This window comes from Cibotium barometz, chromosome 30 (genome assembly GCF_041138505.1).
Source record: "Cibotium barometz isolate CiBa-2024 chromosome 30, ASM4113850v1, whole genome shotgun sequence".
Classification (NCBI taxonomy): Eukaryota; Viridiplantae; Streptophyta; class Polypodiopsida; order Cyatheales; family Cibotiaceae; genus Cibotium; species Cibotium barometz.
The window spans coordinates 24,005,643-24,149,821 of record NC_141075.1 but is presented as its reverse complement, the minus strand read 5'-3'; the positions used below and the strand labels follow the sequence as shown (position 1 = coordinate 24,149,821).

The 144,179-nt window shown below is 45.2% G+C and overlaps 3 protein-coding genes across 5 annotated transcripts; 1 reads left to right on the top strand and 2 right to left on the bottom strand.

The window, feature by feature from the left end:
• Nucleotides 1-8,871: 8,871 nt before the first annotated feature.
• On the bottom strand, nt 8,872-12,932 carry LOC147621302 (nuclear transport factor 2B-like). Its single transcript, XM_086824012.1, has 2 exons — nt 12,428-12,932; nt 8,872-9,114 (listed from the first exon to the last, which is right to left on the bottom strand). The coding sequence occupies exons 1-2, from the start codon at nt 12,737-12,739 to the stop codon at nt 9,040-9,042; spliced, it is 387 nt and encodes a 128-aa protein (XP_086680138.1). The 5' UTR covers nt 12,740-12,932; the 3' UTR covers nt 8,872-9,039.
• A 19,177-nt stretch (nt 12,933-32,109) lies between these two features.
• LOC147621300 (uncharacterized) lies at nt 32,110-133,541 on the bottom strand. 3 transcript variants are annotated; one of them, XM_086824010.1, is made up of 7 exons: nt 133,428-133,516; nt 105,528-105,645; nt 67,984-68,129; nt 57,431-57,721; nt 42,354-42,567; nt 41,386-42,153; nt 32,110-32,321 (listed from the first exon to the last, which is right to left on the bottom strand). In XM_086824010.1, the coding sequence occupies exons 2-7, from the start codon at nt 105,632-105,634 to the stop codon at nt 32,252-32,254; spliced, it is 1,596 nt and encodes a 531-aa protein (XP_086680136.1). In that variant the 5' UTR covers nt 105,635-105,645; nt 133,428-133,516; the 3' UTR covers nt 32,110-32,251. The 3 variants fall into 3 exon arrangements, with proteins under 3 accessions (XP_086680136.1, XP_086680137.1, XP_086680135.1); XM_086824011.1 differs by lacking the exon at nt 32,110-32,321 and adding an exon at nt 33,470-33,899 and having other exon boundaries at nt 57,431-57,703; nt 133,428-133,541; XM_086824009.1 differs by lacking the exon at nt 32,110-32,321 and adding an exon at nt 33,470-33,899.
• Nucleotides 112,656-115,346, top strand: LOC147621301 (uncharacterized). Its single transcript, XM_086824001.1, has 3 exons — nt 112,656-114,104; nt 114,235-114,550; nt 114,658-115,346. The coding sequence occupies exons 1-3, from the start codon at nt 112,855-112,857 to the stop codon at nt 115,114-115,116; spliced, it is 2,025 nt and encodes a 674-aa protein (XP_086680127.1). The 5' UTR covers nt 112,656-112,854; the 3' UTR covers nt 115,117-115,346.
• Nucleotides 133,542-144,179: the final 10,638 nt, after the last annotated feature.

The window sequence follows — 144,179 nt, the reverse complement described above, 5'->3', positions numbered from 1 at the left end:
GTTTTTTTTAACTTTCAAAAAAGAGATTTTCCCCTCCTAAAAATCAAAACCAAACCATATTGTATCAAAAAAGAGTTTTTTTTAACCTCCATCTTCTCTCTCTACACTCCATTCTCCCCTCCAACATCACCCTATACTCCATTCCCTCCAAAACCAACAACTCAAATCTCCATAGCTCTCTCTCTCTCTCTCTCTCTCTCTCTCTCTCTCTCTCTAATGTGCGTAGTCCTATAACTTATTCACACCTACAATAATCTCTCTCTCTCTCTCTCTCTCCATTCTCCCCTCCAACATCACCCTACACTCTATTTTCCCTAAAACTAAAAACTCAAATCTTCATAGCTCTCTCTCTCTCTCTCTCTCTCTCTCTCTCTCTCTACTGTGCATAGTCTTGTACCTTATTCATGCTTACAATAATCTCTCTCTCTCTCTCTCTCTCTCTCGCTCTCTCTCTCTCTCTCTCTCCCTCTTTATCTCTCTACAGTGCTTAGACCTGCATCTTATTCACGCCTCTCTCTCTCTCTCTCTCTCTCTCTCTCTCTCTCTACTGTGCTTAGGGCTGTAGCTTATTCACGCCTCATTCTCTCTCTCTCTCTCTCTCTCTCTCTCTCTCTCTCTCCAATTATTGTAGCATAAGCAACCATGGAGGGTAGTGCAACTTCGTCGAGGAGAAGGCCAAGAGACACAATAGAGTCTATGCTCTTGCACAATGTGAGGGATGAGCACGATGCTTAGCTTAGGATGCAATTTTAGAAGGGAGATTGGGTCTATTTGCAACCCAGTGCCACTGGACCCCATCAAGTTTGATGTCGAGATGTGGTTGAGTACCATTGGAAGGGGCATGTACTAGGTTTCAAGGAATCAATGCGTGATGGGTTGGTGGCCCTTGTACATGTGTACTCATCAGCAATAGATATTTCATTACGGCCCCAATAGCACACTCCTCTTTTTTGTTGTAACTGTATGGATTTCTCTCCAGTAGGTTGGTTTACATGGGCTCTTGTTTTCAACCTCATTTAATGGGTTTTCAACCATATATTTTTCCTTCCAACTTCATTAAGGAGAAGTCTGTACAAAGCCTAACAGGGACATTCTATGTTGTTCATGCTCATATAGGGGTTGGAATACTCTCCAACATTTCCCCTTCTAACCTTGCTCCGTCAGAAAGTTTTCTTCTACTACACACACACAACTATGTAGTGCCCACACAGGCCAACAGGTTTGGTAAGCTTGAAGAAATCCCTTCCCCCCCTCTCTCTAGCACTGAATGGCCAATGCCTAATGTTTGGACTACGATTGCTCTTAAGGAAAAGATGGCTAGTGATATCCAAGCCTCTTTGAAGTACACCAAGGCCTCAAGGTCGGTGGGTCTTACTTGGGCATGCCATATGCTTGCATTTGTCCTCCACATGTTTCAGGCCTTTGAGTGCACACAAATGCCCACCATGTATATGTGCAAGGTTGTGGGTGTTGAAGAGATGGTCGATTTACTTGGCCAAGGATGGGAACTTGTGGAGGGGAGCACAAAGGGGAGAATTTCAAGTGCAATGTAGTACAGTCTAGTGTCTCCTTTGATTCTTGCGAGCACGTGCCACTTTCTGCATTTTATTTTGTTATGAGTGGTGGATGAGGAAGAAGGGAGCATGGATTCCCTTATAAGCTCAAGAGGAGGTTGTGGAGCCCATAGCTATCTCGATATGCTTACCAAATGTGGGGGTAGAGATTGTCCAAGCAAGCAAGCATTGGAGCCTATTGAATGTTCATGATCACCCACACATCTTGGGGTACGAGGGAATCAACAATGCTTGCTTCGAATTGGAAGGTAGGAAGGTAAGGGTTGTTTGCTCTTTAAACAAATGTATTTGCGCATAGCTATCGTAGTTCACTTACAATGAGATGTGTTTGCATAGGTTGGAAGGCGGCTAGAAGCAAGCACCAAGGTGTCCTCCGATTGAGGGCAGGGTGACATCACTTTGGCTCAAGGGACCTAAGCTAGAAGTGTCCATTTTGTAATCTCACTCCACTACTTTGGGCAGATGTTTTGTAATCTCACTCCATTATAGAGTTTTATAATTATATTTATTTTCTACGGTACTTTGGTTTAATGAAGAGGCATTTTGGTTTATTGAAATTGTGGTTTTGTGGTATGGTTGGTTTATTTTCATACACAAATCTTAAATACCCAAGGCCTCTTTTAGGGGTTTTTTTAGTCCAATGTGGTAGGACACAAACCTTCTATAAATACCCAAGGCCCCTTTTATGTGTCATTTTTTTCTTCGTACTCTCTAGAGCACCAAAGCACCTAAACAACCCTCCTCATATAATGATGCCCCTAGAGCAATTCATGGATTTCCTACGTGAGTGAATTCCTTGAGGCCACGCACCTGCACGATATGTTCAGTCGTGTGGTTGACTCGACCTCCTCCAGCATCCAATTGCACCCAGATCTATTTGTTGACATGCTCACCTACATGGAGACCCACCTGAGGCTGCACTCATTGGTATCACGAGATGATGATGGATTGTGGGTGTCATGTAAATTGCTCAAGCACATAGCCCACAACGAAAAACCCTTCAAAAAATGGCTTAAAAGATTTGAACGTATGGCGGCACTCTCAAATCACTTCATAGAGCTTGAAAAAAGAAACAAGTCCGCAAGCTCAACAAAGGGGATATTGGCCAGTGCTTCCTCTTATGGTTGGCATGTTTTGGCTTCCACATTTCTGAAGGAGAGGAGGAAGGTGAGGTTGAGCTCCCCCAGCTACCCTGGGGGGTTTGTCACACAGAGAAGGGTGAGCAAGACACAGGGTAGCCATTGCCGGTCCCAGTGAATCAGTGCTTGTCCAAAAAGACTTCCCCGAAGGTGCGCTGGGATTGGCCGAGAACCCTCACTGCTTCAAGGCCAGTGCTAGCAGTAGGGTGGTTGAAGGTGAAGACTTTTCTCCCATTCCAAAAATAGAAATCAAAACTTTATGTCCAGTGGTGGTTGGGGGGGGAGCTCTTTTTCTTTTGGCACGACATCGAAGAATCTTGTGGGATTCGCATGGCTGAGTGCCTTAGCATGCTCAAAGTGAAATGCAAATTTCCTATAGATGATTTGGGTATAGGCTACCTTGAGGATATCCTCCTACCACATTGAAAGATTCCATGGAGGACACAGTGGTGGCGATCATGCTAGAGGTAGTGAAGAGTGCAAAACCAGCTCATGTAACTGAGGAGGAGATTCAGACTGCCCAAAAAAATCTCTAACTTTTGGTCGTGCCGTGCCAGGAGATGGGTGGTGGGAGTCCAAAGAGGGCAGGTTTGGATGAGACTAGGTCCAAGATTGATTTAGAATGAAAAGTTGACGAAGATGAAGATAAAAAGAAGGAAGCTGTGGTAGAGGTCAACAGCTAGGCCGTGCGATGTGGAGGGTTGCGTAGTTCCATTGGCCCATACCCAGCCTTGAACCATTATATTCTCCATCTCTCTGTGGATGATTTTGTTCGAACTGTATTGCAATCTAAATAAATGGGCTCTTTCAAATTGTAATTCATATTTTGTAGAGTTTGTATATGATTTATCTTTTTTTTGTTCTCTGTGAGCTTCTTGGTACGTTCAAATTGCACAAACATCAAAATCCAAAGGGGCCAAAGGGATGCAAAAATGCCCTATGCAGGTCTCCCGCACAGACCTTTTTCACACCCTTCTGGCCCATCATGTGGACAGGTCTTCTTGCTAATAAACATAGTATAGCAACCTTTGGACACATATTAAAGTGTTACTATGCACAAAAAAATCTACAAACATTGATATGTGCATCACATAAAGTCTCACGTGCGTCTATAACCACCTGGATGGCTTAGGTGCCAATAAAGAGAGAAGACTTTTCACAAATTAAATGGTACGATTACTTTGAGGTGGGAATATGAATAGAACTGACATGAGATTTTGAGTTATTTAATTCTTGCATGGATGTATTAGTGTTTTTTGATCCATCTTAAATGTAAGCATCACTATTTGCACAAAAAAAATTACAAACATTGCACAAAACATCGTAATCCAAAGGGGCCAGAGGGGTGCAAAAATACCATGTGCGGGTCTCGCACAGGCCTTTTTTGCTCCCTTCTAGCCCATCATGTGGATAGGTCTTCTTGCTAGTAAACGTACTATGGCGATTTTTAGACATATATTAAAGCGTTGATATGCACAAAAAAATCCACAAACATTGATATATGTGTATCACATAGTGTCACGTACGTCTAAAACCACATGGATGGCTTGGGGCTTTTCACAAATTAAATGGTACGATTACTTTGAGGTGGGAATATGAATAGAATTGACATGAGATTTTGAGTTATTTAATTCTTGCATAAAACATTGAAATCCAAAGGGGCCATAGGGGTGTGAAAATGCCCTATACGGGCCTCCCACACAGGCCTTTTTCACACCCTTTTGGCCCATCTTCTGCATACGTTGTTCTTCCATTTGAATGAATGTGGTGAACTCATAGACCGAGAATTGTGTAAATTTATCAATCGAGCGTAGTGTAAACTCATAGACCGACTGTACCCTAAATTCATCAATCGAGTGTAGCGTAAATTCATAGATCCAGTATAGCATTCATCACATCAAACACAATCGTAGACTATGAAGTAGAGACAAAAAGTTATCTTGCAGCATTGACAATTGCAGAAATATTACATTTGTACTTGATAGGCCAATTACATTAAAAGTCAGTTAGTCTATTTTTGAGGTCCTTTATCTTCGCGAATTCGCTGCACCAACTGCATATCCTTTGTCATGATGGTCACTCGCTTAGCATGAATTGTGTAGAGATTAGTGTCTTTAAAAAGAGTGACCAGGTAGACCTCCATCGCCTCCGACAATGCTTCGTGGGGTAACAGATTGCATGCGACATTCCATCTTGTATTCCCATTTCCTTCAATGTCCGTGCAAATGGAGCCCTTTGGATTAGCAGCTCCGTCGACTCTGGTAATGACGTATCTCTTGGAATACTCTGAAGGAGCGCGTTTTGTGTTGTGGACCATGCGGAAGAGCTTGGGGGGATTGGGCCATATGTGCGGGGCTTGAAAAACATGCTCTTACGATGACAGTTCTGTGCAGAGGTGACACTGGCCGCCGTTGGGACTCTTGGTGGCCTCTGGCTATCTAGGAGGGACACGAGACCTCTGGGCAGAGTCTTCAAGGCTACTGCCACCACCGGGAGGGGTGCTGGAATCTCCATGCTAGCCCATGTGGGCTCCCCCAACGGCATGTCATCCTTTGACTCAGTCCTCCTCGAATCGGTCTCTGAATCAGAGTCACTCCTTCATGGAGTATCACTTCCGTTGTCGGTGTCATCATAATCCACAAGTACCCTCCTTTTCTTTTTACTGCTGGAGGCGTTAAATACCTTTGCGATGTCCTTGGCAGCTGCTTCCCTCCTCCTCATCTTCTCTTCTATGACTTTCTGCACAGTCTGCTTCGTGCGTATTATGGCCTCGAATGTATGAATGGCCCAAAGAGGATGTATGCTCTTGAATGTATGAAATCGAATGTATGAAATGGCCAAAAGAGAAAAATCTCCTTATATAGAGCTCAAAAAAGCATTATCATTGCAAGAAACCCTAATTTTAGGAGGCGTTTCACACGGAAATTTTCGCACCCTTTTGACCCACATTTTTTTTTTGGGTCGAAAAAACTCAATTCTATAATACTTGACAATCTCCCTTGCTTGATAATTCACAATTTTGACACTAAATGACAATTGGAAAAACTAAAAACAAAAATTGTGGCAAAATGGCACTCGACTCCATATATGGCAAAAAACAAAATTATCACTTATTAGTATCATATTACATAGAGGGTAGAAGTGAGTTTTACAAGCCAAAATTTTCCATCAAAATTCTATCCCTTACAAGATCCTAACTAGGGAAATAGATCATTCGGAGAAAGCTTAGAGCTACACTAGATTTAATTATGCTTGAAACAGCAGGGGACTCCAGTACTTGGACAAAGTTATGCACCATAGCTTCTGGGTGTTGTGCAATGTTTGCGGCATAGCACAAGGCCAAGGCTTGGTCTTCTTATGGCACTACGGGGTCATTGGGACTCTACCGCCTGTGACGTGACGGAATGCACTTTGATTTACACTGCAAACTTGTCAAACAAGTTTTTTAATCATAAAAAATTTACACCATGAAACAAATGATGCTCTAAGGCTCTTACACATTATTTACCCAAGAAGTATGGCCAATGCGGCTGCTAAGGTTTTGTAAATCTTGGATGTGGGAACACAATCTCCCTCTCTCCAAGAGTGCTTCCTGGGATAGGGAGGCGGCCTCCTCTTTAGTTAGAATGGGTAGCTGTAGGTCAAGCAAATATTGTGCAAGCTCCTTAGTGTTTATGGTTGCCATGACAAGGCGCGCTCAGAGAAGCAATGGAATGGAAAATGAGAGGGGGTCCTAGGGAGGCTATTTATAAGCAGCATTGGAAGAGCCAACCCTATAACCTAATTCCTAGAATCTAGACCAAAACCCTAGCCTATATAACCAAAACCCTAGACTCTCTCCCTTGAAATGTTTCTACCAAAGGTGCGTCAAAAGAACCAATCAAACATTTCCTTGAGATAGGTTGTGCGAGTTTTACCACCTCCATGTCATGTGTTCTTGAAGTACACTCCTCTTGCACGGTAATGACTCTTCTCCATTCCTTGGGTACTCCACATGTTAAGGGGGCCATATGTGTTCATGAACCATGTGCCATGAGCATGCAATATGTGCTATAATCAAAGAACAAAATCACATTTCTGTAAAATGCATTAATAGAAGATATCTTTAGTGCAAATCTTAGAAATCTATGGAATACCATGTAATGCACGATATTCAATTCACCCCATGTGTTGTGACCACCGCTTTAATGAAGCTTTGCAACTCTGCTTGAAATTGTTTGCATTGTTCCTCAGTTGTGCTGCTTAGATTCATCAACCGTACAACCTTGTTGAAATCTACCCACGCCTGCACACACACGATAACATTATTTGCATCCAAGCAGTTTGAGAGGTAGTGTAAGCACAAAGGTCTTTCCACAGCTCCCATCTCTTTGGAGCTATGATTTCCACACCTTCCTTATGTGCATTTGCTAGAACCTTCTTGCCTACGTTTGTAGACCACTGGAGAAACCTTTTGGCCTTCATGCCACTCATTGAAACATTCTACGCAACCATATGAGAAGTTGTTGAGGTCTTTTGGCTCACTCAAATCTCCACGTCCAAGAAAGAAAAATGATTTATGATTTATTTGAAGCTTCCCAAGAGTATGCAAATGATGCATAACTATTTCATATCAAGGGAGTCATTACTTTGCAAATATGACGTATGGGTGGGTAGACAAATGTATGGACTTCTATGATTATTGTCTACCAAAGATTCATGAATATGAGTGAGACTAATTATGAAGAATCCAATTTTTGTGAGATGGGTAAGGGGAACATGTTTCGTTAGTAGGGAAGAAGCTATCAATTGGGGCTTATCATCGAGACCCATGTTAGGAGCCTCAAGGGTTCAATGGTATGTGCAAAATTGGGTAAATATTAATCATTTCACTATGAACTTACTCTATGCTACTGAATTATCAAGTCATACACCAAACGTGCATTTTCTTCATACTACCTTGTAGCAAAAGTGTCTTGTGCGATTAGAGGAGCACCAATAGACATTTCACTCATTAGTAGAAGCATTGAGAATATGATGGAGGCATAGACTTGATATATTTAAAGATAAAGGGATGAATCAAGTCATCTAGATTCCCATAGACCAACATTTAACACCTACTTTCACTTTTCAATTCATTTGTGAAGAGGAAACTATACACATGCAATAATAGTCAAATTAAGTTTATAGTGGGACGTGACACTGCAAGTTTATAGACAAGATCAATGGGCTAAGGCTAACTAAAACTAATCTCTTTCAAATCTATATTCCTACTTTAGATGATGAGATGACTTTGATAAGATGCCATTGTTTAGCATTAAATCTCCTAAGACCCACCAGATGAAGGTTGAACACACTCAAGCTACATCCAAGGGAATCAAAGAATGTCAAGTATACACATAATTGTCAAAAAGAGTAATCTAGAGTTTGAGTCTAAATTGTAGAAAGAGAAGAGAACTTCAACTTAAAATCCATACTATCCACTAGAAGGCTATTAGGTTATAATTCTTGATGAGAGGAATAGTAGCATACCACTTTGAGAGATTAACTTATTTAGGATTTAATCCGTATTTATACTAATTTTAACCATATAGAGCCATTGCTCACACGTTATTCTTCACCAAACATTTTTTTCACTATGTTATTATACTCTACACCTACTTTCATGGCTATATCAAAGTCCTATGAAAATTAATATTAAAGGTCAAGGTACTTAAAATTCATAGCTTAACTCTTCCGAATTTTTACTCCTACAACAATCATCCACTTCTATCCACCTCATTTTCATATACCACTCCATGAATTTTACAAATTCATTTATCTAAAAAAAACCACTCCATTACACAACCTCATTACTTAATCTTACTTAATACAATTTTTTGCTTTTGAACTTAGTGCCTTAAATAGTATAATTTTTCATATTGTATTGTCGTATTTCTTTTTAGCAAAAAGTTTTAACATTACATCATCTAAAGGCTTCAAATCATCCTCAACAAATCATCATATGCATATAGATACTAAATTTTAGCATTAGAAGGTTCTTTAGGATATGAAGATCCATATTGAATTATAGGTGCATAGATATGATAGTCGAATCATTAACTGCTATTGTACCATTAAAAATTTTAACTCATATATACTCAGTAAGTAATAGATCAATCGTGTCGTCCATAAAGGTGTATAGAACTTCTTTTTTAATGGAAAAAGTATTTTCAACTTACATGAAAATAAACAATGCACATGCACTTTCACAAAATTAAATACATAGGACTTGAAAGGGACAATCCTTCAAAACAAAAGGAAATACATGGGGATAATATGTTAAAGGGACAATCCTTGAGAAACAATCACCCATAGTTGAGTCGAAAGATGTCATTGAAAACATAGAAACTCCCCTGAGGTGTTGGTATCAAATGGAAGAGCTGCAAACATCAATGAAATTTTGACATGTCAAAATCATAGTTATCACACAATAATATGTGATCATTGCAAGCGGGTTGAAACATAAAAGAAGAGAAATGAACACATGTGAAAACATAAAGTATGAGATTCTTCAAATGATAATGCCATTGTAACAATGCTAGATTATCAATTTATACTCTGTTCAAGTAGAGTTATAGTGCCACATCATCAAATCTTACTCCATGCAAGTATTTAGATAAAAACAAAGAGGAGAAATGACATCAGATCATACTCCATTCAAATAGAGTTTTAGTGCCTCATCATCAAATCTTAATCTACTAGTATTTGAATTTTAAATAGAAAAAAACATTAAATAGGAGAGATTAATACACATTAAAACATATAAAAGGAAACAAACACGGATTAACGTCATGCCATAAACTCATCACAATACCACATCATGAAATCATATTCCATGCAGGTAGAGTCACAATGTCACATCATCAAATTGCATTCCACGTGTGTGTGTGTGTGTGTGAGAGAGAGAGAGAGAGAGAGAGAGAAAGGCTTGTGTTAGTGGGATGGTGGATTATCCATCGACTCACAACATACACCCCCGTCAGGTAGCTTGATGGCATCGAGAGAGAGAAAGACTTTTAACATCATGTGGATAACCACAACCACTATTGAGCATATCTAATGGCAGTTGAGGTAGGTTTTACACATATGAATGTGTGTGTGAGAGTAAGTGAATGAGAGAGAGAGAGAGAGAGAGAGAGAGAGAGAGAGAGAGAGAGAGTCTTTCTTGTCTTGTTATGTGTGATATCCAAATCAAGGGAGTGCATATGAGATCACTTAAAACAGTCCATTGTAAACGATCCAATGGGCTGCATATGATAGCACCAAAGTGCAGGGAATGGGACTTGAACCTAGAAATACAATCCAATCGACTGTGTATGATAGCACCAAAGTGGTGGAGGGGATGGGACTTGATCAGAACTTGCAGGGATTGCTGGATTCAGGGGGAGAAAGAGAGGCAAAGCTACCTGGCTGAAGCTGAGCATGTGTTCCTCACCGGGCAGCTGCAAGGCGCCGCTGGCGAAGACGAGGAGTCCGCCTGCAGGTCCGGAGGCCTGGCAGTCCACGGTGGAGACGTGGTGCTTGCAGTGGTCGAAGGAGAGGCTGGTGAGCTTAGCAGCGATGCTGTGGGCGCCCACAAACAGTTGGCCCTCGAAGGTGAGAGAGGAGCCTTCGTCGTAGAAGAGGCGCACAGAGCTCACGGGGCTGCATATTCAGATCACCTTTCCTCTATCCTTTCACCATCCACGAGGCGACGTGATATGGGCGTTCATGCAATCGCTGCGTGGAATCAACGCTTGCTTTCCCTCTCTGGACTCTGAGAAAGCAAAAAAAAAGAAGACCAAGCATCCCCCATAAGGCTGACTGCCTCTTGTCCTCTGTCTCTGCACTAAAGGTCCCATTTCTCAAGAACTTTTGCCCCAGGAATCCCTCATATATTTATCTTGAAAGTTGCTCGTCTTATATGGGCATGTTTGAGGGTCTTAAATGAAAGGGGAAAAGCAGTTTAGAGTAGCATGGTTGGCGTCAAAAAGTTGCTTGTCTTATGTGGAATTTTTTATTTTGAAAAGTTGCTTTTGCCACTTGCAATTATTAAAGCTTAGGTTCTTTAAAGTTATTTAAAGGCAATAAAAGCACAGCAAAAACCAGGTTTAAATGAATTTGTAGTACCAAAAAAAAACTAGATATCAAGGTCTAATCTAGCTACGGTGCCACAGTGTATCCACTAAAAAGACTCAACTAGCGGACATGCTAGGGTGGGTTAGGATCCACCCAAAAATCACATTTGTGCTCACTCATCTCAGTGCTTGAGGCTAAACACAAGTCCTTGATTGGTTGTGTAAACCTTTAAAGATTACCTTCCTTTCATGAGAGGTTATAGGCAATTGATTTGCGTGCCTAGGCCAAACAAAATTCTTTTCGATTGCCTTTGCAAATCTCTGAAGATTCTTGAGAGGTTATATTTAGCTACATCATCTGTAAACTCTAAGTCTACAACCACTATTAATTAGAATTAGGAACCTTAATCACCCCTCATCAAGTGCAAAAAATCTCGAAAAACTCCAAAAACTAGGCCAAACCATCTCTCTGGTTGAGAGATGGCCGACGCAAAAAAGATATGAGCCTAGAGACATGAGCCATGAGTCTAGAGGCATGAGTTCATAGATGTGAGGGGTCAATAGACATGAGTCTAGAGGTAAGTATACTTAATCTTATACCAATCAATTAAAACTACCTTGAAGATTTGTAACTACTCATGTTCTTTAAGGATTTTCTTGTCTACATGATACTAGGTATAATTTCTAAGAAAAAATTATTGTCCTTTGCAATTATTAGAGAATTAAGTACACACCAGCCCTATTATAGGCCTGTTTCATAAAAATCAAATCTATGAGCCTTCATATAAACAAGGTGTGAGCCTATAGATGTGAGCATAAGAGACATAAATAAGTATGAGCCCACGAAGCGTGATGACATGAGTCTAGCTCACTCGATATGCACGATCCTATTTCATACAAAAAAGGTGTAACCCTATTTCATACAAAAAAAGTTGTAAGCGTGAGTCTAGAGATGTGATCCCATAGATGTGAACAAGCATGAACCTACAAGTGTGAGTCTACAAGCATGAGCAGTTTCACTAGAGTGAAACCCTTTGATGCGAATCGAATTCGGATTAATTTCTCTAGAAACAAACACGAATTAAGACTTCATTTCCATCATATTCCATACAAGTAGAGTCACAATGTCACATCATCAAATTGCATTCCACGTGTGTGTGTGTGAGAGAGAAAGAGGGAGTTTTTTAACGTCATGTGGATAACCACAACCACTACTGTTGAGCATAGCTAATGACAGTTGAGGTATGGATAACCACAACCACTACTGTTGAGCATAGCTAATGGCAGTTGAGGTAGGTGTCATGCTTCTGTATGTGTGCGTGAGAGAGAGAGAGAGAGAGAGAGAGAGAGAGAGAGAGAGAGTCTTTCTTGCCTTGTTATGTGTGATATGGAGTGCATATGAGATCACTGAAATGCGTGGATTGGGGTTTAAAACAGTCCATTGTAAACGATCCAATGGGCTGCATATGATAGCACCAAAGTGCAGGGAATGGGACTTGAACCTAGAAATACAATCCAATTGACTGTGTATGATACCACCGAAGTGGTGGAGGGGATGGGACTTGATCAGAACTTGCAGGGATTGTTGGATTCAGGGGGAGAAAGAGAGGCAAAGCGCTGTAATAATAGCACGTACCTGGCTGAAGCTGAGCATGTGTTCCTCACCGGGCAGCTGCAAGGCGCCGCTGACGAAGACGAGGAGTCCGCCTGCAGGTCCGGAGGCCTGGCAGTCCACGGTGGAGACGTGGTGCTTGCAGTGGTCGAAGGAGAGGCTGGTGAGCTTAGCAGCGATGCTGCGAGCGCCCACGAACAGTTGGCCCTCGAAGGTGAGAGAGGAGCCTTCGTCGTAGAAGAGGCGCACACAGCTCACGGGGCTGCTGTCAAACACGGCGTAGTATTGCTCCACAAACGCCCTGGCCAGGCTCTCCAGATTGCCATGGACGTCCATATCCTGTGCTGCAGCGAGAGCCCACAGCTACTGGGTAATCTCTTCTTCTGATGCTGATGACAGGCAAGAGCTCGGAGTTGCCGTCTCGGTGTGTGTGTGTGTGTGTAGCGAGCATCATATCACCTTTCCTCTGTCCTATCACCATCCACGAGGCGACATGATATCCGCTACTAGTATTATTTTGACATGGGCGTTCCTGCAATCGCTGCGTGGAATCAACGCTTGCTTTCCCTCTCTGAGAAAGCAAGAAAAAGACCAAGCATCCCCCATAAGGCTGCCTGCCTCTTGTCCTTTCTCTCTCCACTAAAGGTCCCCATTTGTGAAGAACTTTTGCCCCAGGAATCCCTCTTTTTTTTTGGGGGGCGGGGAGGGGGGGGGGGTATTTAAAAAGGTGCTTAGAATTTTTTATTTTGAAAAGTTGCTTTTGCCACGTTCAATTATTAAAGCTCACGTTATTTAAAGTCAATAAAAGTATATCAAAAACAAAGTTTAAATGAATTTGTATTTTTTAAAAAAACTAGACATCAAGGTCTAATCTAGTTAGGGTGCCACCAGATATCCACTAAAACAACTCAACTAGCAGACATGCTAGGGTGGGTTAGGATCCACCCAAAAAATCACATTTGTGCTAGCTGATCTTAGTGCTTGAGGCTAAACACAATTCCTTGATCGGTTGTGTAAACCTTTAAAGATCACCTTCCTTTCGTGAGAGGTTATAGGCAATTGATTTGAGTGCCTAGGCCAAACAGAAGTCCTTTCCATTGCCTCTGCAAATCTCTGAAGATTCTTGAGAGGTTATATTTAGCTACATCATCTGTAAACTCTAAGTCTACAACCACTATTAATTAGCATTAGGAACCTTAATCACCCCTCATCAAGTCCAAAAAATCTCAAAAAACTCCAAAAACTAGGTCAAACCATCTCTCAGATGGGAGATGTCCGGCACAAAAAAGATGTGAGCCTAGAGACATGAGCCATGAGTCTAGAGGCATGAGTTCATAGATGTGAAGTGTCAATAGGCATGAGTCTAGAGGTAAGTATACTTAATATTATACCAACCAATTAAAACTACCTTGAAGACTTGTAACTACTCATGTTCTTTAAGGATTTTCTTGTTTACATGATACCAAGGTATAATTTCCAAGGAAAAATTTTTGTCCTTTGTAATTATTAGAGAATTAAGTACACACCAACCCTATTATAGGCCTATTTCATAAAATTTATCAAATCCATGAGTTTTCATATAAACAAGGAGTGAGCCTATAGATGTGAGTCTACATCCATAATCCTTTATTTGTGAGCCTAAATCTAGGAGTCTCTATAGGCATGAGCATAAGAGACATAAATGCACAAGTGCAGCCCACTAAGCGTGACAACATGAGTCTAGCTCACTCCATATGCATGATCCTATTTCATACAAAAAAGGTGTGACCCTATTTCATACAAAAAAAGTTGTAAGTGTGAGTCTAGAGATGTGATCCCATAGATGTGAACAAGCATGAGCCATTTCACCCTTTGATGCGAATCTAATTCGGATTAATTGCTCTAGAAACAAACAAGGATCAAGACTTCATGTCCATCATATTCCATGTAGAGTCACAATGTCGCATTATCAAAATGCATTCCACATGTGTGTGTGTGTGTGAGAGTGAGAGAGAGAGAGAGAGTTTTAACGTCATGTGGATAACCACAACCACTGTTGAGCATAGCTGATGGCAGTTGAGGTAGGTGTCATGCTTCTGTATGTGTGCGTGTGTGTGAGAGAGAGAGAGAGATCGTAAAGTGCGTGGATGGGGGTTTAAAACAGTCCATTGTAAACGATACAATGGGCTGCATATGATAGCACCAAAGTGCAGGGAATGGGACTTGAACCTAGAAATACAATCCAAATGACTGTGTATGATAGCACCAAAGTGGTGGAGGGGATGGGACTTGATCAGAACTTGCAGGGATTGCTCCATAAAGGGGAAGAAAGGCAGGCAAAGCGCAGAAGTAATAGCACGTACCTGGCTGAAGCTGAGCATGTGTTCCTCACCGGGCAGCTGCAAGGCGCCGCTGACGAAGACGAGGAGTCCGCCTGCAGGTCCGGAGGCCTGGCAGTCCACGGTGGAGACGTGGTGCTTGCAGTGGTCGAAGGAGAGGCTGGTGAGCTTAGCAGCGATGCTGCGAGCGCCCACGAACAGTTGGCCCTCGAAGGTGAGAGAGGAGCCTTCGTCGTAGAAGAGGCGCACACAGCTCACGGGGCTGCTGTCAAACACGGCGTAGTATTGCTCCACAAACGCTCTGGCCAGGCTCTCCAGATTGCCATGGACGTCCATATCCTGTGCTGCAGCGAGAGCCCACAGCTACTGGGTAATCTCTTCTTCTGATGCTGATGACAGGCAAGAGCTCGGAGTTGCCGTCTCGGTGTGTGTGTGTGTGTAGCGAGCATCATATCACCTTTCCTCTGTCCTTTCACCATCCACGAGGCGACATGATATCCGCTACTACTATTATTTTGACATGGGCGTTCCTGCAATCGCTGCGTGGAATCAACGCTTGCTTTCCCTCTCTGAGAAAGCAAGAAAAAGACCAAGCATCCCCCATAAGGCTGCCTGCCTCTTGTCCTTTCTCTCTGCACTAAAGGTCCCATTTGTGAAGAACTTTTGCCCCAGGAATCCCTCTTTTTTTTTGGGGGGGTGTTTAATCTTGAAAGTTGCTCGTCTTATGTGGAATTTTATTTAAAAAGGTGCTTAGAATTTTTTATTTTGAAAATTTGTTTTTGCCACGTTCAATTATTAAAGCTCACGTTATTTAAAGTCAATAAAAGTATATCAAAAACAAAGTTTAAATGAATTTGTATTTTTTGAAAAAACTAGACATCAAGGTCTAATCTAGTTAGGGTGCCACCAGATATCCACTAAAACAACTCAACTAGCAGACATGCTAGGGTGGGTTAGGATCCACCCAAAAAATCACATTTGTGCTAGCTGATCTTAGTGCTTGAGGCTAAACACAATTCCTTGATCGGTTGTGTAAACCTTTAAAGATCACCTTCCTTTCGTGAGAGGTTATAGGCAATTGATTTGAGTGCCTAGGCCAAACAGAAGTCCTTTCCATTGCCTCTGCAAATCTCTGAAGATTCTTGAGAGGTTATATTTAGCTACATCATGTGTAAACTCTAAGTCTACAACCACTATTAATTAGCATTAGGAACCTTAATCACCCCTCATCAAGTCCAAAAAATCTCAAAAAACTTCAAAAACTAGGTCAAATCATCTCTCAGATGGGAGATGTCCGGCGCAAAAAAGATGTGAGCCTAGAGACATGAGCCATGAGTCTAGAGACATGAGTTCATAGATGTGAAGTGTCAATAGGCATGAGTCTAGAGGTAAGTATACTTAATATTATACCAACCAATTAAAACTACCTTGAAGACTTGTAACTACTCATGTTCTTTAAGGATTTTCTTGTTTACATGATACCAAGGTATAATTTCCAAGGAAAAATTTTTGTCCTTTGTAATTATTAGAGAATTAAGTACACACCAACCCTATTATAGGCCTATTTCATAAAAATCAAATCCATGAGTTTTCATATAAACAAGGAGTGAGCCTATAGATGTGAGTCTACATCCATAATCCTTTATTTGTGAGCCTAAATCTAGGAGTCTCTATAGGCATGTGCATAAGAGACATAAATGCACAAGTGCAGCCCACTAAGCGTGACAACATGAGTCTAGCTCACTCGATATGCATGATCCTATTTCATACAAAAAAGGTGTGACCCTATTTCATACAAAAAAGTTGCAAGTGTGAGTCTAGAGATGTGATCCCATAGATGTGAACAAGCATGAGCCATTTCACCCTTCATGATGCGAATCTCTAGAAACAAACAAGGATCAAGACTTCATGTCCATCATATTCCATAGAAGTAGAGTCACAATGTCGCAGCATTCCACATGTGTGTGTGTGTGAGAGAGAGAGAGAGTGAGAGAGAGAGAGAGAGAGAGTTTTAACGTCATGTGGATAACCACAATCGTAAAGTGCGTGGATTAAAACAGTCCATTGTAAACGATCCAATGGGCTGCATATGATAGCACCAAAGTGCAGGGAATGGGACTTGAACCTAGAAATACAATCCAATCGACTGTGTATGATAGCACCAAAGTGGTGGAGGGGATGGGACTTGATCAGAACTTGCAGGGATTGCTCGATAAAGGGGGAGAAAGAGAGGCAAAGCGCAGTAGTAATAGCACGTACCTGGCTGAAGCTGAGCATGTGTTCCTCACCGGGCAGCTGCAAGGCGCCGCTGACGAAGACGAGGAGTCCGCCTGCAGGTCCGGAGGCCTGGCAGTCCACGGTGGAGACGTGGTGCTTGCAGTGGTCGAAGGAGAGGCTGGTGAGCTTAGCAGCGATGCTGTGGGCGCCCACGAACAGTTGGCCCTCGAAGGTGAGAGAGGAGCCTTCGTCGTAGAAGAGGCGCACAGAGCTTCCGCGGCTGCTGTCAAACACGGCGTAGTATTGCTCCACAAACGCCCTGGCGAGGCTCTCCAGATTGCCATGGACGTCCATATCCTGTGCTGCAGCGAGAACCCACTACTGGGTAATCTCTTGGAGATGCCGTCTCGCGCTCGTGTGTGCGTGCGTTAGGAGCGAGCATCGCCCATATATCCTCCTTTCACCACCCACGAGGAGATGTGATCGTCATGGGCATTCCTGCAAAGGTCGCTGCGTGGAATCAACGCTTCTGAGAAAGAAAAAGACCTAGCAGCTAAGTCTGCCTGCCCTTTGTCCTCCGTATGTTCTCTCCATGCGGACACAGTTGCTCGTCTCATTGGAATTGGAATTTTCTTTCAAAAGTTGCTTGTCTTATGTGGAATTTTATTCTTAAAAGTCGCTTGCCACTCCCAATTATTGAAGCTCAGGTTATTACAAGGCAATAAACGCATAGCAAAAGCAAAGTTTAAATAATTTTGTAGTACAAAAAAGCATAGCCAAAGCAAAGTTTAAATAATTTTGTAGTACCAAAAGCATAGCAAAAAACAAAGCTTAAATAAATTTGTAGTACAAAAAAGCATAGCCAAAGCAAAGTTTAAATAATTTTGTAGTACCAAAAGCATAGCAAAAAACAAAGCTTAAATAAATTTGTAGTAGATATCAAAGTTGTGTAGTTTACTGGCATAGCTCATGAGCCATGTCAGTCATAGATGAGAGATTACATCTCCTTATCTTTGTAGAGCTCATGAATATAGACGAGGGATTAAATCTCCTTATCTTTGTAGAGCTCATGCATGTCCATGATAGATGAGGATCTCACTCATGTCATCTTTGTAAGATTAAAAACTTGGCTTAGGTATATCCTTAAAAATTAATCGCTCATCCCTCACTAATTTTCATTATGTTGGGACAACCAAATTATTCTTTAAATAGAAAGGGCATAAGTATGACCTTTGGAAACCTAAGCTCAATTCAAAAGTGACTCAAATTTCAAACTCTTTATTTAAAGAATCAACTTAACCAATAGAATATTTAGCAAGCACTATAAGATTATTATGGGATGTCAACACCTTTTTGCTGATGCTTTCAAAATTTGAAGGAATTTTTTGTAGGCCTTGCTATTTGCAACTAAAATATCACTACTACGGACACTTTATGGATCAGCTTTAAGGATCGTCAAAAAATCATTGCAATTTGTATGCTTTTTGTGATGCCTTATTAATGCTATAAAACCTCTTAATAAGTACTTTCTTGGCACCTCCTTTTAAATTTTTTGTAGGTATGCTTGCAGAGCATAGAAGTGTGTATTTTTATTTGTACTTTGACTTTTATAGTGGGCTGTACTAATATCAAAACCATTGTGAACAATGAACTAGCATGCAAAGGGTTACAATATCGAGTATCAACATTAATACCATCAATACTATCAACAATCTTGCATTACCATTTGCATTTTGAGTATGGAAAAATCAACATGCTCTTTCTCCCATGGTTTTTTTTGGCAAAAGAGATCCTTATATTAGTTAAAAACAATAGCCATATAGGCTAAGTGTACATGCTAAGAACCCTCATAAGAGGCAAAACACAACAAGGAGGGTGGTTCCCTCCATGGCTATGGAAAAGTACTTCACCCATGGCTATGGAAAAGTACTTCATACAAGTGGGGGGGGCACACCAGTGGTGTGTATTGCTAAGTGATGTCCGGCCGCCTTCTCGTAGTAGCAAAGAGCAAGGCTAGCATTAGTAACCTAGGCTATCGCTCCCTAGGTGATGGTATGCATAGCACACCGCGGCTGCACCAGTTTGTAAAGGCAAATGATCCTTTGCCAAAGATGTTGCAGGGACAGTCCCAAATATAGTGGCCACTTTGTGGGATGGCGGAAACGCATGTACTATGATGGCCATCCTCTGATTAGCCAAAACCAAGTATCGATGATGAGACTAATGTGGGCTAATTGTTAGAGGAAGAGTGTGATCTTCCTTGGCTAATAGTAGCTATCCCACATACACTTTTAATAAATCTATAAGGAAGAAGCAGGAAGAGATGCCCTAGGAGGCCCATGCTAGGGTACCATTGATCCCATACATATGGAACCTACCACCCATCCTCATGGTGTAATGAAAAAAGGAGGTGGTCAGGCTCTCTAGGCTGAAAAAGTACTACTATCTACATCGTCGTTAATGAAAAAAGAGGGTGGTCAATCTCTCTGGGCTAAAAGGGTCTTGCCATTCCCACTCGGCTTGGGACAGGATGCTTGGCATCTGCCAGAGTTTCATTAGGGGGCATTTGAACATAAAAAGGTCCCTGTAGGATCCCTACTTTTAAGAAATTAAGACTAATTTTATTGAGGCTTAAGGAGACAAACCTCATAATGACGCCTACTTTTGGTCCCAAAAAGTAGGGGATCTCTCTAGTTTTCCCTCTCTAGGATTCTCTTTCTAGCCACTAAAACTCTCGAAACATCATCAATCGTCCATATAGGGATCTCAAAAATATTTTTTATTACAATTCAAAATAATTGTCTCAAAATAACTTTCAATCACATTTATTAATGCACTTTCATTGCGTTTCTGAAGTTCCCTCTAAATTTTATATCAAGTCATTAAAAGACAATCTCGTTTAATACACTTTCATTGCGTTTTTAAGTTCCCACAAATTCTAAATCAAGTCATTAAAAGACAAGGAAAACTTACATTTTTTTATTTTTTCACTTTTAAATGCATAAAAAATAAAAAATTTCATTTAAATTTAAATTTTCGGATAGGCTAGCAATTTAAAATTTATATTTTATAGCAAACCCACCTAAAAACCGTTTTCTTCATTGATTACTATCATATCTCCTCTCTGTCCGACTCAACAACTAAAAGATTCTCTCTCTCTTCTCTCTCTCTCTCTCTCTCTCTCTCTCTCCCAAGCCATCTCTCATTACAGTAGGTCTCTCTTTCAAGCTTCTCTTTGGGATCCAAGCTATCTACCATCTTCCATTGTGTCTCCTATGACGCTCCACAAAAATAACAAACACCTCAAATTCATCACGAGTGAAGAAGGTAGACTTGCATATTCGCATCTTGAATGAATATGCACCTATCAAAAAAGAACGTCTAAATGCACAGGAGAAGCAAGAAAGAAGACAGCATGGTCATTGTAATGTGGATCTTTGGGGGTTGATGGGTATTTATATCCTAATGATCCTTCTTCAAATTTCTCTCCACCTTTCACAGACCTATCCTCATTCATTCATTTTGTTGGAGAGGGTGAGAATGGGCTCCTTGGATATTGTAAACGGTTAAGTATACGTGATGCATGGAAAATTTAATTTCTAAACTCACAAATTCATAAGTTGCAAGTCGCTTTGAGTAGTGTGCAACAAGCTCTCGAAATTGCACAGAATAATATTTTACAGCCACAGAGAGAGGGCAAAGAGAAAGAGGACCACATCCTCAAGTTACAGGATACAATCTCGCGTATGAAGAGCACACCCATGGGAGCCAGAGAGCGAAAGAGGAGAATGAACAACATTCAGACACTTGCAATTAGATGTGGTGCTCTCAAGCGAAGAATTCATGCAGCAAGGTTTGTTTGATTTTTGGTTATAAGTTATTCTTGTTAGAGTGTATCTATTGTTTGATTTATTTCATTAACTGTTAATTTATTATATAATATTGCTGTTATAAGTAATCTTTGTTAGTTCATTACAGAACCTTTCTTAAAGATGCGTGTGGTGATAATGGTCCTAAAGATATTGGAGATATGTTACGTAGTTGCGTGTGGTGAGAAAACATGACATTCTTTTCATAGTTCGAAATCCACGCTACAAGAAGGTACGACAGATACTTGCAAATGAGATAATGAAAGATATAACTAACATTTTAGGCACTGAGGAAGTTTAGAATGCATGTGATGAAGTGGGCATAAGCACAAAAGGATACCAGGCTCTCCGTCAATTACTACAAGATACACTTCGCAAACAAGGCATCACACGAAATATTTTTCTTACCCCAAGAAGATTAAGATTAGCAAAGAGGACATGCAATGAAGATGTGCAACGTAAGATTGGAGAGTACCACTACGTCAATGATGTGCTGACCATTAGAGCTTGGGGAAAAAAGTGAGGCAACAATGGTAATATTGTGGTTTCTTACAATGAGTTCAACAATATATTTGTTGATCTACGTCTTCAGAAAGTTATGATCTTATTCTATGGATTACCTAATAATTGTAAGTAACTTTTATCTCTTGCAAAGTAGTTGAAAAAGTCTATGAAAAAACAAAGCTTATTTAATTTTGTTTGTCCCATGCAAGGTGACAAAGTTAGCTCTATGTTGAAAATGGATGAGTGTCAGATTGTGAAAGGAAAGAGGATAGAGCGAATGAGTATCACACTCATGAATGAGGCTATGACATATGCAAAAAGTTCAGAGTTATGGTCTTTTCTCAGTGAAGACACATTTGAGGGGAATATTGAGATCAACCAAACTCCTAATAGGGAGAGGATTTGCAAGCTAGACCTTCCCTCACATAGTGTCCAATTTGAGAAAGAGATAAGGTGGCTTGGGACATTTGAAGTACCAAAAGAGACACATTCTCGCTTGGATGTTTGATAGGATACCCTGGATTACCACTGTCATCAAATCACAGATTCAGGGAGAAAAACTTGACGTAGAGGGCAAGGGCACTTATACAGTAGATTGGCATTTGGGGGGTGACCTTAAGACAATAAAGTGCTTGGGTGTCTAGAAGGTGCCAACACCCCAAATCCTTATCCGTGGTGCATGAGAATGGTGAGGGAAAACAAACAAAAGTTAGGAAAGAAGAGGATGCTTGAGAATCAAGATATTGAGCACGACCCCATGGACGATGTTGCTGGCAACTGGGTTGGAGGTGTCTTGTCTACCAACATGCTAGCTGTGCCAAACAGGCATTTGAGAGACCCAGAATGGAATCCTATAATTCCATTTGACTTGAAGAATGTCCACTTCTGTACACTGCATGCATTCATGCATGTGTTTGACCATTTGCTTAAGTGTCACATAGATTATGCATTTACCATGCAAGGCAAAGAATGACAAGAAGAAGCTCTTCATAAGTAGAGCAACTACTCAACTCAATTGGCTGCCATGGTGGCAATGTGCAGATTACTGTTAACAAAAAGACCTATGGCATGAATCATGAGGTTGCACAACAAGTGTCCATGAGTGGAAATAAAGCAAGACGTTTTTTGGAGAAGCTAGAAAATGCCAAGGACTCAACCAAGCCTTGGAACTTGTGGAAGGATTTATGCAAATGTACAACATTTGACTGCACCAATTCAAGCCTTGTAATTGTACGTGAGAAGGTTTGGTCAGACTTCAATAAGATGGTGAAACTTTTGACCAAAAACAGGACAACCACAAAGGAGCGATAAAAATTTCAAGACGAGCTTTCTAATTTTACAAAGTCCATGGTTGATACACGGGGTGAAACCAACATTACGCACTACATGGTAAACACATTTCCTCCTTCCTCCTGGATATTAAGAAACGAGTATAAATAACTACTGACTCTCTTAATTTTTTTGCAGCACATTCTTTATGCTCATGGTACATACTTCATGAATGAGTATGGTTCTCTGGACATGTGGAGCACACAAGGAATGGAGAAATCTCACTATCAAGCTAGAGGAGTATATTTTAAAAACACCCGGCATGGATGAGGGAAGACTCGTACAAATTACCTCAAAGGAGATGTTTAAGTCGTTTTACAGATACACTTTTGGGCGAAAATTATCCATGGAAAGGGCACGTATGAGTAATCTAGCAAGGGCAGCACGAAATAATGCCAAACAGAGAAGATCACTAAAGTAGAAAGCTGGCACAGGAGCATTACGTCATGCAACATGGAGATCTTCACGAAGACGCATAGGAAGAATTTGGAAGTAGAAACAGCACTTTGAAATTGAAAGTATTTGGAATAAAGTAAACATTTTTGACTTAGGAAGTAAACATTTAGAAGAAAGTTGTAAAGCTTTTTGACTTGAAAATAAAAAATAATTGCACCATTCCATTATATTGAAGATTTACAGTGAAAAATTTTACAACAAAAAGAACTAATTGCTCTTGAGTCTCTTCTCTTCTTGCTCCCCCTCTTCGGTAGGCATTTTCCCTCTATAATGCAAAAACCTCTTACGACTATAGCCCTTGAGTGCCTTTACATCCTCCACTGCTGCACCTAGGATATAGCTTGAATAACATAGAAAATAACCTGCTCAAGAAGGCCAAAAACTAGGGCCATATCCAAAGATACGGATGGCAGCACACTTCTCTATAAGCATGACTTTATGTATATTATCCTGTATACTTAGATAGGGCTTTCAGTGTAAGGAGTGGAATCTCTGCATCCCTGGAGTACTTGCTATGATATATAATAAATATATTTTTGTCGATAGAAGAGACGTAGTGTGCAAGAGCGGCATCTTGCCCAACTCTTGCACGACCATCACCACCTCGTCCAAGAAATCCATCGGTGTCGTCAAGCTCTATCTGCATTGACAAAGAACTAGGAGGCAACAAAATAAAGTAAGAAATAATTCAAACAGACTGAAGCAATAAGAATTAAACCAGACAAACTAAAGAAATAATTAATTCAGGTAACTGAAGTAATAATTTATCTTCTGGTTCTTATTTTCCTCCAACTTCACTGCATCCCAAAGGTTGATGGAGCCTCTTCATTTTCTTGGTCAAGTTCGGGAACAGGTTCCTTACCAAACTCAGAAATGCCCATATCTTGCTGAAGGGCTTGAAATTCTTCCTCTGAAGGAAGAGAAGCTTCATTCTCCTTGGCTTTTTTAAAGCACAAGGACATTGCTTCTGGGGCCTCTAAGAAGTTTTCTGTCACTTCTGTGTCCAATGCGAGAAATTCATCCTTATGCTCATTCTTTACATTGAGAATACTGGACGTAGCTTCACAACCGTCTGCTATTATAGCAAGACAGTAATCCTCCCTAAAATTGTAGAGTTTTTGAATGTGGGAAAGCAACGACGCAGGAATGCACCTATCGCACCGTGGACGGTAGCCGTGGAAAAAGCTGACTCGCACCATGGATGCACCGCGGACGGTATGGAAAGCGAGAAAATTTTGAGCGCAGAGAAAAGTAGAAAAAAACTCGCACCATCTTTATATAGGTCAAATAATAGGGCTGATGTCACATGATTGAGGATCGAATGCCATGTGTCGAAGGGCTTACATCATCGTCGATTCACGAATTGCCACGTGAAGGGCTGATGTAGTCCACGTCATGATTGCGTTTTGCTCTATAAAAAGGAGTAATATTTTCTTTTCCATGGTTTTTTTCATGATTTTTTCCAATTGCGTTTCTCCACACTTTGCTCGTGCAGCTCGCTGAATCCATCCATCCCAGCCCTTGTTTCAAGCGCCTGTAAGTTTTTCTCTGTCTTCCCCTTTTCTTTCGCTGATTTCGTTCACGGTGCGATATAGCAGTTCTCCATGTTTTCGAGTCGACATATCGCTCCGTGGTGGACGGTTGGGTGAATTTTATTGATAAGTTATCTCTTCCCCTTTTCTTTCGCTGATTTCATTCACGGTGCGATATGGCTATTCTCCATGTGAAATCGAATCGACATATCGCTCCGTTGGACAGTTGGGTGAATTTTATTGATAGGAGATTTCCCTTTGCTTTCACTGATTTTGTTCATAGTGCGATATATCTATTCTCCATGTTTTCGAATTGAAATATTGCTCCATGGACGGTTCTGAAAATTTTATTGATAAGTTCTTGTTTCGTTCACCGTGTGAAAAGAACGTTGGTCCACATTTGGATTCCCCTTATCACGCGATGGATGGTGGTCGTGTGACTTGGCTTATTACTCTGCCTTGTCTTTCCAAGTGCTGTAATGGCGCGCACAAAACAGACCATCAGGAGAGTTTCAGTGCCAGAGCGAGATCCAGCGTCGATATAACGCCGAATCTAGTTTCGGTTCCAGATATCCCAGAGAAAATTCCAAAGGACATCGCAAGTGAACCTATGCTTCCTGATGTCAAACCCAGCACTAGCAAGAACATTTTAAAGGCCAGAGTCACTTTGCAGAGGCAAAGAAAAATGCTTGCGAAGATAAGGAAGGCACAGGCGGCTGTCAATCTCCTCATCCCTAAAGCTTCTTTCTTGAGGATTGTTAGATCCATAAGCGACAGATTAAATTAGAAAGGTTACTTTAAATGGTAGAGTAGCGCCCTCGCATGTCTTCAAGAGTCATGCGAGGACTTCCTTATAGACTTATTAAATGATAGTAACATTTGTGTTGCACATGCCAGGAGGGTCACACTAATGGACAAGGACATGACATTAGTAAGCAGAGTTAGGTATAGGTATGATAAGTTCATGCGATCTCTACCATTGGAAGGCAGCAGAAATCCTCTCCATTCCTCCTGCTTTGAAGAGGAACAGGGCTTCTGACAAGGTGGTTATTGAAGAGGTGACAACACCAGGTCCACAAGGGCTTAAGAGGCTTGTAAAGGGGGCGGATCTGAAGGGAAAGGAGACATTATTAGAAGAGAATGTCGATAGGGATAATTTTGTAAAAAACCTTCTAAAGTTTGAGGGAGAGAATAACGACAGACTTAAGGCGGTGCCTAGTCAGATTATATGTAATGTCTCGTACAGCGCCGAGCAGGAGGAGTACCTCCATATTGCTCTCCAATGGATGTTTATATGCTCGTTGAAAAGAAGAGAGAGATCAATGACAATATTGTGCTTACTTGTTTAAGGTGTGTACTCTTCACCTTTTTTTGAATGCTTTCTTATTTTGATTTCTTTTTCCCTTTCCTACAGTTTTTAATTCAATCTGCAGGGTACTATTGAAAGAGCTTTTACCAGACCAGGCAAAGCAAGTATATATTTGTGATCCTTTGGTATCAACTATCCTAATTGACCCGTCGAGGTCTGAAGAAGACCTTGCTTCTTATTTCCAGGGAGTTAGTCCGGGTACCTGCTTTGTTGTACTGCCATATATAGAGAAGTAAGTATTTTCTTTAGATTTCAAGCTGTTGATGGAATTTAAGTTATTAGTTGCCTGTGTTAGGTTTCTTATATTTTTTGTTTACTTTCTCAATTTCAGAGGGCACTGGTCTACTTGTTTAATAAATGTGGTGAAATGCCGGATAATTTTTATGAATAACCTTCTTGGAATGCACGGACAGTCTAAATTGTAAGTCATTATACTTTATATCGTTTCCTTCTTGCTTCCTAATTGTTGATTGTAAGTCATTCTTTATATCGTTGAGTAGGGCATGTAAGAGGATGGTTGCATTGATTGAAACTCCATGTCTTGAATTGAAAAAGGATATAGAGTGAAAATTTCTCAACCAACCCGTTCCTATGCAAAAGGATTCGCACTCTTGTGGCTGGCACGTAGTCGCAAATTTCTGAAAGTTCCTCCTTTCGAAGTACACTACTTTTGACAGCTGTGTAAGTTTCTTGTGTCACTGTAATATAATTTCTCTATGTTCATTTCATGAGAGATCCCGCATTATTCTAATTGACTTTTATGTTGTTTTGTAGTTTGTTCGCTCAGACGAGTTCTGGTTGTGGAGTGTGCGAGCAAAGTCAATAAATATTATCCTCAATAATGCAATTACAGCTGATGACCTTGACTCGCCACTTCCGCCAGTTGTGCTGGCACTAGTGCATCAAAGAAGAGAAAAAAGATGCCGTTTCATTCCCCTATTAAGCATTTCAGCTTTAAACAAGGAGTCCCTAAGAAGGGAAGCAAGGGCAAGGCAAAGAGGAAGCTTCCATTTGCAAGCAAGGGCAAGGACAAGGTAGAGGAGGAGGCCCAGGCTGAGTCAAAGGAGGAGGCCAAGGCCGAGTCAAAGGAGGAGACCAAGGTTGAGTTAAAGGAGGAGGCCAAGGCTGAGTCTACAGAGCCCGAAACCGCTTATAAGCATTTTCTATATGTCCAGAGACAACATTGTAAAGATTATGTATTTTTATTGAGCTGCTCTGCTCATATTTGTATAAACATTCTATATTTTTATTTGAGCCCTACTCATTATTGTATTTTGTGAGTATTGTGCTTTGCCATAATAAAATAGATTGTTGATAATTTTTATTCTCATAACTTATCTTTGGTTAAAACTGAATTTTAAAGACGTTTGCTTCGAAAATCGTTATGAGTACATTGTAGAGTAGACACATGTCCATGTAGTAATTTTTCATCACATTAGTCATTGCTAAGATACAATAGTTCAGTACAAGTCTTACAATGACTTCTATTGGGCCTAAGTCCCTCGATACAAGACCTTTCTAATTATGCACGACAGATTTTTCCTCCGTCTTCTTCTCTGGGTTGTTTACCTGAAGAATTCTTTGATGTGCCTCTTTGGGTTCATCTATCAGTTTGTCTACATCTTCAAGGTCTTTCTTGAAGCTTTCAAATATCTGGATAGATTGATCATCTGTATCCCCAACAGAGGAATAAGAGTCATCATCAGAAGAAACAACTAAAATAGCTGGCCTAGTAACCTTGCTAGGAACAGTCCTCTCATTAGAAGAATTTGCATCCATGGGCGGCTTTTGTATAGAGCTTATAGGTTGTAAGATATTATGTTCTTAATTCCCTTATGGACTGATCTTTATATACTGTTTTGAATGGACTCCCGAAACCATCGACATAAAAAAACCATGTGCTGTAAATCTGTGCACCACTAAACTATTTTGAAATAGGAACCCTAGTACCTACATTGATCTAACCATTATTGTGCATATACAAGACAGCTTTACAATAAATTTATTGAGTTATAACTTTAATATAAAAATCTAAATTCATACCTGTTACAAGACAAAAATTCATTGCTCAGTACACTTTTTTAGGACAAGGACTTTACAGAATTAACATACTTGAAGTAGCTTTAAAATTCACAAAATTCAAAATCCCCATTAATTGAACGATATACATCCCAATCCACATCTACCAAGGTCTTTGGCTCTAATCGTTTTGGAATCTTCCTATTGTTCACCTTGAATTGTGCTCTGCTAATATCCTCACCTCCCACGATATTGAGGTGCTCTCTAATATTTAGGAGGCTCCAATGTCTACTTGCACCTACAACTTCCATTGCACCAAGGCAACCGAACGCATATGTCGAGAGGCAAAACAACTTGTTCATCTGCCTGCATTGGGACCCAAGAACTATTCTTTTTCATCCACCGCTCATAATAGAAGCGTATGTGTAGTGTGGCACGAGCTTTGAGATACCGAAATAAGACACTAGATTCTACTATATTGCACTTGAATGTGTCATCCTTTTGTATCCCTTCTACAGTCCTCCTTTGGTCTCCAAGCAAGGCTACCATGTCATCACCTAATACCTTCTTGCACACAAACATGGTAGGTGTTTGTGAGAAACAAAATTGATTGAACATCTTGGCAAAAAGATGATTTGGGCATACCTAACTAAGACTCACAGATCGAGAGGGCTCTGCAAACTTCAAAGACCCTTGTATATCACAAAGCATCTTTGATTTCATGACCATTACAGTCCAAGGATCTGGAATTGGCCATTCTATAGAAGATAGGGATGGAGATGTGATTATCTGTAGCTTACCAAACCCACCATCCTGCTGTGGCACCAAATAGGAGTGCCGGTAAAAGAAGACCTTTTCCTTAAGAAGTTCTACACTTGTTTTACTAGAAAACATTGCCTGACCAATGTCTGCATGCGATGCTTGAAATGTTCCAGTAAGGCTTTCCAATGGCTCCTCCTCTACCATGTTTGAAGAAAAAATATCTGCAAACAAGAAATAGGTTAACTTAGATTCAAACATCTCTCAGAAAATCTTACATGCCCCTTTCTACCTGCGATACTTACAATTGTATGGAAATCGAGTTTGTTGGCGAAGATGGATATCTCGTGCTGTGTAAACATGTTGTACCGTGGCCACTAGTTTTCCATTGCTTGCCTTCTTGAAGCCTTGTAAACGACCTTTCCAATGGTGCTCCAGTACATTTCGCCGTCGAACTCGGCGAGGCCCGATCGCTGCAGGCTGTAGATAAACCCAAGCGCTCTTACGAAATGCCTCTCCCACCCAAGCACCATCATCGTCCTTCTTGTTGTGCAAGGGTATCTCCTCAATCTCGTCTTTTGGTCTTCTTAGTGCGGCCATATCTTCTTGGAAGCTAGAGTAGAAAGGTTAGGTTTAGAGTAAAAAGGAAAGAGATGTGCAGACTAGGGTTTTACGGGAGCCTTGAAGATGAAAGAGATGGAGCTCTGAGAAGAAGAGAGGGAGATTAAGATGGAGTAGAAATTTTAGGGTTTTGGGATTTGATGGTTTCATTAGGATTGGGCAAATGAGATAGAGATGGAAGAGAAAGGGAGGAAGAGTTCAATTTGGATGTTCAAGAGGAAAAGCGGACTTGAAAATGAAATTTTTGATTACAATGAAATTTGAGATGGGTTTTTGGGAAAAAATGTGAGTTTTGGGGAGATCTCAAAAATTTCAAAATTTTAAGGATTTTTTGAGCCACGAAAATACCCTAAACCCCCTACTTTTCTAAAGGGACAAGTGTAATTATTAGTACTGAAAGCCTAGTCCCCCTCCCTATAGCCTAGTCCCCCTCCCTATATTCAAAGGAGACCAAATGTGCACAATCCTCTATTCCTATTGGTCCGTTGCTAATTACTTTCATTAGTAAAAGGCCCAAAATATATTCAAATGTCCCTTAATGGGACGTAATTAGGAGCCTATGTGTTTTTCCAGATCCGACAGGAGGAGTACAGGCCCTAACCTATCTAGATTAGATTGTTTTTATGTAGACGAGTGGGCTTGCGGTCATGGTGGCATGATTGTTTGGTATTTTGGCTAGCACTACTTTCTCTGAGTAAGCACCGGTTATTCTCTCCTTGGATGACTTGTGGAGGCATGACAAACATTTGAGCACCCGGATTCCAAATAGCCTCATCCGGATTGTTTGGTATTTTGGCTAGCACTACTTTCTCTGAGTAAGCACCGGTTATTCTCTCCTTGGATGACTTGTGGAGGCATGACAAACATTTGAGCACCCGGATTTGCAATGGGAGAGGCTAGATTTTCACTCAAGAGCATTCTGCACGTGCCTTGGATGCAGGCCTTGGTGGAGAGATTAGCAGTCTATTACAATTAGACGACACATAGTAGATTGGCTGGCTTCCAAGAGCAGGAGAGGAACATTCACAAGGGTCTTGTTTCTCTATAGCGGCTTAAGGAGAGTGCACCAAATAGCCCGTGAATTGAGAGCCCATACAGAGCTCAACTCCATTGAGGAGCGCTAGGTGTAGTACAGATATCATGCCAGATCCTCTTTTTGGACACAGATGGGAGATAAGGTCATTGGAGAGTTCTTTGAGATTGTAAGCCCACACAGGCGGAGAGAGGGTATCTACAAACTACAAGGCCATGATAGATCGATTGTTACAGACTCCCCTCATGTGAGAGCCATCGCCCCACAGATATCTTTAGCACCCTTCTCATAGGTGCTAGATGTGCATGAGGGGATTTAGTGGCATACGAGAGAGGTGGTCCCACACTCTCTCTGCACTTTCCTCTTGACCCCCTTCACAACGGAGAAGTTGGTAGAGGCTACGACGGCATTACCTAGGGGCAAATGCCTGAGAGACGATAGGCTTCCTGTCTCATTATTTCTTTATCATTGGGATCTCATGGAAGACACAACCTGAGGGCTACCTTCAACGAGATAATGGTCATGGGAGCCATGCTAGAGAGATTGTCTAAGGGTTTAATACACTTGATTCCCAAGATAGACTGGAGATTCACCAATGGAGACCCATCGCTCTCCTAGGGATGGCTAACAAAATTATAGCCACCAAGGCCATCAATCGAAGACTATAGCCCTTTCTACCGGACTTGATTCATGGTACACATACGAGCGTCGTTCAGGATCAGAGTATTCTGGACATCTTCACCTTATGGGAAGTGACCATGTTGGCCAAGATGCACCAGCAAGATTTGATTGTTCTCCTTCTTGATTTCGAGAAAGCCTATGACATAGTAGATTGGGGCTTTCTGGAGGGGATGATGTGCAGGATGGGTTTCCTGAAGGAGTGGGTTCGAGATGTATTGGGACTCTACTCGGCTTCTCACAGCTAGGTTCTTATTCAAGAAGCCGGAGGTGATAAATTTCCTCTTTCCCAATTATTCCAGTAGGGGTGCCCTCTGGCGCCTTATCTCTTCCTAGTTGTCGCTGAGGCCATGAGCAATTTTCTTTCCGCCCAAGAGACCGGGCTCCAAGAACTGCATCTTCCCATCCGAGCACAAGAGGAGATGCTTGATTCTAAGTCCACCGATGATAACGCAACATACCCAACAGATGAGGGGAACCTCCAAAGATTTATCGAGGTGATTGAGATTTTGTGTGTGTGTGTGTGTTAAGCATTGTATTTAAACAAAGACTACACCATTAAAGGCTTATGTTGTATTTCACTAAATAGCGTAGATTAATCTTATCAATATCATCAAGCACGCATGTGAGAAAAAATAATATCACCATACCATGGTTGCTAGGGGTCATTTGGAATGTGTTTCAAAAATATATCTTTCAAATCCCAGGCGTTTAAAAAACATATCTTACAAGAGAGGGAATACAAGTCCCAAAATTTATATATAAGTTTATAGTATGCAAAAAATATGTTGCCTTGCATGCAAAACAATATTACATATGCATTATTTACACATCAATACATGTTTACAAGTTAAAACTAAAGATTCAAGGTGACCTAGTTATACTGGGCACCCAACTGACCAATTAGCATAAATAAACTGGCAACATCAAGACTCAAGATCCAGATTCCATCATTAATAATGGCAACTGCACAAAACTCAAGAAACAATATATAAAGAATGCAAAAGTAACATAGTCCGCCGAGCAAAGTGATCACAAAAAGCCCGAATCTTGAGCTGATACAAAGAAAGAAAGTCTGAAATACACAAGGTAAAGCTTGTTGATAGATGCATGACAAACTAGAGGAGTATGATAAACCCAAAGACTATAGAGTCCTCAATTTGGATTCTGGACACTCAATCTTCAACAGCCTCGATGTTCTCATTAGTAGTCTCCTGAATAAAAAAAGCCTAAATTGTGTTGATAACAAGTGGGAGGGAAAGAAACATGTTTTATTTGAAAGAAACTTTTGTTTCATAAGAAGTGCGTTTCTTTGTAACCATGCACATAAGAGTGATCATGAGGAGAGTTTAAATTTTTAAATTGTATTTACCTTGTATAACATGTGAATAAACAATTAACAATATTTCAAGGTCATGCACCTCGTATATGAGATATCATTAATAAATGGTTAGGTCAAAAAGTATTTGTTATATACTCGACCCAAACTATATGAGTTTTAACCATGAACTAGAAAGGTTGTGTATATATCTAGACTGTAAAAAGAAACAATCCTTATATATTCATTTTCTATAGAGAGTGGATATTTTCATGCCTAGCTGTACATTGAAATATTTCATGTAGACTAGAACCACTACGAGTGCTAGTATAATTTATGTGCATCAATTTAGTTTATTGTGATCTTAGAGAGTCCTATGTTGGTCATAGGGATGTCCTAATCATGTATGTGTTGTAACATTATACACTAATAAGAGATGAAAATAGCATGGTATGTTATTAATTCTCAACACATCAGTTTTGATTAAGCTCAATAACTTGTTGCCCGTAGTTGCATGTTCAAGGGAAAAGATTCCAGTCCGTATCATCAAAGTATAGATGGTGTGTGAGCTAGTCATCAACCATCATCATTAGTGGCTCCATGTATCAACTCCTACTAGGTTTTGCTTTTCTCTTCTCTGTGCGATGTTTTTTTTGCACTTGTGCGTAAACATATACATACATACATACATGTATATATACATATATATATGTATATATGTATGTTATATACATAATTACACTACACTACACACACACACACACACACACACACACACACACACACACACATACATATATATATATGTATGTATGTGTGTGTGTGTGTGTGTGTGTGTGTGTGTGTGTAGTGTAGTGTAATTATGTATATAACATACATATATACATATATATATATATAGAGAACACACACACACACACATACATACATATATATATATATATATATATGTATGTATGTATGTATGTATATATATATATATATATATAGAGAGAGAGAGAGAGAGAGTCTACTAAAGACCCAATGGGCCTATGAGACCAAAGTGATACAATAATGTCCATGGCATATTTCATCATGGAATGGAAGGGAAAAAGTAATCAGTGGTAGAAGTTTGTTTTCAGCATAAGGAGAACGCATAAGTCACTGTATTTGATTCATAAGCATACACTCATAAGTGTGATTATCTTCTACCTCGTGTCAAATCACAAGCTCTACCGATACAGCATGGATGATTTCTTGGTATAAGCTAAAATACTTGCTGCAAGTACAAGCATGGCACCATCAATCTATCGTACTTGAATGCATGCCTTTGATTACTTACATTAGTACCTCCAAATGGCTTATCATGCAATCACATGGTGGGAGCTTTATAGCTTCACTGGTTTGCATACTAGATCAAGACTCGGCATTGCTTGGGCTCCTTCCGTATCTTTCCAAGACACCTGTCATGAATTCTCTCTCTCTCTTTTTCAACCTGCAATTTGGCAAATTTAACCCATGCTTCAGCTATCCTCATATGACATCAAATTGTGATTAGGGTCCCTACCCTTCAAAACCTGCCTTTATCACCTGCATTCAACTACCTCTATAAAACCCCCTATACACAACATAAAGAGAAGAGATATTGTCATGGACCCAAGCAGCATTCCAAGCACCCCCATGAGCATGCATGTGCATACAAGTGTGTAGAGAAGAGGAAATCACCACCTTATGCTAGAGGATAGAAGATGCAACACAAAGAGAGGTTTAGTAACATATAAGAAACACCAAAAAGGCCTATGAGACCAGAAATTGAGTACATCATCCTAGACAACTCATGTAGGGAAACTGGAGGTGTCTAATACACTTCCATACGAGAGAGAGAGAGAGAGAGAGAGAGAGATTAAGCGTCTACTCAAGACCCAATAGGGCTATGAGACCAAAGTGATACAATGATGTCCATGGCATATCTCATCATGGAATGGAAAATAAAACAGAAAGAAAACATAAACATAGCTATCTCACTGGGTGATACAAAATTGTCCATGGAAACTCATCATGGAATACTAAGAAACATGGGAGTGACATCAGCTCTGAGTAGATGGTATACCACTCTCCAAAATATCAAGCATGGGGCTGATGAGTATGGCCGAGAGGTCTCCCTCAGCTATGTCACGTGGAAAGGTAGCTCGATGGCGGTGGAGCATGTCTTGGATATGGACCTGATGAGGTGATCGTGGCCGACGGGGGGGTCGAGGGTGACGGGCACGCTGGAGTGCACAAAGAGAGAGAGAGAGAGAGAGAGAGAGAGAGAGAGGAAAAAGAAAAGAAAAGAAAGCTTTATCAACATTTTCCAAAAACCAAAAAGGCCTGAGGCCAAAATCGGAGTACATCATGGGGGGAATGAAGGTGTCTAATACAGCCCCATACAATATACTGTAAATGATAAATGGAAAACAATACATAGATCTGTATCCTGTGCAAAGCAGTACATAAAGCCCATGGGGGATTTGGTGTGTCTGACATAGGACTGAAATCTGCAGTTGTCTGCCACTAATCTGCTCCCTGAATCTCACTCAATCCTGTTGAGAAGTTGCCACACGACTGAAGGCAAGTGGTCTTAGTGAAGGATCTGATATGTGAGGTCCAGAGAGAAGCCTATCCTAAACAAGGGCTGCTCATTTGAAGCCTTATTTAAAAGCTTGCATGTAACTAGACAAAAACAATGCATCTCATGAGTGCAAAAGGGGAATGAAGAGTGGATGCAAAATGTACTGCAGCTTGAGTAGGAATGTGTGACTAACTTTCAGCAAGCTTTTGCATCGCCTCCTGCTGAAACCCCTGCTATGATACATGCTTGTGCAAAATCGCTTCAGAACGTCATAGAAATAATGGATCTGCAAGAAGACATTGAATTAGAAAGCCTATTTTGACTGTGGAATTCTTTTTGCAATTTTGGGATCTGCTTTAGGATCCATTATTACTCATGATCATGGCAACAGGGTGTTATGCTATCATCTTGGAATGGAGGACTAGTCAGATTAGTGCCGAAGAAGCAGCTCTGTCACAATCTTTCGGATTGGCATCCGATTACTCTTATGCCTGTTATTTATAAGATCATGACTAAAGTCAAAAAGATACTGCACAAAGGATTGCATCAAGCCCAATATGGCTTTGTTCCTAGAAGGCAAATTATAGATAACATTTGTAATGCTTATGTGGGCATTGAGTATGCCAAATACTCACAATAGGATGTACTATTGCTGCAGATAGATGTTGCAAAGGCTTTTGATACGGTTCAATGGGATTTCATAGCTGCAATGATGATAAAACTTGGTTTTGGGTGCAAAATGCAATGAGTTATTTACCGGCTCTATCAAGATAGTACAGCGCGTTGTATATTGGGCAAAGCAGTGTCCTATCCTTGGATATTAGGTAAATCAATGAGACAAGGTTGCCCTTTGAGTGCATTACTATATGCAATTGCCACTCACCCTTTGCTTACATATGTACAAACTCACGGATCAAGGACTTTTGCATGGTTTGCAATTGCCAGATGGTCATAATTTAGTGGCACAGGCTTATGCTGATGATTCCTTTTTCTTTCCCAAAAACACTTCGCAAGATTTGCAAACCCTTATGAGGATTCTCCAATTGTTTGAGGAAGCTACAAGATTGTTCATCAATTTCCACAAATCCAAACTGCTACCACTTAGAGCATAGGATTGGCACAATATATTATGACTTGGACACATTTTCCACCAAGAGATTGTTAGACATGAGTGGGGTGGAATGTATTTGTTAGTGATGCCAAAGATTGGGTCTTTCAGAAGATGAAACAAATTTGGAATACTAGCAATTTCCTACCTCACCTTTACATGTGTGACTGAGGATAGTCCAGTCCATCTTGATGGCTTATGTACAGTTTCTCTTGCCTCTATTGTATATGTTAGTGATGCCACAAATTGGGTCTTTTAGAAGATGAAAACAAAATTGGAATACTAGCAATTGCCAACCTCGCCTTTACATGTGCGACTGAGGATAGTACTATTCATCTTGATGGTTTATGTACAGTTTTGTGCACCTTTACACGTGCGACTGAGGATAGTACATTCCATCTTGATGGCGTATATAGTTTTTCTTGCCTCTATTGGTATGGACAAAGAAACATTCACACTGCTTTTTCATGTTTCAGACCATGGAAGTCCTATGAAAACCAGACATCAAAAGAAAGCTCTTAGGCTCTTGAGATGTGATTGGATTTGTTCTCCAAAGATGCATGGAGGGCTGAATATTCTCAATATTCATTATCATGTTTTGGCAAGAAAAGAAACTCTTCTATCCACCTTTTTTGCCCAGGAGGCTGGAGCAACCTGGGACAGTGATGATTGCAACTATGTGTACTGCACTTAAAATAGATTCTTTTGCCAGGTGGCAATGTACACATTGGGATTTGCTTCTTGGAAAGCTCCAAGGGAAGATACCAGGCTGTTCTTTCACTATTAGACTAATAGCTGATTGGAAAAAAGTCCTCCAGTACTCATTGGTCTGGAAGACCTTCAGAGATATGTAACTCACTGAGATTGGAGAGCATTCCCTGGAGCAGAGTTTAACCTCTTGGCAGTTCAAGAGCCAAGGAAAGCCTATTTTCTTCCCGCTAAAAACATACGTCTAATCCATGATGTCGTCTCTCCAGATGGCAGAATACTTACATTCCCGCGGGCACAGAGGATATGGAATTTGAGCATACATAACAGCAGAAAACTAAAGCTTTGCTGCAGCAATTTGAAGTGATTCCACTTTTCCTTCAAGAGAACAAATTGTTAGATCGGATGTTATAGAGTGATGAGCTTGGATTTCCCAAAGTACCTATGTCACAACTCATTGCAGCCCGAATATATAGATTGATTATTTGCGAGCCGTGGATTGCTGCTCATTCGAGCACACTTTGGAATATGGATAACACAGCCAAGTGGTGAAAACGATATCTCCAAAAGATTTGGAACAATAAATTGCCATTAAAGCAAAGAGTTTTCCTTTGGCAATGCCTAGTTGGAGTGCTACCTGTTGGTGAAACTCTAGCCAAAAGAAGGACAGCATATGCCTCTTGCTCTAGATGCTCAAATCGCAATGAGACTGTGTCTCATTTACTATGGGCTTGTTTGGATACCAGAGACTTCTTGCATAGATTATCATTTTCTTTGGCTGCCAAATTTCTAGGATGTCGATTCTCCAAGCATTTCTCGATCTTTGGGAGGTATCACCGAAGACTAGATGATTATGCATGCTTCCTTGCTTGGACATGCTTTTGGGATTTGGGCACTTTGGACACTCTGGATTGGCCACAATCATGTGATCTTTCACTCTACACAGATTGACAAGTACTCGTATTTTTGCCAATCTTTGCGCCAATCTCTTTATGATTTCCATAGACTACAAGAGATGGGCTAGCAGACTTGTTTTTCCATTGTTTCTGATCTTAAAGAAGTTTTCCTCACTTTTGAGGGCTTGCACACCCCCCCCCCCCAAACAACGCCTCCGACTAACCTTAGGTCCAAGATCCTCCTGTAGTTATTGCTTTTCACTGCAAGTAGGCGCTTTTTTATACGCTTGTAGACAATGCCGCCGAGGAGGGCTGCTTTCCTTGTACAGTGAAGTAATAGAACACTAGTTTTTACAACAACAAAAAAGGAGGATTTGATGTGAGACTGGAGCTGTGAATGACCTTGGCTAGGGTCCCAATTAGTATGCCTGATTTGTCTATGTCATTCTCTAGACTACTCAGTAAGCCTTACTAGACAACGTCAGGATACAGTCTGCCCTTGGGAGGTTGCTGGTAGGGTACCCGAACGGGATGACTGCACACTAACCCTGTATCTGCCCTCAATTTAGTCTTATGAGAGAGAGAGAGAGAGAGAGAGAGTTTTGAGTTCTCCATTTCTCCACACTTTTTTTTTGTGAAACCACTGATTTTAATTAACTTAATGTAGAACTGCTACCATCCAGAGTGGATGGAAGCTAGAAACAGTGAGAAAACACTTCTAAGATATGCAGAGAAATGTCTCTTATATGATAGGCATCATATAGAGAGGTATGCAAAGAATGCTTGAAAAATGCATATGTATCTAAGGGAGCATGCATGAAGGTCTGATGATTTCTATCATGCTAGATAGTCCAGAAGGCAGTAAATTTGACCCAATCAAAGAAAGGGGCATATGCGTCCAACGATGAGGGAAACTTGCCAAAGAGCCACATTGCTTCAAGAAACGTTTTGACGGGAAACGAATTTGCAGGCATGCCGACAATACTGCAATGAATTGCCTGGTAACCGAACACTGCCATGATAGGCGTGAAATAGTCTCAGTGCAACAGGAGCAGCACACAGTGCAATGATGCAATACGTTGTTTTGCCAATGTCATCCCCACCGGTAACACCCCGAGCAAACATCTCCACATGAAAACTTTTTGCTTCAAAGGAAGACCATTTTTCCATATACAACGTAGGCACCAAGTCCACCATCTGAGAGGTTTATCAAGTCTCCAAATCTGATTGGCATGTTGCTTTATCCAGGGTGGGGGAATCAATAGCCTATAGACCTTTGCTGCTGTTATTTCCTTCATAGGAATGGCAGTGTAACCAGTCTCTTGCCAATCCAATTTCCAATCATCCTGACGATTCTGCATTTCTAGCAATGGGGCAGGCAGGAAGGGTTGAAGCAACTCTCACAGGCTATGCCAAATTGGCCGGGAGTGCATACCCAAACCATAGTGCCTATTGGCCAATGGAAAAGACAAAAGAACCATCAGGTTGTATAACATCCTGCACATGTTTGACTCCTTTACAGGCAAGAAAGTATGTTTTTCTGGGTTCAGCCACTGCAAGGGGCGTTTGAAACATACGACTCCAATGCACACTTTCCAACGCCATGCTGTTGCCCTCCTGAAGAGGTCTCCCTGATCAACACATATATTGCAGGATCTCTTGCCAACCTGTGATCAGACGGTTCGAAAAAGGGCTGCCAAGAATTGTACCTTTGAAATAACCTCTGAAAAAGTCCCATATAGTGGTCTCCCAATTGCCAAATGCATCAGTCTGCACCTTGGTGCACATTTCAACCAACATTTTTGTCCATGGTTGCATTTGTGCAAAAAAAGTATGAAGCATGGTAGCTTTCCTTGCAATCAGGTGATAGTGAATGTTCAGGATGTAGAGTCCTCCATGCATTTTAGGAGAGCATACCAACTTAAATTTCAGAAGACGAAGCGCTTTTTTATCAATGTGGGTTTTCCATAGACATTCCATAGCTTGTGACATAAAAGCATCTAAATCATTTCTCCGCGCGCACACTGTTACGACCCTGTGTTTTTCCCTCTGGACAACAAGCAGGTGGGCACGGGCACGGGCACGGGATGGACAATGTGGTCTGGCATCAGTTAATGTGAAAAGAAAACTCATAAGTGTGGCCAGCCCAAGTGTGAAAGGGGACAAAAAGAGATTTTTAAGTTATAAGGTTTAATAACCTTTGATGCTTAAAGTATTATTATTTATTTTGGAAAGCATGCGTTTTTTTAAACCTTTGCTTTTGGCGTTTTTGAGAAAGCGCATCGCCTCCTTATAATTCTAAGGGTGGCGGATTCGAGAGCAAGGGGGTCGCCGGATGGTCTTCACGGGCGTGTCCCCTGGAGTGCTGCTGTGCATGGGCGCTGTTGCCGCTGAGCGCCTGCTGCGCATGGTGCAACTGCTGCTGCTGTCGCCTCCAAGAGCTACTGCTGCCGCCGTTGCCGGGCGTTGCTGCTCTGCTGCCACCATGTTGCTGCTGTTGCTACTACTGGGCGCTGACAGGGGGGCTGAGCGCATGGCTACAGCCAAGCGGATTGCTGCCAGCAACAGGACACCTAACGTGCTATGTGCACGGGCTGCCAGCAACCAGCGACCAGATAGGTGGGCAGCCAAGCAAGCATTAGTTAGGCGGACAGCCAGTCGAGCAGCCAGGTGGATGCCAGGTTTGGGAAGGCGGTGCAAAGGATGGGCACACAGAAGTGGATCTGGTCAGGTGGTGCTGGCAGTCGTGGAGCAGGTTACTTGCATGTGACAGCCAGGCGGGTGGTTTTCTGCAGCATGGAGCACACTGCATCGCTGAGGCATCTCCGCAGCCAGGCTGGACAGGCTTAGACCAGCATGATGGAAGCGGGTCTATGAGTTTTTGGCACCGTGATTGGATGGTGCATATGTGGATTTATCTGTCATGGAAACAGGACTTTGGTAACGAGGATACAGGCCTATGGTTTATGGATACAGGTCTATGGTGTATCAGATACAGGTCTTTGGTTTCACGTGGAAAACATGTCTTTGGATTCATGTGAACAGGTTCTAATTTTCTCGAGGTTACATGCAAGCTGTTACTACAGGGGAGGACATATGGTTTGGTACAGCCCTACTGCTGTTTGGGAAAGGGTTCGTGGGATCCATGGTTGAGATGGAGAAGACCTTTTCAAGCAAGGAGGTGTCGTACAGGTGTGCCTTCTCTATGGAATGCTTTGCTGTGATAACTAGAGTTCTTATTTGGAAGTCATGGGTGAAAAGTTAAAAGGAATCCTATTGGTAAAGGATTCAACAAGTTGTACTTTGTACTCATATTTGTTCAAGTAAAGAAATACCGCAAGGGGAGCCACTGCGTTTTGGGGCCAATTGGTGTCCTTGTACTATTTGCAGGAGCACTCTAGCTCCCCTGTTTGTTTTACTTTTCAAGGTTCCCATGGGTGATGAATTGTTTTGTGTGCGAGTGTTTGTTTCACCGCCCATCAGATTTCTGAAGGCCGGTTTCACACACTCAACAAAAAAAGAGCTTGGAATGCTGCTTGGGTCCTGTACACCCTTATCTACACATTTAAAAAGGTTGTCGATCTACACTAAAATTTAAACCCCCCAGTTTGAACACACCTAGTGTTACAACAATTGAAGTGAGAGCCTGGGTAAGTACCTGCTTGTTACTGAACCCAAGCTATTCCCGATCGGCACCATCTGTTTTGAGGCTTGAGATTTCCTTGGCTTAAAACCCCTTGGCTTTACCACTTGTTCTTTAGGCATACTCTTTTGAGATCCAAAACCTGCATCCTCCAGTTTCTTTCTTAATCGCTTTTCCAAGTCCTCGATTCGTTTGTCATCTTCACTCACATCCTGGCCTTCCATCTCTCCAGGCTCATTCATGGGGAGGGTGTTGTCCTCATGAAGAAGGCCGATACCACCACCAGCGGCCATTGGATTTCCATCCTCGGTGAAGCAAGAAATTTCTAAGTCTGGCTCATTGCCCAATTCAAAGTCGTCGTCATCATCATCTTCTTCCTCTTCTGAGGACACATCATACTCTTGAGACAAGCCCACCGCTACTGTATTCTGCACCACTTCAACATCAAAATCTGCAATATCCTTGTCTGAAAGGTCTCTCCGCTGTGACGGAAGTATAGATTCTGTCCCTTCCATATCATCCGTTAAGCTATCGGTGTCTGGAAATTCAGAAGAAACCAACTCTGGCTTCAAATTGGGTGCAGACACATAAGAAACTGGGGCAGCTACCTTCAAGGCAGCAGTTTTGTCTCTTACTCTCAACCTGGGTACCTTTATTGAGCTCTCTTTGCCAGATGAGATAGCATCTGCATCTGCACTGTCCCCTGCCGTCACTATCCTGTAAGATACCTGCTTCTCAATTTTGCCAAAGCGAATCGGTTCACCTTGAAAAGATGAGATAAAACTGAAAAAAAAAACAAGTCGAAATACTCCTGTCAGTGCCATAACCGCCAATTTACCACAAAATGCCTTAAGCCATGTACAGCATTTACATACATACATACATCTGTACATACAGAAGTATGTATGTACATATGCAAGTACGTACGTACACACAGGCACATGTGTATACGTACATATGTACACACATACATACATGCATACCTTTTGGCATGATCAATTTTATCGAAAATCAAGTATGCAAAACCTTTGCAGATCGGATCACGTGTCTTCTCATTACCAACCACACTGGGACTTATTTCCAGTAGCCCAGACACATGTCGGAATGCCAACTGCAAGTCCCGTTTGATATTCTTTTTCTTGGGCAAGTCCCCAATCCATACCTTCACGCCGATAGTGGTTGATGGATGTTCCAAAGCTACATTTAAAAACATATTTTCACATGCCAATTCAGTGCAAAAATTGAGCAGAAAAGAAAACACTAAAGAATAAGTTGTATAATAAACCTACCCCAAAAAAAAAAAAAAGCATAACTCACATGTCCTTCAGGTGCAGCATGGTGCAATAGCCACTGGAGTAAGCAATGACACCTTAATATATGTAACTCACACCAAAAGTGGGGTGAAATATATCACCACACATGGAAACTCCTACTTCTGTTGGCTGGGTGCTGGCGCATCTCCAACCACGGGGCATAACTAAAAAATTAAGCAAACCAAAACTCCATGTACAAACAATCATGTGGCTATCATCATGTGCCATTCTCAATCAAAGATGTCCACTTTTAAGATCTATCTAGCTGACAACGGTTGCTCTTCCTTAACGACAAACCCAAGCGAAAGGGCTTCACAAAAGGCCGTTACATCTTAAATGCAATTATCTCCTTGTGGGAGGATAGAACTAGCTGGCAAATTAAGGCAAGAAAGGCATCTTCCTCAAAGTGGAATTCGACAAAGCGTATGATAGATTGAAATGGGATCTCATTCTATTCATGCTCGAGGTATCCAGATTTGGAAGCAACTTTATCAAGATGGTGAACATGTTGCTCATAGGACATGGTCACATGGAACGTGAACAGACAGATGGAGCAGGGGTCTGTTCTGGAACGGGAACGCGAACCCGGAAAGAAAATGGGAACGACACATCATCACCATATGGCTACCATTTGCAAGCTAAGGAGATGCAAGGGCATATATTGCCAAGCCTTTTAGATGCAAGGTCATACACCACTCTCATATGATATGATATGATCATAGAAAAATACAAAAATCCTCATTTACCCAAAAATTAGACCCAGAATGCCTTTAGCTAAGGATGCACATTTGCAGAACAAGAACGGGAACGACACAGGTTATGGAATGCGTTCCTTCGTTCCCAAGGTTACAGAATGGCATTCCATGTTACTATGTCATAGGATCACAATTGGCTGTGGATATCAATGACCAATGGACACAGGTTATCCCACTAACAGAACTGTTAGGCAAGAGTGTTCCTCTCACCTGTCCTCTTTGATATTGCCATGAATGCCTTGGCTTGGGATTTGCGGCATAAACTAGATCAAAGTTTGGTACAAGGGATGCAGCTACCTTTTAAGACTCCACTTCTTAGAAAAGTTGGCCGATGATACCACACTGACCATGGGAGGAGACTTGGTAAGTTTTGGGAGGCCTAGGCCTCGGTGACCGATATTTGTGAATCCTCAGGTTGTAAAAAATGAAAAAAAGCGGTCATTTGGTCAGTCCAGAAAGAGATTTCAGACCTATGCATGGAGTTAGGGTTCAAACCGTTGGAGAAAGGAACTATTCTTTGAGTGCTAGGAATCCCTCGGAGTGAATATGACGATGAGCCAGAGGTTGGATTGGGTTATCCAAAAGGTGGAACGCAAAATTTCCAACTAGCACACATCCTTGCTAAGGTGCACACAGAGGCGGCGTGGGGCATAGATGTGGAGTGGAATATTGTGCTATATAGATAGGAAATCCAATGAGATGTGAAGTGGATAAGATAATTTTCCTATATAAGCACACATCTCTCATCCACTCCTTCAGCCAAAGTGCTAAGGATTTAGCAATGATCTTGTATGATACATTGAGGAGACTAATGGGCCACCAATTCCCGATAATATTTTTCCAATTTACTCCCAAGTTCAATCCCTCCACTAGTATTCCCATTGTCATGCTTTCTTGCACATGTTCAAAGAGTCCTCAATGGACACCCATGCCCATAGAAACCATTCGGTCATAGGACCATTGGGACCTCGCAACTTTTCTTGTTCCATTTGACTAAGAGCTTCTCTGGGTTCGTCCTGCGTGAGAGGTTTGTCAAACTACACCTTGGCATATTGACTAACCACTCTCGGCATGGCCTGCATGTTCCTTTCCCACACCTGCATCTTGCCGTGTTGATCCCACTCTTTTGGAAGAGCTGCAAGTAGAAACCCATGAAGACCTCCTTAAGATCGTCTTGCCCTGCATAGACTCTACCATTAATGTTAACTGTTTGGATACATTCCTGACCATGCTTTGCTTTTAGGCATTAAAAAAAACCTTTTTCCTCAAGATGGACATGCTTTCGGCACCAGTGCAACAATTGCACTTTCCAGGCAGCTGCCGCTCTCCAGCCACATTCCAGGCATACACTGCCAAGATATGCCACTCTACTTGCTCTTTCCTTACATGCACCCAGGGTCATCTGCCTCAGTCATCTTCCTCAATCTACACCACCGGCAAGATTGCCCAACGGCCGCAATCACACCTCCATTTCCATCAGCCCCGCCTCTGTTGAGCCAAGTATGCTCCTTGCTTATCACCCGTTCATTGGCTGATAAGAACCAATCAGCTCCTGTAAACACAAAACATCAATTGGACTTTGTTGGTCAGGAAGCCAATTTCTGACTCCCCATGCCCTAGTCGGGCTGGAGTTTGGACAGCCCTCTCAAATTCCAAGAAACTACTACCCATTCTTTCTTCTTTTTCCGATCGTCATCCCATTGGTACTGTACACCAATCTTCGTCTGACTTGCACAAAGGGACATACTCCTTTCCTGTCCTGCTGATCTCTCTCCTCCATAGCCACCTCTTGCTCTACTGTGGCCGACAGTCTTTGTATGAATTTATCTTGCGAGACTTCCCCAAGGACTGCAACCTTGTTAGAATATAAGATTCTCTCCCGAGCTCTTTGGGTGTGCCTCCCACGAGATTCAACCCAGGGGTTCTCTGGCACTTGCAAATTTTGCAGTATGACCAGGCTCTGAGAGGGGATATTACCACTTCCCTTCTCTTCTTGAGTCTCTTACTCCACTGGAGGTGGAACCGTCCAAGGTCTCCTATGGGAGCAGTCCTTCACCATGTGCTCCAGCCCACCACACTAAAAATAGGATGCCAACAAGTTCTATAAAAGAACCTCGGCAACTATCACTTCCCTCATTTCAGGGTGAGTGATCTCGATTTCATGGATTGCTTGCTCAGAAAGATCTATCATGAGACAGGCCCCGCATACGGGGCTCCAGAGGAATTGGGAGGGAGCTTTGTCCTCTTATCAACAAGACCCTCCCAATACGTGGGAAATTTTCTCCTTCGGCAAGGATCGCCAGTTCTACTGGCAATCCGTGAATGTAAGCATTGTCTCACAAGACTCAGGTTCCATAAAATTGACAAAATAGAAATTTCTTCCCATATACGTACATTCTTCAATTTCATTCCCCATAGCCTCCCATTGCTGGTGCATCCACTGTCTAAGCTCCAAGGCATGAAATCTTACCTTCAGCCATGTTCCTGCCATTGCTTATTTGTGCCACTGTTGGATAAGGTAGAGGGAGCACCATTTCCCAGACTTTGGCATGTGCACCCACAGTTTTCAGATTTGCCCCTTCACCTTTCTGTAAGACTTTAGGCTTCCCCATCGAGGATGGTTATCTTGCCCACCAGCCCACCCCGTACTTTAAGGACAAACCACAGACTTTTATCATGTAAGGTGCTGCTCCTTGCTGGCCATACATTCACTTTGTCTGCACTCTTATGCAACTTAGAGGTGCATACCATGCACAGTCCTCATCCTCTTTTTGAGACCGAGGACCAGGGTCAGAGGCCCCAACGGGACCCTAACCCTAAATCCAGTCCAACCTAATGCTAGCAAACCTCCTCAGACCTAACGCCAAAGCATCCCCACCATACATGTTATACTTCATGTGTGCCCTCCCTTTATTCTACTTGCCATTTTAGCTTGCCCTTTCCTCATCCTGGTGAGCATCTACCCCTAGCTCTATGGTTTATTCTTAACAAGGTAGTTGTGAGCCTCATTGTACTCTTTCCCATCCTGGAGGACTCCATGGCAGTGTGAGATTCTCCAATAGACCAACCCTAATACACAGGCAAAAACAAGATTAGTACAAACCAAATAGAAGGGGTGCATGCAAGCTCACCACCCAACTGTAGGTTCGCGAGGACACGGAACCACCCCCGAGCCAAGGGCTAAGGTTCCACTCCCACTTAGTCCATGTCAGTCAGCCTTGGCATCCCATAAAGCCCACAAGGGCCCTTGGCAAGATTACACGTGATCCGCCACGCCCATGGCAAGATTAAGCCTCTTGGTCTAGGTCCAAACCTCACTAAACTAATAATAACCCAAGACTCACTTATATAGTGTTTATTGTTGCTATGAATAACAGTCTAGTCATAAATAGGCAATAACTTGAATTTATTAAATTTGAACCCTAGCCACTTGAATCCGCTTGCTTTTCCTAATCCCCGGGCTCCTCTAGCCTTGCTCGATTAGTCCCTAACCCTCAAGGGTTAGTTCTAGGTACGAAACATTCCTCCCCACTTAAGATATTTCCACTCTTGGAAATGAGTAAAGGAGAACAAGCTACTTGCATCAATTGTCTCCAAAATCAAGTTTATACCTGTCTATCAAATCCACATAGCCATGTGTCCAAGAATCAGCTCAACTGAAGCTGTTGTCCCAACAGAATATCACCGTGGAAACAAGACAAAAAAAAACAAAACCCTCTCAGATCCTTGAAGAACATAAACCATCCTTTAGTCCTCCAACTCCTTGTGGAATTGGAAACCTGAAATCGTTGAGACAAATGTCTGCTAGCTACAACATTTGGTAATTCTCGTAACTAGGGGATAACAATATCATAGGCAAATTCGATCATAGGGATGTTCTTCTCCCAATAAAATGGCCGCTTGGAGCCATATGCATAAATCATAACCTCCAAAACCTGATCCACCCTCTCCGTCTGCTCATTGGACTAAGGATGATCAGAAAAACACAAGTCTATCAAATCCTCTAGCTATCAAAAACACAAGTCTAGCTACTAACTACCTTCCACCTAACTCGTGGAATGACCCCCGAGTCCTTGTCTAAAGCAATACAACTCCCCGCCTGGACTTGCTACCATACCAAATGAAATGCCCATCGGCCTGACATAGCCCTCTCAGGGAATCTTTGAGACAGCACTAAATCCAATTTGTCACCGTGCACCACAGTGCATGGGTGCACATGACACCTGTCAAAACGTAAAGTTTGGTAGGCAAAAGGCCCCTGGTTTACTTCAGCCTTTGCCTATTCCTAACCAGCCATGGGAAAGCATCACAATGGATTTCATTATGGATCTTCCTCATACACAATATGGTAATGATGCAATTTGGACCATTGTGGCTAGGTTTAGCAAGCAAGCACATTTCATACCTGTCAAGAAGACCATAAAAGCTAAGCATATGGTCAAACTCTTTATGTAACAAATGTTTAAGCATCATGGTATGCATAAGTCATTTGTGGGGGATAGAGATCCCAGAATGAGCCTCTTTTGGAGAGCTCTATTTGATAACATGGGCAGGAGGCGGATTTGCTTAAATGCTATGTGGAAGATCAAAATTCTTCTTGGGAAAAGTATCTACCACTTGTGGAATTTGCATACAATAATACGGTACATGCTTCTACAGGCAAGGCTCCTTTTGAGACCATGTATGGCAAAGTGGTATTGCCACCCATTCTACGCACTAAGGATGGGATTTTTGCTGCCGATGAGTACGTAAGGGACCTTGATATTGCCTTTGCACAAGTTCGGACAGCCATTGAACGTTCTTAAGCAAAGCATAAGAAGGCTTCCGAGAAGCATAGAAGGCAATTGGATATCAAAGAAAATGATGTGGTATTGCTGAAATTTGAGAAAGCCAGGCTTAGTGCGCATAGGACATAGCAAGTTAAGAATGTTGGTCATGTCCACTCCCGGCTAGTTCAGGTGTGAACCTAGCTTACTCACGGGCACTTTTTCCCTGTGACTTGACAGGTTTTTTCCCGTGTGAACACACTTATGTGTGTTGGGCACTTAGCCCTATGCCTTTTAGTACTCACTTGTACTTTTATTTTCATATCATTATTGAGTACATCTTTTCTAGCACTCACGTTTCTCTGTGCTTGAGGTTGTGTGTGTGTGACGTGTGTGTGTGTGTGTGCAGGCTAGCTTCCCTCCTACCCAACATTGGTATCAAAGCTTGGTTAGGGTTAGGGTTAGGGTTAGGGTTTGCCCCCTGTTGCTCTTCAGAGCTTGAGCTTCAGCCTATTGGCATTAGGGTTTTGTTGTTTAGGGTTAGGGTTTCGCCCTCAGCCGCCACCTCAGCTGCTCGCCGCCGCCGCCGCCTCTACAGTTGCCTATCAGATCTGCCACCGCCCTCAAAACCGCCGTCGCTTGTCAGATTTGCCGCCGCCCTCAGAGCCACCTCTTAGATCTTCCGCCGACTGTACATCGTACAACGCCGCTTGTACCTGTGCGCAGCGTCGCCAACCTGTACCTGTGCCGCTGCCGTTGTTCGCCGCCGCCAGATCTGCGCTTGCCGCCGTTCGCCACTTTAGATCTGGTTCGCCGCCCTATCCTGCGCCGCCTGTACAGTCCTGCGCTGCCTTGCACCACCTGCACGTCGTCGCCACCATCGCCTGTGATTGTACCTGCGTCGCCGTGCGACTGTACCTGCGTCGTCGTACGACTGTACCTGCAGCTTGTACCATCTCAGATTTGTCAGATCTGCATGTCGTGCCTCGGATCTGTACACCACCTACCTATTGCTGCTGCCCAACTGCAACTCCAAATCCCTTAAAGATTTCAGGTTTGTGGGATTTGCAAATTTTGACCTAAAATTGCTAAAAATTAGCAAATTAGTTGCATTAATTTTGGGGCTTTTCACCATTGAGCCTGCAATTGCAACATTGGTATATATTGGCATTGATTTCAACAGATTTGGTGCATAATTGCACTAGAAATTTGGGGATTTTGCAGAAATTGGCACATTTGGTTGGCATTGGGACATTTCTCCCAATTTTTTGGGTATTACAGGCACATTTGGTTGGCATTGGGACATTTCCCCCAATTTTTGGGCATTACAGCATTTGGTACAGGTGACAATCGCATTAGCAGATTTACAGGTGCAGATCCGGTTCAGATTTTGTCTAATTGGCTGCCTAAAAATTAGGGCTTTTCTAAATTGAGCACATTTTTGGAGCATTCGACCAATTTACCTTTGATTTGCCAGGATTTCAGCACTTGCAGCTTTTACAGGTGTCAGTTGATCGTGTTTTTCACGGCACATGTATACATTTGTGGTTTGCTGCAGTATATGTATGCCATTGTGGACACTTTGACAGATTTGCATCATCGTGCAGTACACTTGCAGATTTGGGACATGCATATGTATTCTCATGGTGAAGGAGTTCCCTTTCAGTCCATTGATTATCCTGCTATTTATCTCCCGCATTCTTACGGTTTTGTTGGGCATTGCCTACACGTGGTAACTTGTGACAGATTTGCTGCGTTATCATGGCCAACAGTAATAATGACCTCTTTCGAATGCTATCTCAAGAGGACAAGCTCAATGGGGATAACTACCCTATGTGGGCTTATATGATGCGTCATGTTTTGGTTGCCAAGAATGTATAGCTATATGTGGATGGCACTGAGGAGTGTCCTCTTACACCTGCTCCAGCGGAAGGTGAAGTGATTCCCGCTCACCCTCCTGCAGGTCTACCTCCTCGTCTTCCTCCTACTCAGTAGCAACGTACTTGGGATGCTAGGGATGCCCAGGCCCATGCATTGATTGCTCTCTCGTGCCACATGCATATCATTCCGCACATTCGTTCTTGCACCACTGCAAAGGGTGCTTGGGATACCTTGGCGGCGGCGTATTCACGTCGCAATGAGTTTCGTGTAGCTTACCTTCGGGGCAAGCTTGAGACTGACCACATGCTTGAAGGTGACTCTGACGATCAGTACCTTATGCATGTGAAAGACCTACGAGAGTAGCTCATTAACATTGATGAGGTCTTGACAGATGGCTATTTCAGACAGTTTTGCGTAATTTGTCTGACTCTTATCAGATATTTGGCACCACTTTGCGGTTGTTGGCTGGCAATGCACCTAATGCGGTCACTTTTGACAACCTTGTGACTCTCTTGCTCAGTGAAGAGCAATCTCGTTCCAACAGCAGGAACAACATGATGTCTGTTGAGTCAGCAATGGCTGCTCCCTTTCGTGGGAATAGATATGGACCTAAACCTAGCCCATCGGATCCTCCCAAGACAGAGGACAAGCCTCAAAAGAAAAAGTGTTGTAACTATTGTAGGAAAACAGGGCACACCATAGAGGAATGCAGGAAGCGTATTAAGAATGAAAAAAAGAAGAAGCTAGCATCTTCTTCCACAGGTACAGATCACGCCAATTTGGCTACACATGTGTTAGCCTTGACCCTTACATCTTCATCGCCTGCAGAGATGTCTTATGATGCCGTTGCTTTTGATGACTATGCTCTATATCTGTACTCCGTGGTATGCATTGTCTGGCAGATGCATTTCAGGGGGGGATTTTACTTGCCCACATGCAGTTGGTGATGCCTCATGGTCACTTATGCTTGTTGACCCTTATGCTGGTCTATGCTAGATGCTTTCTCTTATGTGATGTCTATTGGAGATGCCATGCATTTCTGGTGATGCATTTATGTACTACTGTGCTCTAGCTTTAGCGCTATGATATTGGGGATTCTCCTTTTCCCCGTCATACAGTGTTTGCTTTCTCCATTGACACTGCAGTTCACTCTTACTGTGGAGCATAGTGCAGGGCAGCATTCACAGCTTTATCACCCTGTTGCTACCCGTTCACACCATTCACTTGAGGGGGGTTTGCTGGTCATGTCGACTCCTGGCTAGTTCAGGTGTGAACCCAGCTTACTCACGGGCACTTTTTCCCTGTGACTGGACACAAGTTTTTTCCCCGTGTGAACACACTTATGTGTGTTGGGCACTTAGCCCTAGGCCTTTTAGTACTCACTTGTACTTTCATTTGTATATCATTATTAAGTACATCTTTTCCAGCACTCACGTTACTCTATGCTTGAGGTTGTGTGTGTGTGTGTGTGTGCAAGCTAGCTTCCCTCCTACCCAACAAAGAAAATATAGTCACACCGAGAAACTCTACATGCTGCAAATCCTAGCATCCCATACCACTAGAATACACACCATATAAAATTTCCTTGCAACAATAAAGCTAAGTCAAGGTGATCAATCCTTTCCCAGCCAGGTCTTGGTGCACTATGCGTCCACCCCATGTCGTGGTGCATCCTATTAGTAAAACCTCCGCAATCAAAGTGAAATAAATCACACATTCAATAGCTCTCATCCTAATGGAGCTCCCTTAGGGAGAATAGGTGTAACACTCACAAGCTGAGACCCTAGTATTGTTCAGCTAGAAGACCATATCCTTACTCAGCAAAGAAAACATTTGTAAAACCTCGCATTGATGCTTAAATACCAAGTGTGAGATCCTCCCATAGATCAACCCTAATACACGAGCTAAAACAAGATTAGTACAAACCAAATAGCATGGGTGCACCCAAGCTCACCACCCAACTGCAGGTTCGTGAGATTGCGAACCAACTCCGAGCCAGGGACTAAGGTTCCACTCCTACAGATCCATGCCAATCAGCCTAGCCATCCCATACCACCAAAGCTTGCCCACAAGGGCCCTCGACAAGACTACTGGTGATCCGCCATGTCCATGGTAGAAGTAAACTTCTTGGTCTAGGTCCAGACCACACTAAATCAATAATAACCCAAGGCTCACTTATATAGTGTTTATTGCTGCTATTAAAAAATGTCCAATCATAAATAGCCAATAACTTGGATTTATGAAATATGAACCCTAGCTACCTGAATCCGCCTGCTTTCCCTAATACTAGGGCTCCTCTAGCCTTGCTAAATTAATCCTTAACCCCTAAGGGTTAGTGCTAGGTACATAACATGCACCTGCTCCAACTTCCCCGATCAAGGCCACTCTCAAGTACCTATTCTCTGAAGCCCACATCCAGCTCCTTGAGGGTGTTGGTGTCACCATTTTGGGCGTCTCCAAAATTCATGTGTGGATGGGCTTTGGATGCCCAAAAGATCAAGAATGTACAAGCTTTGGGAATGGAGGATTATCCAATATAGAGGACCTAGTGTTCATAGCATGGTCTGGGCACTCAAGACGGCTTCTTGGACACAGAAATGGACTTTGGAGCTCAAGTGTCAAGTGGAAAGTATGTATAGTGAACTCTTGTGGATTTGGGACAGATCGAGCAATGAAACAGGTTTCTACACGGTGCTTACATGTATTTCTCATGTGGTGGAACACAAAGAGATCATCTCCTAAATTTTAGGAGAGGTTGCTATTTTTGGCAATCTCCGATGGAATTTCCGTTCACATCATTACCTCTAGAATTTGACAGAGATCGAGGATTGCCAAAGCACCACTGTGAAATTAGCTATCATCTGGGATATTTTTAGAGCTAAAGACTTGAATTTTTGGCCTTTAGTTTTGGGACATGTGGCAAATAAGAGGATAAAAGTGAGACAAGTGTTCTCACACTTGTCAATTCACCTCTACACATGGCATTGTAGCATTTTCTTGCTTATTTTGAATATGAGAGTTATCTCTTGGGTCAGTTTGAGCTTCAAGTAAGTTTTTGGAGGCGTTAGGAGTACCTATTGACGGAAAAGGTGGGACGGCCGTTATTATATCTACGGTCGAACGAGGCAAGGCCAGAATTGCATACAGGCACGGGACTCACTAGAACCCACGAAGGGAGGCCGAGACCATAGCATGTCACAAAACCACAATTGAAGGCAAAGCGTCTCAGACAAATAAAGATCATCGTGCAAGCCCAGTAGTTTGGTGAAAGATGAGGCCAAAAGCTAGCAAATCAGAGTCTTTTTCGGGTGACCATGCCCTATTCAACGTGTTGCCAGATAGACGCGGATATGCTCCCTGCTTGCTATAGGCACATCATGGTCAGGCCCAAGTGCCACTTCTCCCTCCTTTCGTTTACAGAGAGCGGATTACCTATCTATTGGGGACGGAAGACTGAACAACATCCCAGCAAAAAACGTGGGACCTTTCAATTCTTATCTTATTATGGTCCCAACCATCCGCAAGTAACACCGGCCAGATCTTCGGCGGGAGGAAAGCCCCGAAGAGAAGTCAGAGAGGGCCCATACCGCCTGCCTACCTTTTAGGAACCAGGAAGCACTTGGCAAATGCCAAGTAGAAGGTAAGGAGCCTATGCATTTGTCATGCCCTTCAAAATAGAATAACTTTAAGGTAAGCAGGTTTTACTTGAATACACTAAAAAGCAAGCCACTTTCCTCTCTGCAAACTCCAGGAGGGAGTGGACCCCGGGGAAGGAAGGGCCACGGGGGGGAGTTAGAGAGCCGTGTAATGGTCGACTGCTCTGCACGGTTTAGAGAGCACAACTACGATCACTCCTCCTTGGCAGAAAGCTTGACCCTATCTTTGAGCGCGGTAGAATCAAGACGTATAGAAGTCAAGTCTCTGGGATTATTGCACGTAAATCTGTCCACGAACCTATGTAAACGGTGTTAAAAGCAGTGGGTAGCCCAATCCTTATAGGTCGCGGTCAATGGGAACCGATAATCGGCGACTGACAAACCAAAAAGACTACTATAGCTATTCATACCATTTTGAACTAGAAACCAATCAACGCATAGGGCACCTTTGATAGTGAAAGATTGTTTTGCGTGTATGTAGAGATTGGATAAAAACGTTCAACCGTGGCATAATTGGTTAAGATCCCGTCGAAAGCCGGTTCTCCGAAATATTTCATTATTGTTGCAGCCACGGCTTCGGATTCTGCTCCCCTGTAATTCCCGACACTATATCCTGGTCGTGCTATGGGAGAGTCTTCTAGAGATCATGGAATGCACACACTAATCATCTATGACGATTCCAGTAATCAATGGCATATTGATAAATGTCATTATCGCCACATTGATCACTAGGTTGTGAGGTTTCCCTTGGAGATGTCTCCCATTTATATCTCTGTTCATCAAAAAGAGCCGCCAAAAGGTTAGACTAGACTGGTGCAGGTAGTTCGATCGCTTCACTCGTCATTGAAACATAAGCTGGAGATATTTCTGTTTATACTCTTATCAATGTCATTCTCATTACATATGGATAAATCTCCCTGGAAACTAAACCTTTCTATTGCGGAGTTTGGCTCGTTACTAACGTAGGATTACTCGTTAGTTGCATTGGGTCTGCTGCTTAGCCGAAAGTTATGAAAGCACTTTGTGGCACCTTAATTGGAGCCGGCATAACATCGTGAAGTTGTTGCTTTTACGTAATTTGGGTCTTAGTATTCGCCACTTGTCCTCATGGCCACCCTTTGAGCAAGAAGAACAACACTTCTTGGAGGGATAGTCACCAAAGAGATGACCTTGTGAGCTGCATACTGTGCACCATGCCAATCTTAGGATTTTTGGCTTTGAGCTCTTCAATCTCTTTCCTCAATGTTGCGAAGGCTCCGTTCTCTTGCTGAGACCTCTTGAATCTTCCAGCTCCTTGAGCTTAGCCAACTCGTCCAGGGAGGCAGATGTCCACGCTACCGTGGGACCATGGGAGGAGTTGAGGTTGAGGACAGACTGGGGATAGTAGGGGGCCAACAAGTACAACGCTCCGCTATGAGACGGGCATTCTCCAGTTGAGCGACCGGGTTTTGAAAATCCTGGAAGGTACCTTGGGGAGGGAAGCTCTCTCTCAACTTCCTCTTTGTACTGGGAGAACTGAGAGCACCCATTGTTGAAGCATGTAGTTTTCGGGGTCTTGATGTAAAACCAAGCTACCAACATCTTTGCCCGCTTGATGAACTCGGCCACTGATCCCCCCGGCCTTCATGGAAAGTTGCTTGAGCTCTTGGGTGTGGTGAGATCATAGTAGTTCCCTAGCCAAAGGGTAGCCAAGAACTGCTGCCTTAGGGTAGCCCAATCTGGCAAGTGGTTAGCGGGGAACTGGCTGTACCACCGGTCTGCACTTTCTTCCAACGTAGTCGAGAACAAGACTAGACATGCATCATCTCGGTTGAGCCCATGAGAGTCGCACACCATGAGAAACCATTGCACATGGTCTTCAGCTTCTTCAGTGATAGCACCTTTGAAGGTCGACAGCTTCACCTCCATGACAAAGAACACCGGTCTGCACTTTCTTCCAACGTAGTCGAGAACAAGACTAGACATGCATCATCTCGGTTGAGCCCATGAGAGTCGCACACCATGAGAAACCATTGCACATGGTCTTCAGCTTCTTCAGTGATAGCACCTTTGAAGGTCGACAGCTTCACCTCCATGACAAAGAACAATCGCCAAGGGCTCTGCCCTAGTGGAGCCACTATAAGGGTAGGAGAAGTAGATAATGTGGGAAGATGAAGGGAGCAAGGAAGAACCCTACAATTGGTTCGGAGAGGACGCACTAGAGGGGAATTGGCACCAAAAGCTCTACGCTTTAGGGGCACGCATTACACTCACTCAACACTCAAATAGAACAAAAAAAAAATGAGAACTATCCTTCACCTCTAGGACAGTCCCACTGTGATTGCCAAGTTTTGTTCTTCTATATGTAGATGACTCCACCAGTCGTGCCGCTTGATCCGCTCACCTTCAGATAGGTGCATGGACAAAGAAGAAGGTGATGGAAGAGGGAGTTGGGGGTTCTCTCTGGGATGTATACCTGCCAAGGACTAGTCGTTGCTCAGTACCTAGACTTGCAAGCCCTCTCCTTGACACCGTCTACTATTGTGCTACCAGACTATCTCGCACTGCATAACCTCCCAAATTAGCCTCTCACACTCACACCACAACACTTTAACACATCATAGCAATAGCAGACAAGAGTCGAGCAACACGATATTCATTCACCTCTGAGTTTGTACAATGCACTTACCATCTACACCTGGAGAGTAATTGTACATGATGCGTACACCACAATATGCTACTCTCTTCTCTACGGGCAAGGTGACTCCCCTCCACAATACACATGCTGTACTCCATATAGGTTACAATCCTCCATGTAACGCTTGCCTGTCGGAGGCTACCTTGATATCCACACCCGTCATGATATCTATTACAAAGTCTTCCAATCTAGAGTACATGGGGGACGGGGAGATAGTGCTCAAGAAAGATCTCTCACCTTGGGAAAGGGAGGGAGACGTGTGAGCCAAGAGTATCACTTATAGGCCATGGTGGCTATGCACGTCGTGAGTGTCGGTCAAGTTGGCGGTCGGAGAAGTTGGAGGGTACTAGCGGTGATGGTGGCCGGTGGAGTCGGAAAGCACGGCAATGCCAGAGAGAAGGGAGAAGGCAACGACCATTGAGGCCGTGGAGTTGATGAAGATGGGGTGATGGTGGTAACGGCCGGAGGCGAGGGATAGTGGAGTGAGGGGGGCCCAGCTAGCCATCTACATCTACATTTTAACCCAAAAAGTACTACACCTTTCCCTACCAAAAGTAAAGCTTGATTCTAATAATCCTGAAACTGAAGTTAAATTAACTTTAGGGATAACCAATCAATCATATACCATGATTCTCTTCTTTAAAACAAGCTCAATTTGACTAGTTGTCCTGAAGCTACAGATTGCCAGCGCCCTTATCTATTCCTTGAGATCGGGACATGTTACGTGCTTCAAGCAATTAAAAATGACACATCTCCAAATCTAGGCTCTTGGCAAATTAGCTTTGTTGTTTCTTAGGATTACATTTCAATTCAAAAAAAAATCAGGGATGGCAATACATCTTCAATTATCTTGAAGACTATAGTCACAGGCATATCTTTGGGACACCAATTATCAAGCACGGCATGTTTTATGCATTGAATTCCTCATGAAGTCCTACTTCAAGAAATCATATCAATTCACTAAGTTCACTAGGCAGATACACATTACACGAGCATAAATATAATCACTCACTTGTCCTTTTATCCAACTTTTTAGAGTCATCCTTGATTCCTGTATTATTCTTTTTCTTTAACAAAGTGGCAGCTTGTGCTATTTTGTCACGCTCAATTTCCTCTAAAAGCTTGTCTTCCATTGAGGTGTCATAGATCTTCCCATGACCAAAACCCACTGGCTTACTGTGTAACTCCTCTGTAAAAACACTATCCTTATTGTCTAAATCGTCAATTTGGATAACTTGCCCATGCTTTTTGCTAGAGACAGCATTTAATGTAGTAAGGCCTCTACCTGCAAAAACCATTCCACCTGTGCCAAATTATTCATGAGGATCAAATTGAGTATTTTCTTAAAAAAATCACGAATTAAAACAGTTGCTTACCTAAAACGTTATCACAATTTTAGACCAGTTTTTCCAAGGAAATGTCTATTACTAAGAAGAGAAGACAACCACTCGTAAGCAGTTAACAACAATTCGAGAAGAAGCACATTGAAACAACAAAAACTTGAATGCTTATAAAACCAAAGTATGAACTGTCTGTCATGTGTGTCATAATATATACAATGAAATATGAGGATGTGCTGAGGCCTAAAAGATACAATGCAAGATAACTATGAAAGGCTAAAAAATAAATGATGCAGTGTCATGGAGCTGAAGGCCTGCTGGGGGTGTTTCTGGAGGAGCCAGGAGGCGCGGTAGATGGAGAAATGAGAAAGCCTCCCACAAGCATCTGGATAGACTGTCAAAGGCCAGCCTACTCTGCTACCTGAGCTCGTAATGTAACTACCTCCATGTCCTGTTGAGATGAGGCAGCATGAAGAGTGGTGAGCTCTGCCTCCTGAACCTGAAGACGCTTTTGAGCGGAAGAGAGAGCCATCTGTGAAGAGGATACAGCCTCCTGTAAGGAAGATATTTCTGCTTGAAGCATTGTACTGGTATTCTGTGTCTGAGAGGATGGACGAGTTGCCTGCAAGGAGAAGACCTCTGCTCGGAGTGTGGAAACCTCTGATTGCAGTGCTGACATGGTGTCTTGAGCCTGAGAACGGTCCAGCACCAATATGATGAGATAGTTCGGTGAGGTAAGAGGAGTAGAGGTGGAGATCCACACACAGGCCATCCAGGCCATGGACAAGACGGCAGGCACTGCAGGGTCAAGGCTGTCGAAGCCGCTCCGGGGGGTCAGGAAACCTGGTGAATGGGAGATCCTCAGCACAAAGGTTCCCCTGGGCATCGTAAGAGAATGGGGAATCTGGAAACTCAAAAACCTCCAAAGAATGTAGAGGCACTGTGGAGGAAGAAAGACCATGAGAGTTGCCCGGTGGTGAGGTTGTGACAGTTGGCCCTCCTTCCGCCAAAGAGGAGAGGTAGAAACAGCTGCTGGCGAGGTGCCACTGTGTGGTTGGAAGGAAATGCGGTGCTGGGAGCCATGGAGAAGATGGTAGAAGAAGTGGTGGTGGTGGTGGTAGTGGAAAGAGGTGGCAGGGAAGTGGGGGTGATAGAAACCCGCTCTGATCCAGGAAGAGAATGGCATGGAAGAGGGGTCGATGGAAGCCCGTACGGATGCAGTAGACCGATACGACATGGAGGTGGAATGAGAAGTGTGATGGTGCCGGCGGAAATCAGGAGGGTGCCGTTGGATGCAAGCATGGACGTGTGGTGCAGCTGGAAGAGGAGAGGATAATGTTGGAAATAAGTGCACACTAGGTGTACTATTTCTCTAGTCTAGTTTCAGTCTTTGTGTCTTGAGTCTAGTGCCATGTGGCACCTCTACATTTATCCCATAAGTGAGTCTACTCAATCTTGTACTTCTCACCTATAAATTGTAGGTGTCACATCAATGAATAAATCATCTTGTGTCTTGTCTACACTCATCTCAAGGTAACTCTTTGTCTTTCATTTGTTCTTGTTTCATTTCTAGTTTTGTTCTTGCTTTCATATTTTCTACATGGTATCAGAGCAGGCTGCTCCTGCCCTGTGTTGCCCACCATCTCCCTAGCTGCGCTCAGCTCTTAGGACCAGCCTATTCACATTCTGAACAGTTGCCCGCCGGCCTGAACTGTCTGTCTGCTCCTTTTTTTTTTGCTGTCCGCCCTGCGCCGGCCTGTTTCCCAATAGCTGCTGCGCACTCCTGCGCCGGCCTGTTTTCCAAGTTGCTGCTCTGCTGGCGCTTCATCCTCTACAGTTTGCGCATCACTCCATACCTGCAGCTACTATTGGCCTCCCTCTCTGGATGAGCAGCACTTGTACTGCTTATTCACAGGAGCTGTATTACATCTCTGCAGCAGCCTACGTCTATCTGCTGGAGGCGGTGTTTCTTCATCTACAGGCTACGCATCATCTAAAGGCAGTTCAGTTCTGCCATCGCTTCCTCTTGTGAGAAGAATCCACAAGGTACTGTGCATTGTCTCCTTCAGTTTGCTGGTCAGTGCTTTTCTTATCCTCATATCTGCAAACTGCTAGTTCCTCATGCTTCGATGGGCTGTCACATGCTATGGCCTTGACAAGTGGTGAGAGAGCCGGCTTCTAAAAACAGTTTGGATCTCTTCTTTCATTCATTTCTGCAATCTTGTAAGGGAATAGACACTGCCCTTGCATTTTAGCAAGAGGTAAGACCTTCCCACATGGCCTCTTCTACTCATTCTCTCATGTCTATCGACAAATTCAATGGCTCCAACTTTCATACTTGGCAAATCAAAATCAAGTGCCATCTTATGAAAGAAGGTCTTTGGGACGTTGTTCACCATGCTGCTCCCGAAGATTCCGACATTGAGCAAGTTATCACTTATGCTCCCACTGCCAAGAATGACAAAGCCTATGCTATCATCCTGCTCAGTCTTGGAGATGATTACATTCATCACATCTCCGACATACAGTCTGCTTCTCGAGCATGGATCACTTTGGATATCCTTTTTGGACCCCGCTCTAAAAACTCTAAGATTGCACTTATGATCTCATTCTTTGATCTATATATGCAAGAGGGAGCTACTATAGCCTCTCATGTCAATTATTTTCGCAGTCTTATGGTTCAGCTTGCATCAGTGAAGTCACCCATCTCCGAAGATATTGCTATTGCAAAAGCTTACCTGACACCTATGCTACTCTTGTCACTACCTTCAAGTATCACAATAATCCTACTCTTGAGGGTATCATCAATGCTCTCCAAGAAGAGGAAAGAACAAAACAACAAAAGGTAACTGACACTGCATTTTTAGCAAAGAAAGGAGGTTCTAAAGTAAGAAAGCCTTGCACCCATTGTGGGAAAACTAATCATCTGGAGAAGGACTGCTTCAAGGCTCATCCATGCACCATTTGTGGCCGTGATAATCACCGGGAGAAGGACTGCTACTCTAAAACCTCTACATCAGCCCCTGCATCTACCTCAGCCCATGTTGCTCCAACATCTACATCAGCAGATCTTGCTGTTCATTCCTCACATGATGAGGAGTGGGCTTTCTGATTACTGCACCTTTTCTTGTCTACCACTTTGACCACCGATGATGTAGGTCAAGGGGTTCTAGTGTCTTACTCATTATGCTTTTTAACCTCTCTCTTGTCCCTACCCAAGAGGCAGAGATTGCCCTTGAGGAGGGGATGTCTTCAAGGTCCATCTGTTTGTCTACAGTCAGTCTTCTGTCTATCTAGTCTTGTCTGTCTGTCTATCTGTCTATCAATCTGACTGTGTCTTGTTTTAGATCCATCTTGTCCCTATCCTTGTGGACCCATATGAGGATATCACTTGAGGAGGGGTGTCTCAAGATCTTTTGTCTCTCATGTCTTGTCTCTCAGTCTATCAGTCTTTATGTCTGTCTTCTAGTCTTGTCCATCTTGTCTTCTAGCTTGTCTCTCAATCCTTGTCTAGTCTCTCTGTCTCGGTCTTATCTTTTGTCATGTTATAGTCTTGTCTTTTGTCTTCCTCCTAGTGTCCACTTAAGGAGGGTGTTGGAAATAAGTGCACACTAGGTGTACTATTTCTCTAGTCTAGTTTCAGTCTTTGTGTCTTGAGTCTAGTGCCATGTGGCACCTCTACATTTATCCCATAAGTGAGTCTACTCAATCTTGTACTTCTCACCTATAAATTGTAGGTGTCACATCAATGAATAAATCATCTTGTGTCTTGTCTACACTCATCTCAAGGTAACTCTTTGTCTTTCATTTGTTCTTGTTTCATTTCTAGTTTTGTTCTTGCTTTCATATTTTCTACAGATAAACTAGGTAGAGGAGCAACAGGAAAGTGACAGTTGGAGGGGGATGAAGCTTATGGTTGTTGCAAGAGATAAGTAAGAAAGTGCCAAGAGAAAGTACACGTGTCGGGTTTATTGTGGTGGGTATGGAAACCACAGCACATCTAGCGGACATTCTCATAAATGAAATGAACAAAGGGAAAGGGACGACATAAACAAAGGCAGTAAAATGCCTATGTGGTGTGAACAGAGACAAACAAAGGGGGGTGATGGAGTTAAAAGTGGAAAATGGCATATAATTGTAGGTAACAGTGGCTCGATGAAGAAGAGGATGGGGCCAAAAGAGACATAATGGTTCTACTGAGATCAGTCGGCAGAATCCCCGTGATGAGAGAAGCAGAACAGTGGGTTTAAACAGAGGGATGATCAGGGCCAATACCCCGAGTGATGATAGTAGTGGTGAGATGACCAGTAGGAACTGCAGGAAAATGTGTGATGAAGTGCGTACATAGAAAGGGGGCTACATCGGGAAGGCGGATGGAGACAGCCTGGCCAAACCCATTTCTGAGAGCTCGGAAGGCATGAAGAGGGTATGGAGTTGGGGCAAGGTGAATGGCTCAGGATCCAGAAAGGATGGTGAAAGACAGAATTTGGGACGTAGAGGAAGGGATGGAAAATTATAGGAGAGTGATGAAGAGGAATCGAATAAAGTATGTCATACATGCAGGTTTGCATCCAGCGCAGTATGGATTTGTCCCTAGAAGATAAATCACTGACAATATAGCAAATGCATATATTGGCATTGAATATACCAAGTATACACAGCAGGATATTCTCATCGTGCTAGTGGACATAGCCAAGGCCTTTGATACAATGCACTAGGACTTTATAGCCTGGGTAATGGATAGAATGGGCTTTGGGCCTAGAATGAAAAATGTCATCTTTTGGCTTTACCAAGAGGGAACAAGTAAATGCATTTTGGGTGGAGAACTTTCAGCCTCTTGGCCATGTCCTCTATAGTCTCACTCGGGCCCGCTCACCATATATGCTGGGAAACTATGCTACTGACAAGCTCCCACCTCTTATTAGTGGGGGTCAGAGGAATCCATGGGGATGCGGCTGCTGGACCTCTCCAGCAGTGATTGCAGTGATCCGGTAGTGTGAATGTCTCAGCATATGGCTGTATGGTGTATATCAGGGTTAAATCAGTAGGGGAAATTTGACCCCTCCGTCGTCCTCAAAGAGAAGCACTGCACCAACCTTCATGGCTCAGGCTCAGTTGTGCCAAGTAACAAAGCAAATTGCCCCTTTGTCCACAGTCACAAGCATAGTTGTTTCTCGTATCGGTACAAACCCATTCGTACCGTTCTGTTCATACGGTACGATACCGTACGGTATGAGTTACCCCCCCCCCCACCTTGAGAAAAAATTCCAAATGCTAAAAAATATATAGAAATCCTGCTTTAACAAGATCCCAAATGCCCACAATACTTCGTAACTTTCGTGTCCACTCAGTATTCCATATGGGGTTGCTGAGAGACCTAAAAAATCAGGCAAGGTAGACTGGTAGTGTACGATTGATTGGTAGGATTAGAGAATCTTGCTACATCACTTGGAGATCCCTGGTATAGGTAGGCTAGACAATCAGATCCTCAAGTTATGTACGAGGGAGAAGATTTGGACATGGCCATTTTGATCTAGAGAGGAGTCCCCAAACCTATCACCCTAGATGCACTGCTCGTATTTGTGCAAGGACGGTCCCTTAGTCATAAACGCTACACTGCGAGACGTTTAGTATTGCATTACCCATGCAGGTTCTTTTTTGGAGACAATTGGGAGATCCAACTGGGAGAGACACATCTCCATGTTCTGGTTCCTTACGCACTGTAGACTCTTCCCCCCCCCCCCAACCTTCCCTCACATTCAAGCTTGAAGCTCCATAGTTTGTAAGTGTTTAAAAAAAAACCGTATTTTATCGTACGGTATCCGAAAATTTCATATCGTACCAAAAATTCCCATACGGTATCGTATCGTACGGTATCGTATTTTCGTACCGTGACAACTATGGTCACAAGGTAAAGAATCCACCGCCAAACCCACATTGCCTTCGGGCTGCACGTAGCCTCGTTGCTACTTGTAACCTTTAACTTGTACCACTTGGCACTAAGACATAACATAATTCTTGTACTGCCTCTCTGCTGTAGGAACGAAGTTTACATCATCACAACCATACCAAGTTCAAACTTGCACCTCTTATCCATTTAAGGAATGAAGTGTGCACTGTCTTGGCCAGCCAGCTTGCTACTACCAAGATCAAATTGTTGACCACACTAGGTTCTCTCCATTACACAACAACTCTAGAGAGAAACTTTCACACAGGGCCACGTGACCCCGAAAGTGTCTTTTTGATTCACTCCTTGGTGAGCTCATAGATCCACTTGACCCCTAAAATTCCCCTCGGCTCAACATAACATATAGTTCGATTCAACACATGGACTGTCATGACACAATTTTAGCCTAGCTCTCTTGAGCTCAAGGAATACACACCCCCATGGTATATGTGCTCACGTCCTCTCCTGTTTTTTGAAAGAGGCTATGGAACAGCTTTCGCCCACGGATGATGCTTCATTTTTCTATGGCTGGTTCCCCATGAGAGTCTTGCGGTGGGCACATGACTCGGGATAGTCGGTTGCCACGCATCATGCGGGCACTCCACGAGTTTGAGCAACATTGCCTCTGGGACTAGTAAAAGGAAACTCAAATGCTTCTTTGACATGCATAAGATATGCTTCATTCCTCTTGAGGAAAAGGGTGTCCCAAACAGCTTTTTGGTGTTGGGATTGTGTTAAGAACTGCAAGTGAGAGTAACATGAACTTAAAAAAATCAAGTTAGCTATTCTAAAAGGTGAGCATCAATTTAAGAAGACTCTTGAGAATTGTCTAGACTTATTTCAAAGTCCAAGAAAGTCAAGAAGGTATAGACATGCACAATATGGGATGCATGTTCAAGTATTGAAAGAAGACAAGTCATTTCCACACTCAAGTGATTGTTTGTAACATCAATATTTCTAGTTATTTCGTTAGCAGATGCTTCTTGGAAAGCTGAACCTGTGATCTAGCTGTTTTGTCCAATGTTAGTGATAGAGGACAAAGACTCCTAAATGAGGTGAGAATGTTACAACTTACAAGTTACAACTGCACTACACTAGGTGTTGTAGAGTGTGAGCATGGTGCCATAACTTTATACATCACCACTTACAATATTAATAGTGAACACTTAACCGTGATGACGAGATTCTTGAGTGATGGCTGTGATGCCAAGAATTTGGTGGTGGTGGTGTAGCAGGGGGGCGATAGACGCCAGACACACATGAGTATGATATAACTACTCACGGTTTACATTCGATGCCTAGAGAGCACTGATATAATTTGTAACATGTGGAAGCTCTGGGAGTCTTCTTTCAGCCCTGAACATCTTTCAAAAACAACTTGATGCAAAATGCAAGCAAGAGATGGAGAGAAGAGAGAAAGAGAGATATAGCTAGCAATACCTAATCTAAGCCTAGTCTAGGACCTAACACCCAAGTAGGTGAGAGATGATCTACTGTGAGCTATGCACCTGCTATATATAGGACCTTGAAGACCATGTGGGCTGGCCGACTTGCTTTCGGCCAGTCCCTGGACAAAATATATTCTCTTGCTGCAGCCGACACTTGACCATTCTCTTTCTCTCCTCGCCAACAACCACCTAGTCCAACCATAGTATCTTCCCTGCCAATAATAGCTACAGTAGCTCCATAATCAAGTCCAAAATCTAATTTTATCTATTTCCCTTCAAGGATTAGCATGTACATATCATGCACACGACATCCCACCCACCCCCCGCTAAACTTGATGACAAGATTTCAACCTGACCCTGGATGACCGTCATCATCCCCTTGTCTCCTCATGGACTCCCAAACTTGTCATCCCCCCTTGCGAACCTGACCCTAGATGACTATCATCATCCCCTTGTCTCCTCATGGACTCCCAAACCTGTCATCCTTCCCTTGTTGGCAACCTTTTCACTTAAAACCTTGCCCTGTTCTCCAATTCCACTCCAAATCTGATGAAGATATGTGCATCTGTTCCACTTTGTCCCCTACCCCTTCATGCCCTATCCCTGAACACTTTCTTTGGTCTTCTTTTCCCCAGTATTGAGTCTGGCACTCTCACTCCACCCCTTGGAGGATCATCCTCCCTTGGAACCGTTACATGAAAGCCTTTCCTGGTATTGTTCAATTGATTCATCTCACACAAAACTGAGCTCTAAGTACATCAATATATATATGGCATCTAGCCTTATCTGGACACTTGACACCTCAACTCATCTATCATCTCCATCCCACAACTCATCCTAAAGTCCAATGACCCATAAATATACTTGCCTCCATGATCAAGCACATGTCACAAGAAGCTGTGCTCCTCAATTCAACATAAGCGCAAGAACACTATTTCCAGCACACCCCCTTGGTCTCAAGATTGTGTAGACTTTGATGTTCACTAGATCCTACATCCAAATTTAACACGAGTGTAAAACCACCACTTCCAACACTCTCCCTTGGTCTCCAGATTTTCTATACTCCAATGTTTGATCCTGCATCCTAGCTCATGTGGCTCGAGGACTGATCTAGTTTCTTGGGTTCATATACCTTGGAAGTGGACTGAACCTTAGCTTGCACGGCACCCCTTGACTACCACCCACTACCACCCATTTTATCTCCCAAGGAGCGGTTGATTGGGCAATGGAGTGGTCCCCGTGCTTCACTCTAAAGAGGACGTTACAGGCTTGGCACTCCACCTGGAGTATCAATGGATAACAAGCATTGAGAAAGCATGGGTGTTCAAGCTTGGCTTTAACTGCAGAGTATGCCCATGCAATCTGGACAGACATTATCAATGCTTTCACGGAAGATGAGAATGTTTCCAGAGATTTGGAAGGGCAGCTTTCTTGCTAATCTTGCGTCCAAGACAATTCTTATCTGGAGGCACAAATGGCACCACATGGTGCTACAGGCCTCCTTGTGCCTTTCTCCTAACCCCTCAGTTGTATCACCCCAGTGAGATAGCTATATTTATGTTTTCTTTCTGTTTTATTTTCCATTCCATGATGAGATATGCCATGGACATTATTGTATCACTTTGGTCTCATAGGCCCATTGGGTCTTTAGTAGACGCTTAATATATCTTTCTTTCTTTCTTTCCTCATATCTCAATAGATTCTACCCATTTTGGCAAGCATACATCTTTAGACTGGTTGTTTGACTCGGCCAGTTCAGCTGCCATTCTAGTGCAGAGAATGACATTGAACACAATCACCAAAGTTTCAGGCATATTCTGGAAGGCTGGAGGGCAGCGTCCAGGCTGCCCAAAAGAGAAGGTGTCCGGAAACCACAGGCTTGGCACTCCACCTGGAGTATCAACGGAAAACAAGCATTGAGACAGCATGGGTGTTCAAGGTTGGCTTTAACTGCAGAATATGCCCATGCAATCTGGACAGACATTATCAATTCTGGAGGCGCAAATGGCACCACATGGTGCTACAAGCGCCCTTGTGGACCTTCTGCTAACCCCTCATTTGTAACCTCCCCCCAAGAGATGAGCCTTGGAGAAATCCTTCCCCTCTGTAGGCTCATATCTCAATAGACTCTACCCATTTTGGCAATCATAAATCTTTAGGCTGATTGTTTGACTCGGCCAGTTTCAGCTGCCATTCTAGTGCGGAGAATATGACATTGAACACCATCACCAAAGTTTCAGGCATATTCTGGAAGGCTGGAGGGCAGCGTCCAGGCTGCCCAAAAGAGAAGGTGTCCAAGTCAGTGCCTCTGAGTGGAAACTAGCTGCCCGCACTGTCACCAAAGTGTCAGGCATATTCTGGAAGGCTGGAGAGCAGCGTCCAGGCTGCCCACAAGAGAAGGTGTCCGGTTCTGGCCAGCCAACAACTAAGTGGCTATGAGTGGAAACAAGCTGCCCACCCCAAGCCCACACGTGTGAAGACATTGAGCAGAAGGAAAAAAGAACTTTTTTCCAGTTTTGCCATGGTTAGATGCAGGCCATATATGTACAGAACTTGCTGCACTTTTAGTAAGTTCGCAAGTCTTCTGTTCTCTCAAAAATTTAAGCTGTAAATATCTTTACAGCTGACCACATGAACTCTTCTGACTTACAGGCAAGCATGCATGCACGTGCGCACACACCAAAAAAAATCAAAGTAGACACCTGATGCTTTCTACAAATAACGAAGTTCTAGATTACAGTCACCACAAGATTTCTACATACACGTCATCCATAAAATCCATCACTGTGCAACACCATCATTGATGAGTTTCAGAGATAGAAGCAAATACTTGTGATGAAAGGACTCCTTACTAGACCCATGTCTATGTTTCCTTCAAAGCCATGAGAGGTAACCTCAAAGATTGGTCCTCTATCTGCCAATCTACATACCATCACACCCAGCTGCCTTGGCTCCCAATTGTAAAACTTATCCAACCTATATTCACAAAACAAGGGTACTAACAGTTGTGAGGTAGAATCATCAAACATAAAACTTGAGAAGCAAAACCAAAAAGCAATTGTTTTACCCTCCTAGCTTTATATGCAAAAAGATGTCCAAATTGCATGCATGACAAGCTTTGCTTTCATGTGAAATTTTTCCTAACCAAAGTTGCCCCGTGACTTGCCCTTGAGCAGGCCAAAAGGAAAGAGTCAAAGAAATTTTGGAAGTGCATCCACCAGGTGTCTCTATGGCCCCTCTGCTAAGTTGCTGAGATAAGAACTATGTCATCTGATTCACTTGAGTTTCACAATTGCGTAGAGTGAAGCTGGAGCTTTCCCCTGCGCGCGACTGCACCTTTCCGCAATCGCCCCCCTTCTCCTGTGTGCAGCCCCCCCCTTCCCTCGCCTCACTCCAGCGCCCCCCCCATTGCCTCCAACCTGTGCCCACCCCCCCACCCCCTTCTGTCCCTCCCTCCACTTCATCCCTCTGCCTCCCCTCCCTCATTGCGCTGTGGCACTGTGGCCCTTCGCCTTCACCTCTCCTGCGCCCATTCCCTCATCGCCTTCTCTTCCGCCTCCCCCTCCCGTTTAACCCATCCTTCGCACTGCTATCCCTCCCTCGCCTCAGCCCCCAGCTTTGTTCCTTTTCCGCCTCAGCCCCCAGCTTTGCCTTCCTCGCCTCAGCCCCCTCACCTAAGCCCCCGCCTTGCCCTGTTTTCTCCTCCTCGCTGCCTGTTTTCCTCGCCTCCCCGCGCACCCTGCCATGCTGTGAGCTGTCACCTCACCATCTTATCCCTCCTTTCCTTCCCCCACCCTCTTCCTCGTCTATCTGGTCTAGTGCTTTTAGATTCGGGCACTTTTCTTTGTGGCAAGATTCGGCATCTTCTGGTCTTGAACCACTAGGAGGACTCCATAGCAACCCCTCCGTCATCCCCAACCGAGGCTGCCATCCCTTGCCTCTCTTTTTCAGAAGCAGACCTCCAGCTCCTCAGTTCGACAGTCACATCTTTGGAGGCCTCCACCTTGGCATGCAAGATTGTGGGTAGCTGCCTGGCGCGCAGACAGCTCAGGGATCTGTTATTACAGGCAAGCCTTCTTCGCACACTTGGAAAGATCGCTAATATTCATCCCTTGGGGCGTGGCTACTATCAGGTTGAGTTCGATTCGCTTGCAGCTTCGGACAGAGTCATGCAACTGAGCCCCATCGCACCACGTCGTACGGCCCAGGCCTTATTTGTGAGAGGTGACAGCTTTGACCCAAAGTCCGACCCTTTGGTTGGCATCTCAGGCTTTTCCGTGGTAGTCTGCTTTCCAAGTCTTAGGAAGGAATAGCTTCCTCTCCTCCCAGTGATAGGTGGTGCTATCAAGAAAATGACAGAATCCCCCCCATCGCCACTTCAGTTCTTGGTCGGACAATTGGGATTCCATCCCTTCGTATCTCTCTGGAGTCGGTGCCTCATGCCATATCGCTTCCTTGCATTTGGGAGGGGGGGGGGGGGTATTTTGCAAATAGTTGAATACTCTAGCCTCCCAGGCCAATGTTTCATCTGCCGCCAAATGGGACACCTTGCTAGAGCTTGTCCTTGTCGTCAGTCCACAGCATCCTCGGCAGTGAAACTCACCAGAGCATTTAAAGACGCATCAAAGGAACCTAAGGGATCCAACTCTTCATGCCACTCACCTTCGGCTCATCATCTTTGTTGTTGTCATTTTCGTTCATTCACTGAGTCCTGTAGTCACTGTCATTCTATACTATGGGTTTCCACGTCACTATGACCACTACTGGGCGTGCACGGTGCAATGTTCAAACATGAGGTGATCTTGGCATCTTCTCAAACCACATCAATCGATGACCCAATGACTCAACTGAAGAGGGAACTGGAGGCTCCGAAAATGAGCCAGTAGTCCCAAAATGAAGAGAGGAAAGATTGAAGAATTGAAGACCTGGCAAGAGGCTAAGAAGGGGCTGTGGTGTGCCGTATGCTAGTCTCTTGTACACACTATCAATGAGTGCCTAAGGAGACGGTGGGCATGAAGATAAAGACTGTTACTATTAGAAGATTCCGCCAACTTCATCACCAACAAACCCCAAATCCCGTTGTAGCAGCTTCCAACCCTAGCCACTATGCCACCGATTCCCTTCCTACCCTGCCAACCTTCCAAGCCGTCACACACCTTCCCTTTGCCAACCTTCTCCTTAGATGACTTACCTTCCACCACTCATCCCCAATCCACCTGCAACCGCCACCATGGTAGCCGCTCCCACCAACTGAATGAGTGCACAGAGCGGAAGCAAACAAGCACTAGAGTGTGCTGAGCAGAGAGTGCAAGAGAGAGAGGGGTATGGAGCAACTATGCTGAATATACTGAAATTATACAGTCCCAAGCAAGAGATAGGAAGAGTCTCATAAGTGAGGGAGCAAAAGGAAAGACTAGACTATGAGAAAAGTGAGAGGCCAGCCCACCTATTTATAGGTAAGACGGGTTGGCTGACTGGACAAGAGAACCTGACCGACTCGACATGGTTATGCTGGCCGATTGGGAAAAAGGTACCCGACATGGGAAAAATCCCAGAAAAATGTTGGCCAGCCCATAATCAAGGGCCATGAAAAGGGACCAAAAGGGACACCAAATATGAGCAGAAACTGGGGATGAATGTGCTAACAAGGTCCCACTACTCGATCTAGACGACCCTATTAGACTACAAGAGCTGGACATCACTGACACAGGGCTGCAACGATCATCACAGGACCGTGAGGAGGCCACAGTGTCCGGGAGATATTTCTTAGAGCTGGGAGCTGCATATGGTCTCGTTATCTATAACGGGATGTCCCGATCGCCCTCCTCCGGGGCCCTCACCTCCTTCCCTCGCTCAGGAGGTACTAGCACTGTGGACTACCTTATAGGATCTCCGGCTTTGACACACCTTATCCCCGACTTCTCCATTCCGCCACCCTCTTTTGAAGCTGACCATGCCTACCTCTCTTTCACTCTTACCTGCACACCACCCGTCCCTCCAACACCTCCCCCCATCTTACATTACACTCAAGTCCTCTTTGATCACGAGCTTGACCTTGTTTACTCCAACCACATCTACCACCAACTCCAGGATGTGGAACCTACTGTCCCCCTATCCACCCTCACAACACAACTCACCACCATACTCCACACATCCGCCACAACTTCTTTCATATGCACGTGGTGGTCTACCGCCAAGCCACCTTGCGGTTCCATGCCCCAAAACTGTTGGTATGATGACGAATGTCGGGCCACACGCTCCCGTCTTAAGCATGAGGTATGGATTGGGCAAATCGCGAAGCGCCAAGCGCAACGGATTTCTCAACGGCTCACCCGACGCAAGAAACGGGAGCTCTATGCTCGGAAAGAGGATGAGTTATACCGACTTTTCTTTGGGCCGAACTGCAAAGAAGCATGGAGGAAACTCCGAGAACATCGCCCTCCCACACCTATCACCTGCCGAGACACATGGCACTCCTATGCACGCTCCCTCTCATCATATCCCCCATCAGCCACCCCTACCTCCACCACAAAACCCCCGCCCCACCACCTCCACCTTCTTCACAAAGGGCATGGTCCTCAAGGCCATTCGTAGACTACGCAATGGGCGAGCCCAAGATCATGAGGGACTCACTGCCGAGTACATCTCGCATGCCCATGATACCCTAGCGCCCCTACTAGCCTACATGTTCAATAGAGCCCTTTGTGAAGGATTTCCACCCTCTTGGTCCACCAACACCATCACCCCCATCCTCAAAGCCGGAGATCCACTCGATCCTAATAACTACAGGACGATCATGATTGGCCACACATTGGCCGAGCTCTATGGATCAGTGCTAGAGGCGGAGCTCAGTTCATTTGCAGAGAGCCAGGGATGCAAAGCCTCGGGACAGGCTGGCTTTCGGAGGAGCTTGAAACCGGCCTCTGATAGAAAACCAGAGTGCGGTAAGAGCTAACACCCGTCCACTTGTAGTCTAGATGATAAACAAAACACAGATTGGAGCTAGAGTGCCCAAATCTGAAAACACAACGACACCTGTTGGCCCCAAAGCTTGGCGCCCCTTGCGGTATTTCTTTATTCCATTAAAATAATATGTATGGCTGAGTACAATACAAAAACCAGCCAAGAGTTTACACCTGTAGTCCAATCTGACTGCCCACAAATCCTTCTCAGCACAGAGGATCTATGCACACAGATCTGTGTCTTCAAACAACACACTGTGCCTCCCTCTGATCAGCCAAGTTCACAAAGCAGGCCAGCCATGGGCATACATCTGGCATAACTCATAAGCATGATACATATTCTCAGCTCAACATACATATGCTGTTCAATCCCTGTCTTAATCTCTTGTCAATCTGCCAAACTCCTCCTCTCACAAGGAGCCAGATAACACATACCTGTAGCAGACATCAAGCAATAGAAAGAGAGATGGATGAACAGAGTCAAGGCTTACCAAGTTCAGCTCGTGAAACAACTCTGGAGGAAGCAACAGCACTAATCTGTGCCTGCAGGCACTTGATTCCACAATCCTGCTTCACACGTGTGCTTGCACTTGCCTGTATCTTCCTCCTGATGCTCACTCCTATGCTGTCCTTGAAAGTACAGATCTGAAAATCAGCACTGTACTTGATTGTACCGCCTCGGGATGCGTGCCAGGCGTTGTACTTGCATAAACAACCTGCTGTCCACTTCTGTACCTGCCTGAATCAGCCTGCACAGGTCTGTCCAGCACCAGAGAAGCACCGCCTGCACCTGTACCTGCTGTACCTGACTGCCCGTACACTGTACGGCAGTCGTACAGTAGGGTTTGGGCTGGAAAACAGGTTGTACAGCCTGTTTAGGGCTTCTGCGCAGCCACCAACAGCAGCTCTGTGCGCCGCCAGCAACAGGGGAGAGAGAGAGAGAGAGAGAGAGAGAGTCCAGTACTGGCCGTACAGTGCTGTACGGCTGGTTTCTTCAGAAAAACAGCAACAGTCTGCAGCAAAACAGCCGCCTTCTCCTCCTCTTCAGCTTTCCCACGATTGTACCCAAGCGCATGAAGGAAGCCTCTCCTTTTGCTACACGACTCCCCAAAAAGGGAGGAGAGAGAGTGAAGAGAGAGAAAACCTCCTTCCCAAGTTAATCCCTAGGGCCCAACTTAATAAGTTCCCTAGGGCCACTAAGGCCTAGGGGCAACTTTTATAAACATTAAAAGTTAATGTTTTAATGTTCCCCCTTCACACCTAGGGTTGTCCACACATCTTTAAACACTGTCCGGGCACCCCCCATGTGAATCATAAAATATTCTGACTCTGCAACCACCATGCCCACACTTGTCCTGCTCCATTTTCACAGGGCCATGACATACCCCCCTCTTGAAAGATGGCAAGCGTCCTCGATTGCATTCTGGTGATGCACCAAAATATCCAAAGTGAAATATACAATATGGCAAGATCAGCGTCCCAATCTCTCTGAGCCATACACATGTATCATCATTCACTGCAAACCAATGGCATAGTAATAGTCCAAGTTGTATACCACTGTGAACCATACATATCCACAAAAATCTCCATGTGACTAGTACACATATATCATAGAAGTCCCATAAACAGATGTACTGTCAGCCTCAGTACCTTCGGATGAGATAAAATCTGCACCAAGCAACCTCTAGATGTCATCTGAGCCTGTCTGTATCAAGGGAGTGGAGGTGCTACCCCCCTCTTGAGCATCAGGTAATGCTCCAGACCCATGCTCTGCTGAACCTGAATGAGCCACAATAAGAGTCGGCTCTAACTCAAAGGCATCGAGATAAAGCTGCAAAACCTGAGGTGAATCTGTTAAGTCACCTTCCTCCATCCACTTCGCATCCATCGGTGAATAGTTCTTGAACTTCACAAGATAGCGACGGGAAACTTTACCTCGTACCTTCCTTTCTTTATGTGCCAGTATCTGCTCTGGAATCAGAACCTCATCAAGTTCCTCAACTTCCGGCTGAGCCTCATCTGATACATCCTCAGGCACATCCCCACGGAAAGGTCTAAGAAGACTCACGTGAAAAGCATTGTGAATCCTCCAGTGATCTGGTAACTTCAAACGATAGGTTACCTCACCAATCTTTTCCAAAACCTGAAAAGGCCCATAATATCGCATACTCAACTTAGGGAATAAGCGCTCTTTACCCTTCATCTTCTTGAGTCTAGCCTTTTCAAAGCGCAAAAGAACCCAATCACCCAATGCAAACTGCAAATCACGTCTGTGACGGTCTGCGGCTTTCTTTTGCTTCTGCTGAGTTTTCTGGAGGGCCAACTTAACTCTCCGATAAGCTTCATCCAAGCTCTCCACATACTGATCAGCCTCAAAGATCTTATCCTTTGTATGCAAAATGGGTGGTACCTTCTTCCCTCCTTCTACAATCTCAAAAGGCGCCTTGCCTGTCGAGCTATGTACAGTGTTGTTATATGCAAACTCCACCAAAGGAAGATACTTTTCCCATTGTTGCTTGTGCTCTGACACATAACACTTGAGAAGATCCAACACTGTAGAGTTAGCCTCTTCTGACTGACCATCTGTCTGTGGATGAAATGATGATGAAAACTTGAGAGTTGTACCCATGTTGTCAAACAACCCTCTCCAAAACAAACTCGTCATCCGTGGATCACGGTCACTAATGATAGACGTAGGCAAGCCATGATACTTGAAGATGTTCGCCATGAACAACTTCACCATATGATCCACTTTAATTGTCTTCCTCACGGGAATGAAATGAGCCTGCTTACTGAACCTGCATATGATAGTCCAGATGCCATCATTTCCCGTTTGTGTCCGTGGAAGATCAAATACAAAATCCATGGCAATGCTCTCCCAAGGTCTATCCGGAATAGGTAAAGGCTGTAATAACCCTGGTGTCTTCTGACGGTCAAACTTTACCTTCTGACATACGATGCATTGCCTCACAAAGGCATCAACATCTCTTCTCAAGGTTGGCCAATAAAAGAAAGTCTCCACTGCTTTGACCGTGGCGTCAATACCTCTATGACCTGCATACGGTGGAGCATGACTTTCAATCATAACCTTGAGTCGCAATGGCCTGGTAACACACAGTCTGCCATGCATCAATAAAAACCCATCTCTGAGAGTGTAATGCTCATGCCGCTGACCCTCAGACATCTGATCATACAACCTTTCAAAATCCTCATCATGGGCATACTGCTCTTTCATTTCATCAAGCTCATGATGATAAGCAAGAGAAACTGCAGAGACCTATGGCTTGCGTGACAAAGCATCTGCCACTACATTCTTTTTGCCTTCCACATGCACAATCTGGAAGTGAAACATTGACAAAAAGTTTGCCCAACGCATATGCTTCTCTGAAAGCTTAGTCTGCGTGAGGAAATATCGCAAAGTCTGATGATCTGTCTGCACAGTGAAATCAGCCCCAAGCAAGTAGTGTTTCCATGTAGAAAGAGCGTGAATTACAGCCAACATCTCTTTCTCATACACCTGTAAATGCTTCTCGGCATCTTGCAAAACTCTACTCTCATAGGCTATCACATGTCCCTCTTGCATGAGAACTGCACCAATGCTACTTCCACATGCATCACACTGGACAACAAAAGCCTTTCGGAGGTCCGGTAACACCAATACTGGGTCCGAAGTAAGCTTTTCTTTGAGCTTTTTGAATGCTGTAATTTCCCGATCAGCCCATCTAAACGGAGTTGATTTCTTCGTCAAAGCATGAAGAGGCGAAGCAATTTCAGCAAAGTGCCGTATGTAACGCCTGTAATAGGAACACAATCCTAGAAAACTGCGTACATCATGCACGGTCCTCAAAGCTGGCCAATTAAGTATTGCTTCCACCTTTGCTGGATCCATACGGACTCCATGACCAGACACAATATGCCCCAAGAAATGTATCTCCTGCAAAAAGAACTCACTCTTCTTGCCATTAACCACCAACCTATGGTTTCTGAGTTCTGCAAACACAATGGCCAAATGCCTTCTATGCTCTTCCTCAGTTTGTGAATGCACAATCATATCATCAAAGAATGTGCCCACAAACTCTCTATGAGGCCTGAAAATCCTGTCCATCATTCTGTTAAATGTGGCAGGCGCATTCGTCAAACCAAAGGGCATAACCAAGAACTCATACAACCCAAACGTGGTTCGGAACGCTGTCTTATGCACATCCTCGGGTCTAATGCGTATCTGATGATACCCGCTTTTCAAGTCAATACGACTAAAAACTGTGGAGCCCTGTAAGCGGTCCAAAATGTCATCGATCCTCGGTATGGGGAGTCGATTCTTGATGGTATTCTTATTCAGCGCCCTGTAATCTATACACATGCGCCAAGAACCATCCTTCTTCTGCACTAAGAGCACAGGTGAGCAAAAGGGTGATGAGCTAGGCTGAATCAACCCCTTATTCAAAAGCTCCTGCACCTGACTCATAATCTCTTCCTGTTGGGCTGCACTAACACGATACGGCGGTCTATTCGGTGGAGTACTACCAGGAATCAGATCTATGGCATGATCTTCTGGCCTCTCAGGAGGTAATTCTCCTGGCAATGACTCGGAAAAACAATCTTGAAACCCACTTAAGAAATCAGCCCTGTCCTTATCTAACATTGACAAATTAGACTTAGACTCATCATCCTGTGCATCCTTTACATAAATCAAGTACGCGGAAAGATGCTTTTTCATTACTGATGAAATCGCCGAAGTGGATACAATAGGAACAGATTCCCCTTTGAGTTTTACATCCAATACATGCTCTTTCCCTCTATGAGTCAGAGTAATTTTCCTATTGTAAGTATCCACCACCGCATGTACCCTGTGGCACCATGGCATCCCCAACAAAACATCACAGCCATCCAAAGGCATGATGAAGAACTCCTCGCTGTCCACATAACCCTGCAAATGAAGCCGAAGCTTCCCAATGATAGGAGTAACGGGTTCTGCATACCCTGGACAAGCCATATTTGCCTCATGTAACGGCCCCATCTCCTCTGCGCGAATCCCCAATCGGCCAGCCAAATCTGGTGAAATGAAGTTGGCTCTAGCACCTGTGTCAAAGAAGATCAAAGCATTCTGATCTCTCACTTTGCCCCATGCCCTGCACAACTCTGTAGCTTCACCACCTAGCTGCTCCCCCACAAGATCAGGAACTAAGCCTGCAGAAGGCTTTGGTTTCTTTGGCTTGGGCTCTCCTTTATTGTCAGGGTCCTTCTTGGACGTTCTTTTGGGACAATTGAATGACATATGCCCCTCTTCAGTACAGTAAAAACACTTTTGAGCATCTCTCAAAGCCTGTCTTTCCTCAGAAGTCCTTTTGGGCATTGGCAACTTCTTATACTTTGTCTCTGAAGACCCTTTAGTATCACGAGAAGCATGCCCAAATTTTTCAGCTTTCTTGCTCAATTTCTTACTGCCCTTAAATCCAGATGAACCACCTGTGAGTAACGCATTAGCTGTCATAGCATTTTCAATCATCTGTGACATGTTCGTTACTCTCGTCTTTATACAGTAATCTCGTACCTCCTTGGGCAGCCCACAACAATACTTCTCAACCTGCTCAGATAATGGCACGGCACGATAAGAAGTCACTGGGAGTAGAGCTTCCCAAAACTTCTTGTTATAATCCTCCAAACTATCACACTTTGAAGCATCCAGCTTGTGCCATGCTGTCATAACATCCACCTCAAATGTAGATGTGAGCCATACAGAAGAGAAAACCTGTTTGAATTGAACCCATGTAGTGGGTGCTATGCCCTGCAAAAGAAGAGTAGACCACCACTGCAAAGCATTGCCCTTGAGAAAAGTGGCAGCTTTCCTCACCTTCGAGGACTCTGTGTAATTCCCACCAGAAAAAGCAGCATCAAACTGCTGTAAAAAGGTAAGTGCCTTCAATTTATCCTTGGCCCCACTAAAAGTGTCAAACTTCACTGCAGCTCCCCCTTCCTTGTAATCCTTCGCCTTGCCCATAGGCGTTAGATTATCATATGGAAGTGGTTTCGTGAGATTGCTGCCCCCAACATTCATACCCATCATTGTGTCAACATTTCCCATTCCAACACCAGGCATACCATACATCCCAGCCATGTTTCCATACATTCCACTATGCATACCTGGCTGCATGCCACCAAACATATTGCCTTGCATCCCAGGTTGCATGCTTCCAAACACATTTCCTTGCATACCGGACTGCATACCACCATACATATTCCCTTGCATGCCAGGCTGAAAATTGGCTCCAAAAGGCCCATACATACCCATGCCTCCCTGAGGATAACCCCCAGTCATGGATTGAAACACCGAGCCACCACCAAAGTACCCTGGATGCATGTTCTGCTGAGGAATAGGTGGCTGTCCATAGAAGGAACTCTGTGGGTTAGCACCAAAAGCATGCTGCATGTTCGGAAACTGGGCAGGAGATGGATCCTGTGGAGTGGTACCACTATGACCTTGAGAAAGATTCTTCGAACGAACCTTCTTCTTCTTTTTCTGGGGATCTGTGCGGGGCTCTGTGCGAGATCTCATAAATTCAGCAAATCTCTCGCTCTGTGTGAGCTGCATAAAAGTATCCATAACACCAGCCAAGCGATCTTTGAACCGAGCATCATCATCCTCTTTACTATGCACATCTTCTGGCTGTGTTACATCCTCATAAGGCTCAACATCTGCAGCCTGTTCTCCTGCAAAAATATCCTCAGATACATCTCTTTCAGGAGAAGACTCTTGCTCTTCTTCTTCATGATAGAAGTACTCTTCCTCTGTATCAGACATGATTGCTGAATTTTCAGCGATGGCTTTCTCCAAAGCAACCACGAGCTCACCCCCTTCAGAAAGTTGATGATTGGTCCCGGCAACGGAACCTTGAAACCGGCCTCTGATAGAAAACCAGAGTGCGGTAAGAGCTAACACCCGTCCACTTGTAGTCTAGATGATAAACAAAACACAGATTGGAGCTAGAGTGCCCAAATCTGAAAACACAACGACACCTGTTGGCCCCAAAGCTTGGCGCCCCTTGCGGTATTTCTTTATTCCATTAAAATAATATGTATGGCTGAGTACAATACAAAAACCAGCCAAGAGTTTACACCTGTAGTCCAATCTGACTGCCCACAAATCCTTCTCAGCACAGAGGATCTATGCACACAGATCTGTGTCTTCAAACAACACACTGTGCCTCCCTCTGATCAGCCAAGTTCACAAAGCAGGCCAGCCATGGGCATACATCTGGCATAACTCATAAGCATGATACATATTCTCAGCTCAACATACATATGCTGTTCAATCCCTGTCTTAATCTCTTGTCAATCTGCCAAACTCCTCCTCTCACAAGGAGCCAGATAACACATACCTGTAGCAGACATCAAGCAATAGAAAGAGAGATGGATGAACAGAGTCAAGGCTTACCAAGTTCAGCTCGTGAAACAACTCTGGAGGAAGCAACAGCACTAATCTGTGCCTGCAGGCACTTGATTCCACAATCCTGCTTCACACGTGTGCTTGCACTTGCCTGTATCTTCCTCCTGATGCTCACTCCTATGCTGTCCTTGAAAGTACAGATCTGAAAATCAGCACTGTACTTGATTGTACCGCCTCGGGATGCGTGCCAGGCGTTGTACTTGCATAAACAACCTGCTGTCCACTTCTGTACCTGCCTGAATCAGCCTGCACAGGTCTGTCCAGCACCAGAGAAGCACCGCCTGCACCTGTACCTGCTGTACCTGACTGCCCGTACACTGTACGGCAGTCGTACAGTAGGGTTTGGGCTGGAAAACAGGTTGTACAGCCTGTTTAGGGCTTCTGCGCAGCCACCAACAGCAGCTCTGTGCGCCGCCAGCAACAGGGGAGAGAGAGAGAGAGAGAGAGAGAGTCCAGTACTGGCCGTACAGTGCTGTACGGCTGGTTTCTTCAGAAAAACAGCAACAGTCTGCAGCAAAACAGCCGCCTTCTCCTCCTCTTCAGCTTTCCCACGATTGTACCCAAGCGCATGAAGGAAGCCTCTCCTTTTGCTACACGACTCCCCAAAAAGGGAGGAGAGAGAGTGAAGAGAGAGAAAACCTCCTTCCCAAGTTAATCCCTAGGGCCCAACTTAATAAGTTCCCTAGGGCCACTAAGGCCTAGGGGCAACTTTTATAAACATTAAAAGTTAATGTTTTAATGTTCCCCCTTCACACCTAGGGTTGTCCACACATCTTTAAACACTGTCCGGGCACCCCCCATGTGAATCATAAAATATTCTGACTCTGCAACCACCATGCCCACACTTGTCCTGCTCCATTTTCACAGGGCCATGACAGAGCTACTCTACCCTTGACCACATCTTCACCCTCCGTGCCATCATCGAGGAGGGTAGAGCACGACACCAGATGATTTACTACTGCGTTGTGGATTTCCGCAAAGCTTTTGATACTGTACCTCGAGCCCGCCTCCTACACCGTCTACAGCAGATCAGAGTCCCATCTGACATGGTTTGGAGCATCATCGCCCCCTCTATAAGTCCGTCACCGGACGAGTGAGAGCCCCAGGAGGTACATCACAGGAGATTTCCAGCACCATTGGGGTGAAACAGGGCTTCCCTCTATCACCCACTCTTTTCGGCCTCTACATTGATGAGATCTCGAGCTTCATTGATGGATTAGGCGGGGCTGGTCCCACACTGGCAGGCATATTGATCCCCATACTTCTTTATGCAGATGACATCGTCCTCCTCTCAGACTCAACCGAAGGGCTTCAGAGAGAGTTGGATGCCTTACATGACTTTTGCACTCAGCGGGACCTCTCTGTTAACCTTGATAAAACCAAGGTAATGGTCTTCAATACCTCTCGCCCCGTCACATCCAGATTCAGCTTCACATATAGAGGGGATCCTGTGGAGATTGTCTCATCCTATGTCTACCTTGGTGTCACTTTCAGTGGCCCACGCTTTACCATGCTTCCCGCAGCACAGCCTTGAGCTTACTTGAGCAGTAGTGCTTCCAGGCACATTTCCAGGAGCCCAGGACAAAGGGCTCGCTTTTTGACACCCTCGTCACACCAGCCTTGATGTATGGAGCAGCTTTCTAGGGCCAGATTTATCTAATGAGGATTGGTAGTGAGTTGAGAGGCCCCAGGTCATGATGTTCTCCCGTATGATCCGCAGCAAACCATCGGTCCCACACCAGATTATCCAGGCAGAGTTTGCTGCAGCCCCGATGGTAGTGGAGGCACTCTTCCAAACAGTCACGTACCTTCATCGCATCAGTCACATGGATCCCCACAAGTACCCAAGGCTTAACCTGGAGTCCTCCAGAGACAGCTAGCACTTGGGGGCACTCTGGAGTATGGTATGCATTGGTTTCCACTTGGTTCTCAGTATACGGGCTCTGCATGGACCACCTACCCCCCCTTCAGTACAGTTTGGACTCCCCTTTTATACGACTGTCTCACAAGGATACCAACTGGGTTATCCGGTCAGATCTTCTTAGCCTCTACACACATTGCACATGGATCACACCCCCGGAGCTCCCCACGAAGATGCACTTTTACAGAGACCACTTCCTCACTCACTGAGGATGGATTCATCCAGCAGCCATGCTACTTGAGTGTTCACATGTCCCATGCCATGCGGATTGCGATTGGCCAGATACGGGTTTCTTCCCACCGCCTCAAAGTGGAGACAGGTAGAGCTGAGCGCACCTTTAGAACCGGGAAGCTCGTACGGACACCCAGAGAAGAGAGGATTTGCCGACTATGCCACACAGAGGTTGAGACGGAGGAGCATTACATATGCCGCTGCCCAGTATACTATGAGATCCGCGGGAGGTTTCACTGTCTATTTCGTGAGGGATTCGGTCCACTCTCCAGAATCATTGACTTCCAGGACCAGCGTTGCCTGGGCCTCTTCCTGCTTGAGCTCCGCAGACACAGGGACACCTTCTTGAGACACACGCCCCAGCCACCCCGCCCCCTCCCTCGACAGCCAACCATCACCAGTTTCTTCCGGACCTAGGAGGTGGAGGACACCAACATAGTGGGTCTTGTGGACCCTCCACGAGCTTCTTTGGACCTACCTTGCCCGAGAGGAGTTACCTTGGACCGAGCCTCTGCACTCCAGCGTGCCCGACGCCCTCGACCCCCCTGTCGGCCACGATCACCTCATCAGCTCCAGATCCAGGACATGCTCCACCGCCATCGAGCTACCTTTCCACGTGACATAGCTGAGGGAGACCTCTCAGCCATACTCGTCAACCCCATGCTTGACATTTTGGAGAGTGGTATACCATCTACTCGGAGCTAATGTTGCTCCCATGTTTTTATGTTCTTAGTATTCCATGACGAGTTTCCATGGACAGTTTTGTATCACCCCAGTGAGATAGCTATACTTATGTTTTCATTATGTTTTATTTTCCATTCCATGGACATTATTGTACCACTTTGGTCTCATAGGCCCATTGGGTCTTTAGTAGACGCTTAATATATCTTTCTCTCTCTCTCTCTCTCTCTCTCTCTCTCTCTCTCTCTCTCTCTCTCTCTCTCTCATGGTGAACTCTCTTCCTTCTCTCTCTATTCATGGTGTTGTCTCCCCTCTCTCTCTCTTTCTCTCAGTGTGTGGTGGTAGCCTTTCTTTTTCCCTTCCTTATCTTGGTTGCTCTATCTTTCCTAACCTATGCCTCACGTGTGATCCGATGACAACTATGGTTGCACACGCACATTACTCCTGCTCCATGCAAACTTCTCGGCATCAGCATTTTTACACTTGCATGCAATTATGTCACTTTCTATAAGTGCATAAACTGGCATGATGGAGTCAGTTTTTTTTTTCGGTTGCACTCCACCAGCTCTAATTTCTTTTTGCCTCACCGAGGATGGTGAGCACTAGTGTGGCAGGTGACCTGTAGCCACCAAGGGTACCCCCAGTGTGACTGTTGCAGCCTCCTTGGACTGGTCCAAGACATTCTCATTGGACTATGCAGCTGGACCATCCAGCTAGACTGGAACGGATCCCCAAGAACCTCCAAAAGCGGAACGATCACGCATCATTAAGGTACGCACATTGATTGGCATCTTCCTCATCAACCGCTGATTGGCATCTTCCCCACCAACGCATCTTTGGGCCAAAGATAGAGGATTCTCACCAACAGCATCCTCAGTGGTGAAACTCGCCAAAGCATTTAAAGATGCATCAAAGGAACCTGAGGGATCCAACTCTTCATGCCACTCACCTTCCGCTCATCATCTTCGTCGTAGCGTCATTTTCGTTCATTCATTGAGTCGTGTATTCACTGTCATTCGGTCCTATGGGTTTCCACATCACTGTGACCACTACTGGGGGTGTGCACGGTGCAGTGAGGAGTTATAACAACATGTGGAAGTAATACAAGTGATTCAGTCTTCTTCGCATTGGTTGTCTCTTTGTTCAAGTCTGTTCAAGTGTTCTTGAGTTGTATGTGAGCTGAGGACTTTGGGACATACTGTCCAGAGTAGAACCACCACTCTCATAGTGTGCCAGGCAGCTAACCCTCCTACAATCTTCGCCCGGACCCTGATTCTGGGAGGTCCTTGGCCTCAGAACACAAGATGGATTTTCACAAAAATTCAGCATTTGAGGACAGATTTGCAGCCAGTCTCTTGCATGCTTGGGATCATCTCAGGCCAGCCCTTCAGCAATTAGCTCCAGTAGCCTCCGAGGAGCGTCTCCGACAACCTCTGATTTGGAACCCCATGGTCTGTTTGCCTAGTGGTCACATGCTTGGGGCTCACCCGCATGTATCATGGGGAACTTTGAGCACGGGCCCCGCTAGGTCACTTGGAGATTGGCTTACATTCAGATAGCTGTCCCTATAGGGGCCTTATGGGGATCCGGGGCAGGGACAAACTTAGCCTCAACATCGACGACTCTATCCCTCGGGAGTGGGTTGGCCCCAATACCGGACCCTCCTCCCCCGCAATGGCTGGGAGTGTTCACCAAGCATGATATACCCCTGGCAGATCATGGCGTGGATGAGAGCTCCGCCTTTCTTTATTGGACCTCATGGTAGACTGGAGAGAGCAGAGACCCCCTTGGAGGATTTCAGGGGATGCACCTTGCAGAGGGTGAGGGTGATTGGTTTCCATGCACATGAGTGGCACATCAACCCTCCACCGGCCAAGGTGGCCAAAGAGAGGCTTTAGCGTTCGTGGATTTGGGAGGGCCGGCCTCTCACGCATCTCCAATGGGACCTGTGAGAGTGGACATGGCATGGTCCAGAGGACACAAAGGAGACGCTTGGCAACCCCTTTTTTGCATACATTGCACGGCTAGGCCGTAGGATTCAAATGCCAGAGGTAGAGGGGAGTCCAGTAGCAGGACACTGGCAGTCCTAAGGCCTCTCACCACACTTCCTCTAAGATTTCTGGAGGAGGCTGTGGGATAGTTTTCGGCCACAGAAGATCACTCTCTTCATGTGGCAACTGGCACATAGGAGCTTGGCAGTTGGCACTTGGTTGGCCATTGGGGGTAGGCTAGTGTTATGTCCAAGGTGTGGCCATCCCCAGGAGTCCCAACGTCATTGTCTTTGGGATTGCTCGTAGGCTGAGCAAGTTTGGCAACGGATCCTACACATGTTCGCTATGGACCGGGTCCCCTCTCGCATTGTTATGTGGGGCTCAGTTTCTTGGGCCACTACGACCGCGGTTGTCATCTCATATGAGGAGGAGGGTAGGGGACTACCCCTTCAGGTCTCTCACCTTCATATTTCTGGAGTGCTAGTTCCTGCTCCACCTACAGGTAACTGGACTAGATGGGAGATTTGCAGCAGTATTGCAGCCTAAAACATCTAGAGAGCTCGATGCAACGAAGCCATCGAAGGCACCCTCACCCTGCCAATGGAGTCCATCCGGAGCATCTAGCTCGATATCATTCATAACCTCCAAGGTCAATGGGGGAAGCTTCAAGGTGGCTCAGACCACATGCGGAAGCGCCGGGGCCTTCCTAAGGATATGGCATCACGGTCCCTTTCTTACTAACAATGGTAGCAACCCCACTTGGCACTATAGACCACTTGTGTGGTTGTTTCCCATCCCCCCATTGTATGAGATAGCCTTCTCCTAGAGCAGCCATCCGAAGGAGAAGAGCATCCTACCCCCCATTATGGTTGTTTTTCTTGGCAACTAATAGAAGGATCTAATTCCTACATATCTATAAAAAAGCAAGCACTTTTTGTTGTGTACAGGTCAAGTATGCATGAAGCCCAAGAGGGAGTACTCTGTCGGGACTGAATTTGCACTACAGAAGAGGGTCTTATGCTGTGTAACAGTACTGTACTGAGGGTTGGTTTGATCTTATGGAAGGCTCACTTCTATGTGCATCCCTTATGGGAGGGACGCTTATGGGAAATTCATGCTTTTAGGACTTTCAGAACTTCTCTCTAGGTGTGCGTGGCTGTAAGCAGCAGGGCGTGTCTCTGTGTCATGCTTTTGACCGCCGACTCGGACATCTGTTGTGTGTGTGTGCTGGCTGTGTGGAGATAGGCGCATTAAGTGCTGCAGAGGAGAGACGAATTGGGCTGTAGCTTGCTTTACACAGGCTGTACAGAGGGTCCTGTGCATAGTTGCCAAGAAACACGTTTCTTCCATGAAAGATCTTGGGGAAACGTTTCACGTTTGAAACTTGCGTTTCTTTGAAGGCTTTTTTTTAAACTCTTTTTTTTAAACGTTGGTGAGTTTCTTGACTTTTCATTTATGGCTATAGTGACTATTCTCCCATTTTTCATCTATGAATCATGATTCATGAACATGTGTTTTTGTCTTATGAAGATGTGTTTGAATGTTCATGCCATGATTTCTTATAGAGAATGACTTGTGTTACAACTGATGTGTAGCTGTGATTTATTCAGTTCAAGTTTGAAGATGGTCATGACTTCTCTTGCAGATAATACAGCTCATCTACAACTCATCTGATGTGTTAACTTGACATCTTGTGCAATGTGCATCAATATTTAGATGACTACCATGAGTTTATAACTTGCACTTTCTTATAAGGTGAATTTAGGCATGTTCCTGGATTCATCTAGGTATATATATATATAATTTTATTTTATTTTTGGAAAAACGATCCTTCTATTAGTTAATGAGAAAACGCCATAAGGCTACAAAGCTCACCTCACAAGGAGGGATAATAAACACAGTGAACACCGGAGCTCCACCCCCGTGGCTGGCCGCTCTCTGGGGGGGGGCTACCTAGTAGTACATGCTGGAGGTGAGAAGAGCCAAACTGGAGGCCTGTAGTGCCAAGTGACATCCTCGCCTCTTGCGATGAGGAAAGGGCCAGGCTGCCAAGTGCGGAGGAACGCCTTGCGGCGACCTCTCATGCGATCCGAGTCGCCCTGAAGTTTCCCCCAATGTCCTCTCAAGGTGTGAATGATGTCCACCCAGAGGGCCTGTATGACCTCCGCCGGTGGAGTCGCCTGGCGATCTATGGCCTCCCTGCATCGGGCTAAGAGCCTCCTCCAGTTCCGTATCCGAGAAGGGGGAGAGAAGGGAGTGCTGCAAATGGGCCGGCACAACCGGTCTCGTGAAGCTCCAGACTGCCTCCCAAGCCTCTCTCACCCTGTCATCTGCTGCTGGCTCAGCAGAGAGCAGATCCCTGTAAAAATCTGTGGCGATCGCCCGAACCCTGGGGGGATCCACCACCACCTGGCCATCAGCCTGCCGAAGACGCCTGAGACCCTCTCGTCTGAAGCGGGGCCCTGTCGCCTCAAAGAAGTCTCGAGTCGCTCTGTCTCCAGCCTGTGTCCAAAAAGAAGCCCAAGCATGGAATCGGAACTCCACCCTCCTCTCCTCGATGGATCTGATCTCTGTGCGAGCTGACTCCATCTGCTCTGAAATCCAAGGGCTCGTAGGCTCCCTCTCCTGAAGTCTCTGAAGGGAAGCTAGACTCCTCCGCAGGCTCCTCTCCTGCTCTCTGAAAGCCTCCAGACGGTCCAGGGCAGCCTGTCTGAGCATCCTACTGATCTCCTGCAAACCCCTGTCAAGATCGCTGGCTGCCGATCCTCTCCTGAACTGAAGCTCCTGCCAGACCTGCTCAACTCTGGTCGCAATCTCGGGCTCCTCTATGAGACAATCTGGAATCCGGACGCTCTGGCCTCGCTCTCCTCTCGTGGGGTCATCGATCTGGAGAAGCACTGGAAAGTGGTCTGAAAACGAGGATCCTGCAAGTATACCCACAGTGCCACCTCTATCGCAAGCCCACTCATCAATGTAAAACCTGTCGATGCGGGAAAGGTTAACTCCTGTGGCCCGTCTATCCGAGCGCGAGAAAGATAAACTCCCCTGCAACCTGCCAAACTCCGAGAGAGTCCACGGATCCTGGCCTCTCACCTGCAGCACTAGTTCCTCCCAGGCAGCGAGCTCCGGCCCATGAATGGTCTCCTGGCTGCCCCCCATCCTGTCCTCTGCATCCTCCAGCATGTTGCAATCCCCCCCTAGGCACCAATGGTCTGCCATGGGGAGGGACTGCCTAATGGTGCTCAAGAACTCGGCTCTCCCGGTCGCCCCATTAGGGGCGTAGAAGTTGAGGAAGCCAATGCGGTATTCCCCAACCCGAAGGATGATCCATTGCGCTCGACCCTGGACCAGAGTGCCAGAATCCACAACCTCGGATAGAAGCTGCTCGCTGACTGAGATGCATACTCCACCCTGGTTCCCCTGGGAGCCATATGCCAGGGACCAAAAAGTGTGACTCCTGCCTGGCAAGATCTTCCCGCAGGTGTGGGTACGCCCGGCACAAAGGTGGTGCTCCTGGATGAAAAGGATATCTATGGGTCCTCCAACGAGAGCCCTCTGGATCTCCTGGCGAAGTCTGCCCCTACCAATGTAGCAGCGAGGTCCACCAAGACCCTGGATGTTCCATGAGAGGATCCTCATGGATGAGCTATGGCAAGTGAAGCAGCCGCCACTGGCTCACCCCTCTCAGCCGGCCCGGATGAGCTGCCCTCCACTCTGTGAGTCTTGGGCGCCGGCTTGGAGGGAGAATAGTCACTGTCAGTCCGGGTGCGGAGTCTCTCCAAAAAAAGGGTGACCTGTCTCTGTGTCCAGCCCCACTCCGCCTTCGCCCTGTCCAGGGCATAGGCGTGAGACCAATCCTCTGCATATATGTATCTAAAGGTAGGCTACACCCTCGGGGCGGCGTGGAGGAGAATCAGTAGCACCGCCTCAACTGAGGTGTGGACCGGATCCGCCCGCCAATCTCCTATGCCAAACAAGCTCATGCGGGCTGAGTGTAATCGGGTCTGCAATAGGTCCGTGAGCCCCAGGTCACTGAAGTGGTGAGAAAACTCCAGTATCTGATCACGCAAAACTTCCTCTACAGAGTTGCAATCCCATGCTATGTCTGGGGCAACACTGAGAGGAAAGGAGAAGGCTACCATGCTGCTCACCACTGAAGGAGAACGAGAGGGATGGCACACCACGCAAACTCGCAAGGGCGCGACCAGTGTCTCAAACGGGCCAGCATCCAGCTGGAGACACCTGAAAAAACCATAATCCACTGGGAGCCCCATCACTCGCGGGGGCCCCCCAGGGGAGGCTGGAGAGAACTCTGTGGCGGGCGAAGCTATGATCGCCATCTCCACCGGCCCGGAGTGGCGGTGGAACAGCCGCTGAACTGAACTCTGGCCTACCCAGCTGCGCTGCCCCGAGGCAGTGGGTGGTCTGGAGGAGTATCCTCGAGAGGCCGAGGGAGGGATGGTGGCTCGCGGAGAGGAGGGGGGAGAGCGAGGAGAGGATGGAGGGGCATCTACCAGAGGAGAGGAGTCAGGGGGGGCCGCCGCGGGAGGCGGGAGGGGGGGGGCTGGGGGGGGAGAGGGGGGGAGAGGGGAGGGAGGAAGGAGTGCTCTCCGAGTGAAGGGAAGAGGGGCCGGGGGTCGCAGAGTGCGGCCCGGGATCCTCAGGAATCTGCTCCATGGAGGGGGCGGGGCCCCCCGCGGGGGGAGGCGGGAGCGGGGTCTCCACGTGGGGAGCTCCACCGGCGGCCTCAACGGGCACTGAGACTGAATCCTCGTCCATCGGGGTGGGACCTGCTGGCCGCCTATCCCTGACTGGAGCATAAGTGCGGGTAGGTGCCTGGACGCCAGCCGGGGTCGCCTGTCCGCCAGCCTGTGCTGCCTGCTGGCGTCTGCGACGGTCCCTGCGGGCCGGGCGTTTCCGCCAGCGAACCTCCTGCCATCCGCCAGCCTCCTGGGACTGCGCGGCATCCTCCGCCGGAGCCTGCTCGTCAGATGATGGCACCTGCTGAGACGAGCCAAGGATGTCCGGTCTCTGAGGTGGATGGCCACCCCTCGGGCCTCCTGAAGGGGGTCCAGAGGCGACAGAGCGTGAAGGATGAACCCCCTTGCGGGGACAAGCGCGTGCGAGGTGGCCCATCTCCCGACAGTTGTAGCACTGGCCGGGGAGGCCCGAATACTCCACGTGCTGTATCAGATGTCCTCCAGAAAGACACGGGAGGAGGATCGTCTTCGGGAGGGACTCCGGTGAAGGAACCACAACACGAATGGCCGGGAGTCCTGCTGCCCGAGCTATCACTGAGACCGCTGTCTGAGGCGTCTCCACCACCTGCCCGAACGCCTTGCCAATGGATGACAAGAGGGGCAAGTACTCCCTGCGGAGTCCAGGAAAGCAGATAGTGATGGGGAAACCTGTCGCGCCTGCTAGCGGGTCAGAAGCGGGGTCGAAACCGTGAGTCCATCGCGCCAGGAACACCCGGGATGAGCGGAGGGCAATGGGGCTCCGAGCCAGCACCGTCTGAGCTGCCTGGGGGGACTCGAAATCCACCTGGTAGTAGCCACGTCCCAAAAAATCGACGCTGACGATCTTGGCAGGCACGCCAACGTGCAGAAGGTCGCGAAGCTCTCTCCGCGTCGGACGGCTACCCACTATCTTGCAGACCAAGGAGGAGGCCTCAAGAGCGGATACTGTAGAAACAAACAACTGCTGATCTGCAGCTGTGAACTCCAGACGGAGACCGGAATCGGCAGGGGTAGTCGGAGCGGCTTCCATGGAGTCCTCCAGAGGGAAAAAGCCAGAAACCGGGGTCACCAATGGGAGGGACACAGCCCTACGAGGAAACGGAAGGCAGAAGGTGAGAGGGTAGCGGGGGCGGAGCGGGGGGAGGGGGGAGGGGGGAGCTGAGGCGGGGGGGGGGGGGGGGGGGGAGCTGGCGGTGGGAGGAAGGGCGAAACGGAGACGGAGGGGGAGGTGAGGGAGAAGGCGGGGGGAAGAGCCTCGAAGCGGAGGAGAATGCGGGGGGGGGGGGGGGGGGGGGGGGGGGGGGGGGGGGAGAAATGGCGGGGGAGAGATGGCGGGGGAGAGAAGGCGGGGGAGGAAATGGCGGGGGAGAGATGGCGGGGGAGAAAAGGCGGGGGGGAGATGGCGGGGGGGGAGGAAGCGAGGAAGGAGGCGGGGGGGAGATGGTGGGGGGGGAGGAAGCGAGGAAGGAGGCGGGGGGGAGATGGTGGGGGAGGAAGCGAGGAAGGCGGCGGGGGGGAGAGGCGGAGGAGATGCGGGGGGCAGGGAGGGCGCGCGACGGCGAGGGGCAGCAGGGGGAGGGTGGACGCAGGAGCAGATCGCGCAGCAGCGGGTGAAGACTGGAAGGGGGTCCATATATATAAATATTTAGAGTCTATGTATAGAGATATATGTTTATCTGTGAGTTTTTTACGAAACCTCTCAGACGACGTTTCATGCATGGACCAAAACCTCCCGAAACCTCTCAAACCCGTTTCCAAACTCCCCATTTCGAAACTCCATGGCTATCACAGTCCTGTGATGGCTGCCATATAGGCAGGGCAGGTCCACTGCCAAGTGAGCACCCCTGCTAGGCTGCAAGCAGAGATGGGATTTTTCTTTAAAAAGCGTGGGCATGGATGTATTTTGGGCATAAGTGATCATTTTTTTCTTTTTATCAAACTTAATGCCTAAAACAGGGGGGTAAAGAGGCTAAACCTGGCCAATGACGTGATAGCTCAAGCGGTGAAGGTGTTTGCCTAGGACCAAGAGGACTTGGGTTCAAAACCCCCCTTGGTGCTTCCTTGGTGGCATCGCCCACGGGTGGATAAATAAGTGCCTACGGGCGGCTGTCTACGGGCGGTGAAATTTGGTAACTATGGGAGGATCTTGGACCAAAGACCAATTGAAAAAAAAAAGAGGCTAAACCTAACCAGACCACCAAGACCTTTGATTTTTAGCCTAAATGCCTTGGCTGACTTCCTCAGACAGACAGCTGACCTCAAACCCTCCTAGCTGCTGACACAGAAATGATCAAATTCTGACTGTAGTCTAGAACGGATGCCTGCAGCAAATCCAGTCAGAAACACGTCCGCCTGACCTCCAGAATGTCCTCCAGCGTCAGCCAACTACAAACACTTGACCTTGAACTTCTCAAAACCTGTCAATTCTTCTTTGTTGATGCCCTGCCGACACTAGTCTACCCTAGCCGCCTGTAAACTCGCTCGGATGGCTAACGCAAAACCCGATCCCATATAAGTCCTCCTTGCTCTCTTATTGTCCTCCTAGTCCAGCTAGCCTCAATCTCTCAACCCCAGAACCACACTGAACATCCCCTTATGCTCTACAGACCTTCTGCTGACACTGATCCAACTGGTCTTGACGGATACTGTTTCGGCTTTCAGAGGCAAAACCAACCGACTCAGAAGCCTTATCTGGATCAAGAACTTTCTCTTACCTGTCTGAGCCGAATCCTCCTAACCCTTAGGCATGAGAAAAAGAAAATAAAAGAAAGAAAAAGCGATTATCATCAGCATCGAGATCACGTATTCTGGCCCTCTCGTTGATAGATATGTGGATCGCTAACTTTCTCATATCAGCCCCTTACGTGTGAAGGTTGGGCTGTTGGCCAACCTCTGTGAGCACGTGGTTCCGCAGAAAAGCCAGCTTCTTCTATCTTAAACATTGGGCACCCATCTTCAAGCTTCAAGGACTCTCAAACTGTTTTACGCTCGCTGAATTCTCCATCTTCTTTTAGCACTCATCTTCTCCAGGCTTTGGTCGAGTTGATACCATGGTGGAACAACATGCTACGGCAGGTATGCCTGTGGAACCAACCCCCGCCCCCCCACGGGGGTGTTCCCGTTGCACACTGCGCTGGTGGTCACCCTGCCCTGTTCGTGCTGTGCCTGTTTCCCTGCGTGCATTGCGCATCAGTGGTGTACCCACTGCTCTGTACGCAATGCGCACATATATGCGCGACTTCCCTCCCCGATCCGACCCAACCCGACCCACCCTAACCTTATTGTGCAGGGCATTCAACCCTTCACCACCGTCTCTCTTTTTACAGGCGCAAGCATTGCACAAATGGCATCCTCAGTCCGAAACACGGAACAGTAAGCAACGAGGGCGATTTGGAAAATTGAAAGAGGCCCTGCACATGACCCTGAATCATTCAGTAATACATAGAAATCTGCCCTCCGTTCTAAGATGCATGCATGTATAGGCATTGTCAAAGATACACTACAGCAACAAGAAGATGAAAGAGGCCAAGACAAAGTCACTGATTTGGAAGACGCCAAGAAGGTCATCACAAGAGGGAACCAAAACCTCCGCACAAAGGTTGAGGCAACAATATCCAAATGGGTGGAGGTTGCCAAGAAGGACCTCGAAGACAAATAGGTCAAGGTCACTAAGAATCAGAAAACTGGCATGCCCTCTCACGATACCATCACGACAACTACATTTTGGAAGAGGAAAAACACTGAAAGAGCAAAGAGCTCAATGTACGGGTGGTTGGCCTCACAAAAGGCCCGACAGCTGGGGAAGCAGGTGACACCCTATGCAAGAAAATGGGAATCACAAGTACCCCATTCATAGATGCATGGCCTGTGGGAAAAGATGTAAAGAGGGAACAACTCCTCTTACTAAGATTCCTAGACCATACATCACGAGGCGAGTTCCTTAAAAAGAGATGGCTCTCCAAGGCACTAACATCTATCTAGAAGAGATCTGAAACCGGCCTTTAGAAATCTGACGGGGGGTGCAACAAACACTCGCACACAAAACACTTCATCACCCATGGGAACCTGGAAAAGGAAACAAACAGGGGGAGCTAGAGTGCTCCTGCAAATAGTACAAGGACACCGATTGGCCCCAAAACGCAATGGCGCCCCTTGCGGTATTTCTTTACTTGAACAAAATTTGAGTACATAGTACAACTCGTAGAATCCTCTACCAATAAAATCCCTCGAAGCTTTCACCTAGGACTTCCAAATAAGAACTCTCGCTATTACAACAAAGCATTCCATAGAGAAGGCACACCTGTACGACACCTCCCTGCTTGAAAAGGTCTTCTCCATCGCTATCATGGATCCCACAACCCTTTCCCAAACAGCAGCAGGGCTGTACCAAACCACATGTCCTTCCTATAGTCATTGCTTGCATGTAACCTCGAGAAAACTAGAACCTATCCACATGAATCCAAAGACATGCTCTCCATATGAAACCAAAGACCCGTATCCCATAAACCATAGACCTATATCACCATGGTTGTCACGGTACGAAAATACGATACCGTACGATACGATACCGTACGGGAATTTTTGGTACGATATGAAATTTTCAGATACGGTACGATAAAATACGGTTTTTATTTTTTACACTTACAACCTATGGAGCTTCAAGCTTGAATGTGGTGGGACTCCTCTCTAGATCAAAATGGCCATGTCCAAATCTTCTCCCTCGTACATAACTTGAGGATCTGATTGTCTAGCCTACCTATTCTAGGAATCTCCAAGTGATGTAGCAAGATTCTCTCATCCTACCAATCAAGTGTACACTACCAGTCTACCTCGCCAGATTTTTTAGGTCTCTCAACAACCCCTACTGAGTGGACACGAAAGTTGCGAAGTATTGCGAGCATTTGGGATCTTTGTTAAGCAGGGTTTCTATATTTTTTTAAAGCATTTGGAATTTTTTTCAAAGGGAAAAAAAATTTTGGAAAAAAAAAATTAATTAATTAAAAAAATAAAAAAATAAAAAAATCCGTACCGTACGATATCGTATGGTGCTGTACGATATCGTGCGGTATCGTACCGTACGAACCGTACAATACAAACCCATTCCTACCGGTACGAGAAACAACTATGTGTATTCCATAACCATAGGCCTGTTTCCTCGATACCAAATTCCTCTTTCCTCTCGAAAGCCAATGTCCTATTTCCATGACAGATAAACCCACATATCACGGTTGCCAAAACCCAGAGAAAGATAGAGGACGTGTCAAGCAATCCCAAAATACACATAAGTCCCAGACGAAGAGCAACACGCATCTCTTCCAAGAACATCATCCTGTGCATCTTAACTTGATCCTCTATATCCAAATCTCGTAAACAAGGCCTGCGATCCACGATGAGAGAGAGAGAGAGAGAGAGAGAGAGAGAGAGAGAGAGAAAGCCTATCTCTATTCTCCTATACCAAAAAGGTTTGGGGAAAAAGGCCACCACCACCGGCCCCCCCCCATGGTTTGTAAACAACATCACTATCATATAACAGCAACAGGAACTTCAACAACAGTCCTGTGTGACCGTACAGTCCATACACAGCCACAACAACAACAACCGAGAACAGCCTCACCTCTTCCAACAACCCACCGGCACACACACACATACGCGAGCATGCGACCATCTTCCGTAGCAGCCTGCGACTCTATACGCCACCTGTGCGTTTCTCATCCTACAGGTCCACGCGAATCTGCTCAGTCCACGTCCATCAGGTTGCGCTTGAATGCAACTCCTACAACCTAGCCCACACTGCCGAAGGTTGCACGCCTGACGCCCGCCTGGCCGCTTCCACAAACGCAGGCCGCCTGGCGCCCGCCTGGTTGCTTGCATACATGCAGCTCGCCTGGCGCCCATCCCCTGCACCAAACCTGTGGGCATCGCCCAGCCTGCATCAGCGCCACCATCTGTGGTCATCGCCCCGTCCACCACTTGCAGCAACACTGGCCATAGCCGAAGGAAAACGACGATCCTGCTCTCTCTGTGTCCAGTGCTGCCCGCGATGAGGTTCTACTACGTGTAGTTTGTGCTTTATGTGGTGACCAACCATGCACCCGCATACCACACGACACCTGCTCCCCTGGACTCCGCCACCCTTCGCTTAAATAGCCAGGATGTGATTCGCTTTCTCCAAAACGCCAAAAGCGATTAGCAAAAACGCATCAAAATATATATATATATATATTTTTAAGCCTTCCAAGGTTATTAAACCTTATAACTTTAAAATCCCTTTTGTCCCCTTTCACACTTGGGCTGGCCACCGTATGAGTTTTCCTTTTCATATCCAACTGATGCTTGTTCACACTTGTCCATCTCGTGCCCGTGCCCACTTGCTTGTGGTCCAGAGGGAAAAACAAACAAGATCTCACACCCTTGCAGGTGGAACATCGAAAGACGAGGATGGCCGAGGTGGACGGATGCCAGGAAAGCAGGTAACTGGGCACTTTGCCAGGATGGTAGAGTCATCATCGTGGATAAGCCCCCCACATGACGGCAAAGGGTCTATGAGAACATAGATACACTGAGGATGGCAATTGGAATTGCAACGGAACTGTATGGTCGGACACAGGAAGCTTTACAAAGATATATACAGATAAAGATACCCCCCTCTTGAAAAATAGCAAGCGTCCTCGATTGCACTCAATAACACAGTAAGCATCCAATGAAGAAAGAGTCCCCATATGACAAAAGCAGTGCCCCTCCAATGCATCTGGGTGATGAAACAATCATCCTGGACAATAAAGCCACACTGTCACATCGAAGTGACGAACAACTCTTGCTTGTTCCTTCAGAACCTGTAGCAAAAGTATAAAACCAAGTGGAAACACGTAACTTGTGTTAGCCAAAAACAAAACCATTCATCATTCTACATATGACAAACATATGCATGACACATATATGCATTCGCAAACAATATGCTCCTCAAGATGCTCTACCTACTCCAAAATAACAGTCTCAAGGCTGCTCTCAAGCCTTATGCCCATGGACATTCACGACTGGAGGTAAAAACATGAGCATATGAAGGCACTCAATGCATCTAAACTATACATCCACGAAGTACTTCCCACATATGTCTCATGGCTATCCCGCAGGAGTCACACTCATTGATGCATCCATGAACATAATAAAGTACGTGGTGTATCATACCAACACCTCGGAAAGTGTATAAATACATGCACAAATAGAGTTCAATCCATGTATGAACCAAACCAACTCTAGGACTCCTCGCAAGACTTATGCCCTTCATAGAGTCTCGAAGTGTTAGCTCAGGTTGCTACAGACTTTGAACTAAACCAAACCATGCCATTCCAAAGGAAACCAACTCCAGAAATAGCATCATCTCATGTGACTAGTACACAATATCATAGAAGTCCTATAAGCAGATGTACTGTCAGCCTCAGTACCTCGGGTGAATACTAAGATGTCACCAAGCGACTGCTAGATGAAAAACTGAGCCTGTCTATGACAAGGGAGCGGAGGTGCTACCCCCCCTCTTGAGCATTAGGCAATGCGCCAGACCCGTGCTCTACTGAACCTGAATGAGCCGTCGCAAGAGTCAGCTCCAACTCAAAGGCATCAAGATAAAGCTGCAATACCTTAGGTGAATCTGCTAAGTCACCCTCCTCCATCCACTTCGCATCCATAGGTGAATAGTTCTTTAAACTTCACAAGATAGCGACAGGAAACTTTACCTCGTACCTTTCTTTCCTTATGTGCCAGTATCTGCTCGAAATAAGAACCTCATCAAGTTCCTCTGCTTCCATCTGAGCCTCATCTGATACATCCACAGGCACCCAAAACCTGCTTGCACTCCACCCAAGTGGTAAGCACAAGTCACTGATGAAGCATAGTAGATCACCACTGCTAAACATAGAAAGAAGCTGCCTTCCGAACCCATGAAGCCTCCGTGAAGATACCACTAATGACAAAGTGTGGAAAGCCATAGCCTTCAATCTATTTGTTGCACCATAACACTTCAACTGCTTTCTTGTTCCTGGCTGACTACTTCTTGTCCTTGGTGTCTTTTCTCCTGAGCCTCATCTTTAGCTTTTGCTCTTTACCTCATATAGGCAAAGACATAATCCTGCACTGTCTCCTATACTTCCTTTTCACTTTCCACATGTTCAAGCTTTTGATGTGACAACCATAGGCTCGCCTCCTTGAGAAAGTCGACGATATCCCGGCGATGGAACCATGAAACCGGCCTTCAGAAATCTAACGGGCTGTGAAACAAACACTTGCACACAAAACACTTCATCACCCATGGGAACCTGGAAAAGGAAACAAACAAGGGGAGCTAGAGTGCTCCTGCAAATAGTACAAGGACACCGATTGGCCCCAAAACGCAGTGGCGCCCCTTGCGGTATTTCTTTACTTGAACAAAATTTGAGTACATAGTACAACTCGTAGAATCCTCTACCAATAGGATCCCTCGAAGCTTTCACCCAAGACTTCCAAATAAGAACTCTCGCTATTACAGCAAAGCATCATAGAGAAGGCAATCACCGATGGATTCATTCTTTATTGCACCGACATGGGCTTTCATGATGAGATCGTCATTGTCATCTGTTCATGTGTCCCAAGATGCCATCATCAAAAGAGAATGCTGTAGAGTTAAGGCCTGCACAAACGGGAGCTAAGGAGGGTGGAAGACCTCCATGGTCTGTGTGGTGTAGAAAGAAAGAAAGTTACATTAACATCTACAAAAGACCCAAATGGTCTATGAGATCAAAATGATGTGTACATAGCATTCGTGAAATCTCGTCATGGATGAAATAAGATAAAGCAACAGTAAACTAAAATTGAACACTGAAAGCTAAGATCTCAAACTATGAGATTATACAAGATGAAATATTTAGATCCTACTATGCCAAGTATCGGGTGCAATAGGTGATGAGATATGGGAGAGCTAAATGAAAAAAACACAGTCAATCAACCCTATATGTCAAGCAAGGGCCCATCCAGGATGTCCATTATGGGTGATACAAGAAGGCTAGATATGTCAATAGACTGCTGTGAGGATGAGGCTGCCCGATGGGCAGGCCAGGATCTCTTGAATCCAAGGTTGATGAGCTAGGGGTGGTCAGGGTCTGACGGGACGAGAGCATCTAGCTCTCTGGAGTGCGCGTGCTCAATCTAATGTGACTCCCATGGGCCTACCACGAGGGGGCACTATGGTATAGGCTCCCATATCCATTGTGGTGGACTCTCTAGGTTGGAAAAAACTGGTGATGGTAAGCTAAGAGGAGGGCTGTTGGGGGCGAGGATCTCTGAGTAGTAACTGTCAAAAGTGCGCAGTGGAAAGCGTGAGACCTAGGCAGAGAGAGAAAGAAAACGAATCTGCATAATGATGAAGAAGCAATGACACAAACAGCCCTGTGCAAGGGGTGGTCCCTGTAGGTGAGGGCATGATGAACAACTACTCTCGTAATGGAGGACCCGGGCCTGGAAGCCCCTGTCAAGGTGTCTACAAATGAGTAAGAGCCTGGCCTTATATAGCCCCTACTAGAGCTGGCCGACTTGCTCTAAAAAGGACCCACGACTAGAAAATAATAAACATGTGAATATGGGTGGCCAACCCTACAACCAAGGGCCTTGACCAGAGGGAAAAATATGATGCTACCTCGGATAAATCTGGGCACCCCTGATACTCAACTTGGGCACACTACCAACCCAATCTGTATCACAATGTGCTCCCTCTTCAGCCCAAGAAAGGATGTCGTCTGACTCTCTACCTCCAAGAAAAGAATCTACTCCTTAGAGAACACCACCAAACTGTCTCCCTGTTGTTGGCACCCCCTCTAGACACCCTAGAGACCCATAATGTCTACATCAGCCCTGGGACTCAAGCCTCCAACTCTAAGCTTGTTGAGCACCAATCACCAGATACAAGGTCTTAAACCATTGCCAAGCACACAGAGAACTATAGAGATGCTAAGTACACCATTTGGAGAGCACATGCATAGAGATCTTAATGACATCCTCTCGACAATAGAGAGGAGGGAAACCATTCAAAGGGATTTCCCGATGTGTCTTATCACATATTGCTTGTGAGTAGTTTGCGAATTTACAAGTCGCCAATGAAGGCGTCAAGGCATGGGACATTCTCCATCACATGGTTCCAAAACTAGCAGGGTTTTGGGACTAGCTAGTCCTCATGACCTTCTCATCCATTGCACCTTGTGTAAACTTTGCTTTCATGCTTGAACTTAAGTTGTGTAGTGATTTTTGAATGATGGTGGTTAAAAAGACCATGTTGTCAACTTCATTAAGAAGGAAAACAGTGTTTTGCAAAGATACTAAAAAAGGGCATCATTTCATAGGTTGAAGCTTCAACAAGATAGGTGTTGTTACTTCCTACCCCAACCTAGGCTAAAATGAAGATGCAAGTGTAGTTAGGAACTTATCAACATGACAGATGCTATTACTTCCCACCCCAATCTAGGGTATGGAGATGCAATTTAGGATAATCTCCATGTATCCCTTGGTCCAAGAATGCCTCTCTGTCCTACTAACACTCCAAGTGGAAGAAACATACCTCCAGCACTGTAGCTGACAATCCTGCTGGACCTGACCTTTAAAACCTGTATCCATAACTCACCGTCGCGTGATGGGACTACTACTCACACACCCCTATGAGTCACCCAGTCACATGGCAACACCCCCTGAGCTCTTTGGTGTGAACTATGGCACTGAGCTCAAGAAAGCTCTCTTGCCAAAACCTGACACCCCCAACTAGCAAGCTCCCGAGTCCCAACCAACTAGTCACGTGTCCATGTGGAACCAACCATCCACAACTCATCATCCCAAACCACAATCTGATGTCAATCATCTGCTCCAAACTGCTGCTCCACTGGTACCTACCTGTACACTTGCCATGCATCCTGTTCCCATCCCTGCAACTGAGCAAGTACCTGTGAACCTCGACAACAGCTCTTGTCACCAAATGACCTAGCCTGCCTCTGCATGAATGCCGATATCAACTTGTACACCAAGCTCCCAAACCAATGCTCATCCTAGGGATGAAGACTCCTGTGCCTGTACCCTGTAATCCAGAAGGCCATCTGCCTGGGGAATAGGAGTGGCTCACCTTGCCAAGTAACCACATCCCCCTCTCAAGGTGAACACCCTGAGAACCTAAAGGAAACACCTATACACCAGCAAAACTATGCTGAACTGGCACAAACTCATAGACCCCCTCTGCTATCGAGAAAGGACTAACTGTCTTCCACACACACACCTCGAGGGTGTGAATCCAAGTGTGCACCCATGAGTCTAAAAACTCTGACAAAGCAAAGATTGGCCAATCAAGGGCTCAAGGCCATGTGGGAAGGCACCATTCCTGGAAAAGAACACCTGCCTCCACTGCCTCCAAAAACGCAGATGAGATAATGCAGAAAAAACGCTGTTGTAACCTGCCGGCAGCACGTGTACCAAGAAGAACAGAGGGAAGAGGAAAACACAGCACCTTCAGCACCTCCCCTGGAGAAAAAACGCAGCCAGCACCTTCTCTGGAGAAAAACACTGCTCTGCTGCCCAGCACCTCCTCTGGAAAAAAACACAGCCATGCTGCCCAGCACCTCCTCTGGAGAAAAACGCAGCCAGGCTGCCAAGCACCTCCTTTGGAGAAAAAACACAGCCATTGCTGGCTGCCCTTCACCTGCTCACAAGGGCAGAAAACGCAGCCAGTAGGGTACCTACTCTGGTCGCCCCAGACCTGCACTGCTTAGGTCACACACATACTTATCTTATCTACTCATAAGAGCAGGTTCACACATATAAGCACTTACACATATAAGGGGTATTCACACCTATACACTTAAACATTCTAGGCAGGGAGGGTGGAGAAGTCAGGGATGAGGTGTGCCAAAGCGATAACGAGACCATGTGTAGCTTCGAGCTCTAGGAGGTTATCTACCAGATGCTGTCACCTCCCTGTCATGTGATGATCTCATGAGGCCCGTGTCACTGATGTCCAGCTCCTGCAATCTGATGGGGTCATCCCTATCAGGTAGGGGAACCTGGCAGCCCCCGGTCCTAGCATTGAAGTCGCCCAATAAGAGAACTTCACCCAGGCAAGAGAACTCCATGATATCACTGTAAAGTAGTAGGAAAGGTGACTCGCCATGCTGCTCAGCATAAGGGGAGTCACTCGGTGGGAAATAGCATACTACAAAATAGATAGCTCTCTCTCTCTCCAGTCAATTGTAGCCGCACCCATAGGTACCATGCCTCGTCATCCTTCCGAACAATGCTAAGAATCGGCCTGAGGTGTGAATCTGTAGAGGACCGCACACCTCTCGAGCCTCATACACCTCTTGACGTGCGGGTCTCACCCCAAAAGGCTGACCCCATCTTGTAACCGCTATGTATGGTGTCCCCTCTCGAGGCTCTGGTGTGTATGTGTAGAAGATGATGTCTCTACCTGTGAGGGTCTTGCTGATCCCTCCTGCCACATAGTGTCGTTGCAATTCCATATGGCTAGCCTCAACTATGTGGTCTCATAGCCCCCAGCCCCAAACATCAAAATCACCGTATAGACAAAACTAGACACCACCCATGACGAAAGATAACTTATGGCCCTTCCAATCTCTCTGTACATGGTGGTTATAAAACCACTCTTTACCTATAATAACATCTACTCTATCTAGATTCATAATCATGAAATCTAATGACTTTGAGTAGCTCTGTATAGTTATAGGCATCTGGACACCCGCCGATTCCAAAACTAAGTGCCCGACGACATGTCAACACAATACTGGTGATGCATCTCCACTCCCAATTTATGCACAAGCTTAGCATTCATGAAGTTGAGTACTCCCAAGGTCAAAAAGAATGTGTGCAGTTTTCTCCATAATTGCCCATACATTCGTATTAGGTTCATGGGACTACAAATTTTCATCTTGAAGCTACAACCCTTGCAAGAACTATGATCTAAAACAATAGTATGTACTGAAGTAATTTTATCTTTAACCTTGCTCACATGTGCTCCCTTTGACTTTGACTTGCCCTTTGACTGAGGGGTTCGTCCTCATGTGCCCTTGTTGACCACAAGTGAAGCACCGACCCTCGTATACTGAAGTGTCTGCTCCACTCTTTTTATTTCTTCCTATCCATAGTCTCTGATTGACTTTGATCTCTGCTAGTCTTCCCATGCTTAAACTTGTCTCTACGCTAAGATCCTACCTAGTCTGTCAAAGAGGGTTGTTGGATTTTCCTTGGCCAAAGTCTCTTCATAAATCTTAGCATATCGAAGATGGCTACAGACCGAGGACAAGTACGACATAGTGCCCAAGTTGTAAATGAATCTACTCAAATTTAGAGAGTTGTAAGCTCGAGCAACTCACATGGATTCTATCACCATTTTGGGATTATTTGTGGATGGATAGCCTGATGGATATCAGCTTCAGATCAAGAACAACAATCGGATCAAAACATTGGATTGTGGAACTCTTCCCCGAAAACTCTCTCCAAATCTACCCACATCGAGGGCTTCACACATAACTCTTTTTGCCAAGTAAGGGCTTTTCTTGTTAGAAACCCCTGTACCATCTGTATCTTTTTATCCTCAAAGAAAGGATGGAACTAAAAATGTGTACCCCACCCGTCGAGCCAAGAGTCAACTGTCTCCTGAGTTCTATGTGTTTTCACCCCTATATAGGACTCTGGAGTAAAAGAAGGTGCCACTAATGATGTCCCAACTCCCCCTCCAGTTACTAAGTCTACCAGTGTTGCTTGCATAATAATAATTATGTCCCAACTCCCCCTGTAATTACCAAGTATATCAATGTTGCTTGCATAATAACAATGGTGTTCGTAAGGTTCAAACTCATAGTCACAGGGGACGGACCCTTGGAACGGGGGGACGCCGTCTCGGGAACACTGTGGGACGGGGACGGACGTCCCCAGCTGGGCGTCCCTCACAAGGGACGGCATTCCGGGGACGGATCCAGGAGGGGACGGTTGTGGGGGACGGCTGCATGGGAACGCCTGCAGGGAACTGTTTGGGCAATGGTCACATTTTTGACCCTTTTTTTGGCCGTTTGGGAGGGGCTTTTCATGAGCCTTTAGCCTTGGCCCATAGGCCTTGAGCCTTTGAGGCTTTGGGCCTTGGCCTCTCTCTTGCCTCCCTCCCTATAAGAAGACACACACACACACACTCCCTCTCACACTTCAAGCTTTAGCTTCACACACACACACTCTCTCTCCCCCTCAAGCGGCAAGCCTCAAGGACCAAGGTCTCAAGTTTCAAGCTCTCACACAAGCAAGCTGTAGCCTCTCAAAACACACTCTCCCTCACACACTTTTTTTTTTTTTTGGTAAAACCAGTTGAAATTGCATTATATCATAAATGTACAAAGGGGTTTAGACATCCTCTCTCCCTCACACACACACTCTCTCAAGCTTCACACACACACACACACACACACACACACCCATCCTCACACTCAAGTTCTCCCTCAACTTTCAAGGCTCAAGCCTCACTCACTCACTCTCTCTCTCTCTCTCTCTCTCTCAAGCTATCAAGTGACAAGGAGGCATCCATCATCCATGGCATCCTCCTCGTGGCAGTGGCTCTTCAAGTTCCAACTACCCGTAGAAGGACGACGGGATGGACATGGTGGGATGAGGTCAATCACACCCCATCCCCTCATGGAGGTGGTGCACAACCATGGACATGCAAGCTTTGCCCGTATAGGCGAGTGGGTGGTACTGACAAAGTAATTTTTAAGTGCCGTTCCTACCCCCGTCCCCGTTCCCTACATATGGCTGTCCCCCGTCCCGTCCCCGTCCCCGTCCCCCGTCCCTTGTGACTATGTTCAAACTGTGTTGCTCAAGCAAGGCGATCCTTATGTCCAATTTAGTGACCAAGTCATCGACCATCATGTCATCATCATGATGGTCATCGTTGAGATGAACATTCTTGGCCACTCTAGGCGCTTCATTAGCCCTGATAAATCCCAAGTTGATATGTTGTTGATTAAGGAAAGTCTCGTGTTGCCGAGTGTAGAGATAAAATGCTGCAAAATCCTGCTCTCCCACTCTTAAGTACAAATCCCTCTCTTAGAAGCCAGCCGAGTTCTTTCAGCCCTCTTGTACGAAGGAGATGCACACTTGTAGTATGGGGAACCAATGAGTGCGGCCCGCCTTTTATACTAAAAATTTAGGCCCCCCATGCTTCCTTCCCATTCGCCAATTCCACGGTCATGGACTTAATCGGGTATTGATTTAACCTTAATTTCCTCAGACATCTGGGAGACAAAAATGAGTGTGCTTCCGCAATCGATAAGAAGTTTGAATTCCTCACCTTCATGGGTTGCTGTGGTCTGAATGACAGCATACTGTTGCGGTGCGCCGGTGTTGTCAATAGTGGCAAAAAGTCGAGCCCGATCTCCTGCTTCATCTGCTAGAGACGGCTCGCCAATGGCAGTGTTAACATAGGCTACCCATCCACGTCCTCTGCCATACATTCTGGCTGCTCAACCACGGCCTCTTCCACAGTTTCCTCCCCGATCCCTTTGTCGATTAGGCGCTTCAGCAGCTGCTACCACTATACAATTAGCTAGTCTGGGGCACTTGTTTCTGTAGTGTCCCATCTCATTACATCCGAAACATCATACATTAGGGAACTCCATAGCAATTGGAGTTTGGGCTGCATAAATCCTGGGCCTGGCTGGAGGATTCTGTTGGTTGGGTAAAATTCTGCCCCGCGAGGGCTTTTCCACTCTCTTTTTTTTTAACGATTGAGTGAATCTGCACAACTGTGTCTCATAATACCCCAGGCACTTATATAGTGATAACTGTGCCATAAATAGCTAACCTGCTATAAACAACCATTAAGCTTGTTTTATCAATCCACGAACCCTAGCCTAGTATCAATCTGCTAAACCCTATTCTTAGGGCCATCTAACCCGGTTGGATTAGGTCCCTAATCCAATAGATTAGTGTCCATGTACGTAACAGTGCCCATACCCGGAGGTTTGGTCGTCCAAAACCTTGCCCAATTCCCTGCAAAATTAGTCAGCCAGCACTGAAGGGAAAGGCGTATCACACTTCCTGTTCTCTGTATATTTTAAACTTTGTGCTTCAAAGTACTTCGAAGAATCATGCCTCTATCAGTGTTATTATGACAACCATATACTTATGTGAGGGTTCATTTCCACTACCTTCTTAACCACAACACTTCATCACATTAAGCTGCTAGTCAAACCCTTGCAACTTCCATTGCCTAGTCTCTATTAACCCAAAAGCTAAAGAACTAGTATTGCAAACCCCAAGTACCCTTTTCTTTTTAAATTTCCTTGGATTACTGCTTTTGTATGGTCCTGCACAGAAATTGTTCAGCGTGAATGGGTTATGAAAGTACCTTTGCAAGGGCTGGCCAGATCCTCTCATGCTTTTTGGGATGGCAAAATCCAAAGAGCCAGGAACGTGGCCAACCACTGTCGCATCCAACATTGAAAGTATCATCATGTGAAACCACACTGAAAAAACCACAAAAGGAAAAAGATGTTAAACACATGATTATGGCTACACTTTAAAGGAGTACAACATTTTTGTAAAAGAAAACAATTTGTTGTCTACAATGCAACACACAAGAAGCGTGATCTTTCCACACACACACGCACACGCAGTCTATGCTCACACTTATCCAATAGAGCCTTTTTTTAAATCATTAAACTAGTAAAATGATGTCCGAACAAGAATGCTTTGTCGTGCACTCTAGAGAGAGTAGATGGGAGAGGCAGATTGGCAGAAGATACATAAGTTGCAGGCCATGATGTACTCCCGTATGATCAGGAGTAAGCCATCAGTGCCCAGATGAGATTGTCATTGCTGAGTTTCACACAGGCCCTTTGATCCTTGATGCCCTCCTCTAGCTGGACAGCGATCTGCCCAGGGTGGAAATAAGTCATCCATGCAGTTGGCACAGGCATGGCATAGCATCCGTTGGTACTCTTACATCACCAGGTGGTTTCATCTACATGGTCTCCAGAGGAGTCTGGACCACCTCCCTCCGTCAATATAGACTAGATGCACCCTTTCTATCTCAGCAAGAGGTCAACTGCACCATCTGCCTTGACCTAGCTCATCTTCACACGAGCCAAACATGACTGTTGTTACCATAATCATCCCCAGTTTCTGCCCATATCTGGTGTCCCTTTTGGTCCCTTTTCATGGCCCTTGATTGTGGGCTGGCCACCCCTTTTATTATATGTTTTTCTGGGATTTTTCTCAGTCTGGATGGATTTTCCCCAGTCGACCAGCTACACTGTATCCAGTCGGCCAGTTTATCATGTCCAGTCGGCCAGCCCCTCTTACCTATAAATAGGTGGGCTGGCCTCTCACTTTTTCATCTTGCCTAGTCTTTCTTTTGCTCCCTCACTTATGAGACACTTTTTGTCTCTTGCTTGGGACTGTATCACTTCAGTATATTCAGCATAGTTGCTCCATATCTCTCTCTCTCTCTCTCTTGCACTCTCTGCTCAGCACACTCTAGTGCTTATTTGCTTCCGCTCTGTGCACTCATTCATGGTATCATTGCTCCCAGTTTAACGATTCCCTCTGCTGCCCCAGATTGTGCCCTATCTACAGCCCCTTCACCTCTGCGTTTTTCTCATATTTGCAGCCCTCTGGATGCTGTGTTTTCTGGACAGTTGCTGCTGATTGCTTTCCCTTCACTTTGGCTTCATCGCTTACAGCCTGAAGGTATTTTCTCATCAGTGTTTTCTTCCTTCTTGGAGTTTGGAACTAGGCGGCCTGTTTTTTCACAACTGCAGCCCCCCTTTGGGAGCGCTTTCCTCTCCAGTGGACATTCCCTTTTGCAAAGGGGATCTTGTGGTGGTTCTGGCTTTAGTGGCAACCTTGGTACCTGCGGTGGACACTCCTTCGGAGATTGTGCATACTTCTGAGATTGAGCCCAAGCTTTTGTGATGGCTGCCCCATCTTCACTTCATACGTTCTGTGAGTCTACAAAGTTGGATGGTTCCAACTACACTTTGTGGAAGGTGAAAGTGAAATCAGCCTTGCGTGGCGTGGATCTCTGGGATTGGCTTGTTACACCTGCCAATGCCACCCCTCCCACCCTTGCTTCCAGTGGTGTGACTCAGGCACAGATTGATATTTGGCAAGCGAATGATTGTCGTGTTTTCTCCTTTCTGATGTTGAATTGTCAAGATTTTCTCTCTCTCATGTGCGTACAGCAGATGCTGCACATGAAGTTTGGAAGGCATTTGCAAATCTCTACGAGATTAAGTCTCCGGGTTGGATATTGGCGTTGGAAAAGCAGCTTATGAACTTGTCAGTTTCTGCCTTTCCATCTTTATCTGCTTTCATCTCTAAGATGAAAGATCTCCGAGACGAGCTCGCTGTTTGTGGCAAGGATATCTCTACAGAGGATATGGCTATTCGGCTTCTCTCCAAGCTTCCAGAGAGGTTTGATTCTTATTTTCGGTCTCTTGTTTCTTCTCCTCGTCCTGTTCCAGTTACTTATTTTCGGTCTCTTGTTTCTTCTCCTCGTCCTGTTCCGGTTACTTGGGAGCAAGTTCTCCCCTCCATTATTCGGATTGAGTCTCGCTTTGAGGAGCGGACTGGCACCTCTGGTGGTTCTGATGGAGCTTTGGCTGCACGAGATAAAGGGAAGAATCAACAAAAGAAAGGGAAAGGGGATTCTGACAAGAACTCCAAGGATAAAGACAAAGACAAAAGCAGATCTTCTAAAAACAAGGACATTGAGTGTCATTATTGTGGCAAGAAGGGTCATAAGTTGACCCAATGTTACAAGAAGAAGCGGGATGAAGAAGCAAAGAACTCTTCCTCTACAGCGGTGTCTCAAACCAAGAAGGATGATGGCATTCTTCTATTAGCAGGTACTCGTCGTGTAGCTGCTCTTGTGACTTCTCAGTCGCAATCGTGGATTGTGGATAGCGGTGCTACTACTCACATGACACCCCATCGAGATTGGTTCGAGGACTTCACTGCCAAGACAGGCGAGATCACTTTGGGTGATTCTTCTTCCGTGCCAGTGCATGGACATGACACCATCCCCATCTTCCACTTCCAAGGACAAAAGGTACTTCTCTGACGTTCTGTACATTCCAGATTTGGCATTTAACCTTTTGTCAATGAGTGCTCTTACAGCTCAGGGTGCAAAGGTGATCTTCTCTCGTTATGAGATTACCATTCGTGATAAGGAGACTGGTAGCATCTTGGCTCACGGAGTCCAAGATAGTGGTCTGTACAAGTTGATCGCTTTGCTTTCTTCTCGTTCTTCTTCTGCTCTTTGGCATGCTCGGTTTGGCCATTTGAGCTATCAGCTTCTACAGCAAGCTTCGAAGGATGGGTTGGTTGAGGGTTTACCGACCATCAAGGCTCCATCTACTGTTTGTTCCTCTTGTCTACAAGGGAAGCAACACCGAGCCGCCTTACCGAAGGAGGCGACACACAGATCTTCGACATCACTTGCTCTTGTTCATGTAGACTTATGTGGTCCTATGAGTACCACGTCTTTGAGTAAGGCGTTGTACATGCTCGTGATGGTGGATGACTTCTCCAGATATACTTGGGTCTTCTTTCTGAAGTCCAAGGATGAGGCTTTTTGTCACCAGCCTGGACATTTCCCAGTATGAAAGGAGTCTGGTGGACTCCAGGATGTCTAAATATTTGGAAAGCACAAGCTTTGGGAATGGGGAATTATCCTAGAATACAAAGGAACCACACTCCTAAAATTTAGGAGAGTTGCTATTTTTGGCCCGACTCCGATGGAAATTCTGTTCGCGTCATTACATCTGGAATTGAGCAGATACCAAGAGTTGGCAAAGTGCCTATGACAGAATGTCTACCAGTTGGGATATTTTTAGAGATAAAGTTTATGGAAGGACCCATCTCTTAGATTGGGACATGTGGCAAGAAAGTGGACCAAAGTGAGACAAGTGGCCTGACACTTGTCAGAAAATGGATCAAAGTGAGACAAGTGGCCTCACACTTGTCACTTCAGCTATTGTGTGGCCCTCCACTTGTCATTGTAGCCTTCTCTTGCCATTTTAGCTCATGGGAGGCCCAAATCTATAAATTGGAGCCCTCTCTCTTCATTAATAGAGGCTCTCTTGCTGCACACTAGCCTCTACCACCGTTACAGGCTGCCCTAATGATGGCTACTGTCTTTCTCTCTCTCTTGAAGGCTGCCCATGAAGAATACCGACTGTTGGGGACTGTTTTGGAGGCTTCCATCGCGAAGAAATACTGAAGGTAAGGGTATTTAATCATTTATTATGATTTCTAGCCATTGTACTTGTTGTACCAGCCTTTGTACCTATTGTACCAGCCATTGTACTGGCTGTACCAGTCCTTGTACTTGTTGTACTTACTGTACCACCCATTGTGCCGGCTGTACCCGCTTCTGTACTTGCTGTACCAACCACTGTACCTACTGTACTAGTCATTGTACATGCTGTACCAACATTTGTACTTGTTGTACTTGCTGTACCAGCCACCGTACCGAGTGTACCAACCACCGTACCTATTGTCCCAGCCACTATACCGGCTGTACCAACCATTGTACCTGCTATACCGGCTGAATGGAGAGTTGTACTTGCTGTACCAGCTCTATTGCATGAAGACCCGTGGTTTTTGGGGAAGAATTAGTACCCACACGGAGGTATATGGATTATGTTGTTGGCTCGGCATTTCTACAGCCTATGTTCCGGCTTGGTAGCCTCGTGTTGGGCTGTGTTATGGCATTTGTATATGGATAATCTGGCATCTCCCGTGGGGAGAGTAAGGCCCTCAAAGCTTGTACATGATATTATTCTCCTTGGGTAATAAAATACTCCAAGGGGGGGTCGGCCCATTCCGGCCTCTACGTGGTGTCACATGTGCAAGATCCATTTTCAGCATTTGTGGATGTTTTGTCCAGCTTTTATGTTTTATGCAAAGTGATGATGGATATGTGTTAAGGGTGTGGCCATGTTTAAGTGTTTTGATATGCATTGATGGTATCAACAAGTGTGTCAAAGGCCCTAGTCCCCCGGGCACCACCACGAGTTACACTTTTCAGCACATTTGTGATTAGAGAGTTGAGGTGGAAAAGAGACCGGTTCCTTGGTCAAGGCTCTCAGGACCAACAGAAGGGGTGAGTTTACATTCCAGGAGTTTCAGCAATATTGCAGGACCCATGGCATTCGGAGACAGCTTACTACAGCATATACTCCATCACAGAATGGAGTTGCAGAGAGGAAGAATAGAACCATTATGGAGATGGCACGTGCTATGCTTGAGCATTCTTCATTACCTCAACGTTTTTGGGCTGAGGCGGCTTCCATTGCTATCTACATTCAGAACACGTCTCCTACTGTTGCGCTTCCAAATAAAACTCCATATAAGGCTTTCCATGATGAGAAGCCCTCTGTTGTTCATTTTCGGATATTTGGTTGTTCGGCGTATGTACATGTGCCTAAGGAGCATCGCTCCAAGTTGGACTCGAAGTCTCAGCGCATGACTTTTCTCGGATACAGCACTATGTCCAAGGCATATCATCTTTATGATCAGCAGGCTGGCAAAGTTGTTGTGAGCCGTGATGTGGTGTTCGACGAGACTTCTACATCTTCTAAGGGGGGTGGTGAGCTTCTTCCTCCGCCGCCTTCCTCCTCCCTCTGCTTCTGTTACACCTCCAGCTGTGGATTCTCAGTCAGATGATGATGACTCTGCTCCTCCTCCAGCGAGTTCGAGCAGATCTGTGCTTGGATGGTACTTTCAGACAGTTCATGATTCTGGGTTACGTGAGCTTCCTTCTGCTCCTCCGCCTAGTTGTCTTAGGCGATCTTCCAGAGTTTCAGGGAAACAAATTCATGAAGGCAACATGTTTGTTAACTATGCTCTTATGTCCTCTATCATTCATGGTCCTTCTGATCCCACTTCTATGGACGAGGCTCTTTCACATGAGCCTTGGCGTCGTGCTATGCAGACAGAGCTGGATGCTATTGAACAGAATGGCACTTGGATTCTGGTGCCTAGGCCACTGCAACAGAAGGTGATTAGTGTGTGCTAGATCTTCAAATCGAAGTTCCGAGCTGATGGCAGCTTAGCCAAGCACAAGGCGAGGTTCGTTGCCAAGGGTTATGCTCAGCACCCTGGAGTCGACTTCGATGAGACCTTCGCTCCGATGGCCCGGATGACTACCATTCGCACTGTTCTTGCTCTTGCAGGACATCATAGATGGCCCGTATTCCAGATGGACGTCAAGTCAACTTTCCTGAATGGAGAGCTTACACAGGAGGTTTATGTTGATCAGCCGTCGGGATTTGTTGTTCCGGGTAAACAGGATCAAGTGTACCGGCTGAAGAAAGCTTTATATGGTATGAAGCAAGCTCCGCAAGCTTGGTACCAGCGGATTGATGAGTTCTTTCAAAAGCTCGGTCTACGCCGTTCTCATGCAGATTCAAACCTTAATATCCTCCTTGAGAGGGGGTTGATTGTTACCATTGTTGTCTATGTTGATGACCTCATCTTTACAAGTTCTTATTCTGTGAGGATCCGTTCAGTCATGGATGCTTTGGAGACAAAGTTTGAGATGACGGATCTTGGCCTTCTGCATTATTTTCTTGGCTTTGAGATTTGGCAGACCCCAAAGGGCATTTTCTTCTCTCAGCAGAAGTACACACGGGAGATTCTTGACAGATTTCAGATGACTGGATACAAACCAGTATCTTCTCCTATGGATACTAGTGAGAAGCTTTCTCTTCTTAATGCTTCTCCAAGGATTGATCAAGGACAGTATCGAGTTCTCGTCCGCTGTTTGGTTTGGTTGACCTACTCCCAATTGGACGTGTGTTTCGCAGTCAGCTTATTGAGTTCTTTATCATCCAAACCCCATCAGCAGCATTGGCGGTGTGCTCTCAGAGTTCTTCGGTACTTGCGTGGCACTCTGCACTTTGGCATCTTCTATGGCCAAGGATGCACTCTTCTTGGATGGTCTGATTCAGATTGGGCTGGAGATCCAGATACTCGGCATTCGACAATTGGTTGTGTTTTTTCACTTGGGTCTAGAGCCATTTCATGGAGCAGTAAAAAGCAGCCTACTGTGGCGCTTTCCTCTACAGAGCATAGTTTCCAGAAACGGCGTTTCTGGAGCACCGAAACGCCGAAACGTTTCGGAAACGTTTCCAGAAACGGAAACGGCGTTTCTGGCTTTTATTTTTTTCCAGGGTTCAAAAACCCGCGTGCTCTCTTCGCCGGCATTTTTCGCTTCTTTCCGCCGCCTGTTTGGAGCTGCTCTAGCCATCTACCTTGCCCTCTACTCCTCTACCTCCACATCAGCCCTCTACCACGCCCTCTACCTCTCTACTTGGGGCCTCCACCTTTGCCATCTAAGCTCTACCAAGCAAGAAGGAGTCACACCTTGCTCGCAGCCTGCAGGACCAGAAAAACAGCCTCCACTTCTCGAATCTCTCCGAGTCTTCCGACCTCGAACCGCACAAGTAAGTAACATGGCTCGGACTCCGGATCCTTTTTGGCAGCATGTGGAGCAAGTGGGGGCTTATGCAGGATCTGGTGGCTCCAGGAAATGGAGATGTAAATATTGTGGGTTGGTCAAAACGGGGAGTGTCACCCGTGTGAAGGACCATCTTGCTCATGTTCCAAACAAAGATGTAGGGCCATGCCCCTCTGTTCCTCTAGATGTTCGGAAAAGCCTTGAAATGTGGAGGCAAAAGCGTTTTGCCGTTCCCGAAGAGGAAGTATCTACAGCAATGGGTGGTCAAGAGCATGAAGCTGGTTCAAGTCAAGCAGCAGCAGCAAAGAGGGCCAGAGGCAGAGACACAGGATCAGATTTCTCCTCTACCTCAGTGTCGGGTGTGCATGCAAGGAGGACTCCTTTGCCAGGTGATGTATCACATTCACAAGACACCCCTCCAAAAAATACTGTACAAAGGGCTAGCATCCAAGCAGGATTTCAAAAGCAAGCAATTGCAGAGGCAACTAGGGAGCTCACCCGGATGTTCATACGGTGTGCCATTCCCTTTCATGTGGCCAAGACAAATCAATGGAGGAAGACCATGAGGGCCATCAGCCGCATTGGATGCGAGTGGGATGGCCCTACATCTGAGGCTCTGCGGACACGAGAGCTAAAGCGGGAAAAATCATGCATAGAAGTGCAGCTAGAGCCCTTGAAGGAAACATGGAAAAAGTATGGCTGCACTATATTGTGTGATGGGTGGTCAGATGTACGCAGGAGAAATGTATACAATGTTTTGGTGTCATGCTGCAAAGGCACTATGTTTTTGAAAGCCATTGATGCCTCCCTCCCAGGTCTCACAGTTACAGGTGCATTTATTTGGACACATATAAGGGAGGCTATAGTGCAAGTTGGGCCTGAGAATGTTGTGCAGGTGGTGACAGATAATGGAAGTAATTGTAAGTCTATGGGCTCTATGCTAGAGGATGAATTTCCAGCCATTGTGTGGACCCCTTGTGCATCACATAGCCTCGACTTATTGATTGAGGACATAGGTCAAATACAATGGGTTGAAGCCATCTTTTGCACCGCACGAAGCATGGTGAAGTTTGTGAAGAAGAGGCCAAAAGTCTTGAGCATGTATCGGGCCTACAGCACTCTTGAGCTATTGCAGCCTGCAGCCACCAGATTTGCATACATGTTCATTGTGCTTGAGAGACTCCTGCGAGTCCGCAGAGAGTTGGTACGCACTGTCTACTCAAATGAATGGCTAGAGTGGGATGAGAGAGAGAGCCCCAAGGCAAGAGCTTTTGTGCGTGATGTCATGAGAGAGGAGTGGTGGGTAGAGGTTGAGGGGTTGATCAAAACTCTCAACCCCATCTACACAGTGTTACGCATTACAGACATGGAGGGCAGTACTCTAGGCCTTTTATACGAGTACATGGACAAGATTGGGGAGGCTCTCAACAAGCAAGACTACTTGAGAGCAGAGCAGTAAGTCTCCTCAGTCATGGCTACCCTTGCTTTACTTCTTATCTTTATTTTACTCTTGAGTCTTTACATTGGTCTCGACTCTTGACTCTTGTTTTTTGTCCTTTTTTATCTTATGGTTTGATCTCTAAAGGGTTGATGAAATCAAGGCTGTGTGGAATCGGCGATGGGATTGGTTTCACAGGCCGATTCATGCAGTAGCACATGTATTGCATCCTTTGTGGCGAGATGAGGAGCAATACGAGAACGAGGAGCTAGAAGAAGGCTTCATGACATACATGAGGAACTTGACATCTGGTAATGTGCACATGCTGAAATGTATAGAGGATGATCTCTTGGCCTTTCGCAACCAGACAGGGAGCTTTGGTCGAGAGACTGCAAAGCTTCGAGAGACTCAGCTACAGCCTGTCTCATGGTGGGAGAAGTATGGAAATTGTGCTCCCACGCTGGTAATTCACTACCCTTAACTACAGTTTACATAGTACACTGTACAATGTGCATCTTTCTTGTTTCCACTTAGTTCTAATTTCTAATTGTATGTGCATTTCAATAACAGAAACGCATCGCCATTCGAGTGCTCTCACAGGATTGCAGTTCGGGTCCATGTGAGAGGAATTGGAGCACTTGGGCCCTCTTCCATACAAAGAAGAGGAATAGGCTGAGTACCGCTCAGCTAGAGCGGTTGGTGTTTTGTCATTGCAACCTCCAGCTCCTTGAGAGGAATGCCCGACATCCGGAGCCTTCACAGGTGAATGTGGATAAGATCGACATCATGAGGGAGAGGTTCATCCCAGAGATCCCACAGAATGAGCGTGATATGTACACCTTGCTTTATGAGGAGCTGACAGTGCCGAGCCACAACACCCGCTGCACCACCCATTCTCAGAGGCAGAGGGGGGGATCCATCGCTTCCACTTCAGCAGAGGCAGAGGACCATGATCCTACCATTTCTTCATCTGAGCCTGACTCTCATGAGTCGGAGGATGACTCCTCCATGGATGATCTTGATGAGTGATTTTTGGAGCACTTAGCTCTAGGATTTTGTCATGCCAGCAGCTGCTGCCAGCCTGCCAGCCACATGGATATTTTTTGATCATGTTTTGTATTTACTATAGTCTATACATATGGATTATGGATTATGGATGATGGATGATGGATGATGGATCTTGTTTTGTATTGACTCTTTTGAGGCTTGAGCCTACAGTTGTCATTTCTGAATTTTGATCTATCATTTGAGTCTTTGACATTGAACTTGTTACTTAAGCAAAGATGTATTTTTCAAGCTTTTGTAATGTTTTTATTAATTATATATGTATGTATTAAACCCTAAAACCGAAACTCCGTTTCCCCGTTTCTTCCCGAAGGCCGAAACTCCGAAACTCCGTTTCCCGCCGTGCTCCGCACCCCCGTTTCCGAAACTCGTGGAAACTATGCTACAGAGGCAGAGTATCATGCGGTTTGTTATGCTGCATGTGAGGTGATTTGGTTGCAGAGATTATTGGAGGAGCTTGGTTGTCCTCCTACCGGATCTACTCTTCTTTGGTGTGACAATCAAAGTTGCATCGCCATCGCCAAGAACCCTGTGTTTCATGCTCGTACGAAACACATTGAGATGCAATATCACTATGTTCGTGAACGGGTTCTTGCTGGAGATTTGCGTTTGGAGTATTGTCCTTTAGCAGAGAATGCTGCAGATTTGTTCACCAAGCCGGTTTCTCAAGCTTCCTTGGCTCCTCATCTTCGGCTTCTCGGAGTATGTTCAGCATCGGGTGCTGAGAGGGGATGTTAGCATATTCATCCCCAGTTTCTGCCCATATCTTGTGTCCCTTTTGGTCCCTTATCATGGCCCTTGATTGTGGGCTAGCCACCCCTTTTATTATATATTTTTCTGGGATTTTCCCCAGTCTAGATGGATTTTTCCCAGTCTAGATGGATTTTCCCCAGTCAGCTAGCTACACTGTATCCAGTCGGCCAGTTTATCGTGTCCACTCAGCTAGCCCCTCTTACCTATAAATAGGTGGGTTGGCCTCTCACTTTTTCATCTTGCCTAGTCTTTCTTTTGCTCCCTCACTTATGAGACACTTTCTGTCTCTTGCTTGGGACTGTATCACTTAAGTATATTCAGCATAGTTGCTCCATATCTCTCTCTCTCTCTCTTGCACTCTCTGCTCAACACACTCTAGTGCTTATTTGCTTCCGCTCTGTGCACTCATTCAATTGTCCCATACGGAGCTTCCCACAAAGCTTCAGTTCCACAGTCTCCTTGAGAATCACGGAAGACTGTTTCAATGATAAACCAGAATGCCTGTGCAGACATGTGATATGCCATAAGGATTGCCATTGGTCATCTGAGGGTATCTTCGCACCACCTTTAGATAGAGACAAGGAAACAGCAGAGGGTATACCTCAAGAGGCACAGCTTTGCAAACAATGCAAGGCAAGGGAGGTCACGACAAAGCAGCACTATCTACTTAGATGCCCGGTGTACCATGAGATTTGGGGAAGGTTTCATTGTCTCTTCGTGGAGGGTTTGCTCCCCTCATGCAGATGGTATACTACAGAGACCACAAATCCTTGGGTCGTTTTTACTAGAGCACATCATCAACGAGTGACCTTATTAAAGCCACATACACGGTGTTAGGCTCAGCAAGATACCACTCAACCATCCATCACTTACTTCTTTGGACCCCATCAAGTGGACGTGACACATTCTCAGCCCCGCTGACACTTGAGGGGATTGAATGACCATGGACGGAACACAACCCACCCCTCAACCCAAGGCCCATTGGTGTTATTTGAGGACTAGGCAGAGACCCTTCCAAGAGCCAAGCATTCCCGTCCTCCAAGATCCGGGCCCACTTCCCATTAACTCCAGATCAAAGACATCCTCTATTGTGGTTTGGTGATGAGGATGGTGCTGGTGTTGTGGGTACGGCTGCGGCGGCAGACAAGCAGGCCTTCTCCTTGGACTTCTCCTTGTCCTTACCATTCTGCTTCCTCGTCTTCTTCGGACAATCCCTTCCAATATGCTCGGTGGAGTCACAATAAAAGTACTATCCAACACCCAACTTGGCACAACACTCTTTGGGGTGAGCCATCACCGAGGCTCCCCCACTTGCTTTCTCCTTATAATCCTTGGCCTTGGACTGGCCACCCTTGTCTTTGACTTTCTGTTGCCCCTATTGTTGAGTCCCAGACTTGAAACTCTTGCACGTCTCAAGGGTTGTAGCAATGAAAGAATGGGTACTATGCTGTGATACCCACAAAGAAATGCTGCAAGAACTGTACCACACTGTATATGGACAGCAAGCATAAAGGAGAAAAGAAGATCACTACTGAATATCACCAGAAAAGGTAGTACATCACGTGGAGCAGCATGAGGGAGGTCTCGTAGATGTTGCCTATCACTGCAGAAGCTGAAAAGAGACATGATAATGATGGTAAGTCTAGCCACCTTATATAGGTGGGAGAGGAGCTGGTCAGCCAGTAGCAAATCAGAGGACTGGCTGACAATGCATAAAAAATCTGAAATAATGTCTAAAAATAGGCAAAAAAATATGTAGGGCTTAGATGCATATGCAAGGCTTAGCATGAATGTGCATGGGAAAGTCCATCTGGGAATGAAATAATTTCCAACACCTCCTCTTCAGCACCAAATGGGTGGACCAAGTTCGGTACGCTGCAAAAAATCCTCCAAAGAGTCTGAAGGAACAACCTCCTCATAAAAGGCACAAAGCTCGCAAAGATATGATAATGATGGTAAGCCTAGCCACCTTTATATAGGTGGGAGAGGAGCTGGTCAGCCAGTAGCAAATCAGAGGACTGGCTGACAATGCATAAAAAATCTGAAATAATGTCTAAAAATAGGCAAAAAAATATGTAGGGCTTAGATGCATATGCAAGGCTTAGCATGAATGTGCATGGGAAAGTCCATCTGGGGATGAAATAATTTCCAACACCTCCTCTTCAGCACCAAATGGGTGGACCAAGTTCGGTACGCTGCAAAAAATCCTCCAAAGAGTCTGAAGGAACAACCTCCTCATAAAAGGCACAAAGCTCGCAAAGATATGGTACATCTGAATACCGAGAAGGTCTCCGGAAGAAGTCACGAGAAGATCGAGAAGATATCGAAGACGAAACACCAGGATCGAGAAGCCCTCAGGAGATGGAACCATAGATAGCTCCGAAAAATGTGGTACCTCCTCTGCATCTGCAACAAGTATCGAGACCGAAGTAGAATCCTCCTCTGAAGAAGAAGGAAATGAAACAGCCACTGGAACAAACTGATCATCAGTGATAGCTAAATTTTCCAGGTTCGAAGTAGGGACAGACTCCAAGATAGTGGAAGATGCCTCCTCTGAAACATAAGAAGAAGAAGCAACTGCCAAGAGAGAAACCGCCAAAGTAGGAAGCTCCACAATATGTGAGGATATCTCAACAAAATCATCCACCTGCTCTGTAGAAGAACCACTATCCTCCTCTGAAAGAGAGGAGAGAAAATCTGCAATAATAGCATCAGCATGAAACAACACAAGGGAAGGAAGATACTCATCCAAAGGGATGAGGGGAAGAGGAGAGAATCCCCAAGAGGGGAGAATGGTGATCTCCAGAAGCCATCACCTCCAAGAGCCCAAGCCTCCTTTAGAAAGACTAGAAGAGAGGGTGGGCGGGAGGGAACTAGAAAGAGAAGAGAAGAGAATGACTCTCAAGTGGTAAAGGCTGTAAAGCAGCTCTGTAGAAAGAAATTGCAGCACTTGAGGCAATCCCGAGTGAAAACGCAGCTCCACAGGAAAACGCAAGTTACTGATGAAGAAAACGCAGCAAGTGAACAGCTCTTATATGCTGTAAACAGTCAACAACAGCATGGGAATACAAAACGCAGGTCCCTGTAGATGTTTCCCACTCTGATACCATGAAAGAATGGGTACTATGCTGTGATACCCATAAAGTGCTCAGCTGACTCCACTTATCCTCACCAAGCTTCCCCCGGACTATGATGTGATTTCTCGATCTTTGCGGTGCCAGGTCACATCCACTCAGTCGGATTTTGATGATCTTAGCTCCCTATTCTTGGAGAAGGAGTCCGTCCTTGTTTCACAGGGTAAGTTGAAGGTGTCTGTCAATAGTTCTGACCACGCACTTTCCTCAATTCAGAAGAAAGGTCGGAGTCACTACTTCTCTTGTGGGAAGAGAGGATATTTGTCCAAGGATTGTTTGTCCAAGAAGAAGGACAAGACCAAGGACAAGTCTTCGTCTCAGAGAAAGGGCGAAGACACGACAAACGATAGTGTTATTGATTATTCTAATACCACTTCTAGGGCTCCCAGGGCGCTTCCAGCTCAAGATGACCCAGATGGTGTACTTCTCTAGTATACATGCAGTTTCCCCCATGTGCTTCCAGCCAGAGGAGGCTTGTGGGTGGGAGAGGGGACTGATTTCAACTCCACTTACTGGTGTATGGGGACCATGATTCGAAGTACATGGTTATCTTTTGTGCAGCAGAGATTATGAATTGGATCTGTTCCGAGTTCATTGTTCGAGGCTTTTGGAACGTGATGTGTTTTTCGTCCATTGTTGGGGATTCTGGGCATGGTGTGTCCAGCAGCTCATTATCTATTCTTGGAGTTCACTGCACACTTTTTATTTTCCGAGAAAAAGATCCTTCAATTAGTTAAAGAGAAAATAGCCACAAAGAGCTAAGTACAACCACAACAGACTAGATACAAACTCGCCTCATATAAGAGCGGGAGACAAATGATCAAAGGGGAAGAGATGCTTCTCCTCAGGCTGGCCGCTCTGTGAGGAGAAGGCTATCTCATACCGGAGGAGGGGGGGAGGGGAGGGGGGCGGTTGGGGGGACAACCATACAGGTGGTCTCTAATGCCAAATGGGGTCACCGCCTCTATTTGCGAGGAAAGGGCCAGGCCTCCAAAGTCTCAAGAAGGCTTCCCGCTGCTTCCACATGCGGTCACAACCCCCCTACAGCTTTCACTGCACACTTGTGTGGGAATTCGTAGCCAGCAAAGTTTCTTGCTATTCGTGGTGGCATTTTGTTTCGAGAAAACAGGTTGGCGGGTGCTCTCTCCGAGGTGATTCCAATATTCACGGTGCTGGAGGGTCCATGGTTGCATCTTCATCAGCTTATCTTCTTCAGACTCTTGCACACTATGAGCTACAGAGGGGGTGTTAGAATTAGTGCACCTAAATGTATTTGGCCAGTACCCATTTTATGAGATTTTACCTATTTTTTCTCATGATTATTGGTCATGGGCCAGTCAGCTAGCTTCATAATGTAGTTAGCCAGCTTCTGGCCTCCCTATATAAGGGGCCTCCCATTGTACACTTTATTCATCCATTCCTTTGCACAAGTTCAACACTCCTTGCTAGCTACTTGCCATTGTAAAGCCTTCATGCTAATATAAAAGGTGATCTTGTCCACAAGCTCTCTCTACTCTCTCTCTTGTTCAATTTATGCTTCCGCCTGTGCATTCTCCAACATCTCTCACCGGGCTAGTACCAAATCCAATATCCAAATCCAATGAATCCAAGTCCAAGTCCATATCCAAGTCCGAGTTCATATCCAAGTCCAAGTTCATATCCAAGTCTAAGTTCAAGTCCAAGTTCCGAGTCCAAATTCAAATTCTAAATTCTAGTCCACGTCCAAGTTCTAGTTCCAATCAAGTCCAAGTCCAAGTTCTAGTTCCAATCCAAGTCCAAGTATCACTAGCTCATCCCATGAGTAATCTCCATAACTCCTACAGCCATGTCGATGAAGAAAAACATGGAAAGCTCTTCTGGCAAGAAAACTGATATAAAACCTGTTTTAATGGTTTTCAGGCAATAAGAACCTCCAAAAAGCAGTTTTTTGGGTTTTTGGAGCTATTTTACGGTTTCTGAATTTTTTGTTCGTATGGTTCCGTACGGTTCTGTATGGATCCATATCGTCGTACAGACAGATAATAACGTGGCACTGCAGCCGATGAAGGCGCTCTGAATCAACAAGCAATGATAAAAAAACTCCATGATTTGGTTCATGATCAAGAAGAAGATGATCTCCACGCTTCAACGAAGATAGCAACACCTTAAAGATGAAGAGGTTGTTCTCCAACTTGATGCTCAAGAGAGGCTCATGCTTCTTTTATACTTGGGGAAGCCTTGCTTTTTTGCTCAAGAGAGGCTCATGCTTCTTTTATACTCGGGGAAGCCTTGCTTTTTTGCCAAAAAATGATGCTTTTGCTTTGCTTTTGCCTTTTACTTTGCTTTTGGTCTTTTTAATAGTAAAATATTACTCAACTTTAGTCAAAAGTTCTTGTTTTGCTTTTCTAGCTTCAGGGTCCTAGAGCTGCTTTTTGAAAAAGCGGCTTTTAGCTTTTTGGTCCGGCTTAGTCTCCTCTTTCCAATGGTGCCCTTGGCTCAAAGTCAACCCTTTTTCCTTTTGCTTTTTGACCAAGAATGGTACTTTTTCTTAATCAAACCTTATGTACCCTATCCCCATGTCTTCTTTCACCTATCTGGTGTCCGGGCATGGGTTTCATCATGTGAAAAAGAGCTCGGAGGGCCAAATAGTTATAGTACCACTGTACGGCCTGCACTTCAAGAACAAGAGAGTGTCACCACTTCTTTGGCAGACGTCTGGAATGATCTCATGATTGAATACATGTGGAAGGGCTCCATGGAAGGATTGATATCCTGGTGTGAGTTCCTGGCATGATTTATGAACTCATGGGGTGGAAGGGTGGTAACCCTGGTGAGTGACTCTGGACTCATGGAAAGGTGGTTACCCTGGTGAGTACTTTTTGGTCCTGTGTGGACAGCGCCTATGAACGGGCTACTTGGATGTACAAGATGTAAGTTGGGAGATATCATCCACTATGTTTGTGCACCAACAAATGTATGTGAGTTGCACATGCATGGATGACTTGTTTTTGATGCCTGGACATTGCTTGGTATTTTGCCTGTGAATGTCCACGGGCACCGGGGACGCTTGGACAACCCGTGGATACACGTGTGCACACCTGTTTGGGACTCATATGGTTTCCTTATGTGTTTTGCAGGTGGTAAGTGTGACACTTAACCCAATTTATTCATTATTTCATGGTACTAAGGTTTATTGGGTGCAGGGTTCACATTCACTTAAAGTGTGGGCGGACACACTTATAATTTTATAAGTGAGTTCACATCAAGCTAGACTATTTTTAATGAACCAAGGCCAATTATGAGAGAAGGGCACCCGGGCACTCCCAAATAGCTCCACGAGTTGCTATTCTGGGTGTGGGAGGGCCAAAGTGGGCAAGCCCCGACTTGTAGAGGACTCATCAGGAAGTCGTGGGCTGTTAGGAGTTGTTTTGGACAGGAAAAACAAGAAGTTTACTCATTTGCATGAGCTACAGGTGGAGTACATGCCAAGAGCAAGAGTCCCAAGGTTGGCTGGCTGCTTTTCCTCTCTCTACAGGGCAGGCCGACTGCATCTACAGGGCTGCAGGCTGTTAGATTTGGTTCCAAAAGCTTGCGCATGGCTGTTGGGACTGTTTTTGTGCTTCTTTGCTGAGAACAGGGCTTAGAGGGAGTGAACAGAGCCTCAACAGGAGCTGGCCGACTGTTATAAGGGCCATTATTGGCTGTTTTTACAGGTTTGCAGGAGGTTTCTCACGACGAAACTTGAACAAACATGTCCCTAGACAAGTACCAGGCCTGGGGATGTGATCTGGTGGAACCTGTGGGTGGCTAGTGAGCCAAAACCATGGCTGGTTACTCTTTTGCAGGTTTGGGACAGCACTTTGTTAGAGGGTTGGTGACCGCTCTATCAAAGTATAGAAGTGTTTGGTGATCACTCTACCCTGGTTTTGGTGACCGAGGGTATTTCTACAGGAGCGGTTGGAGATCGCTCAACCTTGGTTGGTGACCGAGGGTGTTGCAACAGGAGTGGTTGGTGACCACTCAACCTTGGTTGGTGACCGAGGAGTTGCAGGTAATGTGTTTACCAATGTTTTCACAGTTGGATAAATCTGGTGTCGACTGGATGAGTGTGTACTCTCCGGGCACCCGCATCTTGTACATATAAATACTTCTGTTGGTAATAAAGATACCTCGGGGGGGGGGGGGGGGCGGCCCAACTTCAGCCCCTAGTGCTGTGTCATGTGCAAGTTGGTTTATGTTTGCAGGATGTATATGCTCATGTAATGTTTCACAATGATGGTAATCATGTATATGACAGGAATGGTTGATGTATGTATGCTGTTTTGGTAGTGAATTGGTTCCGTATACACGTGCCCGTTTGTGACACAGAGAGAATGTCAAACTGCTGCCCGCCAGTCGCCCAAAAGAGGGAGAAGGTGAATGTCCATGCTGTACAATGCTGCTGCACCTGTTGTACGGCCTGTACCAGCACAAGAGAGAGAAGGTGAGCTGCCCAACCTGCTGTCCACAGTACAACCAGCGCAAGAGAAGGGAGGAGCTCGCCGGCTTGCTGTCTTCAGTACAGCCAGCACATAATAGAAAGGAAAAGGGCTACACGGCTTGTAGAGAGAGAGAAGCTGTTGCTGCCCACCACCTCTGCCTTATGCGCATCCTGCACCTCCTGCTTTTAAAGGAGTCAACCAGCCCAAAATACCTGTGCTTTTTTCCCTTTTTGCCAAAAGTGGTTGTATATGCCTAAAATACCAGTTTTTATGCTTTTCCCAAACTTGTTGGCCAAGTTTCACATAGGCGCCTCCTTCTATCCACATAGGCGCCTCCTTCTATCCACATAGGCCAAGTTTCACATAGGCGCCTCCTTCTATCCACATATACCTGCCCAAAATAATAATAGGCCCGGCCACACTTAAATGATGTGTGAACACATTGACTCATAAACTCCTTTAAGTCACTTTATAGGGTAAAAATCCCATATTGCTCAAGTTTTGTAACCATCTTTTCAGGCAAAACTTTGCTAGTAAAAGCTCCAGCTTTCTTCTGTGGAAAATCCCCGTTCACACCTTGGTTCCCAAAACAGAGTGTCATACAGTGTTCAAGACTGGTGAGAGGACCAAATTGGTGACAGCAATATAGGCTCTAAATAACAACTCTCTCATTTGGGAGTTACAATGTACGAAGGTGATAAGAAAGGCTATGCTTCTATCCAATATAGAAGAAATCTCCAAATTTCTAACATTTCTATGGATAGCTTGAGAGACGTCATCCGACGATATGACTACAGTCTTTATTGAGGGACACCATTGTCTTAAAAGTCAATTTAAGAATGGGGTGAACTTGAGAGAGCTATGGTAACCGAGTGGAAAAAGAGGAACAAGGATATCAACAGATGCAACTACTACAAAAATCTTGGACACAAGGAGAACAAATACTTCGAAAAGATGGCCGACAAGGAGGAAAAGACAAATGCCAACCTTGTACAAGAAGCTAAAAAAGAAGATGACCCTGAAGCACAGACATCCACAGCCACAGCAAAAGCATTTACATATGTGGAAGATCTTTCTCTTAATGAGGAAGATCATTGAATTTTCTAGAAGCCTATGTGTGTGAGTCAAGGGTTCTCTACTCGGGAAGTCTCCCAAAAATTGAATTAAGTAATCTTTATGTGTGTCTTCATTTCTTAATGTTATAAAAAAATTCATTCCCATTTCATATCCCTGCTTGGGGGAGGGGGGTTTCTTATAAAGCTGATGTAGGCTATCATTAGATGGTCAAGCTCTTATATCATGCATAGGCTTGACATGAGAGTTCAAGTGTCGGTGCCATTATGTCTCCTTTGAGCGCGTGGTTCAGTCAACCATTTGGACTATTGAAGGTTCTATCACGCATCTCCACCTTCGCTCTAAAGGGGAGTTGTTGGGATTCGGAGTCTTTGTCTGTGAAGACTGTTAGACATCATCCCCTACTTGCTGGCTTCCTATTTGGTGTCCTATTTTAGCCTCTAGGGGGCTGACCATGTTAGTCAGAGGGGCTAGTCACCCCTCACTTATATTTTACCCATATTTATTCCCCATTTATGGTCCTGGGTATTTTTCCCAGTCGTGGAGGTACTTTGGCTCCAGTCGGTTGCCTACATGTAGGTGTATATATAGCCGGCATGCCTCCCTCATATTTCACTGCTTGCATTGCTTGCCTAGCTTGTCTAGCTGCAATGGCTCACATACGAGGTTCTCCCCTCTTGCTCGGGACATGTATTCCTTTTGGTGATGATATTGAGAGCAGGTTCTCACCTGTGTTTCCTCTCCATCTCTCTCTCTCTCTCTCTCTCTCTCTCTCTCTCTCTCTCTCTCTCTCATCAAAGGTCTTGAGTTCAAATCTTGTCGGATAGATCAATTTGGTCTCTTGGGATAGTTTCCTACGACGTTAAAAAGTTATCTTCTCTTCTCTCTTCTCCTGTGTTTCCACTTTCCCTTCTTCCACTGCACATTCTATCATGGTATCAGAGCGCCGGTGATTTTCAGCGTTGGATGCTCCCTCCTCTACCTCTTCAGATCTGCGTTTTTCTGCCCATGGACAGATCTGCATTTTTTGTTCATGCGTTGAAGCTTGCGTTTCTTCAAGGGCTGATTTGATCCCTCTTTCATTGGGCTGCAATTTCTCCTCTTCAAGGCGTCAGTTTACAGCTTCTAGGCATCTTGACAAGGGCGTTTTTCTGGACAGCATACCTACCCTTTCTTGGTGGCATCTTCCAGGGTTCTCAGGCGTTTTTTTTTTAGGTCTGGGCAGCAACATAACTGTCCCAAACAGGCTGCGTTTTTGGCCTGTTTGGGCTTGCTTTCCCAAGCCTTGATCTTGGAGCTCTCTAGGCTCCCTTTTGCCTGTCCCTTCTGGTTATCTTGTGCCATCTGTCCCCGCCCCCTGATTGTTCTCTGCAGCAGTTCTTGATCTGGGGCTTCAGCGTTTCCATATTCAACCTACTCTACAACCCCTTATACCTCTGCGTTTTCAGATTTGCAGCCATGGTTGCTGCGTTTTTCTGAACCAATCTTGCTGGTAGCTCTACCTTCACCTGGGCTTCATTTGTTGGACCCGAAGGTACCTTCTCTTCAGCGTTTTTCCTCATAGGAGGTGTGGACACTGGTTGACCTGAATTTTCAGGTTTGTAGCCCTTGATTGGCTGCGTTTTCTTCTCCAGTGCACACAGATCACTTGCAGAGGGTGTTTCTTGTTTGGATTGTGGCTTTGGAGGCAATTTGGTACTTGAGGAGGATTCTAAATTTCAGATTTCAGTCAGCGTTTTGCTGATTTTGGAGCATCTATACTTGTGTTTTGTTCCTAGCCTACACGGTTTCCCAGTTTCTACATGTTCCTTGCTTTCTGTTGCCGGTGGAGTGCTATTTTTGCTGGAGAGCAGTGTTTTGGCGCTGCGTTTTGCTTCCCACAGGAGTTTTTTACACTCAGAGGGGGCCTATCTCCAGCTACTTCACTTGAGGATCAGTTTCAGGAGCTGTTTTGTATCAGTGGAGACTTTCTTCTTTGACAGGAGTTTACAGTTTTTGGAGGAGAGCAATGATCTTTTCAGAGATCCTGAGTAGAGGCTATTTTATCCGAGCTTGTGTTCTTTGCAGTGTTTGCAGAACGAGGAGGGTGTTTTGTCCTTGCGGTGTGATCCTTTCACATGGATCTTTTATTTGTTGCTGATTCTTGGGATCTAGTTCTACTTCTGGAAAAGTCTTCTGCTATCTGTGATGCTTTTGAGGACTTTGTTACCACTGCAGTTTATATTCCTACTTCCCTTCCTAATTATGAGGAGTCTATCTCTGCATCTCTTTGTGATGATTCTGAGGATGCCCCTCCCCCTGCCAGTTCTACTGGTTTGTTGTTTTGGAGGATGGTTTTTTGGACCCAGTGGGATGCTTTGGATCTATGGTTGCAAACCGTGCCTGGGCCCAGTTGTACTTCCAGAGTTTTTTGGATTTGGATCAGAATCAGGTTGGGCTTATATCAGTCCGACGATATCTTTTTTCAGAGGGGAATGTGGTGTCCTTTCATCTTGCGATGCCCACCTCAATGGTGTGTACTTATGTACAACATTGGGCAACTCATGGTATGGAGTTTGAACAGATGGACCCCATCTTTTCTACAGAGTCTTTACATCTTGCGATGCCGACCTTTTCAGAGGATGCTTTTGTATAGCATTTGGCTACTCTTGGTACAGTGTTGGAGCAGATTGACTTTCTTTTGAGGTTTCCAGTGAGGAGAAGTTTACTTCTCCCAAGATTGCTAATATACAAGATCTAACCTTGGTTGGTTATCACGTTTTTCATACCTTCTTCAAGCTGGATACACGACATTCGACTTCGGGGAGTGTTCTTACACTTGGGTTTGGAATCATTTTTTGGAGCAGCACGTCGCAGCCTATATGGTTGTTTTCTTCGAGAAGAGCGGTGTACCTGACAACTTGTTCTATTGCTTTTGTAACTAGTTGCTGAGGAGATTGCTTGTGGAGCTTTCTTGGTACCTATTTCTGCAGTCTTTCATCTTTGATCGAGGACGGTGTCTCTGGCTTCTTGGAGTTCACTCAGCATCTAATGCTGAGAGGGGGTGTTAGACATCATCCCCTACTTGCTAGCTTCCTATTTGGTGTCCTATTTTAGCCTCTAGGGCTGGTCACCCCACTTATATTTTACCCATATTTATTCCCCATTTATGGTCCTGGGTATTTTTCCCAATCGTGGAAGTACTTTTGCTCCAATCGGCTGTCTACATGTAGGTGTATATATAGCCGGCATGCCTCCCTCATATTTCACTGCTTGCATTGCTTGCCTAGCTTGTCTAGCTGCAGTCCCTCACATACGAGGTTCTCCCCTCTTGCTCGGGACATGTATTCCTTTTGGTGATGATATTGAGAGCAGGTTCTCACCTATGTTTCCTCTCTCTCTCTCTCTCTCTCTCTCTCTCTCTCTCTCTCTCTCTCTCTCTCTCTCTCTCTCTCTACCCGCGTACCTGCTCGGTGCTCGGTGCTGTCGCCTCACCGCGTACCTGCTCGATGCTCGGTGCTGTCGCCTCAAGCCTCGTGCAATGTGTAGCGTACCCGCTGTAGGCTGAGTCGTGTAGCATACCTGCCCGTGTACCTGCTTGCCCGCGACTGTGGCCTCACTGCTACCCGCGTACCTGCTCGGTGCTCGGTGCTATCGCCTCAAGCCTCGTGCAATGTGTAGCGTACCCGTTGTAGGCTGAGTCGTATAGCATACTTGCCCGTGTACCAGCCTCGTGTAGCGTACCTCATCGTGACTGTTGACAGTGCTGACTCCTGAGTGGACACAACTCTTCAAATTCAAAGTTCAAGGCAAATAGGACTGCAGGAGGCGCCTGGGTTTGCAGGTTTGCAGGTAGTTGCAGAAAGCGCAGAAGGGACAGCTGAAGGCCTACTGGCAGGCTGCGCAGGTGCAAACAGTAAGGTGCAGGAGGTACAACACACACCCACCCACCCACCCACCAACGCACCGACCCACCCTTGCTCAGGCCCCCAAGGCAGCAACTAATAGGGGAAAACATGTCTCAACCACTAGAGGTGGAACAGGATGGTGAGACAATCTTTAACACCCCCACGAAGGCACCAAATGCCTACCGCAAAAGACTGAGGGAAGGAATCATGTCCCCTAGCTCACGAAGGTTTACAAAGATGGCCCGACGAGATGAGGCCCTTTATGAGGAGCTACAGCTTCACATAAGGACAGAGATGAACACCATGCGACAGGAGCTTGAAAAGGAATGGACCGAGCAGATGCATGCCCAAAGGAAAGTGATATACGAAACGCTGAAGGAAGAGATATCCAATTGAAGGGAGAAATGCAAGCCCAAGTACGGGCTGAAATGGAATTAGCCCAAGCCTTGATGCACACGGAAATGAAAAAAGAGATGCAGAAATGGAAGGATGACATGCTCCAAGAGATTGGCACAACAGTTGCATCGTACGAAGGCACTTTGAAGACATGTATGGCTGACCGCGAAAAAGACAACACAGAAATGCAAAACACTTTGGAATCATGTAAGGCAAAAGTGGCTGTAGGTGAGAAGGAAATGCATTCATGGGCTGAAATTGCCACTGCCACAAAGAAACAAATTGAGGAAGTCAACCCATGGATTGAAGTAGTAAAAAAACAGAAGGATACACCCGTCAATAAAGTAGAGGTGATGAATGCTACATTGGAAGAGGAAGCCAAGAGACGGGCACGTGCCTTACATGTACGGGTAGTTGGGTGGGAAGATAAGGGAAATCCCCAAGAGGATGCAAAAGCTCTTGCAACAAAAATTGGAGCCACTGATGTACCCATTACCGGAGCATGGCGAGTAGCCAGAGATGAAACCAGGGCGAAGATATTGATCATCAGGTTTGGTGACTTGGAGAAGAAGAAGGCCTTCCTCTCCAAAAGGATGGCCCTTAAGGGGGAAAAGATTTATTTGGATGAGGACCTTACACCGGCACAGATAGCACACCGGAAGGAACACATGCCGTGTGTGCTTGAGGCAAGGAAAGAGGGGAAATGGGCGGTATACAGAGATGGCCGAGTCATCATTACGGAGAGGAGGCTCGCTTGACGGTGCGCGGCCTATGAGACCTTGCGATTCACGATGTGGAATTGCAACGGAGCCCTTAGAACAGATGCAGGATACTTTCAGACACAGTGATATTGCTATGTATACGGAGACCCATCAGTGCACAAACAAGAGGCTTCCTGACGTCCGGGGTTATAGATGGGAATCAGTTTTCCGCCCTCAACCACGCACAGTGGGAGGTACCAGAGGATCGGGAGGAGTGGCAATACTTTACAGGGAGGAGCTTCGTGACAAAATACATGTGGTACATAGAGATGCAGATGCGAGGTACATGTGGGTCCGAATATGCAGAGGGGGGCTCCGCGAGCTATATGTGGCGGTATGCTACTTTCCCCCAGCCCACTCCAGGTTTGCACCATCAGGAGAGTCGCCCTATATACCACTATATGATGATATCATGAGGTTTGCCAGCATGGGAGACATATTACTATTGGGAGACTTTAATGCACGTACAGGCACAGAGCAGACAGAGTTGTATGATACTCAAGAGGCTATGTACCGGGAGATCATGGCAGAGGATGTAGGGTTGCAGAGATCAGCCCAGGATGAGGGGGAGATTACAGATTATGGCAGGCATTTTCTCACACTCGGGAGTGCACATGGGTTGGTCATATACAATGGCTTATTGAGATGGCCAGGATCAGATGCTCTCACACACTGGAACTCTAAAGGGGGAGCGAGCACAGTGGACTACTTGATGGGATCTCCTTCATTGATACCTGATGTGCGGGGTTTCACGATTTCCAGTAGGCGCATTGGCATAGCAGCCGATCATGCATACTTGAGTTTCACACTAGTAGGTAGATCCCCGAGAGATGGGCCAGCCACTCATCTACCTAGGTACCCGAGATATCAGTTTACACGTGAGACAGTTGGGGTTTACCGGGATGCAGTATCTGATGGCTTGTTCGCTTCAGACCCGCATAGCTCTCTGGACGAGATCACAAGAGGATTGGCAGGTGTTCTACATGCATCCGTCCCTTCCACCCACCCCCGTAGCACTGCCCCACAGAACAGTTGGTATGATGATGAGTGTCGTGAGACACGAGCACAGCTACATCGTGAGATTGCCATTGGGTCTCACACACATAGACAGGCCAAGATGATCTTTCGGCGCCTTGTGCGAAGGAAGAAACGAGCCTATCTGGCTAAGCTAGAGGAGGAGATCTACCAACTCTTCCTGGGGAAGGACAGCAAGAGGGCATGGAAGATGTTTCAGGAGAGACAGCCTGGTACTCCGATTACTACACCTGAGGCATGGCATACTTATGCTAGAGAGCTATATGATGCACCAGGACAGCCCCCCACCCCCCCTCCACTGGGAGCTAGACCGTCTAGCAGCACCTTTTTTACTATGCGAATGGTGCAAGATGCGATAGACAGGTTACAGAATGGAAAGGCACAAGATCATGATGGGCTAGTTGGAGAGCACTTCTCATATGCATGAGACACTTTGGCTCCGCTCATCGTACATGTGTTTAATCGTGCCATTTGTGAGGGTTTCCCGACAAGCTGGACAGAGCATATCATTGTACCACTCTTTAAGAGTGGGGACCCCATGGTACCAGGCAACTACAGGACGATCATGATTGGTCATTACTTGGCCAAATTATATGGCTCTATATTGGAGTCGGAGCTGAGCCGATGGGCAGAGAGGCATGGTCATCGAGCACATGGACAAGCTGGCTTCAGGAGAGGATTTACCACCTTGGATCACATACTGACACTTCGAGCACTTATTGAAGAGGGCAGGGCACAGAAGAGAAGGATATACTGCTGCTTTGTGGACTTCCGCAAAGCCTTTGATATCGTACCACGTGGCAGGCTTATGCACAGATTGCATGACATAGAGGTACCCGAGGATATGCAGTGGGGGATATATGCTTTGTATGAGTCTATGAGACACGCAGAGTCCAAGCTCCAGGCGGACTATCTAATAAGGTGACCAGCACGATAGGGGTGAAGCAAGGATGCCCGCTATCGCCCACTCTCTTTGGACTGTACATTGATGCGGTCTCTGATTATGTAGACAGAATGGGAGGCCCAGGGGCATGCCTGGCAGGGGTGTTGATACCCATCTTGTTATATGCTGATGATATTGTTCTAATCTCAGACTCTCCGGGAGGACTACAGAGACACCTGGATGCATTACAGGCTTCCTGTGCGGATAGAGATCTGACAGTGAACCTTGGGAAAACCAAGGTTATGGTGTTTAACACCACACAAGCATAAGTGACGAGATCAGAGCCTCAGTTCACTTTCCGAGGGGAGCCGGTAGAGTACGTCAGGTCATATGTCTACTTGGGAGTTACTTTCACAGGACCGCGTTTCTCCCTGAAGGAGGCAACAGCAGCTAGATTAGCTCGAGGGCATGCAGCCTTGGGGACACTTGAGAGGCAGTGTGCACGCATCATTTCATTTCACTTCATTTCTCTCTCTCTCTCTCTCTCTCTCTCTCTCTCTCTCTCTCCTGTGTTTCCACTTTCCCTTCTTCCGCTGCACATTCTATCAAAGACTCCCTATGAGTGTGTACATGTGTGTGAACTCACCCTTAGGTGTGGATAAGATAAGTGTGCCATGTGTCACTCATCCAATGTGTGTGTCAAATTTCTTTGGGTCAAAAGATAAGGCTACGTGCTTATAAAAGTATTGCGCTTGGTAAAGGTTAACACATCAATTAATCAAGTAATCATTGAGTCGTACAATAAACTCTCTTTAGATCTTGCCTCTCACTGCCTCACTCTCTCGAGCGGCACGCTACCCTAGTACCATGTCAAAATACACCAACCAATTCCAGATTCACGAGACTTTTGAGCGACATATTTCCCACACCCGATGGATCCAATTAGCCTGTCGACTCTACTTATCTCTCCCATGCTAGATACCCTCAATGAGCGACTCCCAATACCACAAGAGTGATTTATTCGACTGATGTTAAGAGAGGCTCATGGATATCGATACATTGATGCTTTAGATTAGGATTGGATATACATCACTCTATCTCCAAACATCATTGTATACATTTTGTTGTTGTTGTGTTTTTCTTTTTTCCATGATGATGAGATTCCATGGACATCATAGTACACTTTTTGGTCTCATAGATCCTTTGGGTCTTTCATAAACAATTAATCTCTCTCTCTCTCTCTCTCTCTCTCACACACACACACACACATCTAGGATCTATCTACCTATTTGTCTATATGTAAGCAAGCATGCACACACATACATGAGATAGCTTCGAGATATGTGTGTGTACATAGATACATACATGTACGAACTCTACACTCATTAGGGAGGTAGAAATATAGTCATAGGACATGTATACATCTGAAGACTGTCTCTTCCCTACTAAGCTTGTGCCGAATCAAGTTGTTGTCGCATAGACTCCATATTGAAGCCACTAGAGAGGTGGCACCAATGCGAGAGCATCAAGAGCCACAACCATGCAAGGTATGTAACGTGCATGAGATTGACACTTGATAGCACGCCATCCTTTGATGCCCAGCATACAACAAAGGGGTGGCTTCCAGTCTCTATTCAGAGAGGCGTTTGATCCTCTTTACTGTGTCATGGAGTATAAGAACCAGAGATAAGTGGCACTTTTCTTGCATGAGCCGTAGAGGTATGGGGGAAAACTCATTAAGGGGAAAAGGAGGCAAGAGGACCCAGGCAGACACTCTATGCAGAGAATGAACTTGCAGCCCTAGCAGCAGCATCTTCTCTCTCTCTCTCTCCCCCCATAGCATAACTCACAAAACCACATGAATCGGCAGCCCAAGTTTAGAAACAACCCACCTTCACAGCTTCTTAATCCTCCGCGTTCAGCAGCTTGAAAGAAATGACAGCTCCGTAACACGATTGCTACCCAAAGTTCAAATTAAGATTTAATCCGATCTATAGTGGGTGCCAAATTTTGTTTCACATTAATTAATTAATTAGTTGATAGAAGGGAACCTTAGGAGTTGGGCATTTGCATAAACCTTAGGTTGGGTCCTGGTCTTGTTATTTCTTTATTTTTTGGCTTTTTTTATTTCTCTTCTTCTCGATGCTTCCAACCGACATGCAAGGCAAGTTTAAAAAGGAGGTTGCATCGCCTAGTTTAACCGGGCAAAAGTTTCACGGGAGAGAGAGAGAGAGAGAGCACAAACGTTGACGGAGAGAGAGGAAAAATGATGAGCGAACGTTGACGGAGAGAGACGGAGCAAACGTAGATGGAGAGAGAGACAGAAAAAAATACTATAAGCGTTTAAACCTTAGTGTTTAATTAATTAATTAGTGCTCATAAGGGCACTAATTAATTAATGGACGAGTAGACCGAATATGAGTAAAATGCTCTTTTTCATTAATTAATAACAAGCAAAGAACCTCAGCAACAAATCAAGCTTTCATTTAGCAACGAATTCATACAAAATCTTCCATAGAAAGTATGTCGCCTATGTGTCTTTCATGCATCTTCTTCAAAAGACACCTTTGTACGCCTCTTAAGAGCCCACTGCCCTCGATGCTTCCATCCTCTCTCTTTCTTTCTCTGCTCGCGTCGCTCCTCTTTCTGTGGCCAACTTGCCAAGGTTTTGCTAGCTATGTGCTTCTCTCTCTCTCTCTCTCTCTCTCTCTCTCTCTCTCTCTCTCTCTCTCTCTCTCTCAGGGGACTGCCAGGAGGCAGGGTGCCGTGGGGGTTGCGCAAGGGGGAGGAGAACTGCCACAAGGAAGGTGTGATGGAGGAGAGCTGCGCGAGGGGGAGGAGCGTTGCATGATGGAGGTTGGGGAGGGGGTGACAGGTTGCAAGCCTGGTGCGGGATTTCTAGCCTTAGTTTCACATTAATTAATGCCACTGACCCACGTCAGTTGCATTAATCAATGCAAAACAAATTTGAGTGAATATGTAAGACACACACGCACACACACCTATATATATATATATATATATATATATATATATATATATATATATATATATATATAATTTAACCTAGAATTAATCAAATACGACTTTTAAGAAACCATCCAAGGAGAGAAAAAGTTACAAATTCTCACAATGCAAACTTAAATAAAATATTTATGGAATAAGGGCAGGTTATTATGCTATTCAATTTTTTTAAACATTGGTATTCATTATGTTACAGGACAATGTCAAAAATGAAGAAGAGAGTAAGAGAAACGGAGATAAGAAGATTTTCTAATTCCAAATATCCTAATGTTAATGTTCTAAGTAATAAACCAAAGAAGAGTCAAGGTAGACCTAAAAAGTTATTAAATGTTGATGATATTACAAAGATCCTAATGTTGGTGTTCATAATAAACCAAAGAAGAGTTAAGGTATACCTAAAAAGATCCTAATATTGGTGTTCATAATTGTCACGTAAGCTGTAACGCCTGTGACCGACGATAGACCGGATGGCCAGATGGGGCTTAAGTGTCAACGCCTCGGCCGGAGCACCGAGAACGTGGCCATCCGGGGTTCAGTGGGAGAGGACGCCCATGCGGAGTCATGGGCGGCCAGGCTAGTGTGGACGGCAGGCCACACACTATATAGCCTGGGGGATGAGGGGCAATCCTCATTCTTCCTCTATGGCTGGGTGGTGAGCCAGAGGCCGTCCCCTCCTGTGGTAACGCCCGTAGTGGTGTTACGATAATCTAACACTGGTATCAGAGCGTCAGTTTCGATTGGGTCAGGGTCCGTGCGTGACCGGGGACCGGAGCCCACTCAATGGTTTTCAACCATTGAAAAAAATCTTATCCTTATCTCCACAATCGACTGTGTGGAGGGAGGCGGCCAGAACTGGAAGGAAGAATTCTCTCTCTCTCTCTCTCTCTCTCTCTCTCTCTCTCTCTCTCTCTCTCTCTCTCTCTCTCTCTCTCTCTCTCTCTCTCTCCGTTGCACACACCAAAGCGCTCCATTGCAGAGAGAGAACGGCTGTCTGGTGCGTGAAGGGAACTGGCGCTAGTATTGAGCCTGTCTGGAGCTGTGGTGGGGAGCTGAAGGTCGACTGTTATCTGGAGCTTATGCGAGACCCCATCACCTTGAGCTCCGGACAGACCTTCGACCTCTCCAGCATCGAGAAGTGGCTGGACGACGGGCACAGCACGTGCCCGGTCACACGCCAAACGATAGAAACAGGTGCAGCTGCTACGGTCACCTTGAGCTTATCAAAGCTCTTCTGTTGGGCTTCCCCCCAACTAATGTTTTTAGTTTTTGACCATAACTGGTCAGTCAACGGGACTGCGATCTTCGCGTAGTCCTTCACATACTATCGGTAGAACCCCGACATGCCAAGAAAAATCTACAGTTCCTCGAGATTCTTCGGCGCTGAATAGCCTCTACTTTTTCTGGCTCCATCCACGTACCATCGGCGGATATAATATGGCCAAGGTAGTGAATTTCTGTTTCAAAAAATTCACATTTGCTCTTCTTTACAAATAGTTTGTGCTCTCGCAACAACTCGAACACTAGACGCAAATGCTCTATGTGTTCTTTCTGTGTCTTACTATACACAAGAATTTCATCTAGGAAAACTACTATGAATTTTCCCACATATGGACGTAAAATGTTATCCATCAGCGTCATAAAACGTCGCTGGAGCATTGGTTAGCCCAAATGGCATAACCAAAAACTCAAAATGATCGAAACGGGTCCTAAATGCTGTCTTCGCAACATTTTCTACTTTAATTCTAACCTGATGATACCCTGATCTCATGTCTACTTTTGTAAAGTATCTCGATTCATAGAGTTGATCAAACAACTCATCCATGCGTGGCATCGGATACTTGTTCTTAATCGTTATCTAATTAAGAGCCCTATAGTCTATGCACATCCGCATAGATCCGTCTTTCTTCTTTACCAAAAGAATAGACGATGCCCATGGACTTGAACTAGGCCGAATGAAGCCTTTGTTCAAATATTCCGTCAATTGTTTTTCCACCTCCTGTGCCTCGGAGTGGCTTAATCTATAAGCAGGTTTGCTTATAGGTTTTGATCCTGGCATAACTTCGATGCCATGGTCTACTTCTCTAGATGGTGGTAAGCCATCTGGCAAATCATCAGGAAAAACATCCTGAAATTCCTCTAATAAATTCATTAAAGTATCTACATACTTTTTCTTTAATATCTCTTTCACCTTGGATTTTTTCTTGTTTCAATCACATGCATGCCAAACAGGGTTTTCAAACAGTGGGTCTCGTCCAAGGCTATTTTGTTTTCCTTGTTTGTCTACGCAAACATCATTTACAGTTTCATCTACGGAAACAGAATTTAAAAGAGGGTAACAAGCATATACCTCTGCTATCTGGCCTCTGCGGACCGCTGTGCACAGCTCCATGGAGGAAATAAGTGGTGTCGCGGGGATAGTACGATCGCCCTGCAGGGTAATGACTCTACCTCCATGCTTAAAACGTAGCGTATTATGTAGGTAATTTCGAGCTAGACTAGGGCCCAAGCCATACAGCCACTCCCTGCCTAGATATACGTCTGCTTTGGCTAAGTGCATGACCTGAAAGTCAAGCGGAGCCTCGTAGTCCTGCATAGATAATGGGACCCTCAATACTACGGTATTCCATACCGTTTTGTCATACCCGTTGGCTAGGCCAACAGTATACTCATGATCACTCTAGGTCTCAGTCAACCCCAACTTCTTGACTAACGAGAAGTTCAAGAAGTTGTGGCTAGCTCCATCATCAATAAAAACTGTGACTCTACGGCCACCTATGGTGCCATACATGCGCACCATGTCATGCTGCGGACCTACAGTAGGCTACCACATCGCTGGTGTCACCGAACAAGCGTGATGCTCATCACAATGACACATTGTCACCTCTCTAAACTCTGCGGAACTGAGAGGGAGTCTCTGCACTGTATGCAACTGCCTAGAGGATTTACCATCTCTTTTGGGCTCGTTGCCACTCGTGCTGGCTTTAGGCTTTGGACACTCAGCCTTCGTGTGCCCTACATCGTTGCAATTAAAGCAACGATTTTCCTTTCACGCTTTAATATACTGCTCTTTCTTTTGGATTTCGCTGTCTCTTTTCTTCCTGGATGGTCGCGGTTTTTTAGACCAATGACCACCCTGTCCTTCCAGGTCCATCCTATCCCCCTGCTTATCACTGCGGAACCCTTTTCTTTTAAGGCCTGACCTCCTCTTCTCACTACCCTTGGCCCTGCTCAAACCACCATGCGCACTACGGCGCTTGATGTCATCAAATATCTGCACATACTTAATTGCCTCTGCTAAGTCTTTAGGCTGTAAGGGCTCTACGTACTCAAGGTAATCATCTTTGAGGCCTCTTTTAAAGCCTCGCAATGTCTGGAATGCATCGATCCCCTTTAGCTTGAGTACTATCTCCCTATAGTCTGAGATGTACTGAGTCAGGGATTTGTTCTCCATCGAGCACTTGTCCCATAACTCCCAGCTTCTCTCACCTCATTAACAGGCAAAAACTCTTTCCGAAACATCGTTTTTCAAACTCCGTCCAAGTGGCAGGACCAGTTGTCAAACTCATCCACCACTTGTACGCTTTGCCGGTTAATGAGAGGCTAGCCTCTACGGGCTGTATCCGGCTAGGCTGATGTCGCAGTGCATGCAAATCTGACCACTTCGCTAGAAACATGTTGACCGAGTCCTTGTTTCTCTCCTTCCCCTCGCCACCAAAACTAGGCGGCTTTAAGTCTTTCAATAACGACGAAGCTGTCTCTACGGACGGCCCCGTAGGCGCATCGGCCTGTACTCCTGCAACAACCACTCGCGAGGCTACGCTCACCCGTGCGGCAGGAGCTTGGCTACCACAAGGAGTCGGAGTACTAGCCGAGGCGGCTGTCAGTGCATCTAACCGTGTGGAGATGCTCTGTAGCATCGTGACTAAGTCAGCCTGGACTTTACCCATATTGTTCAGTTTTGCATTAAGATATTTAAAAAGTCTACTAGAGAGCTCCGTTTCTCTGTCAAGACATCGACAGGGTCCAATAGGTCATAATCGTCGTCGTCATATTCCAAGAGGTCCTCCTCGGTCCCCTCGGTGACGTCGGTGTTCATGTCATCTGGCTCATCGGCCAGAAAGGGGTCATCTGCTATTGCGGCCGTTGTTGCGGGCTCGCTGGGTCCTAAGGCAGGGTCAATAGACGAGGAGGGCGCTGGCGGATCACGCGTGATCGACGAGCGCACTCCGGACCGGACAACGGTCGGGCGTATACGGCCTAACAATTCGATCGGGGTCAAACCCGCGACCAAGGACAAGAGACTTGAAAACCCTAGAGAAGTAGAAGGCATTGGGGACACACTACGCCTTAATTCTTGCACAAAGAAAAATGCGAGAACTCGAAAATTATAAAAACGCTAATAAAATGAGCAGTGGTGGAGAGAGAATAGTCACCCCCCTTACGGCCACCTGCGAACTGTCGCATCGACTGTCGATTTGTGTTGCGCTGCGAGCCTCTACAAGCGTCGCTATTTGGGGATGCTCCGATCCGAGAGAAAGGTGCCTGCTCTGCAACTCATAAAAAAATTAATCTCCGCGGGAACCTGTGTCTGAAACACCCTCCACTGCCGGGAGAGAGGTGTTCGTTTGATTTTTTTTTTAAATATATAAAAAAAGCACTTGTTCCATAACTCCCAGCTTCTCTCCACCTCATTTAACAGGCAAAAACTCTTTTTCCGTCCAAGTGGCAGGACGAGTTGTCAAACTCATCCACCACTTGTATGCTTTGTCGGTTAATTTGAGGCTAGCCTCTACGGGATGTATCCGGCTAGACTGCTGCAGCGTGTGCAAATCTGACCACTTCGCTAGAAACATGTTGACCGAGTCCTTATTTCTCTCCTTCTCCTCGCCACCAAAACTAGGCGGTTTTAAGTCTTTCAATAACGACGAAGCTGTCTCTACGGACGGCCCCGCAGGCGCATCGGCCTGTACTCCTGCAACTTTTGGCGAGGCTACGCTCACCCGTGCCGCAGGAGCTCGGCTACCACGAGGAGTCGGAGTAGTAGCCGAGGCGGCTGTCAGTGCATCTAACCGTGTGGAGATGCTCTGTAGCATCGTGACTAAGTCAGCCTGGACTTTACCCATATTGTTCAGTTTTGCATTAAGATATTTAAAAAGTCCACTAGAGAGCTCCGTCTCTTCGTCAGGACGGGTACTTACTCTACAAGGGTAGAGTATGTGTACCAACTCTTGGTGACTTTCGGGCCCAAATTCTTAAAGAAAGTCATGATAGTCCAAGTGCGGGTCATCCCGGGATTCAAAAGACCTATGCACTAGTAAAAAGATAGTTTTATTGGCCTAGTTTGTTTAAGGACGTCCAGACTTATGTGCTGAAATGCAATAAGTCCCAGGTCAATAAACACGAACGTCTTAAGGTTAGAGGACTACTCCATCCGCTGGAGATTCCTCAAGGGAAATGGAAAAGCATTTCCATGGATTTTATTACCGGTTTACCCAAGACGTGTCGAGGGAATGACTCGGTGTGGGTGGTAGTGGACAGGTTAACTAAAATAGCAAAGTTTATCGCCACGACGAAGAAAACTGTTAAAACGCCAGAGTTGGTAAAACTCTTTATTGAACATCTCTACAAGCTATATGGCCTGCCCGCAGATATAGTGTCGGATAGAGATAGAAAGTTCAACAGTCATTTTTGGAGGGAAGTCTTCAAAAAGTTGGATACTACTCTGAGTATGAGTACGGCAGATCATCCGGAGTCTGATGGTCAAACTGAAAGAGTTAACCAAATTCTAGAGGATATGTTGCGTTCTTATGTTAGTAAGAAGCAATCTAATTGGGAAGAGTACTTGCCCTTATTGGAGTTTGCCTATGACAGCTCCAAACACTCAGCAACTGGATTTACGCCATTCTTATGTTAGTAAGAAGCAATCTAATTGGGAAGAGTACTTGCCCTTATTGGAGTTTGCCTATAACAGCTCCAAACACTCAGCAACTGGATTTACGCCATTCATGTTAATGTATGGATTCCACCCGAGATCTCCAATGGCTGTAGGCCTAGATAAGGAGAAGATTCAATCTGTCAAGGATTTCCTTGAAGATATGAATGATATGCTCAGAGCCACACGTGAGCATTCGTAGCGCTCACGATTGCGCTAAAACTTATGTGCATAAAGGACGTAAAAAGGTGACTTTGTATTCATTAAGGTTCCTGCGCAATCAGAAACCATGAAAACGGGAAAGTGTGATAAACTTTCTCCGAGATATTGTGGTCCTTTTAAAATCCTTAAGAAGATTGGGGACGTAGCATATAAACTTGAGTTACCGGAGAGTTCTCAAGTCCATCCTGTTTTCCATGTCAGTAAACTGAAGAAATCAGTTCACGGGTTAGAGAACGCAGTTTCTCCAGAGATTTTGGTGGACTTGATAGAGCCACCAAAGGTACCACATGAACCTGAAAAGATTCTAGAGTATCATGACAAACAAACCCGACATAAAGTGTACCAGGAAGTACTTGTTAAATGGACAAACAGGGATGAGGACGCAGTTACTTGGGAACGCCGTAGTGCAATTTCCAAGAGGTTTCCCCAGTTTGTTTTCGAGGACGAAAACTCTTCTTAAGGGGGGGTAATGTCACGTAGGCTGTAACGCCTGTGACCGACGGTAGACGGATGGCCAGATGGGGCTTTAGCGTCAATGCCTCAGCCGGAGTGCCGAGGACGTGGCCATCTGGGGTTCAGTGGGAGAGGACGCCCATGCGGAGTCATGGGCGACCAGGCTAGTGTGGACGGCAGGCCACACACTATATAGCCTGGGGGATCAGGGGCAATCCTCATTCTTCCTCTATGGCTGGGTGGTGAGCTAGAGGTCGTCCCCTAATGTGGTAACGCCCGTAGTGGTGTTACGATAATCTAACAATAATAGACCAAACAAGAGTTAAGGTATACCTAAAAAGTTATTAATTGTTGACGATATTACAAAACAATCCAATGTCAACTTCAAAGTTCTTAATTTGAGTCTAACAATATCTACAGGTGGGAGTGATATTGATGAAGCATTAATAATTAATCTCAATGAGTTTCTCACAAATGAATGTCTTGATGATTGTTACTCATTGTAAAGAGAGGAAGTATAGTTTTCCATTTAAACTATCAAATGATTATTAGAATTCATACAAAGTCAATCATTGCAAGTAATAAACTGATCAAAATGTATCTTGAATGGAATAACAAGGGTCATGTTGTCGGAATCATCATGTGTAGAGCTTTAAAGCATGCACACATTTCATGGGATGATTGGTTATTACATGAAAGATCTAGATAAACCTCATTACAAGAATGTTCACATAATATTAATGTGGAAGATATTGCTTTAGGAAATGAAATTTATATAACGCCATATTGGGGAATATGGGAATTTCCCATAAGTTTGGGACATGTGGTCAAATCTTTGGATTAATCATAACTTGAACACCGTTACTCCAAATTGAGCGCTCTATAGCTCACTAGATTCCATTTTCCAAGTGCTTTCCAACAATAGGTCACATGATATGGTTTTGAAAAACTTATAGGCATGTTATCCAGGTCCCACCTTTTTAGCATTCAAAAAATGGAAGTTGGGAAATTCCCAAACTCACGAATATAGTGTTATATGCAGTATGGTGCAGATAAGTCAAAGAATAAAGTATATCTCACTTTTACAAATATTTTTGATAGGGCATTGATGTTTTGGAAGTTCAACTTAAAGCATCCTTTAGGCAATAATTTTTTTACTACAATTCACAAAATGGTTAAGACAGGAAAAGATTATCCATCTTCTAATTGGATAACACCATACTAAGGTAGAGGAATGGAGCTAAGAAAAATTGATGCTTTATGGAGGGCAATGGTATATCCATCCACAACAACATTGAAAGATATTTATAATATTTTTATTAATAATCAAAATTATTATGACTAATTTTGATTATTAATAAAAATAAGAGAAAGAAAATAAGAAAATTATTAATATAGAGAAAGTGAAGATGATGGGACTAACACTGAAGTCAACATCCGCAAGCTACATTATATTTCATTGAGCAAGAAGAGAATAGTGCTATTGTAATCACGTGAAAATGCAATTAATGACTCTTTTAATATGTTTCTCCCAATTTTGAATCCAAGGGAATTTTTATCTTCACAAATAAAAAATATGTATAGTTTTATTTTTGTCTTCTAAGTTTGATTTGTGTTCTTGGATTCTTATAGTATTAACAAGGATCTCAATGAGTTGAAGCCTATTTGGTGAATGTGACTTTAACATACCTATAAGAAAGAATAATAAATAACCACCACACATATACACAATGTTTGAGGTGCATTTTGATGTCAATAATATTTTAAACATAAAACCCTACAATCCAATCTCAACTAGTGCTTAAATGCATTTCAATCACAAGGCAAAAGCACAAGCAATCAAAGAAGCCACCCCAAGTCTCCTTGTAAATGAAAAACTTATCCATGTCGTTGAAAAGTACTAATTACATAATATACATTGTGGTTAAGAAAAAGAGTGGCTCAAAAAAACCTAACATTTACGTAACAATGCTGAGGTGTGATTGTACCAATGCAAGACATTCACTAAATTAGCCTTGGGTTCTTGAGAAATTGCACAAATACCACAATAATTATAATGAGAGGGCTAATAGATGATTTAAAAAATTAGAAATGTTTACAACTACAAAGAAGATCCCATCACATCCACAATGACAAGAGCATGATCAACACCCAAATTAACAAGTACCCATGCCAAATCATTTACCATTACAAAGCGAAAACCCCTTACAATAAGCACCAATATGAAAGAATACGTTTATACTAACATGATTGGAAAAAATAATTTTGAATAGCTATTTTGAAGTAAAACGATGAAAGTGAAAATAAGAACTTAAATAATCATTAAAAAGGGCATGTGTACAAAAACAAGATAGTATACCCAAAATGCTAAATTGCATCGAAGGGATGTTTACAAAACTAAGACAATAGAACCAAAATGCCAAATTGCATCAATGGAACTAGCAAGTCATTGAATGTCACACATCACAGAGGATAGCTTCCATAGAGGATCACTTCAATATAAACCATGTTGTAGTACCAAGACCCAAGGGGAGCAAGACAAATACAACAAAATGTAAAAAAGCATCAAGGGATAACAAAAACTTTAACTTTTCAAAATTATTTACATAGACATGCTAGGGTCACCTCAAGCCTCCATGCCCAATTCTCTTGACTTGGAAGCTTGAGGGAAACCTAGCTTCTCTATGTAAACATTTTTTAAAATGCTCAAATCAAGTAACCTAGGATTGGGCAGCTGTTGTAATGAATTTGACATTTTGGACCAACTTTGATTGCTACAATTAGTTTTTACCAACCACATGATGATGAAAGCTTCAAGGCAAAGAAATCCCATATAATTTTATTTCAAGTGAGAGGAAAGAAGTGATATTCCATTCTAAATGGATATATTCAATAAAGGAAAGGTCTATGTAACTAATGCCCTACAACTTCAAAGAGATCTCCTTTAACATCATGATATGCTAAAAATCTAAGAAATTTTGTTGCACTCAATGTACAATTTGAATTTTGGTAC

What these genes read in the sequence shown, in the direction of transcription:
- LOC147621300 (XM_086824009.1), bottom strand. Translation starts at nt 105,634, where the DNA reads ATGATGATACTTTCAATGTTGGATGCGACAGTGGTTGGCCACGTTCCT. An exon ending in AAGGAGTCCTTTCATCACAA is followed by an intron (nt 57,722 to 67,983) that starts GTATTTGCTTCT and finishes AATTTGGCACAG; the next exon opens with GTGGAATGGTTTTTGCAGGT. An exon ending in AAAATTGATCATGCCAAAAG is followed by an intron (nt 42,154 to 42,353) that starts GTATGCATGTAT and finishes TTTTTTTTTCAG; the next exon opens with TTTTATCTCATCTTTTCAAG.
- LOC147621301 (XM_086824001.1), top strand. Translation starts at nt 112,855, where the DNA reads ATGTGGAGGCAAAAGCGTTTTGCCGTTCCCGAAGAGGAAGTATCTACA. An exon ending in GACTACTTGAGAGCAGAGCA is followed by an intron (nt 114,105 to 114,234) that starts GTAAGTCTCCTC and finishes TGATCTCTAAAG; the next exon opens with GGTTGATGAAATCAAGGCTG. An exon ending in GAAATTGTGCTCCCACGCTG is followed by an intron (nt 114,551 to 114,657) that starts GTAATTCACTAC and finishes TTTCAATAACAG; the next exon opens with AAACGCATCGCCATTCGAGT.
- LOC147621302 (XM_086824012.1), bottom strand. Translation starts at nt 12,739, where the DNA reads ATGGACGTCCATGGCAATCTGGAGAGCCTGGCCAGGGCGTTTGTGGAG. An exon ending in ACATGCTCAGCTTCAGCCAG is followed by an intron (nt 9,115 to 12,427) that starts GTACGTGCTATT and finishes TGATGTTTGCAG; the next exon opens with CTCTTCCATTTGATACCAAC.